The sequence below is a fragment of the Anopheles gambiae genome, chromosome 2 (genome assembly GCF_943734735.2).
Source record: "Anopheles gambiae chromosome 2, idAnoGambNW_F1_1, whole genome shotgun sequence".
Lineage (NCBI taxonomy): Eukaryota > Metazoa > Arthropoda > Insecta > Diptera > Culicidae > Anopheles > Anopheles gambiae.
This window is the reverse complement of record NC_064601.1, coordinates 101,439,158-101,580,830: the sequence shown is the minus strand read 5'-3', so window position 1 is coordinate 101,580,830 and position 141,673 is coordinate 101,439,158. Positions and strand designations below refer to the sequence as shown.

The 141,673-nt window shown below is 45.1% G+C and overlaps 12 protein-coding genes and 1 non-coding gene across 27 annotated transcripts in view; 6 read left to right on the top strand and 7 right to left on the bottom strand.

Moving 5' to 3' along the window:
* LOC1277084 (retinoblastoma-like protein 1) overlaps positions 1–3,431 on the bottom strand; it is a 16,883-nt gene extending 13,452 nt beyond the window's left edge. For both annotated transcript variants that reach the window (XM_061642777.1, XM_061642778.1), the window contains exon 1: positions 1,918–3,431. In XM_061642777.1, coding sequence (XP_061498761.1) covers positions 1,918–2,049 — 132 coding nt within the window. In that variant the 5' untranslated portion in view covers positions 2,050–3,431. The remainder of the gene's footprint in view (positions 1–1,917) is intronic.
* Positions 3,432–5,654: 2,223 nt separating this feature from the next.
* LOC1277082 (inositol 1,4,5-trisphosphate receptor) lies at positions 5,655–45,170 on the top strand. Of its 5 annotated transcripts, none has more exons than XM_061652146.1 (13): positions 5,655–5,932; positions 28,267–28,690; positions 28,785–28,971; positions 30,603–32,513; positions 32,765–33,096; positions 33,200–33,498; positions 33,783–34,070; positions 34,854–36,343; positions 36,414–37,118; positions 37,582–40,207; positions 40,284–40,621; positions 41,923–42,861; positions 42,941–45,170. In XM_061652146.1, the coding sequence occupies exons 2-13, from the start codon at positions 28,590–28,592 to the stop codon at positions 43,025–43,027; spliced, it is 9,303 nt and encodes a 3,100-aa protein (XP_061508130.1). In that variant the 5' UTR covers positions 5,655–5,932; positions 28,267–28,589; the 3' UTR covers positions 43,028–45,170. The 5 variants fall into 5 exon arrangements, with proteins under 5 accessions (XP_061508130.1, XP_061508131.1, XP_061508128.1 ...); XM_061652147.1 differs by having other exon boundaries at positions 33,780–34,067; XM_061652144.1 differs by having other exon boundaries at positions 33,780–34,070.
* On the top strand, positions 12,423–12,495 carry Trnat-ugu (transfer RNA threonine (anticodon UGU)). The gene has a single exon. It is a non-coding gene; the product is annotated as a tRNA-Thr (tRNA).
* Positions 45,171–47,796: 2,626 nt separating the features above from the next.
* Positions 47,797–84,897, bottom strand: LOC1277081 (rho-related BTB domain-containing protein 2). 6 transcript variants are annotated; one of them, XM_061652150.1, is made up of 15 exons: positions 83,727–84,897; positions 59,939–60,321; positions 54,509–54,612; positions 54,020–54,425; positions 53,742–53,923; positions 53,372–53,524; positions 53,181–53,298; positions 52,971–53,108; positions 51,966–51,989; positions 50,694–50,807; positions 50,440–50,610; positions 50,098–50,340; positions 49,764–50,028; positions 49,018–49,228; positions 47,797–48,949 (listed from the first exon to the last, which is right to left on the bottom strand). In XM_061652150.1, the coding sequence occupies exons 2-14, from the start codon at positions 60,116–60,118 to the stop codon at positions 49,041–49,043; spliced, it is 2,286 nt and encodes a 761-aa protein (XP_061508134.1). In that variant the 5' UTR covers positions 60,119–60,321; positions 83,727–84,897; the 3' UTR covers positions 47,797–48,949; positions 49,018–49,040. The 6 variants fall into 6 exon arrangements, with proteins under 6 accessions (XP_061508134.1, XP_061508136.1, XP_061508135.1 ...); XM_061652152.1 differs by having other exon boundaries at positions 49,018–49,210; XM_061652151.1 differs by lacking the exon at positions 83,727–84,897 and adding an exon at positions 64,814–64,993.
* Positions 84,898–86,234: 1,337 nt separating this feature from the next.
* On the bottom strand, positions 86,235–93,807 carry LOC1277080 (FAS-associated factor 1). 5 transcript variants are annotated; one of them, XM_061642959.1, is made up of 13 exons: positions 93,300–93,789; positions 93,049–93,210; positions 91,073–91,439; positions 90,687–90,755; positions 90,284–90,611; positions 89,849–90,188; positions 89,363–89,770; positions 89,133–89,263; positions 88,617–88,765; positions 88,386–88,540; positions 88,179–88,315; positions 87,618–88,093; positions 86,235–87,535 (listed from the first exon to the last, which is right to left on the bottom strand). In XM_061642959.1, the coding sequence occupies exons 3-13, from the start codon at positions 91,109–91,111 to the stop codon at positions 87,455–87,457; spliced, it is 2,313 nt and encodes a 770-aa protein (XP_061498943.1). In that variant the 5' UTR covers positions 91,112–91,439; positions 93,049–93,210; positions 93,300–93,789; the 3' UTR covers positions 86,235–87,454. The 5 variants fall into 5 exon arrangements, with proteins under 5 accessions (XP_061498943.1, XP_316513.5, XP_061498941.1 ...); XM_316513.5 differs by lacking the exon at positions 93,049–93,210 and having other exon boundaries at positions 93,300–93,807; XM_061642957.1 differs by lacking the exons at positions 93,049–93,210; positions 93,300–93,789 and adding an exon at positions 92,334–92,992.
* Positions 93,808–95,596: 1,789 nt separating this feature from the next.
* On the bottom strand, positions 95,597–102,845 carry LOC133391136 (uncharacterized). Its single transcript, XM_061642159.1, has 4 exons — positions 97,572–102,845; positions 96,772–96,841; positions 96,453–96,524; positions 95,597–96,327 (listed from the first exon to the last, which is right to left on the bottom strand). The coding sequence occupies exon 1, from the start codon at positions 102,743–102,745 to the stop codon at positions 101,486–101,488; it is 1,260 nt and encodes a 419-aa protein (XP_061498143.1). The 5' UTR covers positions 102,746–102,845; the 3' UTR covers positions 95,597–96,327; positions 96,453–96,524; positions 96,772–96,841; positions 97,572–101,485.
* Positions 100,324–101,543, top strand: LOC5668378 (uncharacterized). Its single transcript, XM_024811310.2, has one exon. It carries the CDS (start codon positions 100,324–100,326, stop codon positions 101,380–101,382), a length of 1,059 nt encoding a protein of 352 aa, XP_024667098.2. The 3' UTR covers positions 101,383–101,543.
* Positions 102,846–105,421: 2,576 nt separating the features above from the next.
* On the bottom strand, positions 105,422–107,926 carry LOC133391137 (uncharacterized). Its single transcript, XM_061642160.1, has 3 exons — positions 107,448–107,926; positions 106,928–107,378; positions 105,422–106,838 (listed from the first exon to the last, which is right to left on the bottom strand). The coding sequence occupies exons 1-3, from the start codon at positions 107,581–107,583 to the stop codon at positions 106,463–106,465; spliced, it is 963 nt and encodes a 320-aa protein (XP_061498144.1). The 5' UTR covers positions 107,584–107,926; the 3' UTR covers positions 105,422–106,462.
* Positions 107,927–110,417: 2,491 nt separating this feature from the next.
* Positions 110,418–122,722, bottom strand: LOC1277078 (centromere-associated protein E). Its single transcript, XM_061642158.1, has 9 exons — positions 122,567–122,722; positions 122,029–122,271; positions 120,348–121,941; positions 118,017–118,187; positions 117,035–117,329; positions 113,232–116,964; positions 112,553–113,148; positions 112,344–112,475; positions 110,418–112,257 (listed from the first exon to the last, which is right to left on the bottom strand). Exons 2-9 carry the CDS (start codon positions 122,165–122,167, stop codon positions 112,126–112,128), a joined length of 6,792 nt encoding a protein of 2,263 aa, XP_061498142.1. The 5' UTR covers positions 122,168–122,271; positions 122,567–122,722; the 3' UTR covers positions 110,418–112,125.
* A 470-nt stretch (positions 122,723–123,192) lies between these two features.
* On the top strand, positions 123,193–128,075 carry LOC11176134 (cytochrome c oxidase subunit 6B1). Its single transcript, XM_003435686.2, has 2 exons — positions 123,193–123,383; positions 127,491–128,075. Exon 2 carries the CDS (start codon positions 127,544–127,546, stop codon positions 127,772–127,774), a length of 231 nt encoding a protein of 76 aa, XP_003435734.1. The 5' UTR covers positions 123,193–123,383; positions 127,491–127,543; the 3' UTR covers positions 127,775–128,075.
* LOC1277077 (uncharacterized) lies at positions 123,383–128,075 on the top strand. The gene is made up of 3 exons (XM_061652766.1): positions 123,383–124,573; positions 124,640–124,894; positions 125,367–128,075. Exon 3 carries the CDS (start codon positions 125,404–125,406, stop codon positions 126,859–126,861), a length of 1,458 nt encoding a protein of 485 aa, XP_061508750.1. The 5' UTR covers positions 123,383–124,573; positions 124,640–124,894; positions 125,367–125,403; the 3' UTR covers positions 126,862–128,075.
* A 436-nt stretch (positions 128,076–128,511) lies between these two features.
* On the top strand, positions 128,512–129,528 carry LOC3290174 (FAD-linked sulfhydryl oxidase ALR). The gene is made up of 2 exons (XM_557147.4): positions 128,512–129,126; positions 129,205–129,528. Exons 1-2 carry the CDS (start codon positions 128,723–128,725, stop codon positions 129,365–129,367), a joined length of 567 nt encoding a protein of 188 aa, XP_557147.4. The 5' UTR covers positions 128,512–128,722; the 3' UTR covers positions 129,368–129,528.
* On the bottom strand, positions 129,460–130,911 carry LOC4576732 (uncharacterized protein C16C10.8). Its single transcript, XM_001237820.3, has one exon. The coding sequence runs from the start codon at positions 130,752–130,754 to the stop codon at positions 129,678–129,680; it is 1,077 nt and encodes a 358-aa protein (XP_001237821.3). The 5' UTR covers positions 130,755–130,911; the 3' UTR covers positions 129,460–129,677.
* Positions 130,912–141,673: the final 10,762 nt, after the last annotated feature.

The following is a 141,673-nucleotide window of genomic DNA, read 5'->3' as shown; positions in this document are numbered from 1 at the left end:
CACACACACACACGCAATCAAACACTCGGGGGCAATGTGCTCAATTAAATGCATCAACTGACCGAGCGGTCCAACCGGCGTAAGACGGCACCCGTGGTGAAGTGGTAGACACACACAAAAAAACGCACCCAAAGGTCAAGTAGAGTTCAGCAAATGAAGTGCAGCAGCGCATACACACACACACATGAGACTAAAACAATCGATTAAATCGTCAAAAAATAGACACGCGCGCATGCAAGGCAAGCGCATCGGCGACCCATGTGGTGGTGGTTGCGATGCCGCCGCGTGCGCCTCGTCCTAATCTCTTTCGCGGTGTGTGCTGCTACTGTGCTGCATTTTTACACGCTCCTTCTCCACTTCCACTTGTGGGTGCACCAACTAAACAATCCGTCAGTGTAAAGGTAGGCGCAAATCCACTCCACATTTGCCACCGCCGGATTGATTGCTTAGCGCAGCGGCGCATCGGGACTTGCGCGCGATCGTGTGCGCCGCCCCCGGTCGTCGCTGACTCGGTGGTATTGTGGTGCCGGCGGGATAAGAATACGTTTCCTCGTACAGCGGTGTGCGTTTGGAATTGTTCAATGTTATTTATCCCACCCAATATGTATTGCGCGCCGTGTAATGTTGCGCGTATGTGCCCTTAGTAACAGAAGAGTTGCGAACGGGGTTGAGTGAGTTTCATCCATTTACATTCCACAATATCTGCACTCAGCCGAATGAGAAGAACGGCCAGTCATTACTTCTCTTCGTGATTGGGTCAAGCTGGTGGCTGGATTGGCCGCATGGTGGTGGTTTTTGTTTGGCACGCAAAAGTGACTATTTCTATCACGGTCAAGTGGGAACGTGGCTCGAACGATCGAACGATATCTTACGATACGCCGCACCATTTTTGTCGATCAAAATGCACGCACCACAACAACGGGGGAAAGCGGAAATCGAGTCTCTGGCGTGAAGCAGCAGCGCGCAGTGCACTCACGCTGTTGCACACACCAGCTGTAATAGACGGTTTTGTGCATGTCTGTGATCGATTTGCCTGCCCTTAGCAACTAGTGTTGCTACTCGCTGGCGAATATTTGCCTATTGGATTCTAAAGAGACACACACGAACCTTTGTAGAACAGTTGAAGGAGGCAAATAGTGAAATTAACAAGGGTAAATGGAAGTATGACTAATTAAATTATTAAACAAAAACCTTTATCCACATTAATTAACTTTCAAACAATTTTCTATACGATGTATAGTGCTTTTTTAAATTTTAAAAACACCGAACGAAAATTAAAAGCTGGAAAAGATTGTCAAACCCCGTTACAAGTCGTTTAAATCAATTGTAATTAAGACAGGGCCTTGTGCATATCTAAAACTATCTATCTACGCCTATCACAAATTAGTTACTCAGTGGTTGATGATAAAAACTTAGCTACTTACAACTCAATTGAGCAAGAAAGAGATAGAGAGAGAGAGAGAGAAGCAGTGGCTGGACAATTTCGTTCTTATATACTATAGGGACTAGCCAATGAATGACGGATATGTACTGCTCTGCCTGTGGCGTTTAAATAACCCTCCGACATGTAAAAAGAAAAATAACTAAAAATGGGAAGCATGGGGGGGGGGAGGGGTCCACTCTGTACCACAGCCCCCATCCTCCGCCGTTTCAAATGAGCCTCTTCGTTTCGTTTTTCCCAAGCGCGTTAACACAACGCGTCCGGTGTATCTGAGAGAGCATTTGAACGTCAATTGTGAAACATTAACCAACCGACATTTTGCCATCAATTTCACTAAAACGTTTCACTACAAGCAGAAAAATATACAGGGAGATAATAATTATGTACTCTAAAAGATTTAAAAAATATAGTATTAATAATACAGAGAAATAAAATTTTAAAAATCATAGAAAATTGTTACATTAATTGCCACTCACCGTCAGATCGAACTGATCGCGCGTTCGCTCGAACGAGCTCCACGATCGGTTCTCCGTGTCTGCGTCGATGTTGAGCGCACGGCAGATTTTCCGATGCGTTTCCCGCAGGTCGCTGTTGTCGTTCGAAGCCATGGTTACTTGATGATTGTCCTGTCTCGGTGAATCTTATTTTCCTTTACACCTTTGCCTATTTATCGCTTCTTAGTTTAGGCAAACGGGTGGAAGACTCAGTTCTTTCCCAAAAATTAATTATTTTTCCAACCGATGATCACTCCGGAAAACTAGTTTTCTTGTGTCTCCCCGTCTCGTGGGCGCAGTGGTACAAGCACGCACACACCAACTGTGCAGATGGAGCAGCCAGCAAAAGAAGAGGAAGTAAAAAGTCACCGCTTGCTTTGATTCACGCACACACCGACACCGACCGCGAGATCGCGGCACAGGCTCTTCTTGTCTGCTGCTGTCACCAAACGATGCACAGCATCCCTCTCTCCTCCTCCTCCTCTTCCTCCTAACGCTGCTGCTTCTGCTGCTGATACAACACCAAGCCAAACAACAAAGCCCCAAACACTTTCACAGTATGGGTAGGGAAAAAGCAGCTTCTTTTCGTCTCTACACGCACAGTTTATGTTTTTGTTTTTTTTTCGGGAGTTTTCTTTTTGTCTTTGCACACAAAACACTGAAGAAGGCACTTTTTTCTTCGACTAAACGGGCGATTGGAGCAGCTTCACCTGAACCTTTAAACAAGGGCACACGCACCTTACAGGCTTACAGGAGATCTTCCAAAACTTTGGACCGTCTGGTGTCTGGACACACTGCTACTTCGGGGCGCTGTGGTTCGCGGGATAATGTGGACACTGGCGACGACGGCTGCAATTATCGCTCCGCACTGTTGATCTGGAGAAAAGGCCGATCTTGCCGCTGGGCCGGTTGCCATCCAAGTGATTCCGCTGGCCGATCGATTGCGGCAGAGGGTTCGAAAACTCTGCCCTTCACGATACACACACACTCCCGAGCCGGACTGGCTAGCTGGGGAGAGGCGATGGAGCAAAGGTAGGGCGGCTCGTGAGCGACCCAAAAGGTACACCGTGGACGGCGGGCGGGCGGCGGCGGCAGTACCAGACTATCGCGGGAATTGCGCGTCTTTTCCGACGAGGGTGTTTACGGTCTCCTCCCGCACCGATAAAGAAACCCCACCACACACACCCAGGGGCGGGCGCAAAATGTCTGCAGCTTCCGCGGCAAATGGCGCGCACTCACTTGGACCGTGGCGGCACGGACAGTACGGGGGCGAAAACTGCGAAGCCGGCACAGCGAACAACCACCAAATCCACCACAGTAGTTCTCTCCATTTCTGCTCACCGAGCGCGCGCGAAATGCAAAAGCTTCACACACGAATGCTTGATCTTTTCTCTTTCTTCTTCCTGCTCTTATTTAGGCGCGCGACCGCACGAAAATGACGTCTCGGGCGCGTTGACGGATGGCCAGCGACAGCAGCTGGGCAGGGCGCGGTTACACGTAGCGGAAATGGCGCGCACGGCGTTTGACAGCTGCCAGCTACCCAGCGAACAAAAAATTACCCGTCTGAGCTAATGGTGCTGCCGTGCGGTGGTAATGTAGCTGCTAAGCAGCGCAAAGGTTTCTTGACGGTGAGTAACATGAATAAAAATAAGTGGATTGCTGAAAAAACCTTATGAGTTTATAGATTTTTTTTAAAGGAAAGGTTTAATTGTACATCAAATTACTCATATCGAGCTTACATTCTTTGGTATAACCAAAGTCTATATAATACAGAGGTCGAGTCGTCCAGAACATTTGATCAAAAAGCGTGGGAAAGTTTTGACAGCTGGGTGAAAAAGCTTCAATAGTTTCATCGTAGCATACATTGAGGTTTTATTTGTTGTGCATGCAATGGTCTGAATGCATTTTCGGTCATTTTTACATTGTTTGTTCGTAATATTGTACTTAAAAAAGTGGACGAATGTCAAGAAAACATAGAATTATAGTACAATTATTGATTATAACAAGATCAGTGCCCAAAATTAGGGCAAAATCATGTGCAGCTCAAGAGGACCAAAGTTAATAGGCTCGTTTCCTGATTTTAGTCGTTTTTAAGTGATGAATTAGTGAAAAAACTACTCCAAGCCACGTTAATGAGAAGGAAATGTATAGTTACACTATATTTTGTACAGAAAAAGCACAATTGGCCCTAAAAAGTGTTTGGTTATGTGGAATCGTTCACAAACTTTTTTATCTAACTGTCAAAAACAAGCTTTCAAAATGGTGAACCTAAATCGAGCTATGCATCGACCTCTGTATTATATGGACTTTGGGTATAACTATGTAAATTGAAAAAAAGCCTTTCAGTCTTTCAGAACCACTGTGCTAATTAATTTCATTCATTTATGTTTCAATAAAAATATGCTATACAAATATAAACTGCAAAAAAAAATCATAAACTTTTTAATTAAAATAAATTACATTAAATTGCAATTGAACATGACTACCAACCATTGAAATTTGTATTATTTAATAGGCACATTCCTTGATAATTTTTATTTTTCATTTTTTGCCATTTTCTTGTAATTTTTGTAAACTTCCTTCTGGTGTAATTTTTCCTTACAAACGCATTTTATTGGACGTGCAATTAAAAATCATGCCAAATCAAAAGCGTTCAAATTTGAGATTCCAACTAAATAGATTAAAGTTAATTACAAGGTTTTCGAGCCCAAGGAAACAATTTTAAAGTGCTCCTGAACATTGTTCAAGTAAATATTTGACGGCCAATTGAAATTCTGAAGCCTTTCTAAACATTATTCAATTGCAACTAAACATCCCAAGTGCCACAAATCTACTGAACGCATACGGGTTCTAAACGACTCAAGCTCTCAACCAAAACGGAATATAGAAAGACTTCGTTTAGCAGACGGCAAACGATTCATGCATTCTAAAAATAGCAAAAAGCTGGTGGCGCCATCTGTGTGTGGGATACCCAACCAGTGGAGCTTCCTCGCTTGGAGTATATCTTTCTCATTTTCTCTGGACTTTTGTATGGTTTCGCATTGAAGTTATGCATCGCTAGAACTAGAACGGCGACACGATTGTTTAAATACTATACTTCAATGGTAACCATTATGCAGATTCCATTGAATAATTGCAAACTTCCACAGTAAGATTGCGATATACGACATTCTACCAAATGATTCATAAGTTGCATCATATTACAGTCAGAATTCAATAATTGAATGCTTTTTTTGTTAAACGGTCGATTGTTGGCTGAGTTCAGTCAAAAAGCATGCGTTTGTATAGAAGAAAACACGGTTTATTTTCCACATTATCAGATTTTCAGATTTTTTTTTGTAGGAAAAAAAGTGCCAACTAAAAAGCACATATTCAATAGTATGCAGTGAATCGTGGTTCAGCCAGTGAGTTTGCAGTGAATCGTGGTTCAGCCAGACTGTATTCCAAACCCCCTATTGAATTGCGACGAGACAATCCAAGGCAGATTGTTCTAAAAAATGCTATTCACCTAACCGTTTCGGCCTTAGGCAACTATCCGCGCACCCAACCAACCCTGCAATGCATGCCAGCACACCCTTCACGCACACAAACGAACCCTGTATGCACACAGCCGGCCTCCCTTGTGTCAGCTCTTCTTGTTCGCTGTTGTTATTGCGCGCCCCCACCCCATTACAAAACGCGCTCGCTGAGAGCTCGCGCTGCCCTGCTGGCTGCTCCACGCACGACCAGTTCGGTTTTTGGCTCTCGTCTCTCGTAGCGTGCGGACGTGCGTTACACCGTTACCTTTTGGGCGCGCACGCTGGTGCGCTCTGTGTGTCTCTCCCCCACCCCTCCGTGTGTATGTGTGTTCCTGCGTTCGTTCGGCTGTTTCGTTTCTAAGTTCTAGGGCGCACAAGAATGTGTCCAGCCCCGCGCTAGGTGTGCGTGTGGCTTAGTGGTGGTGTGAAAAAATAAATAAATATTGCAAACAAATTTAAGCAACAGTTTTGTGCAGCAAGTGAGTAAACCACAAGGGGGTGAAGGGAGGGATGGTGTGTCTGTGTGTGTGTTTGTGCTCCATGTAGAGGGAAGAAGCTGACAATTTCGCACCATTGCGTTTGTCCACTGGAAGCAGTGTGTAGGGTTAAAGTAAGCGGGAAAAAGGTTACCACTGTCCCCAGCCGACTGTGCTGCACGAGTGATTACACGGTGGCTTTACTTCCAGGTAGCACCCTAAGCTCTCTCTGTCTCTCCTTAGTGGCTCTATTGAAACTAGTGAACCATTTTGGGAATTTGTGATTTCATATCATTGCGGCATTAGGCGAAGGCGAGGCATTAGATAGAAAAGCGTTTCTGCGTGCATCAAGTGAGAGGGAGAGAGAGCAGGTAACGGCAAAAGAAGTTCCCCATCGAGTTCTCCATATCTCCCCAAAAAGTGCATTCGTGTCTATATTGACACACACACACACATACACGTAACAGTAGGGAAAAAGCTTCCAGGTGAGCAAAATATTGTGATGGAGCTGTTGCAGCGCCCACCGTTACACCGTGTGTTACAGGTGTGTGTGTGTGTGTGTGTGTGCATACGTGTTAAGTTGCTAGAGGGTCCGGAATTTGGTCAAAAAGTTAGCTTCCGTTTTTTGTGTGTGTTTCCGTTCCCTCCTGTGATACAGTGAACGAAGGTTCGTGGTGTGAAATCTCGTTCCATTCCCCGGGAGAGCGCGTTGAGCCCGCAACGATTACACGCAGTAGGCCGCGCGCCTACTTCACCCTGCTAGAAAGGGGTGGAGGGGTGTAGTGCAAGGTTGGAATTGTCGGAGGAATTTGGGGAGGGGAGCAGCTCCCCCTTTTCACTCTTCAACGCCGCCGCCTCGATTTGGCGAAAGAACGAAGAGGCGAAAGAAAAAAAAGATGCAAGAGAGTGCCCAGCGCCGACAGTGAGCGAGTGTGAGCGAGAGCGCGAAACGGTGGTGCTACTGGGGGGGGATGATGCTACTACACCCTACTTCGCCTCCCTGCCCAACAAAACCACACGGGTGGTGTGGCACTGGAAATCTTGCAGGAATCTTGGAATCTTGTTGTACTTGAAGGTCTCTACGAAAGTGTACGTATTTGTGACCTGTGTGCGTTTGTGTTTGTATAGAGCACACACACACGCGAACGCCTGCTGTGTGTGTGTGTGTATTTGCGAAGTGATTGTGAAAGGTGTCCGCGGGCGCGCTCGTATGCGTGTGTACGTTTGTTTCGCGCGTGTGTTGTTTTTGTTCTACCGGTGGAATCATCAACCCCCTCTCAATCAGGTGGTACCCTCTCGCTGGAACGGGGCGGTGTTGCTGCTTCCGTTATCGGCGAGAGGGTGGCGCTGGAGAAGTTCGTGAACAAAAAAAAAAAAAGGTTCGATCGCGGTCGGTCGGTTGGACGCGGTTTGTTTATCCGTTCATTAGCGTGTCGGTTTTTGCTTCTTCTTTCTTCCTTCCCCCTTTTGTGTCTCTCTCGTCCATCACAAACCGCAAACATCTCTTCCCATTCCCTGTTGCCCTTCCCCCAACTCCCAGTTACGCAAAAACCGTTGAAAACCACTTTACGCGTGCGACTCGCGTTACGGACGTCATCTTGCTCCGTGTGTGTCTGTGAGTCGGTGTCGAGGCTGAGAAAATAGCATCTTTGCGTAGATATGTTTGTCGGGAGCTTTTGCTTCAGCGTGAATAATGTTAATGCATTCGTGAGGGGGGTGGGTTTTGCAGAAGCAGCGAAGCATCGCTACCAACACGCCACACGACGGATTAGGTGACATATACAGTGGTTCGGAAGCGGTTGCAACCTCTCTGACTCTCAGGTAAGAACCCTTCGTAGAGTAGAATGCATTAGATTGCTATAGCTTTAGTGCATGCTTTTAAGTTCGAGAATATTCACGGTTCAACGCGTTTGCATAATATTATCATCTTGAGTGGGAGTCATCTTGTCTTGGTGGTGCACTGTCCGCAAGGGATCGTTAAACTGATAATGGAGGAGATAAAATTTGAACCCTACCTAAAGAATTTTACTGCAAAGTATTATGGATGGAAATAATGTGAAATTTTCTCAGGATTTTATGGTAAATACATCGGCTAGGGACTCATAACCATATTCTAAGGCATCATTCCATTCAAATTTGTTTAAGCTTTCGCTTGCAAGTTTCAGAAGTTCTTGTGCGCGTTTCATTTTTAGCAAGTCTTTCTTGATCTTTTTTTATGCAATATTTTATCAAGATGGACTTTTCAAGATGGACTTGTACTTCTTTTTTTATGAAATAAAATAAAAATATGTATCCTAATTTTGAGTGAAGGTTTTATACAGTTATATACCGTTGATTTGCATTGATTGCCATACTAAATTGCACTTTTTTATTGTTATGTTATTAACAAAATATTCAATATTTATTTATATTACATGTTGTATTTTTTGTATAAGAAGTATTGCTATTTAAAAGAACAATTAGTTCCCGATATGTTTTTGATGTTTATAGGTTAAAAGATGTTTAGGAACTCTTAGGGTCTCTTTCGCCGTTGAGAAAACTTTGAGAAAAGTTGACTGATATGACACATTAATTGTCAAATGCAAAGTAAATTCCCTTGTTTTCGAATGTTATCTACTTTTTATATTATCTTACTAACACTTTTTTGGCTCAAAGGCACCAATTTTAGACAGCGTGTCACAATTTTTCCTGTAAGACATACATTTTTGACAGTGCGCTTCAATTTTTGTCTCTAAGGCATCAATTTTTGTGAAAATTATTGAAATTAAATTACAAAGTTAATAATTCCATTGATAGACTTCAAAATGTAGCTATTGCCATGCCAATTTTCTCCAAAAAAAAAAAACAATCAAATTACACGGCGTTTGATTGGTTATTACATGTAAAATTACAATTGTCAAAAATCTGCTCAAATACCTTGTAAGTTTATCATGATTCCAACAAGACTCAAAATGTGATGACTTAAAGACAAAAATAGGTGCGTTAGAGTCAAACATTGATGTGAACATTTGGTGAGAGCCAACTTAGAGCCAATATTTTTTGGCAACGACCGTAAAATATCAAACAACCAATATATCATATAATTATGCAATATAGAATACGCAGCGATACTAAAATAGATAAGCATGTCGACTAGCAGTCCCAAACAAACAAACAAATGCATATAAAAGAATATAACTTACAAAAACAAAACGCTTCTTACTAATCTGGTTAGTATCATATGCTGATATTGTTGACCTTAATTGATGTGAGTGCAATGAGCTATGTATAAGTATTATCCCGATTGAACCCAATGAAATAACGAGTCGATCTATTCAGATTTGGATCAAAACTGTCAAAACTTTTTTTTTTGACAAGGGCTTGTACCAAAACAAAGCTTCATTAAAAAAGTTTTTCAAAAGAATGTCAGCTGCCGTATGATGAACCCCCTTCCATCGCAGACTTGTTTTTAACAACGTGCCTTTACTGCCAAAGCGCTGTCTGGCTCTAAACACTTCCCCAACCACTGCTGATATTGAATAGAAAGTCTTGTTTGTTTCACCTCTTCCAAAAAGAATGTCTTAACGAAGGCAAAAAACCCGACACATCCAAGGCGTGAAATGTCTATTCTATGCCACGAGCCATCCCACAACCTCAGGCACTGGCTTGGATTGGTGAGTTGGCCGCTCGTTCCGCAATCGCCAGCAACAGTATCGTCCGCGTGATGCTGTACTAAGCCCCCTGCGGGCAGCAAATCACAATCATCACTGACACTGATAATGAGGCGAACGTTTGCACTGTTGGCTGTAGTAAACGTCGAACCGTGGCGATTTCGTTTTGCAGCTCACTCTTCGGTTTGAAGTTTGAAGTGGTCGTTCCTACTTACCTTCTGGAAACTGTTACATTTAAATGGGGAGACCGAATGAATTAACGGGAACATTATGCACACGCGTTATAGATAACGTTAAATCGGCACCTAATTAACCTTGAGCCAAATTGGTGGTTTGGAGTTGAATTTGCTTACAACATCAGCGTTCCAAGCGGGGCCCCAACTGCCATAGTTATCAGCGGCAGAACGGTGCAGTAGCAATTTAACACGCGTCGCTTGAATTGCTTGTAGTGTCTATTAAGCTATTAATAAGCACCAACTAAGAAATGGGCTAACCTTCCTAAGTCCATAAGTGGTTTCAAGTGTGCGGGTTTTTGGCTGTCCATCGTTAAGTGGAGGATTTCATTCCAGCAAATGGAATTGGTTTCAAGTTAATGCATTTTTTTTGTCTCTTTTAATTTGATATGAACGTAAAGAGATCCTTCTTAACGTTGTTACATGTTGTGGGGTTTTTGAGGATGCTTTTTGTGTCACTGCAAAACTGGGTTTTTTTAAATCTTTTGCCAAAAAAAAAAAAAATTACTACGAGAAAACAACATCAATCAATTTTCTTGGAAATTCATTTAAGGTTTCATCCCTTGTGATCCTTGCTTCAAAGATTTAATTTCACGACAAAGATAGCATAAATAAAGGAAGCGCACATAAAAGAAATCTCTACAAAGCTATCAGGGACAAAAGGCCCCGACCCTGGACCGTTGCCATCATCGTCCCGGTCCAATCGGTCGCCCCGAAGCGTTGGCAACGAGGTTAAAAATGTTGTTCTATTTTTTAAGCCACTTTCGTTTTGATTTTCTTTACACTACATCGGCCGGCCACGAAGAAAGCGGAAGATCTAAAAATCCATAAATTTAACCCATTTGACCAACAATCCTTACCAGGGCCTAGAGTAGAGTACGGGCTGGCCTGGATCAATATTCGGTTTTCTCTGCACATTGCCGAACGGGTCGATCATCGTTTGGTTTGATTAACTTTTCCGGAGCTGGCCCAACGCCCTCCGGACAGGCGAGACATTGATGACCTTGCTCGAGGGAGCTATGTTCATAAACACAGGCAGATAGTTGTAGTACAAGTTATAGCTTTTATAGCAAAATAGGGATATGGGGTTGGAAAGGGTCAAGCAAGGGTTGGTAAATTTGGCCCATTTTGTGTCCCATTTATTGATGTGTAAAATTGGAAGTGAAACTTCTTTACAACTGTGAACCATACAAGTTTAATTTTGTGTATGTTCGAGGGTGAGAATAATACAATATGCATAAACAACTGAAATGAAATCAAAATTTAGTTGAATTTTAAGTTTTAAATTTTTAATTTTAAAACTCTTTAAAAACTCACAAATTTAAATACTTTACTGTTAAGCCGTAATGTTAAATTAATACATAAATGTTAAAGTATGACTCATCACATTGCATCTTTGATTTTAAAGCACACAAAACCGTCATCCTGTTTCGCCTACCGAATCTTTCATTTTTGCCGCTTCAAATTTGGCTTCAAAAACATTCCACAAGTAAATACTTCATAGCTACCGGGACAAAAAAAAAATCTTAAAATTCGGGTCAGTAATTTCACTTACAAATTTCGCATTATTGTCTTGTGCAGAATGATCTCAACCATTCCCCCCGCAGCAAAAGCAAGAATGCCAGCGCGAAGGAAACGTGCAGGCAACGGCCGCAATACACTTTCTCCGCTGAAGAATGTTCCTTTCTTTCGGCGTTTGCTAAAATCAGCTTCACCGCAAGTGACGGTACCCCGGCTCCGCGATACAAGATGCGACGAAAGATTGTCCCCGTTTGCTCCAAAGACACCGACGGGTGAGAGAGAGAACGATGCGTTTAATTGTATTTTCTCCAAACCTATCCGTGTGCAGCCAACGCTACGCTGTGTGAATATTTCTCACACAAAATAAATTAGCAAAGCGTTGTTTCATTACATTTACAGCTTCAAGCACACTAAATTCAAGCATAATTCAAACGGACAACTTGACAGGCTCAGTGCAACAACGGTGAAACAGTGCAAAGTGACATATGACATAGTCGAGAAACGAGATTGAATTTACCTTTGTTGTTGCTTACCTCCGTACTGTTGTCGCAGTAGCTAACAAGTTCTTCATTTTGTTTCCAGCACCGAACGGCACTGTTTGTTCGACCTTCTGCCCGGGCATGGCCAGTGACCCGTTGGCCTCGCGTCTCGTTAGCTGCTCGCCGTTCAACAGATGATAGATTTGTGCAGCAATTCTAGCGCACGGTCGGTTTTTCGGGTGCTTCGTCGCAGTTGAGCTAGTTTCGTTGTGCTTCTACCGTATCCATCGTTCATACCACCGTAAGCCATAAGTAAGCACGTGGATGAGTTTAAAAAAAAATGGGTTCCAATAGAATCATTCCCGTCTCGAAGCTTCGTTACTGCTTGCGCTTGTGTGCGTAGTGGCGCGGTACATGATAAAATGGAGAGAAAGAAGATGATCTAAAGGTACAATCCGGTCGATTTTACTTTTCCTGGGTAGAGGAATAGATGGGAAAATGCTCTAAATTGAACAGCTGTTGCCGGGCTGGAGAACGGGCTTTTTGGAGAACGAGCGACAAAGGGTACGCGCCGAAGCAGATAGCTACGGAGTGTGGTTTTGTCAACGGTGCCTCTTTAGCTCAGTAGGCAGAGCGCTGGTCTTGTAAACCAGCGGTCGTGAGTTCGATTCTCACAGGAGGCAGTGGTGAAAGCGTGCGTGAAAAGCATGTATTTTATAATTACGCAGCAAGTGCATCGTTTTAGTGTGAAAATAGAAAAAGTTGCTGAAAAAGAGCTTTTATTGATAAAAGAAATAAGAAGTGAAATTAAGTTCCTATGAAAAACAAAAGGGTGTTGTTGCGTAGGTTAAAAATATGAAAAGGATAAAGTACGCAGAGTTTTGTAAAGTAATAGGAAAGAAATTGAATCAATAGTCTATTTTTGCAGTGAAAATAGCAGAGTTTTTTTTCAAGATACAACTTGAGTCAGTTGTAAAGTAATTACCAAAAATGAATTAATCGCAAAAATATTTTAACAATATTTTCTAACAACAAAATGTGACAAAAACTGTTAATCATATTGAAATGTTCTTTTTACGTTCGCCTTGAAATAATTGTATGAAGGTCCTTAACATACTTCTAAAAACAGACTAGGAGCTTAAGAAAAATATGAAAAGTATTTGAATTAATTCGAATAATAATCCAAGAGTAGAAATAATGTATATAAAATTAAAAAAAAAAACAGCATCACCTTTATCCAATATTTAATTCAATTTATCTAAACGACAGAGAAAAGAAAGCTGCAATCTGAACAGTGTGTTCGTTTCCCCGTGAGTCGCGGAACGTAATTAAGCTACATTATTAAACAGCAGTACATCGCTCAAACATCTGCATCCTTTCAGAATGGCGGAGGTGTAACACGCTGGTTCAGATGTTTGTGAATTATTAAATCGCTCTAAACCAGAAACAAGTGTCTTGCTTTTGGCGAACTGTTGCTGAGGGTAGAAGCTACAAGGCTTTAGTAAACCCTGATCGGCATTGTAAGCGTCACTATCGTCATGAAAGTTTGAATTGATGAAAAAGTTTTAAAAAATAAATACAGACGAAAAAGTGTTCCTAAAACTATCGTTTAATATTTGTGTTCTGGAGAGAAGAACTTTGAACTATAAGGCCTATGTTGTAATACAGAATGTGAAGCATGTTAAAATTATGTATGACACAATTTTGATGTGATTAAAACGGAAAATAGCTAGCTAAGTTAATAAACTCTCTTTTGGTAAGAATTGGGAACTCTCTTTTGGTTATTAGAATATTTAGATTCTACTCTTGACTCTTGTCTTGTTCTACTCTACTCTTGTTAAACTCGTCAAAAGCGTTCAACCTTCAAGATTTATGCCAGTGTGGAAATCCAAGCCGGTTTATCCCACACACTGTTACGCCCTTTACCTTCCTACACATTTTCTTATCCTACATACCTTTGTCGCAATATGGCACAGCACAATTATTCCACTATTCATGTGTGTATTTTGCTGTTAATGTAAATGTTACATCTTTTCGCTCGATTGCTTTTGCTGCCGCACGAGATAAAGCATATTTTTTTTACAGCACACAGCCTTCACTATGTAAAACGAGCTGTGCGCTGCGGTAAGAACAGACAACAGAACACAATTGAAAAATCACCTGCTGGAGAAAGGGGTATGTTCGCTTACATTTGGTTTACCTTTACCAAAATCCTAACCGATATACACCGGTAACGCCAACCAAGCTGTGCTCACACAAGAAAAGATATGCTGCTGGTTTGACGTTGTGCCCCACCTTTTTGGATGGTTCAAAGTCGAAAGTTCATGTAACCCTTGCGGGGCGCAAGATCTGCCGCCATCGGGAACGCACAGCTTGCTCTCACATGTACCGTGTGTTTGTTTATGTTTTGTTTCGATTCGCCAACCCCAAAATGTAACTGTGCCGCTCGGGGCGCTTGTTGAAAGGGGCCCAGAACCAGAAAACAGTACATTTGGCAGCACATTTGGAGAAGAATTGAACTGTGGGGGTAGAAAGGTGGGTGGTGGAAATAAAAAAAAACTTCTTTTCCAACCTCCTTTTGCCACATCGGATCGGATTCCGGTGTTGGAAATCGAAATTAGAAAAGTGAGCTCGTGATCGTGAACGGGAAAGCAACTGAAACTGAAACACTTTTTACGCTCATAAATTGTTAGCGCTACTCCGTTGCGGTGTGGTATGGGTTGTATCGGGATGGAATTGGGGAGAAGAAAAAAATGTATGCCAGCTTGCCAAAATTCTTTCAACAGCCAAAAAGGCACAGCGCTACTTCTCCAAACTCAATTTACCTTTCACTCGGTGCTGCCGCTGACTTTCGATCTGGCACCGTGGAGACTCTCTCTCTTTGGTGGACCGGGGGAGGATAAAAGGGTGTAAGGTTGGATGGTTGAGTTGGTTTATTTGTTTATTTGTTCACCGATAAGCAGCAATTCGAGCCGGCATTATTTCGTGTAGCGCCAATTGGTTCTCCAGAAGCGCCCGGAAAGTGGGATGAATTCGGAGAAAACCAGTGATACATAAATCCACACCATTTCCAGAAAATTCTGTACTGGTTGTTAGCATTTGATTAATATTTTGCTGTGTAGTTAGATTGTAACCAAAAAGTATGATTTGGTTTCTTGTCTGAGCAATGCACTTTGAGCCGTTTTGATTGTGATTTTTGTTATATTTTTTGTATTAATATTTATCTAATCCTCAACAACGATTATTCAAACACTGCTGAGTTGCTCGCTTTTCGCAGAAATAGTAAGTTCCAATCATATTATTGTCCCTGCTACATCTAGAAGCATCACGAATGTGTCTAAAATTAAGCTGTGTGAGACCATCGCAACTGTAGGCAATCAATGTTTCCGAATGTGTCTCTACCTTGCTATAAACACACGTGGCTACCGGCCTGTCGGTTACGGTTACGGGCTGCCAAGTCAGACAACAACTTCACACAAATTTACTGTCGAAAACATATTTGCCCTGAACCGTGGCATCTTCTTGTGTAGACGATAATCCATTAGCATGTTCACATTCGGTTATCGCCTGATTGTGTATCGTTCTTTTGGGGTTTAAAAATAGCTCAAATTTATTGATACAGTTGATTGATGATTCGATTAGTCCTCTTTAAAGCCTATTTAGTGATCGATTGAAAGTGAAAGTATTGGTGTTTTGTATACCAAAAGAGAGAAAGTGGCTCCCAGGAATTGTCTGTTCTATATTCCATGGAGTACTTATTGAAATTAACGTTCATTTTGTTCCAGAGACATCTCCACGATACACTCAAAATTGTGACTTTGAGCTGGCAATGGAGAATTTAAATTTATGTTTAAACAGCTGGGAGAATAAAATCTTCTTCCTTCTTTTATTTGGCGTAACCGTCCTACGCGGACATGCCGGCTTATATACAACAATACAGGCTTTTGAGACTTAATTCATTACCACGTAGCCGGATAGTCTAAAAAATCCTTGCTACGGGAGGACGGTTCATTCTGGGCTTGAACCCATGAACCCATGACGGGCATGTTATTGAGTCGTTCGAGTTGACGACTGTACCACGGGACCGGGGAGTAGAATATAACAATCAAATACATGATAAAGCATTGGTCTTCTATAGCAAGCGATAAATAAATAACATTTAATGTCTTTCGAGCACTAAATCAAGTCAATTAATCCGTTAATGCTATTTGATGTTTATGGCAGTCCTTCCTACTCATAAAATTCCTAAAAATAAAATTCCACACCCGAAACTCACTCTTTCCATGGATATTAAATGCGGTATCTTTTCCACACCCAAACCACTGCACTGAAATTGCCCCTTAAGAAATGAAGTGAGAAAGAAACAATCAAGCCTTTCCTTGTCCAGAATGTCCGCCCAGCTCGCGCTAAAACCCATCGCTACACAAGTAGCGCAGTGAGGCAAACGGTCGCTGTGGCAAAGAATAAAAATGGGGCGGAAACCAACCGTACGTACACAAATCATTATAAATTTGTAATTGGGCGTCAGCAAAAAAAGGGGTCACGGACAAACTGGTTCATAAAAACACAGAATGAAACCCCTTGCGCACTGTGTCAGTAATGCTGGCCTGCCAGAATGATAATTCTGCCAAATGATATGCAACACCCGGTTTGCGCGGGCAGATACACGGTACACGGGGAGGAAATAATTAATGGTGACTGTCCGTGTGGGATTTAAATGTTGCTAAACGCCGACCCGGGCGACATGGAGATAGATTAATCATAATACCGTTTTCACGCACAGTATAATGATATCTCTGTATGTGTATTTGTGTGTGCGAGAGAATGCTTGTCTGATGAATTTATTATTGTGAATTAAAGAATGAAAAATCAGTTCCTTGACGTCCTCGTGCTACTGGGTTTTGCTTTTCGGCTCATAAATTCCAGCACCGTTTGTGTGCTGCCGGCTGTTGACAGATAGTAAAATAATATGTCTTCTATTCAGCACGTTTTATCAGGGGACGACGCGAGGGGGTCTGTTTGTGATATCTTTCTTTCTGTGATAGCCGCCCTATGGTGCTCATAAATTTGTGCCTTCCTAAGTCTAGGCAGGGCAGTAAAGATATGGAAACTGGCGAAGAATTACTGATGTAGCGAGCCTCATAAATCATACTCGGACGTACTCACTTGCGGTGGCACATAACCACAAGCATTCAACACGATCCCTAGGGCCGATGTGTTTAAGGGAGCGGTGGTTCAAAATGGAGCAAATATTGATCTAAATTGGGCACGTATATTAATTTGCTGCGTTTTATCTTTCACCGTACCTTGCTAGATCTTTCTGCCAAGGAACCGTTTTCTCAACGACCGGCAAAGTGAAAGCATAACCATCAGCATAGAACCATCATGCGGCAGTATGTGAAGCTATGTGTATCGATTGCAAAGTTTGTGAACGGGCGCTACGTTTGCACATAGCAGACTCGTTGGGCTTTCCCGACAGATTTCCCGAAAGAAAATGGGGAAAAGTTCAAAAGAATCACATAAAACAAAAGGTCTTCCTGCAAACGATCAACACACAGATTGAAGAAGTTGTTTTCGAAGAAGATTGGAAAGCGCGCTGGAGACGCTGGGGAAACGGAATGTGTTCGGAAACGTAATGGAAAATGCAAATTTTCAACCGCCCTCTGTTGTTTGAATGAATCGTGCTTGAAGTGAAGTTCGCTGTGCTTTGAATTTTCTTTTGATTCTTTGCTGTGGATGAAAATTTCCAAATGAACCTGACGGCTTGAAAGCCTTCGTAGTTTGATGTGTGTGTGTGTTATTTATTTCTATCTCAACGTACCTTTTTGTTTAATTAACAATTGATTGTTCAAGCTCGTTTATTTAAAGCCAGGCAACGCAAAACAATCACAGCTGTCCTATTATCACAAGGGAGATGTCTCGTTATCGGATGTCTTTTCATTCGAGTTAGAAACTGTTGAGGTATAATAAAACCGTCCTCGTCAACTCGTACGACTCAATCACATGCTCGTCATGGGGCAAGCTTAGAATGTACCGTCCTCCCGTAGCAAGGAATGACTATCCGATTGCTGTGGAACTGAATAAAGTCTTGAAAACCTTTATAGGCCGACATCTCTCCCTTAGACGCCAAATTGAAGAAGATCTTCTTCTTTTGGCACAACAATCGCTGCCGGTCAAAGGTCTGCCTGAACCCCCATTAGTGTGAAGTGGGCTTGGCTTTCAGTGACTTTTTGTTACTGTAGCAGGATAATCAGTCCTACGTGTGCACGGTCTATTCGGGGCTTGAACCCATGACGGGCATGTTGTTAAGTCGTTCGAGTTGACGACTGTACCACCAGACCCAAGTAGAAGAAGATGCATTCTTATAAACCTTAAAACATAAGTGATTGGTGGTCAAAAGCAAGAGCTTCCTCCGATGTATAGAGTCTATTAGTATTATTACAGTCTAATAGTAAATGTGTTCGTTTGTCTAATTCAGATTTACTACATTCAAATTCGACAAATCCTTATGCGACCTTATAGAAGAGTACAAATTATCTTTTGGTACGATACAAAGTAGTTACAAAGAGTGAAGCTCGGCGTTTTCCATACTTAAAGCTAGACAGGAACACTACTTTAACAATTAGGCTGCGAATAGTGACCATTCATCAGCACCCCGGAATAGAATGAAAGAAGGCAACAGCTAGAAGTTAGCGACTAGTAACGCTGAATGATTCCGTCATAGCTGAAATGGCAAGATATTGCAAAGCGCGCGTTTCTACCGCGAAAACTCAGACGCTCCAATACCTTGGTCTAAGTGCAGCAAAGAGTACACATAAATTTCGCTGGACCAATCGATGGATTATATGTTCTTCTAGTAATTGATGCTTACTCCTCAAGGCTTAAGATAATTGCAACGACAACGGATTAGTACAGAATCCACAGTTGAAATGTTTCATGGACTATGCTCTCGATTTGGTATGCCGAACTCTATCGTTAGTGATAACGGGCGACAGTTCTCGAGCTGGGGGTTTTAAAGAGCTCTGCAGACATTGGGATTTGATTTCATAGTCTGCGACTTATCTATTGTTATTTACTTATGTTAGTGGATTCATTTTTTACAAAGAAATATTGCTCAGATCGTAATGGGCTGAAAACTTTCAGTTAAGTTTCAATGCTGATTACAAATGCTAAATAAACAGCAAAAGAAGAAAGTTATTTTAGAAACTTAGTCCTCCAGCCTCTTCAATTACTTCATATATGCCTTTTTGTTGATCCATTTGGACTTAATTCTTAGTAACAGAATGCATAATGTTGATCAAAAACTTTATTTTCCTTTGAAACTTCGAGTTTTAGACGTACGTAGGCCTACCAAAATTCAGGCACCAAACATTATGCTGAGTTGAATCTCCATCCCCGCCTCTCATTAATATGCAGCAGTGCGTGGTGACCTTTGTAGGGCTACGCTTAAACATTCGATCGATCCAGTTCCTCGTTCGTTCGTGCTTCGTGCTTCAATACACGATTCTTCAAAGTTTTAATGTATCCCCCTCTCTCTCTCTCTCCCTCACGCTTGCTTCGATTAAAGACAACAAACACCGCGCAACGAGTGTAACACTGAACCAGGTGTTGGCTTACCCTTGTAAATGTTAAAAAAAGAAAACAAAACACACGCCCTCCACTCGTGTCCCCTCGTGAGTAAGGGTAGTAAGGGTGTACCAACCGCATGTAATGGTATGCTGCGCATTGTGTCGGTAGGGCCCACAAAACAAAACTAGAAGCAAAAAAAAAAGAAAAAATGACTCCCGCACTCAGTCTCAGGTTCTACAAGGGAGCTCGGTCTGATAGAAACGTGATAACACCCCCGATTTTTGTGTGAACAAATGATTGCTGCACTGGTAGAGATGGGTCGAAGCGCACATTAAACGGGCTTGGAAATCCCGTAGTATCAAACACACACACTCAGTGTCTAGCACAGCGCGAGAACCCGTCACACGTCCGTCAGTCCGTCCGTCAGCGTACTTTCGTCGTCTTTGCTCCCGCTGGGATCGTTTCCGTTTTGTCGTGCTCGTGCCAAGCATTACGGGACCACCTCGGGTGATGAAAAAAACACGAACGAACAGCCCATCTCAAATGGCTGCCCTGCTGTGGTCACGTAATCGTTCCTTCGAAATCCGGTAGCTCTCCCACCTTTAACGACGGTGATGATGAAGGAACTCCTGAAGTGTGACTTCCTGCTTACGAATACCGGTGCCCGGTGCGTCCGGTGACCGAACAAGCTCGGCCAAGCAAGAAACAGCTAGTAAGAAACTGGTTCGCAAATCATCACATTTATAGGTCGTCGTTTCGGCTGGCGAACAGTGCTCTGGTGACTTCCGGCTGCCTTTACGGTGCGTTTGTGTCGGCTACCGTGCGTGAAGGAAAGCCGTGCCAGCGTGCCGTGTGCGTGTTTCGTAAGGTGAGAAATTACTCAATCCTGCACATGCCGCAACAGTGGGCTGAACTGTGTCGATTAGAAGAGGGCTTTCTGTACAGGAATTCTTCGGTAGAAATTTGCCATTGTCCATGGGAAAGGCTGCTATGAATTCCAATTATTTCACCGGCACAGAAACACACACACACACACACACACGTCACAAGAGCTCTTTTGTGCTGCTCTGTTCCCCTGACTGTTGGTAGACGCTATGCTTATCATTGCCATCATAAATGCAAAAAAGGATATTCCTACACGTGTGCTATCTCGCACGCACATCTCGGCATGCACAAAACACCCTCTGTAAGTCTATTTTTACCTTCAATGGTAGTTTCATTTCATTGGAACAGCATTCCTTTCCAGCACTCCAACACTACAAAAGCGGTACTGCAATAATCACAATACAGTGTTGGAGCTACGACCGCTTCCTGTATTAGATAATCTGCACCGCATAACAGTTCACTGTGCAACGGGCAATTTTCACCACCGTCGGATTGGATTCTCTACTCCGTTCCCGCCCCTGTGTGCAATTTGTTCGGTAACGCTCATATATACTGAGGTACGATGGAATAAAGGGAAAGGAAATACACCACCAGCAGAAGAAAAGCAGAGCAAGTAAATCGTAACACCAGGGAATAAATACGGAAACCATACGGAAATGCCAATTAGGCGTAGGCAAATGGTTGTGAAACACAACCTGATGGCTGGTGCTGTGGATGTATTGGCGTTCGTGGCGATCTAGTTTCTTTTTTGTACCATTCTACATAGCTTTTCCCTGGTATTCCTCTTCAAAACCCCTAACCCAATGCCAGGCAGCAGGAGTAACGGCAACATTATCGTACAACGACGGCGAATGTCTGCTCGCTTTTACTGCAACTCAGGGAAAAGGAAATGTAAATGAACGGACTGCGCTTTCTCTACACTTTGTCTAGCTTTTACCCTTTTCAAATAGCATTTTTGCATTAGGTTATGGCTTGACAGCTTCTGGGCATGATCGTTAAGCGGGGAGAGGTCGTTATGTAAATCTTGCTGGTGAAAGTTCTGTCCTTTTATTGAATTTTTAAAAACATTTGGGAGATATTCTTTGATACTGAAAGGTTAAACATTTACACTGAAAAGTCATTTCACTCTTCTTGCAGTTCATTTCACATTCGACCTTAATATTCGCACGGCGATATGCATAGCCAATTGAACCGGGCGCAGTCACTGACACGCATTGACGAACGGCAATTGAAGGAAATTGACGTTCAATTGATCGTCTGTCTCTCCCTGTCTCTCTATCTGTCTCCATTGATGGAATGTGTTCGGCTTCCCATAACTACCCACAGTGCATGTTAGGCGTGCCGTTCCGATCGGCGGCAAAAGATCTTAAACCGCAATTAATCAACGATACGACGGCCACTTGATACGGCCGATGCATTTAGCTAATTCACCGCAACACAACCAAAACACATAACAACAAAGCAACGGCGCAGCAGGAACATTCACAACAAATAACTGTTGCTTTGGCATCGGTTTTGGCAAACATTTGTTTTGTAAACTATTGGGACACATACACCTACAGTGGCATGGTATGTGCCGTACGGTAAAGCGTTGTGCCGGCTTCTTGAAATGCGCGACCATGCGTCTCCATTTGTTGGTTGCCAATGGTTGCCCTGGTACTGGGACAGCATAATACCCTTACCGTACGTGAGGTTTTAGCGAGGAAATCGGTTATTGATTTTTTCTGGTCGCTTTTTTGCATTGCAATGGCACACGGTTAGTTGCTTTGCCGCGTGTTCGGATGTAGGTCATATGAAATTCGGTTTTAGTATGCCGGAATGGTGGTACAATTGCTCACGTTTCCGGAGTGAAGGAGATTACAGGTAATGGTTGTACTGCAAGATATTGAAGCATGTAACGGATGCGAAGGTTTGGGGGATCGAAATACGAGTACTTTATCGTTCCATTTTTTCTTAAGTTTAATTTTCTTTATTATTACTATCTGAAAACTCTAGAATTATTTTATTTTGCAGAACAAAATGCATGTAAGGCCTACAGAAAGGATACAAACATTACATTCCTGAAGTGAACCATTTAAATCTTCCGTTGAAGATCCGGTTCAAGAACAATCCGAGCAGTTCTAATCTGTGAAATTAGAGCTTAGCAGTTGAGTGTTCCTATATTAGGGAGCAACATGATAATGTACAATCAGAATACATTGATGTCATGATGATGATGATGATGATGTGTGACATATGATATGGTCGATTGTCTTCTAGTTAAAATGTGATTTAAGCAGCATAAATCTTTCCGCTATTGATGACCTTATTTCGTGCCATGTTGCGTGTTCTTGGGCTATGTCTGTGGGATGAAAGTCAATGTACAGTGAATCCCTGGTATCAAAGAAAAAAAGAAAAATGAAGCCTAACAGAGAGGATATAGAAATTCTCATGTTCTAGTTCTGACTATATACCAAACCCCTCTCTAGAGACGCTTTCGTTTGGGTTTTCGTAAACTATACGGATTATTTTTATCATAAAAACTGATATTCGTACAGAAACGTGTAGAGTTGCATTATTTCTTGCAGATAAGCATGATTACTTCAATTGCTTCCTTAATGAACTTCAAGCTGATATCAAATCGTACCAAGATTGGGGCGTTTCACGATACTAGCCAGCTTTTTTATATGCCAGTTTGACAGTTGGCGGCTGAAATCGATACATTCCATACAAAACCACACACAAAATTAGCCTGCGATTATCAGCCTAGATTATTTCAGCCTCAAAGTTAGAATAAGATTCGAGTACCTGCTCGAAAAAATGTCAAAACAAGGTCGTGCTTTCATTTATCTCAAGGTACATTGAAGAGATTCAGGTGGTCTGTTTTTATAACCAAATTTGAACATCACTTTTTGACAGAACGGGTGAAAGCTTTTGCTCAAACAAGCTTTCTGGAGAATTGTCGAATATACAAAACACTCTTCATTCAGAAACAGAAGCGATAAAAATCAACCTTCTAAATTCATACACCTTGAGATTATCCCATCTGTATAATATACAGACTTAGATAGCTGCTCAAAAACAGCTATACAATACAAACAGCTGACAGGCTGAAATTTCAGCCTAAGAACTTAAAACGGAAAGGACCCCAATTCTTTCTTCTTTGGCTCAACAACCGATGTCGGTCAAGGCCTGCTTGTGGGCTTGGCTTTCAGTGACTAATTGATCCCCCCCCCCCCCCATAGCAGGATAGTCAGTCCTACGTATGGCGGCGCGGTCTATTTGGGGATTGAACCCATGACGCATGTTGTTAAGTCGTACGAGTTGACGACTGTACTACGAGACCGGCTAAGGACCCCAATAATTAGTTTTAATCTGGTTTATAGTAATTTTATTATAATTTATATAAGTACAAAAATATTTGTTATTTGATGATGGACTTGTTATTTTTTGTCTAAATATGAGTTGGGCTAAAATCAGTAAGATATTAGAAACTATAATCTGTAATAAATTTTTCGCTCGGATTAATGCATATTTTACCTTGGTTTAACTTTACCTTATGCATAGTTTGCGATTGTCGAGAAGAGGCTGGAACACATGTCTTGCCAATTGGAATATTTAGAATTCTTATTAAGTTTTTTAGAAGAATCATTGTCATCTGTCACGTAAGCATAATAACAACACGTATCACAAACACATCTATTATAGGCATTAGTGAGGACCTATAAGATCTTCAACCAATTCACTTTAATGCTACACCAATCACTTAAAGCATAACCCTTACAGTGTTCTCCCATAACAAAAAATGTGCCCACTATTTCGCATTTTAACGTACGCCGCATATCATTCCTTATCGTCACCGGCACAACAACAATCTCAACCACAACCGTGCAAAACCTTACCACCCTCGATACCACTTAGCAGCTTGATTTATTAGCACAATCATGTCCAATTACTCAGGCTGCCTTGCCCGATTTCATAGAATATCGCATCCCATCGTACGTTCAGCGCCACACTTCAGTACCTTTCAGCACCGCCCGAGAAGCAAATCACTGGCACGACATGATGTCACGGCGCTTCATTCCGTGTGCACCGTCCAGTGTGGTGTGTGTGTGTGCAGTGGAAAGATGTTTATTATTCTTTGACTGGTCAGGTCAGGCGGGCGTTAAAACCACTGCGTATCGTTGAGGAAGCGCACATCGTTGCGTTTGTTTAGTTAGTCACGGTTGTCTATTTTAGAGTTTCGATTTTTGGTTCATTTTTTGTCCGTTGCTTGGCGTGAAGGCGTTCCAGTGCGCTAGAGAGGAAACACACCTTTCAGAGTACAACGTGTATCGTACACATACCGTGGTTTTGCGTATGATGTTTGAAGTTGAAAGAGTGAATGTGTAGAAGTCATTCGTTCGGTGCGTGTTCCATTTTGGTTTCTTCATATCAGATAGCGATGTTTATCTAAAGTGGATTTAAAATCAATACCACTTGAACTTCGATTCAATGCTTAGTATCAGGAGTTGGTACCATCCTTATTCGATTTCCCACAAAAACACACAAAATACAGCAAAACGAACGCTCCGTTACGTTCCAGTTTTACCCGCCCGGAATCTGAAATCAACGAGCTAATAATTGGGGCAAACGAAGTGCTCCATTTTAAACCATTTTTTTCCAAAAGGAAGAACATACATCCGGAACCTTGAAGTGAAATCAGGAAAATCGTAGAGCAAACAGCACGTACCAACGTCCAGCAGGAAACAGACACGCGTATTTTTATGAACCCTGGTTGTGTACATTTCCAATGATTCTAACGATATCAGAGAATCGATTTGGATCTGATCGTTGTTTACGATTTATTTTTATATCCTCACTGTTGCTGTTCCTTACTGTGTTCGATGGTGCGCAATGTGTAGTGGAAGCGATGAAGTCAGCTTCAAGCTGGATTAAATTCATTATCAAAATCAAGCGTTTCGATTACCCGCTGGAAGTGGTTTGTTATTAGAGATTCAATCTTATCTACTTATGGGTTGGGTGTTTGATCATCATAAAATGAATATTTAAATGTGGCTGCCAACAATGAGCACGATCGTTTTACAATGTGCATCGCGTAAGAATGACGCACGGAATAACGCATCCCTTCACCTTCAAAGCGTGTGCTGTAGAGGTGCGATAAGTTTCCTTGCAAGGCGTTTGTGTGTTTTGATGCCCTCACTTTCTCACTCCTCCTCTCTGCTCCACTTTAAATGCATCTCCAAGTGAGATAAAATTCGTTCACTCATTAGCTGTTGTTTATTCATCTGCCTGCGAGGGTTGTGATTTTGCATAGCGCTTCGCTCAACAGCCGCAAGGTGTTGATGTTCTATTTATTTTATTTTAATCCGCCAATCTCTTGATTGACTTTGGGAAGCTAGATTATAGTTTTTGCATACAAAGATTTTGCAATTTTAGAAGAAGTGACACACAGATTGGGAAGAAAACGTGAACACATTTAATGGGCTAGCTTAGTTTCAATGATGATATCGTATTGTATTGTATATTTTCGTATCGAGATAATGAAAGTATTCTAGACATTTTGCTCATTTCAATACTTTACAAACTTTACTTTATAAAATCGACAAATGATCTAGTTTGATATGTTAACTTTAAAAAGTACCAGGCATCTCCACTCATTTCATTCCACTCTGCTTACTTCTGAATTTTGTATGGCGTTCCAGACTAAGGCACCATTCTTTCCTTCATGGAACCATGCACACAATATATCTGAAATGGAAAGTTCAGCTGTAGAATTAAAAATGGATTTAAAACAACAGTGGAACCCCTCATAACGACTTTCATTCGTTCCAAAGACTCACTTGTTGTGCGAAAAACTCGTTATGCGGGAGGCTCTTTCTCATACAATTTATATGAAAAGTAAAATAATTGGTTTCAGGTCAAGCAAAGCGCAGGTATATTGGGATTATATGCATCAAAACCGCACGGAACACCTCCAACTGGCGACAGTAATGCATTGGCCAATTCTTAGTATCGAAACTCTCACCTTCACGAGCAAGTAGATCAATAATGCATGCAAGTCTCCAACATTGGCAAGAGCCGAGGAGAGCCTCCAATATTGTCGAATAAGAAGGAAGGAAATGGAGCAATTAAACTGACGACATTACCTAACTTACCCAATTGACATTTTTGAGCACGAATAACCGGGAATTCGAGCAAAGTCCCTTAAACTGGAGGTTTAAACTTCCATCTAGAGCTTTAAACTGAATTTAGAAAAGGTCCTTTGAAATCAACTGTGATGCGGCTTTTTCGTTGCTTTCTTATAGATTCGCTCGGAAATGACGTTTCCTATCGTTATGGTTGGTCATGTACTCATTTTATACTTAAATAATACAACATTTTTATAAAATAATGTCACACAAAATCAGCTTTTATGTTTCATCAAAAACCAAAGCTATGAATGTGAAATGAGCTCGAGGGCATCGTCCATCGATAGAAGAAAGTCTAATTTACGAAGACACCAAATTTTGGCGCTTTCAACACACTCGATCACACACAAATCCACAATTTCAGGGGTATCGAGTACTAATCGAGCAGATATGAAAAAACAATTTCGAGCAAATGTCTATTAGGTACTCGACATGTCGATAAGGGCAGAAAAACTCTCAGCTTCGCTATATGATCTGAAAAGAGTTACCTGGACGTGGAGTGGTCGCGCTCACTGCCTGCCCCGGCTTTTTGCGATTTTTCTATGACCTCGTGAGTTTTGGACTAGCAGTGGGCGTTAATGTACCATCTCCCTTTTCCACTTTTCCTCTACATTTATACACTGCTCCCTTTTGGAAATAGCTTGATATTTAACGATTCTTAGAATTGAAACTCGCGAAATCGTTATGGTTTCTTTTCGGGAACAAACATGAAATTGCTCGTTATGCGAGATTTTACTCGTTACTCGGGGGGTATTTGTAGATCATTTAGATTAGCTCGTTTTGCGAAAAGCTCGTTATAAGGGACACTCGTTATGAGAGGTTCTACTGTATTGTTTTAAATTTTTATAACTATGTTAGATTTCAGTGTCCGGATTTGAAAGATCTTGTTTGAAAATGAGCCTTTTTGGAATCCAATTAACCTAATGCGTTTGGTGATAACACGAACTAGTTTTTGAATCCATATAAGTTTCTAGAAAATATTGTTTAAAAATCTCTTTAAAATGCAGGTGTCTAAAATCAAATGAAATGTTCTGTATATATACACTAACATAACATCTTTTAACGTTAAGAAATAAACCTGCTATCTACAACGGTCCAACACAGATAGCACACTTCATACCGAGCCGGGAAACATTTTCCTCGGGCAAAGTTAATTATTGTGTTTACTACTTTATTATCTTCCACAAACTTCCACCAACGCTGCCATATGGTTTATGAACATATTTTATAACAGTCCACGAGTCATGGAATTCATTTTTTGCCTCAATTTACCAGCAAGCTGTTTCTCGAAACGCGATCCACATCCGACCGAATTTATGGTACAATATTTTTGTTTCTCCCCCAACATTTCAATGAAACACATTTTCATTTCGCCGCATCCATATGGTCCATTTAATCGGCTGTTCGGTTCGTACGGCTCGTTCTGCGTAAAGTTTACATCAGTTTCTGCAACAGTTTTTTTTCTTTTCGCCTTGCTTTTTACGATGTCAGCAGGGTGCTCAATTTCACCGTCATCTCGCGTACCATTTAGAACTAAAATATTCATACCGCGCTCTGTCATCCGCTCAATTCGTCTTCCATCTGAACGCTTTACACCAAACCGATTGCACTTTTGCTACGCTATCCCTTCTAATTCCTTATGGTGTTTGTTCGTACTTTCGCTACTTACAGATGGTCAACCACTCGTGCAAAGTGTATTCATCGATCCGTGGTGTTGTAGAGCGAGTGCTTCACAGGCAAAAAAGAACTACGAGTGCCCGAGGAAGTGTGATGGGAAGGACAGCTGAGCTAACTACTGAACGGCCTCGTTTTTTTTATTCTTCTTTGCAGTACAAAATCATAAGTGAAAGGAAAACATAAAAAGGAGAGAGAGAAAGTGTGTGCCAGAGACAGTGAAACAAAAAAAGAAAGATAGGTTAACTGTTTTCCGTCAAGGGGTTTACAAACCCCATCCACAAGTCAGGATTAGCGGTGAACCTCCCCGTTTTTAAGCGGAGATTTCCCTGAGACAGCAAAATCATCTCGGAAAACAATACCTCGAGGTTTAGAACAAAAAAAACCAAAGCCGGGAACAACATCGAGTACCTCTCTGTCTAGTGAGACAGGGTCGGAACACGTAGTAGATACACGCAAATACACAGCCCGGCTACACAATGGGTGACAGCACGATTGGATCGGTTAGCTTTCTGCATCTCGGGGACATTGTGTCCCTGTACTCGGAGGGAAGTGTGTCCGGGTTTCTCAGTACCCTCGGGTAAGTAAAGTCCCCTGCACTACACGCTATTGTTCTTCCGTGGTTCGATTGACTATCTTTTCGTGTTTGTTTCTCTCCCCACTCCCCCTGACAGCCTTGTCGATGATCGTGTGGTCGTGTGTCCCGGGGCAGGCGATCTGAACGAACCGCCGGAAAAGTTCCGCGACTGTCTGATCAAAATCTGCCCCATGAACCGGTACTCCGCCCAGAAGCAGTTCTGGAAGGCGGCCAAACAAAGCACGACAACGAACACCGATACGAGCCTGCTCAAGCGGTTGCACGTAAGTAGGGGTTTTGCATTGTTTTTTTTTTTTTTTATTAATTATAGGAGAGTGTAACTCAGCGATTAGAAATGCAGAAATCAGATAATTTCTTATATTTAGATTTGATTTTAAGTTTAGAAAATTGTAAACTTTATAAAATTGTTGTAGTTTATCACCATTTTCGCGCAAGAATTACTGGGCGGCTCCATATGGGTTGATCCCGGTGAAACAAACTATTCTAACGAATTTCTAACTTGCTATTTTGCAATTCTAATTTGTGGACCGATTTTAAAGTATTTCCAGTGATCCTGTTGCTTCAATGTGTTCTTGTTAATTATGATTGCCGTTATCGTTAGCTTTGGGGGTTAAACGGCCCATTGATCCGTTGTCGGAAGTCCCAGCATCGACACGTTCATATGAAAATCAATTCTCATTCTGATACTAGAGATGCATCATGCATCATCATAGGTCTTTAATTGCTTTGCCAATTGGTGAAAGACTTCATTAGAGTCCGAATGTCAATAAATTTGCAAAACACTGGCTAAAGAGCTTGTTAACTGCTAGATAAAGAGCGTTTCTCGAGTCCGCACGTACAACTGTTGCAAAATGATAGTCAGTTGATCTTACTGATGAAACAAGTGCACTGGAATGAATGAATTTATAATGGTTTTAATGATCATCATGCCATGACAGACCGTTGACAGTGACGAAAGCATCCTCACGAATTAAAGTCAATACAAATTTGCTCTCACTGTCTCATTACAGTTTGGCCTTTTTATAGAAATAACAGAATTTGGTAACTTTTTGACAACTTTTCCCTGTTGCTGCTCCAATCTATGCATTAACAAATTAGTTGTTTGAGAAAAACATTTGGAACAAAACGAAGAACAAGCGTTTTGTTATTCAATTGCTGTACAATCGTCAACTCACACGACTTAACAACATGTCCGTCGTGGGTTCAAGCCATTTATCGATCGGTCCCCATCGTTACTCGAACTTGACAATCAGGCTTGGTACCTGAATAAGTTTCGAAAGCCTTTAGAGGGCCGGCATGCGCCAAATAGAAGACTAATCCAAAGTCTTACGAAGAGTCCAAACTATCCTATCTTAAAATAATGAGTTTTGTTCATATTTTGACCCATAAAGTTTGAGTTCAGATTTCTTAGATACTGTTCAGATATCCCCGTGGCTATATAAAAGCCCTGTGACAACTTCCAAAAACCATGCCGAAAAACTTCTAAAGGTGATGATTTGTTCATTGCTTGACTTCTAATCGTGTCCAAGTCAAGTCGTCTCCTATGGAGAAAATGAACAGTTAAAAGTTCCAACTTCATGTTGATGATTGCTGACTTTTTCCTTTTCAATGTCCAAGTTTGCCCGCTGCTATAAGGCCAAGGATTGTGTGTTTGGTGTTTGTCCTTCTTGGTGTGGCATCCAATAGAAAGTTTTCCATCCTCCCCCCCCTTCCCCAACACTAATTTTGGGTATAATTTTCCCCTAGAGTACCATTTGTACGTCGGTCTCACACACACCCAATACGTGACAGTTGAAGAGTTTTACAGCTCCCCCCCCAAAGGAGACTTTCATTAATTTGTTCCTCCCAATTTCCCTCTTTCTCCCAAACAAAAAAAAAAAAAAACCCTCCACAGCACGCGGCCGAAATAGAGAAGAAACAGAATGAGTCGGAAAACAAGAAGCTGCTCGGCACGGTCGTCCAGTACGGCAGCGTCGTCCAGCTGTTGCATCTCAAATCGAACAAGTACGTCACGGTCAACATCCGGCTGCCGGCACTGCTCGAGAAGAACGCGATGCGCGTGTACCTGGACGCGAACGGCAACGAGGGCTCCTGGTTCTACATCATGCCGTTCTACAAGCTCCGCTCGGCCGGAGACAATGTGGTCGTCAGCGATAAGGTCATCCTGAAGCCAGTCAATGCAAACCGGCAAAATCTGCACGTAGCCGTCACGTACGAGCTGCCGGACAACCCAGGCAGCAAGGAGGTGAACGTACTGAACTCGTCCACCTCCTGGAAGATAACGCTGTTCATGGAGCAGCGCGAAAACCAGGAGGACGTGCTGAAGGGTGGCGACGTGGTGCGGCTGTTTCACGCCGAGCAGGAAAAGTTCCTCACGATGGACGAGTACAAGAAGCAGCAGCACGTGTTTCTCCGCACCACCGGGCGAAGCAGTGCGACGGCCGCCACCAGCAGCAAGGCGCTGTGGGAGGTGGAGGTCGTCCAGCACGACAGCTGTCGGGGTGGAGCGGGACACTGGAATTCGCTGTTCCGGTTCAAGCATCTAGCGACCGGGTACTATCTGGCGGCGGAAATCGATGAAGACATCTCGCGGACGGAAAAGTCGAGCAGTTCGAGCCACCCGCAGGGAGGGGACTCGTTCCGTCTCGTGCCGGTACCACATTCGAGCGATATTGCGTCAGTGTTTGAGCTCGACTCGACAACCATCACCCGTCCGGAAGGGCTTGTCCCACAGTCGAGCTACGTGCGGTTGCGGCATCTCTGCTCCAGCACCTGGGTGCATGCGACCTCCGTGCCGATCGATATCGACGACGACAAGCCCGTCATGTCGAAGGTGGGCTGTTCGGCGATCAAGGAAGACAAGGAAGCGTTTCAGCTCATCCCGGTATCGCCGGTCGAGGTGCGTGACCTAGACTTTGCCAACGACGCGTGCAAACTGCTGCTGGCGATGAGTACCAAGCTCGAGAACGGCACGATATCGTCCAACGAGCGCCGTTCGCTGATTGCCCTACTCCAAGACATTGTGTTCTTCATCGCGGGGCAGGAGAACGATCAGAACAAATCGGACGCACTGGATCTAACGATCAACAACCCGAACCGCGACCGGCAGAAGCTGCTGCGCGAGCAGTACATCCTGAAGCAGCTGTTCAAGATCCTGCAGGGCCCGTTCCAGGAGACGAAGAACAACGACGGCCCATTCCTGAAGATCGATGAGCTGGGCGATCCGAAGAATGCGCCGTTCAAGAACATCTTCCGGCTGTGCTACCGGATACTGAAGCTGAGTCAGCAGGACTACCGCAAAAATCAGGAGTACATTGCGAAACACTTCGGGCTGATGCAGAAACAGATCGGGTACGACATACTGGCGGAGGATACGATCACCGCTCTGCTGCACAACAATCGGAAGTTGCTGGAGAAGCACATTACGGCGGCGGAGATCGAAACGTTTGTGGGGCTGGTACGGAAGAACATGCAGAGCTGGCAGTCCCGCTTTCTGGACTATCTGTCCGATCTGTGCGTGTCGAACAAGAAGGCGATCGCGGTCACGCAGGAGCTGATATGTAAGAGTGTGCTGAGCTCGAAGAATGCGGACATACTGATCGAAACGTTTCTGCGCGAGGTGGACGATGATCCGCTCGGGTATTTGAGTGAGCTGGAGCGAGGCAATCGGGAGTTTACCGAGATACGGGAGGTGGATGAATCGAGCTCGGGTGTGGAGGGCGATTCGAAGGGCACCGCGAACGGGAAGCGAAAGCTGGACGAGAAGAAGCGCTACGAGGTGGTGCTGATGTGGACGAATCGAACGGTAAGTGTAGGGTAAGGACTGGAGGAGAGAATACTCGCTCTTTTCAGTTATTTGAATCTTAGTATATGAGTGGTTATAGAGACTTAGAGTGAGTTGAACCCAAAAAGAGTGAGTATTTTAAACTTTGATGCTAGACTCTTAATGCTGATTTGAATTCTTACAGCTTCCAACAACTCACTCACTCACTCTTACTCAGTGCGTACTCTAGTAGACAGTCATTAAACCGTACGAATTCTGCATCTCCATTCTAGCAATCAAAATCCATGAGCCGGCTGGCCCAAGGGCTCAAGATCGGGCGTGCAGTGGATACGGCCATCCTCGACTACTACCGGCACCAGCTAAACCTGTTCTCGAACATGTGCCTCAACCGGCAGTACCTCGCACTGAACAACCTTTCGCCGCATCTCGACATCGATCTGATACTGCGCTGCATGTCGGACAAGACGGTGCCGTACGATTTGCGTGCGTCATTCTGCCGCCTGATGCTGCACCTGCACGTCGACCGCGACCCACAGGAACCGGTAACGCCGGTCAAGTATGCGCGTCTCTGGTCCGAAATACCAACCGTCATGTCAATCAACGAGTAAGTGAGGCGCGGGTGTACGTACGCGATTACCGTGAGATATCCGGGTTCAGTAATGTATCTCTCTCTCTATCTCTCTCTCTCGCGCGCGCTCTGTCTGTAGTTACGACATCGAGAAGCAACTGGACAGCAACAAGGAAGCGGTACGGGCCCGGTTCAACAAAACGATCGCGTTCGTGGAGGACTACCTGTGCAATCACGTCGTCTCGAAGATGTGGTTCGCCGACCAGGACCAAAACAAGCTCACGTTCGAGGTGGTGAAGCTGGCGCGCGATCTCATCTACTTCGGGTTTTACAGCTTTAGCGATCTGCTGCGGCTGACCAAAACGCTGCTCAACATACTGGACTGCGTGTCGAGCAGTGAGGCGGACGGGACGGGCCTCCCGACCGGGCATATCGATTGTAAGTGTCGCGAGGGACTGTTATTCTTAACGCTTCTTCTTTCAACATTAACCGTTTGTTAAGTTAACTTTAAGTCTTAATGTTAGTAGTAGAGGGAGCATTTCGATGGAATGTTTTTTTCTAACTTTATGTCTTCGGGACGGAACTCGTGATTTTCCGTTTCTTTAATGCGCGCTACCTTTACAACTAAATGTCTAAACTACTAATTACGAGCCACGTTCGAAACCTGTTCCTGTCCATTGCACGCTTGACGAAATGGCAACACTAACACACACTAACAGCAGCAGCAGCAGCGGGGGAACAGGGAACCGCACTGCCCGGCATAGCGGTGCAGGACGAGGACGCCGGCAAGGAGTCGAACGGTCGGAAAGATTCTAGCGACTCTAGCGCCGGGGGCCTGCTAACGACCGAGTTCGGGCTGCCCAAAAAGCTGAACCGTTCCGCCTCGACCGTGGCCGTGCTGGCCGCCATCGAGGCGACGAAGAGTGCGGGCAAGTTTCGCTCCGGCAGCATCCCGGAGGCGAACATCGGTGGTGGTGGTGGAGTCCCCGGTAGCAATGATGGTGGTGGTGGTAAGTCTGGGTCATTTGCATGGTAGCGTTGCTCGCTTTAGATATGTAGTTTTGTACTAAAATGCCTCTCACTACACTTCTCACGGGAAAATCCTAATCCGAGGAATGCACAATCTCAATGTAGGTACCCTAACTAGTCCGGTTTGTGTGCTGGAATTATTCAATTACGCTATAATTTAATCTCCCCGTTTTGGAGCAATCCTATTACCTCGTCTAGGCGGATGAAGACATTATGCACGTTATTCCTAATTTAGCACTAATTATATTTTAGAGTACCTTCACGGTTTCAACCACTCCATAACTCCCCTAAACAACACGCCTAATCATCACACCCACCGTTGAACTCCTGCTTTCCTGCCACGATATTATTCCGCAGCACATTGACGCACGCATTTTGACTCCTCCTCGTTATCTCTTCTGGGACTAATTGAATCTGCGCCATGATAAAGCTAGCTGCTGAGTTCGGGCACTGTATTTGACATCATCATTTGCGTCAATCTCTTTCTACTGGCCCAACCGGGTTGGAGTACGGTGAAAGGAATTGGGAGCTAATCAAAAACATAAATTCTCGGCTTCTCGGTGCCATCATGATAATGCGAGAATATGAAAACCTTCCAAACTGAACGTATCTTGATGTCCTAGTGCTTGTATGTGGTGTCTTTTCCTTAAATTGGCTACTGAAATGTTGTTCAAAATTTCTACCTTCTCCACGCTATAGTGTTCTTTCTTCCTTCCGATACATTAAAAGTCATTTGTTTCCTAAACTTCCTCCCCCCCTTTCAGCGGAAGGCGGAGTATTGCGACGCATCGGTGATATGGGTGCCGTCATGACCTCGCTCACGCTCGGTCCAATTTCGACCGCAATCGTGTCGCCCACGATACAGCACCGCAAGTCCGTGTCTCAGCTCATGAAAGAGTATCCGCTCGTGATGGACACCAAGCTGAAGATCATTGAAATCCTTCAGTTTATTCTGGACGTTCGCCTGGACTATCGCATTAGCTGTCTGCTGTCCATATTCAAGCGCGAGTTTGATGAGAACGAACAAACGGCATCGACCTGTGCGGCACTAGCGCCCCCTACCGTAATTGTTCCCGAAACGCCCACAATCATACCGCCCGGTAGTGGAGGCGTTCCCTCTACTTCGAACGATACAACATCTCCCGCAGTATCGGTGGTGGTGCCGCCAGCTGACAGTACATCACAGGACGCCAACAGTAGTATGGGTGGAGATACAACTTCTGAGGTATCACTAACGCTGAGCAACACAACGGTTGAAAGCACTACTACCACCAACGCGTCCGATTCGACCTCGGAAGGGCACGGCACAATGTCGAGCGAGGGTGGTACTTCCATGACGGACGGGTTAAGCAGCAGTGGCGGGTCCAAAGCGACCGATACAAGCCTTCCGCCGACGGCGGAGAACATCAATTTGCGGCAGAAAAACATTGACCTTGAATCGATCGGCTACCAGGCGGAAGGTATCTTCGGCTGTACCGAGGACACGTACAATCCGCTCGATCTGGACGGGCAAGGTGGACGGACGTTCCTGCGCGTACTGCTACACCTGATCATGCACGAGTATCCAGCGCTGGTGTCTGGTGCGCTTCATCTACTGTTTCGCCATTTCAGTCAGCGGCACGAGGTACTGCACGCCTTCCGGCAGGTGCAGCTGCTCGTGTCCGACAGTGATGTGGAGTCGTACAAGCAGATCAAGTCCGATCTGGACGTGCTGCGGCAGAGCGTGGAGAAGTCGGAGCTGTGGGTGTACAAGTCGAAGCAGACGGATGATCTGCTGGCCGGTGGTGGAGGGGAGGGTGCTGAAGGAGGCGATGGTTCCGGGGGCAAAGGTGGAGAGCAGGGTGAGGGAGGAGCTGGAGGTGGTGGCAAATCGGCAAGCGCTAAGGGTAAACCGGAGCTCGTCAAGCAAGAATCGCAGCTTAACTTCGATCAAGGGCCGGAGCTGAATCCGGAACAATCGCAAGAGTACAAGAAGATACAGCAGATACTGATACGCATGAACAAGCTGTGCATCACGGCAACCGGGCCGGACGGGTTTGTGAAGCCACGGAAGCACGAGCAGCGCCTGCTGCGCAACGTTGGAGTGCATACGGTCGTGTTGGACCTGCTGCAGATTCCGTACGACGAGAAGGACGACTATCGGATGAACGAGCTGATGCGGTTGGCGCACGAGTTTCTGCAAAACTTCTGCCTAGGCAACCAGCAGAACCAGATACTGCTGCACAAGCAGTTGGATTTGTTCCTGAATCCGGGGGTAAGTTGGTTGCGATTGTCCCCACTGGGACACACTAATATCTCCACTCTGTTGTCTTGTCCCCATATAGATACTGGAGGCGGAAACGGTGTGTGCCATCTTCAAGGATAATCTGAACCTCTGCAATGAGGTGAGCGATAAGGTGGTGCAGCACTTTGTGCACTGCATCGAGATACACGGCCGGCACGTGGAGTATCTGAAGTTCCTGCAGACGATCATCAAGGCGGAGAATCAGTTCATACGCAAGTGCCAGGACATGGTGATGCAGGAGCTCGTGAATGCGGGCGAGGAGGTGTTGGTGTTTTACAACGATAAGGGGTCGTTCAACTACTTCGTCGAGCTGATGCGATCGTACAGTGCGGGTGCGCTGGCTGATCCGAGCCCGCTCATGTACCATATCGAGCTGGTGAAGCTGCTGGCCTGCTGCACGATGGGCAAGAACGTGTACACCGAGATCAAGTGCAACAGTTTGCTAGCGCTGGACGATATCGTGGCCATGATATCGCACCCGGATTGCATTCCCGAGGTGAAGGTAGCGTACGTGGACTTCCTGTGCCACTGCTACATCGACACGGAGGTGGAGGTGAAGGAGATCTACTCGTCGAACCATATGTGGTGCCTGTTCGAGAAGTCGTTCCTGATCGATATTAACAACGTGGTGAAGGGTGGATCCTTCACAAACAAGCAGCTGGAGAACTACGTCTGCAACGAGGTGATGAACATACTGACGACCTTCTTCAACAGTCAGTTTTCCGACCAGAGCACGGCATTGCAGGTTAGTAGTAGTAATTGGGTTTGAAGCCATGTCGCCCGTGTACTGGTGATTGAAGATGATTGATATTTTTTGATTGTGCCGATTAACGAATCACAAGCGGCATACCGCACCGGAAGAGCCACGGCTGGAGGAAGGTGGACCGGCCAGCTTGTGGGAAACGCAGCTGAATCGAATGATCTTGGGCCAGCGGTACCAGATCAAGCGATTGCTGCGGCAGAACAGCTTGAACGATGTTCGGTTGCCGATGTTGAAAAGGCTGGTCCTCAGTCAGGCAAGGCAAAAACAACACTGTGGTGTGACTTTTCAGTATCGCTAGAAGTTGGAAAGGTTCGCTCGATCATTTTGTAGACAAGCTAAGGCGTGTGTGAATCCCAGTGTTGATGCATTTTAGCGCCATCTTGCGGCAAAACAAGAGAAGTACATGACTGAATACTAATTTCTTTTCCTTGGTACTCCTTCACAGAAACGGCAGCTAATCTTCGTCAAGATCCTGCAGAACTCCTTCAAACTGACGCAATGCAAAGGGCTCACACCGTCGCAGCGCTTCAACGTGGAGAACTGCATCCGCACGCTCTCGGAAAAAGCGAAACCACGCGGCATCGCCATCCCGATCGATCTCGAGAACCAGGTGGTGAAGATGTTCAACAAAACGGCAATGCTTTCGCGCCAAACCAGCAAATGGCTGCTAGTTACCAAGCAGACCAAGATGGAACGCTCCCAGTCGCAGATCATGCGCATGGATCGGAGCATCATCGAGGGACTGCAGGACATTGTGTCGCTGCTGGAGGACAAACTGAAGCCGCTGGTCGAAGCGGAACAATCGCTGCTGGTGGATATCCTGTACCGGTCGGAGCTACTCTTCCCACTGAACACCGAATCGCGCAAAAAGTGTGAAACCGGTGACTTTATCCGTCATCTCATCAAGCACACCGAAAAGCTGCTGGAAGAAAAGGAGGAAAAGCTGTGCGTGAAGATACTGAAGACGCTCAAAGAGATGATGACGATCGATTGCGATTACGGCGATAAGGGCGATCATTTGCGGACGATTCTGCTGAAACGTTACTTTGGGAATGATTTCACCCTGCAGGCACCGGTGGCAGCACTGCCGGGAGCGGTCGGTCCGGCCGTTCTGCAGCCGGCGAACGTTTCTACGGCTGTTGGGTCACCGATGGCGAGTGTGTCGCACGGTCCGGGTGCGAAGTATCTTATCCGGGCTGGACGTACCCTGCACGAGGTACAGAACCATCTCGACAAGGAAGGGGCCAGCGATCTGGTCATTGAGCTGGTCATTAAATCCATCAACTCACCGTCGATCTTCGTCGAAGCGATCGAGCTGGGCATCGCGCTGCTGGAGGGTGGCAACCCGATCATCCAGAAGGGCATGTACAACAAGTTCCTGAGCAACGATCTGAGCCAGTCGTTCTTTAAGGTGTTCTTCGACAAGATGAAGGACGCACAGCAGGAGATAAAGTCAACCGTCACCGTGAACACGTCCGATATGGCGGCGAACAAGGCAAGCGAAAGCAAGGTCGAGGGCAAGGATCAGGACAAGATCGGACAGCGCAAGAACGTGAACAAAGTGAACGGGATCGTCATTACGGAGGACTTTAAGGAGGAGCTGCAGAACGCTGCCCTCATGACGCAACAGTCGTACATAAACGCGCGCAACCTAGCGGCCGCCTCCGATGGGACGGGTTCCGATAATGGGGATGAAAATTCGCTCATGAGCATTGGCAGCTCGGCACTGGAGGACATCCTGGCGGAGAAGCTCGAAAAGCACAAAGACAAGGACGAGAACAACAAGCTCTCGAACAAGGTGCTGGTGATGCAGCCGATCTTGCGCTTTCTGCAGCTGCTCTGCGAGAACCACAACCCGGAGCTGCAGAACCTGCTGCGCAATCAGAACAACAAGACGAACTACAATCTCGTGTCGGAGACGCTCATGTTTCTGGACTGTATCTGCGGCTCGACGACGGGTGGGCTGGGATTGTTGGGGTTGTACATTAACGAGAACAATGTGTCGCTGATCAATCAGACGCTGGAAACGCTCACCGAGTACTGTCAGGGACCGTGCCATGATAATCAGAACTGCATTGCGACGCACGAATCGAACGGGTTGGATATTATTACGGCGCTGATACTGAACGACATCAATCCGCTCGGTAAGAACCGGATGGATCTGGTGCTGGAGTTGAAGAACAATGCGTCGAAGTTGCTGCTGGCGATCATGGAGTCGCGTGGAGATAGTGAGAATGCGGAGCGCATTCTGGCGAACATGAACCCGAAGCAGCTGGTGGAGGTGGCGTGCCGGGCGTACCATCAGGACGAGAACATACTGATGCTGCTGAACCAGAGCGATGGTGGAGGAGGTGGCAGTGGTGTTGGTGGTGGTGGTGGCGGTGCTGGAAGTGGTGGAGGTGGAGTGGATGATGGGTACGGAGGCTTGCGGCACGATCTGGGTGATGATGGGCACGATGATGATGATGTTGGGGTATCGCCGAAGGAAGTCGGGCACAACATTTACATCCTGTGCCATCAGCTGGCCCAGCATAACAAGGAGTTGGCGGGATTGCTCAAGATCGATACCTACAATGGTAGTGGTACGGCTGGTAGTAACGCGGCCCCCATTGTGCCAACCTTCCCGGGCGCTAATCCGAGCAGCCTCGGAGGTGGACCACCCAGCAGTGCGAGTGCTAACAGTGCGGCAAGCAAAGCGAACAGCAAAACCAACCAGGCACTGCTCTACTATCAGACGCACACGGCACAGATTGAAATTGTGCGGCACGATCGAACGCTCGAGCAGATCGTATTTCCGATTCCGGAGATCTGCGAGTACCTGACGAAGGATACGAAGGTGCGCGTGCTCAATACGGCCGAGCGGGACGATCAGGGCAGCAAGGTGGCGGACTTTTTCGACCGGCACGAGGCGATGTTCAATGAGATGAAGTGGCAGAAGAAGCTGCGCGGGCAGCCGGCCCTTTTCTGGGTCAGCAGCTACATGTCGCTGTGGAGTAACATTCTGTTCAATTTGGCCGTGCTGATCAACTTGATTGTGGCGTTTTTCTATCCGTTTGAAAATGCTCTCCCAGGTGAGGGATGTTAAGCGAGGCTTTGAATTACTTTAAACTAAAAACTTTGCTTTTCTTTCTCATCTCTTTGAACTAGAACTAAGCTTCCATCTTTCGTCCCTGATCTGGATCGTCATGTTGGTATCACTTGCGATCGTCATCACGCTACCGCGTCAGTCGGGCATCAGGACGTTCGTGGTGGCCCTCATACTGCGGCTCATCTTTTCCTGCGGTCCGGAACCGACGCTCTGGCTGCTCGGATGCATCACCGTCATCATGAAGGGTGTGCACATTATCAGCCTGATGGGTAACTACGGTACGCTCGAGAAGCACTTTGTGTCGATCATTACCGATGCGGAGCTGCTCTATCACTTCTTCTACCTGCTGTTCTGCGTGTTCGGTGTGCTGCTTCATCCATTTTTCTTCTCCATTTTGGTAAGTGTTGGTGAATTAGGGCTACTCACTCTAAGGTGCCGCAACAATCCAAAGGGGTCCTTAAGATCAATTAATTCTGAATCCCTACCAGTACTGGAACTGATGCTGAAACCATAAAGGTCCTGGAACTGATCACGAACCTATACCGGACCTTTTGTCGACCTCAAATGCATATCGGTCCTGGAGATTTAGGTCCTGGATCACGAACCCTTACCTAAGTCCTAGAATGGATACTCAACCCATAGTGGTTCTGGATCTTCTATCACGTATATCTGGATCTCGTATCTGGATCTTATCACCCTTATTGGTCATGAGACTGATCATAATGAACCAACACCACTCCTGGTACCGATCACAAACCCGTACCGATCTTGGAACTGATATTTAACCGCTAGCGTTCCTGGATTTGATCAAAAACACATGTTGATCCTGAAGCTAGTAGAACTGAAACAATATTGGTCTTGGAACTGAACTTTAACCGATACCAGTTCTGGAACCAATCAAGGTCCTGGAACTGATACTGTATTCATATCGGTCCTGGAACTTATCACAAACTTATTCCGGTCTACTGAAACTGATATAGAATACAAATCGTTCCTGGACCTGGACCTGATACAAGTATCGGAACTGATTCCAAATCCATACCGGTCTAGGAAGTGATACTGGACCCAAACCTGTTCTTGAAACGATCACAAATCCATATTGGTCCTGGAATCGATAATGAATCCATATCGGTCCTGGAACTGATACTAAACCCATACCGGTTCTGGAACTGATTCTGAGCTTATACCGGACCTAGAATTGATACTGAACCCATACGGGGCCAGGAACTGATACTGGACCCAAACGTGTTCTTGAAACAATCACAAATCCATATTGGTCCTGGAATCGATCATGAATCTATACCGGTCCTGGAACTGATTCCGAACTAATACCGGGCCTAGAATTGATGCTGAACCCATACCGGTCCAGGAAGTTATACTGAACCCAAACCAGTTCTTGAAACGGTTACGAGCCCATATCGGTTCTGGAATTGGTCATGAACCCTTACCAGTCCTGGAAGTAATATTGATCCCATTCAGGTCCTGGAACCAAACCCATATCGGTTCTGAATTAGCTCCCAATTTTATTACGGTCCTGGAACTGTATCTGTAAATGTTGCATAACGAATCTTGAACCTGTTCGGGTCATGGATACCATACCGATAGGGATTAGCAATGGAGTGCACTTAGCACTTAGCACTTAGTGCTTAATCTAAGTGATGATAGTGAGTCATATTATTACTACTTCTTCTATTGCAGCTCTTCGATGTGGTGTACCGTGAAGAAACCCTGCTCAATGTGATACGCTCCGTAACGCGAAATGGGCGATCGATCATCTTAACCGCCGTCCTAGCGCTCATCCTCGTCTACATGTTCTCCATCATTGGGTACATGTTCTTCCGGGACGATTTCCTCGTGCCAGTCGATGAAGAGTACACACCACCGGCCATTCCCACAGCCGGAGATGCCGGATGCACTGGAGATTCCGCAACCGTCAGCCACATGGTACCGCCGGACGTAGTGGAGCAGGTAGTACAGGCAACCTGTTCGAAGCCCCCCGGTACCGCCAGCACCGAGCTAGCCGACGATGGTGGCGAAATGAAGGAGCGCGGCTGCGATTCAATGATCATGTGCATCATCACCACCCTCAACCAGGGCCTAAGAAATGGGGGCGGCATTGGCGATATACTGCGAGCGCCGAGCCGTAAGGAGACGCTGTTTGTACCGCGCGTCGTGTACGATTTGCTGTTCTTCTTCATCGTCATCATCATTGTGCTGAACCTGATCTTCGGCGTGATCATCGACACGTTCGCCGATCTGAGAAGCGAGAAGCAGCAGAAGGAGCTAATCCTGAAGAACACCTGCTTCATCTGCGGCCTCAACCGGTCCGCGTTCGACAACAAGACGGTCAGCTTCGAGGAGCACATCAAGAACGAGCACAACATGTGGCACTATCTGTACTTTATCGTGCTGGTAAAGGTGAAGGATCCGACCGAGTTTACCGGCCCGGAGAGTTACGTGCACGCGATGGTGAAGGCAAACATACAGGATTGGTTCCCGCGACTGCGAGCGATGTCACTGGCCGCCGTCGATGGCGATGGGGAGCAGATCGAGCTGCGCAGTTTGAAGAATCTGCTCGAAACAAACCACATTGCGGTGCGGGAGCTGATGACGCAGATCATGGAGCTGGAGAATAAGGTGAGGCTTTAGCTTGAACCTTTCGCGGTGTGACAGAGGAGTTAATTGCTTCCCCGTTTTTTTTTTTGCCTTTTTCTAGATGACGGAGCAACGCAAACAGCGGCAAAGACACGCCCTGCTCAACCCAACCACGTCCACATCGTACCAGTTCTACCCACAGCTCTGATGCTCGTCGTCCGCCCTGCTCGGTGAGGATGGCCGGCGGAAGATGATGGCCTAAAGCAGTGGAATTGTTCTCGGAACATTATTTGTGATACGGACGGTCCCTTGTGTTTTTTTTTTTTTTTTTTTTTTTTTTTTTTTTTGTCAGTTAGTCTATTTAAATATTTGTCCTGAAAGAGGAGGTTGGCTTCTCTTCGTCCCTGAGTGAGTCGATCGTTTTGATAATGTTTTTTTGTTGATTTCCACCCATTTTCAAGTTAAACTTAATGGCGTGTGGTTATGTTTACCCGCTGCTCAGCGTCCCGAAAGTGAGTGAGTGAGTGAGGAAGAGAAATTGTTAATGATGTAAAATGAAAGCGAAACAAAGTGAAAGAAAGAGAGAGAAAGAGGGTGTACAGTTTAGTCTTTCCTATAGGCCAATTTAAACCGTAGCGTGTAGTTGTGTAGAAAAGGGCTCTTAAATGTTGAACGAGTTCAGTAAGCTAAGCTGCATGTTATTTATGGATTAATTTTATAAGCACACAAACCGTTTCTTAAATAGTAAAATCAATCACTTCAACGGATCATTAAATAAGTAAGCCTTTTAGAATACAGGAAAACAGTGTTCGATAATGAATGATTCTATACGATCTATATGAGTGTGTGTGTGGCGAGAGAAAGTGTTTTTTGTAGCTTTTAGGAGAAATTGTTTACATTTGTGTTGTTTCTATACCGTCGTTTTCTAGCTCTACAATTTTAGGCGTCGTTGTGATCGTACCGTACTTGCACATTCTCTAAACTCATTCCTGTGGCACACTATTTGGTAGGGCGCCGCTACCACTTACTAACCAAACCGTGACTCTTTTGCCGTGAATCTCTTGCACTTAATCCCACCCCGTCTCTAGTAGCGCGTTGTTGTTGGCTTTATGGCCGTTAACCTTAACAGACTGACCTTTTATACTGTGAACACACTGTGCTGTATACCCAATCCCTCTACTAATGTGCTTTTCTAATTAATAGCAAAATCCATTTCAAAACAACCTCTGCATGCATATCTCTGCAACCTCTGCACTGCGACAACCTCTGTACCGCTGACAATAATTGTGATTGTGAAGAAAATCCCCCCCCGGTTAGAACTAATCGCTAAATCTCTTAGAAACTTTTCATCCCCATTAAGACTCGTGACTTATTGTACCGTGAGGAAAGTTTTAAAAGCAATTTCTATACGTATCTTACCTATCTAACCGTAACGCAAGCAACGAATAATCGTTATAATACTGCTCCCATTCATTTTATATGCAATCTGTGCAATCTTTTGCCGAAACATCACCTTACTAGAGCACTAAACCTGTGTGTGTCTTCTTTTGTTATGATCTGTTCCTTAGTAGTATTGTAATTATGTTGTATTCTGTTGGATTGTTTCGCTTTCTACTCTATTTCGCGCTCTGTTTGTTTATTGTTCCTTTTTTTGTTGTGCTTATCTGCACTATTTTCGCAACATAAACAAACCATTGTTGAAATTCTCTTTAAAGTGTACAAGATAAAATTTATATTAAAAAATTGCACACTTCAACACACTTCATTGTTCATGTAAAATGCGCGAGGCGTGTTATTGTGTGAAAAGATACAAGAGGAGAGCAATTAAGAGTTCTTGTTGTCTTCTCACCGCACGTTGTATATCGTAAAGTACGTTTAATAAAAGCACGATTGTTTATTAGAGCGAAAAACAAGGGGGTTAAAAAATAAGATAAATTGAAAATAAACACCGCAAAGAGATGAGAAAATGAGAAACAGTTTCAAAAACTCCCAAAATAACTTTACATTACTACGTGATACATATGAGCGAAATCAAACATAGTGAAAAGAAACGTTGCAAGAAGCAGAACACAAACACAGAAAGAGGGATTGAACTAAAGAATGAAAAAAAAAACAACACATAATAGACTCAGAAGTGAATAGTTTGTTAAAAGTAGAGCAAGCTCACCTTAAATATAAACTCAAAAACAGGAAAGCATTACACTTTATACTAGAGAGCAAAGCAAAATAGATATGTGACACTTAGTGAATGGTGGTATGTCAAACAAAGCAAAAAAAACCCCTACCAACAACTTACTCTACAATTCTACATCTCTTCAAAACAAGGTTTTGCTGTAACTGGAAAAAACAAAGTTTTGTGTCGACTTTAAATGTTCTTTAGAAAAAAGCGGAAAGAAACTGGCAAACAATTTCGTTTCGGATGCAGAATTAACAATGAACAATTGAACCACTCATTCTTTGTTGTTTACTAGGAGGAAGAAGCAGAATCTCCCGTTCTCCCGTTTATATCACCGAGTTCGGGCTGCACGAGCGGTTTTTGGTCGTTACAATTACTGCCTGCCTGCCTGCAAGGCTCACCATCGCATCGCGGGAGAAAACGAGGAGCTGAATTTCGATCGCTTGGTTTGGGTTAAAAATCTGACTTTGTTCCCCTTTTTTCGGGTTGGTTGGTGCTGTTGTGAGGACTACTTCTGATTGGCAATAGTAGAAGCCCCTCTCGCTCAGCCGTTAGCTCAGTGTAGCGCTATTTACAACAGAGACACGATCGAGGATCAAGTACGAAGATCGATCGTACAGTACAATGCAGGGGGAGACTGTTGTTAGAAGGGGCGAGTTTCACAATTATGGTCTTACAATTAGCATTACTACTGTTATTATTATTATTATTATTATTATTATTATTATTATTAGTATTCTTATTACATCAACTAGAGCGCAGTGGATTAATCACAATACGGTTGTTTTTTTTTTCTTTCTCCTTCTATTTTACTTGGTTGCGTTTTAACCCATTTTTGTTCCTATCTTTGCTATTAAATAGCGTTGCCAACTACTACGTACGTATCCTTTTGTTTTTCGTTTCTTTTGCTTTCTGTTCAACAGTACAGTTTTTTGTTTTGTCGAACTATGTTCTCTTCTACGTTTCATTTAATGCCTTACCTTTATGTTAAATGCCGTTTTTCACCTCTGCTAGGTGGTTGCTTCCATTGCTGTGTTGTTGTTTTCCTATGTGTTTGCTTCCTTTGGCCGCCATTTTGTATTTCTTTCTCTATTTTCTGTTTGGTTTTTTTTTTGCTCTCTTCATCTTTACTTCTTATACTAGCGAATTTCCCTTTTCTTCAATCCAGTACATTCAAAATTTGAATTTGTCTTATTAAATTTGCAAAATGTACTGTGCACACAGCGCGAGCTTGTGGAAGGAATGGAATGTTTCTACACGCAAAGTGAAAAAAAAACCCACTGGCGGTTCTAAAATTTGACCCTTTCCATTTTGCTTCTGCACAGCGACGACAAAAATGGCACACGGACACGGTAAATGGCGGCGCAAGGCAAAGATGCTGACGGCTGCAGTACAGTACAGTACCGTTACAAGTAATACAGTGCGTACCGTAATTATAGTAACTATGGTAACAGTAATACGTATGTATTGCAGGAGAACAAGGTTAAATCTTATAAGATTTTCGAAATCGTTTGACTGTTTTTTTCCAATTATATTTTTGGATTCGAGGCACGATTGCATACCTAGAAATATTTGGCAAACGATAAAAAAAAACATAACAAATTATCAAAAAAAATCGTACAAAAAATAAGTCTTTAATTTTCTTGTTTTTTAACACAAAACCAGAAAGGGAAAGGCTCCAGCGAATGGACAATTGGATTGAAGCAAATCAACTAATATTGCGCATCACTTCTATTCTTACACTACGCACTGTTTTACTTCACTAGCGATAAGAGCGATTAGAAAGTTTTCGTTTTGAAGTGTGCAATCGTCTATTCAAGTTCAACGTTCAACCAGCCCTTCAGGCCCTTTCCAACTAGCGCGGTATAAGTATTAGCAGTAGCTATGGTTTATCAAAAAGAGAGCCCAATTTTTTTTAGTAGCTTATCGCAATGACGCTCGCTCACAAGCTTCGAATTTGACAGTTGACAGTTTGGTGTTTATACTAAAGCGTGCTGCGTGACGTTTGAGTTTCCGTCCCCGCGTCGATATTCTACGGTGTTGCATTGAGAGAAAGACACGCACACACACAAGCACACGTGACAAAGAGGTGGCGAACTTTTTACGACTAACTGTTGTTACCTACTACAAGGTTTCACTACTACATCACCACTGTTTGTTTGTTTTTTTTTTTTGGTTTATAAAAAATGAGGCAGTTTCCACGTGTTTTTAGCATTGTTTTGCTTGGCTGCTTTTTCTATCTCTCTCTCTGTTTTTGTTTGGTTGTTTCAACTTGCTACTCTGGACAAATGCCGCTTCTCTGAGGATGCTTAGTTACTCCGTTAATGTTTAGTGTCTACATCTCGCTGTTAGCGTCCTACACAATTGACACACACACACTACGTGATCCACACTAGTCGATCAACACGCTAATCGATCGAAAGCCAGCTTACAATCGTCTACGATTAACTACTCTGTTCAAGTTCTGTAATCTCTTGTTGTTGTTGTGTTGGTGTAACTTAAATGTTTCGTAATCGGTTGTCAGTAGTAGAACCAGCTGCACTGACCGGAAGGGAACTGTACGATGGTTACCATGGTTATCTGTGGCGGTCGTTTGGAAATGAAATTAAAACACTTCAGTTTTACTTAAAGGTAGGCGATGAGGGAATAAAACTGAAATTATAGAGAACAAATTAAATAAATCCAACAATACACAAATAAATAATAATTAAATAAATATTCGGACAAAATATACAAAAAAAAAATAATAATAATAATAGCACTTAATAATGCACACAAAAACATAAAACACACACTGTACGTTCTCGTTGACCAAACGACGTTGACTTTTATTGAAGAAGTCTCTTACTCTCGTACCGATGTAGCATCATCGGGGGGAGGTCGCGTGTAAAAGAAAATGCTTTTCACACATTATTTAGCGTTTTTTTTGCTGTTTTTGTTATTGTTTAACTAACCTAACATTACGCGTATCCTACATGCAAACGATATTACTGCTTTTGCGTTTGAATAAAAAAAAAAAACATTGCACCTCAAAAGCAACTCAACGTACACGTGTGATGTGATTAATTTTGGCTAGAGCTTTCGCTTCCGTTGCTCTTTGTTGCTTTTGATTCGTAATAAATACGACATTAGGGCAAGCAAACGTAATTGTTCCTTTGTCTAGAAATCCATAACGCGTCCATTAATATGTGGTTTTTGTTCGATTGACTTCTGCCTTCCTTCGTTTGCCAATAATTACACATTTAAAAAGCAAACCCCTAACTCGCGTTGTAATGCCATCCGTGGAATGCACAAACTGCCAGCACATAGCATGCCAAACAGGAGGCAAAAGTTGAGAGGAAAAAAGGGAATAAGAAAATAATATATTTTCTACTAGCTTTTTTGTTTTGTTTTTTGAAGGAGAACGTGCGGCAAAGCACCTCGTTTCATATAATGCTGTTTGTGTGTGTGATTTTGTTGCCGCACCATTCTGTGGTATTATTAAAGCGTCCTCCCCGTAAGGTCACAATGCTTAGCACAAGTTTGATAAATAGATACACCTTTGCGTCCTAATTTACGTCGCTTAAACTGCATTCTCCTGAGGTGGTGTATGGAGTGGGGTGTCCACTGCTACTACTACAACTGCACTGTGAACGAAGGGGATAACTTAACCTTTACTACTGCTGAATTCTGCTCACCGGACTGTGCGCCGACGGGACCCGTGTGTTTAATGATGATGATTTCCGTTTGCCAAGGTGAAGGATGCGTTGTGATGCGTTGGTTTCAACAGCAGCTGCTGCTGCTGCTGCTTGCACAGGGAGGAATCGATGGTACGGACTAAACGCTCAATAGCCATCCAGCGGTGGCTACCGCTGCAGCAAATATTATGTGTAGATCTGGAAGATGATCAGGATGCTGAGGATCGTGCAGATGAAGCAGATGAGCACCGGCAGGATGACGATGAAGCGGAGCGATCTGAGCAAGAAAGAAACACATTTTTAATAAGACTTCTAAGCGACGGAAATAGAAGCCGCCCCCATTACCTCCACGGGCCGTCGGCTGGATGTCAAAGGTCACCGGCATCGTGTTCCGGATCGAGCTGGTTGACCGAGTTGGCGTTCGACTGGAAGAGGCTGGTACTGACCGCGTCCTGCTGGTCGGCTGCACCGGCCGTACCCTTGCCTGTGCCGGCCTGGATGGCCGATTTGGCCGTCGCTGCCGAGCGTTTCGATTTTCCTAGTAGCCAGAAAAACACTGTTCCCAGTAGGACAATTCGAACGCGATCGGATGAGGATGAGGTGCGACAATGTGCGGGAGAGGAAGGTTAACGATGATCGTGGGGTAAGGGTAAGGGATGGTGAGGTGGGTGAAAATGTGTACAACAAATTGATGAATGTGACGAATTGAATGTCGGGATGGTTGTTGAAAATTGAAATACATAAAAAAGCAGACACACGGACGTGAACAACGGGAGGAAAAAAAGATGTAAAAAGAAATAAAAAAGAAAAGAAAAACGTAAAAATGAAAGTAACACGAAATGAAGTAGGATAAGAAATTAAATAAATAACGGACTAGCCGGAAAGTGCGGAATGCAGTGTTTTCCTATATGATTCTTATGATACGAGAGCTTTCTGGCGCTGTTGATCTTCATTATGAGTATTGAAACTTGATCGTAACTAAACGTTTAAAAATGTCATGCACGAGAGTGTTGAAAACATGCCAAATCTCTGTTTATCTCTCTCCTTCCTACAAATGACACCTGACCAGCCGGTCAGCCCGGACAACCTACCTCCGGAAAAGCACAGACACCCCTTATCGTCTGCGGTACAGTCTTTTTTGCCGCTGTTCAGCTCCCGGCTCAGCTCGTTCATGCAGCGCTGGTAGTAGTCGTAGTCCTTCAGATACCAGACCGGCGGCCAGCGGTGCTCCCGCAGATAGTCCTGATTGTCCGGGTGGAGCCCCTTCAGGCTGCGCGGCGACAGCCGGCAGATGCTGTTGTAGTTGACGCACAGGTACGACATGCACCATTCCGCGAGCTGGTGTGCATTGTGTAGCTGCCAACGTTGAAAAAGGGACATTAACGATCAATTCAAATAAACAATGCAATTACACAGCACTACTACCTTCACCGGTTCCAGCAGCCGAAGACAGTGTTCGACCGCTTCGCTCGTTTCGTTCTGGGACATGCGGAGCAGATCCTCGATCACCCGACACTCGACCAAATTTAGCAGCCGGGGCAAACACAGCCGGTTGGCTAGCTCGAGCAGGTTCAGACACTTGTCCGCCGAGATGGGCGGTATTTCGTCGGTGTACAGATAGCACAGCAGCTTGTGGAAGGTGTACTCGGTCACACCGGGAAGTACGATCTGTACAAGGGTTGGGACGATTGAAAGCGAATTGAGGTTAAAATGATGCCAAAAGGGGTGAGGGGGGGGGGGCATTTTTCGGCTGCCGTCCACACGTACCAAGTTGGCGTGAGCCTCTCGGAAGTCGCCGTTCAGCATCGCCTTCATCACATCACAGCGCGCCACCAACATGGCCCGATGCGCCTTCATATGGCCATCGTCCAGCTCGAACGTGATATCGCCAAAGATGCCGTTCTGAACACAATATTTCTCCAAGTTTTGCTTCATACACTGCAAAGTGGGAAGTGCAATATGGAATATTAGTTGATTAGTTTTATTGATATAAATAATAATATTCATTTTTCGATTAGTACCGTAGAATAGTGTTGAATCGTTTCATCGTTCATGAAGCTCTGGTTTGCCTGCGTGTTGGACAGAAGCACCATTAGCTGCGGTAGCTCCAGAAACTCGGCCGCCTGTCGAATTTCCTGTGGAATTAATTACGAAAATAGACCAAAAAGATAGTGTAAATTAGTAAAAACCCTTTAGCGAGCAGCTTAAGTCTCAGTACAAAGCTACTAACAAAAAAAAAAAAAACAAGAAACGATCCTTTAAGAAAAAGAAGAAATAGTTAATAAGAAAACAGGAAAGTTCGTAAATTGTAAAAAAGGCAAAATTTTGTTTTGTTTTTACAAAACAAAAGAAAGAGAAAGAAATTCCATTGCATCGCAAGAATAGAGTAAACGAGAGAATTGTTTAAAAGGTGCTCTAGTAAAAAGTAGTTAAAAAAGGAAACAAGAGCAGCAAAACCACTAGTCATATAAAAGTGATTAATTGTATCAGTATTGTAGTTGTTTTAAGAGCGTAAAACAAACAGAGCTTCATTCATTTCATTCCGCATAGAACAAATTACAAAAAAGGAAAATCAACAAACGAAAAAACCAGGGGAAAAGCTAAGTAAAACAAACAAAGTCACAGGCAAACTCAAAACGCATCCTTTGCAGTTAGTAGGAAGGATAATTAGTGATCCATTTCACGTAGTTTTGGATATGCCACAAAACAAAAACGAAATCCGCAAAACATTCACATCGAAACACAAACCAAATCCGTCCAAAACCAACCATAAGTTTAGATATACAGGGCAAATGTTCTCAGCTGTGGGATACTTCCTTGACTCTTTCTTATAGGAAATGAACTTCATAGGTTGGAAATTAGACTCTATGACACGCTATTCTGACATGTGGAAATTCTTATTGGATTACAGTAACCAATCCAACAAGGGTGCTAGAGTCCAATTCCCATTGAATGAAGTTCATTTCACGTAGCAAGGAGTCAATAAAGTCTCCCACAGCTATGAAATTCCTGGAAAATACGGTAAACAACACAACACAAAAACAAAACAATAAAAACGAAAAAAAGTAACAAGACTTGCTTTAAACGCTAACCTACATTCAAAATTCTTATCACGTTCACGAATGCCAACACACATTAAACGGCGTAGAAAAGGCAAACAACCCCCCCGTTTTTTTTGGAAACGCAAACACACAATTATACTTGTAACACTGTTTTGTATATGTACTTTTTTGCATGAAGGCTTGTGTGTTTTTGTATTTGTGTTTTGTTCTAACTTTTTACTTTGCATTTACCAGTATCAATCCTATCGACGCAGTCTGCAGTCGTTGTAGACGGCGCACGGGCAAGTGGTTGATATAGCACGTGGGCGAAAACGACAGTGAAGAACGACAGAAGACAGAAAAATATATTGAAGAGAACATAAATTTGTGAGACACCAAAAGGGTTTTCGGTGGTTCAAGAGCCGGCAAGGGAAATGGCAAGGAGGAAAGGAATTGAGGAAAAAAGATGACGTTCGAAAGATGATCTTTGCAAAGCGTATTCACATTTCCTACTTTACAAGTTCAACAAATCGTGTTCGCTTTTTACATTATTATTTTGCTTTATGAAGAACAAATGTTTGTATGAAGTACATGAGAGAAACAACATGAGAAAATGAGAGTAAAATATACGCAAATGCTACTATGAATGTTAAAAACACAAGAAAGCAAATGTAACACACAAAAATAGCACAAAAAAGATGAAAAAATAAAGCAACTAATAAAGAAAGAAGGGAGCACAACATAAAACGAACGGAAATTGGGAATGGTATGAACCCTTACACGACATACATGCAACTGTTTTCCACTTATTGAAAGAATAACAACAAAAAAAGCTTTTACATGAGAAATAGGAGCAAATAAGATCAATAAGTAGGATAGAAGATAGATATAAAAAGGAGAGAAAAGAAAGAATGTTTTCTAAGCTTTTGCTGTGTCTTGAAAGAGTAAAGAGTGCACAGAGGAGTGATACATGTGCGGATGTACGGTGCTGTTAAGAGGGTGAGAGAACGAACTATGATCGAAAAACTAGTGATCGTTTGAATTTGTGAAGCAAAACCGTGTGAACCGTGTGCAAACGTGTGATCGATTGGGGAAAAAAAAGATTAGCGTTGTGAATAGGGTGAATAAAGATTGCAACATGAGACGCCTTCTCTTCACTTCTAGCTAACGTCTACACCACTACTGCAGTGATTGCAGGAAAGAATGTGCACTTTTGGAGGTGTGAAGCTGCGTTGGCGACCACAGCGATCAACGAACCTGCAAATCCAAACAGTCGCGATCGATCGTGCCGGTGTAGATGAACTTCAGGCACTGCTGCATCGCCTGCGGTGTGATCACCTTGCTGATCTGCACGACCGTCTGCGTTTGCGTGTAGCTATGTCGTCCACTATCAATCTAAACGATAAAAAGAGAGTAATACTGTTAGAATCTTTCATTTAGTCGTGTCACTAAAAGCTCGACCCATACCTGGAATACTCTAATACTTTGAAACACGGGATGATGCAGCTCCCGATAGAGATCTTTCTTCGGTTCCACCGTTGGCAATGCCTGATAGCTGGATCGTCGCTTGAGTTGCTCCCACATGCTGGAAAGGAAGGAGGGCAAGGGTTTAGTAACTGTCCCCGCTGTGCTGTGCTAAATGATAACTAATCACCTACCGGTTGGGAGCCACCTTGTTCTGCTCGAGGCGTATTAGACACTCCGTGTCCTCGTTAAAATCGGCCGTCGTCGATTCGCCAAACGTGGAGCTTACCATGCTAGATTCGCTGCTGCTTCGCGCACCAATGTCACTGATGTCCATCATTAATAGCCTACACAGACAGTGGGCGAGAGAGTGTGCCCGAATCCATCCCGAACAAAGCAAGCATGAAAGAGAAAGGGGGAGGAAAACCGGGCGGGCGCACCGCTTAATAGATTTCGATGTTCGTTTGTGGCACCAACCAGGGCCAACAAGAGAGAAAAAGTGTGTGTGTGTGTGAGCTTTAGTGTGTGTGTGTGTTTTTTTTTAAATTGGAACCGTTTGCTAACCTATGAAATGCATTCGAACTACTAGCTAACATAAATCTATGTACGGAAAAACGGATAGTACCGACAATTAATACTAGATCTGTATAGCACTGGGAATTGAACATGTTAAGCATGTCCTTCGTATGCGTGCCGGTAATGACCGTCACTTCCGGCGGTGGAGGTTTCGGCGGTCGGAATGGGGCCTGCAATTAAAGAGAGAGAGAGAGAGAAAAACGATTACAAATAGAGAAATGGAAAATGGTATTTAAAAGATGCAAAACGTCCGACTCCTCCCTAACCTGTAGCAGCGGCCTCTGCACACGCTTCAGGTTGGTCATCCAGAAGCGATGCTCGCGGCGCGCAATCAGTGCCGCCCGGATCGCGTTCTCAAACACCTCGTTCACGCCGAAGTAGGTGAACACGCTCGTCTCGTAGTAGGCGACGCCCAGCTCCTTCGCAACGGCGCGCGCCTCGTCCGGCATCACTAGGTCGGATTTGCGCGCCGCCCGCACGAACGGGCTCCGCTCGCCAAAGTAGGACAGATACGTTTCGTCGCGGTACATGTAGCGCAGATCGTTCTTGCACCCGACCAGTATGACGGGCGTGTCCGGGCAGAACTTCCGTATCTCCGGGTACCACATCGCGCGACAGTTGCGCAGCGAGACAGGGTTCGCTATCGAGAAGCACAGCAGCACGACATCCGATCTGCAATGTGAGTGCGAGGGGGAATCGGGGTTCATTCAGTGAGTGATAGTGAACGCGTGGAGGAGCTTCTGTAGGGTACTTACCTGCCGTACGCAAACCGTCGATCTTTGTCGTGATCGCCGAACGTGTCCCAGAGGCGTAGGGACACATTGACACCGTCCACAATTTCCCACGATCGTTCGAGCACCTGTAGAGAAGAAGAGATCACGTACAGAGTTTTAGAAAGGTTGTTCTTCTTTACACCAATTACACCATTATCTAAGAAGTGGGGAATAACCCACTACCGGTTCTGTCAGAAATGCGATTGATCGATCATTAATTGCGCGCCGCCTGTTAGCTTCTCGAACCGATCAAAACACGCTACAGTCGTATAATGTATGCACGGAATGGTCATAAAAACCAGAATAATGCATCTTAATGCTTCTTCAAGTGGGCTTCACTAGCGCCAGGGCTTACAAGATCCCCCCCAGAGCACAGAGCTGATCTTCAACGATCTTTCTCTAAAGCAATGGAATGCATTTTCCAACTGCGCCATATAGTTTGTTATTTAAAAGAAGAAAAAAACGCAAAGCATTGAACGCAACCGACCACCCATCTGTGCCGAGGCGGTGTTGTGTTGTGGTGGTTCATGTAATGTAAATAAAAACAGGCCCCTTGCCGTATGAATACAAAACGGGACGCTAGTGGGACGTTCGATTATCAGCCGGCTTTAGCCGACCAGCCTGCGACGATTTGCGGTTTTTGTTTGTTTGTTTGTGAACTCTCCCCCCCATTGCTTCCTCCTCATCCACCCTCTTAGACAGTTTAGTGTGCGGGCAAGTCATGCGAGCGTGACAAATCTTTTGACCCAAAAATACATGCAATGCACAGTACCAACGTTGCTAATTGAGAGGTTTTGCACACTCAGCACGCACACAGAAAGCGCTAAATATGGTCAGCTATTTGGAAGGGAATTTATTCGTGTTGCGTGTTTTGCTGCAGTTTTAGCGTACTAGGTCTCGCTGAAAGAATAAGTACTTTCTTTTTGTTCTTATATGGCACACAACGGCTCGGTAATGGGACGAACCTTGGATTGGCTATCGGTGGATGGGACAGCTCTCTGTACCAATTTATTTTTCAACTAGAACATTCAACATTTATCTTTCATTACAAACACACACAAAAAAACTACATTCTTTTATATTTTTATCATCAATAGAACAGTAAATCAACATTAAATTACATGTGAGGCATGCATACGCGGCTTCATACGACTATTAATTACAGCTGTCAGCGAGCTTGTTTGTCTGCGGAACGCTGATGCCTAGTTGCATGAAGCGCCGATAATTTTAATTACAGTTTTACTCTTCTTTGACCACATAGCGATCCCTATTTCACCAAGTGACAAACGATCATCAAGTCAGTCGGTTAGTTGGTACAACACCGTGTCGAAGTAGTAGTATTAGAAACCCGTTCCTTTCTTTTGTATTCTAAGTGACGCGTTACATCAAGGGGTCGCCAGGAAGTCAGGATCTTGTGATCATTATCTGGGCCGCACGATCATTAATCCCTTTTAATTCGGAATGATCAATAACAGCGAAATATGAAGAGAACATACTGATGGCTCCAGTTTAGATTTAAACCTTCAAAATGGATTTTGTTTTTGGAGTTGAAAGAATCAACAATTAAAAAATTTGAATATTTCCCCAGAAACAGTCAAGATCCTTGTCAGAGTTGACTTTACGGCCAACAGAAGCATGAACAGAAATTAAATGTAATAGATTGTAGTTTTAAAGAGACATACAGGGTTTCCCACGATTTATTGGTTGGTTCCCACGATTTATTGGTGCGTTCCCACGATTTTTTGGTCATTTCCCATAATTTTTTGGTAGCAACCCACGATTTATTGGTCGGTTCCCAAATATTATTGGTCGGTTCCCAAATATTATTGGTCGTTTCCCAAATATTATTGGTCGGTTCCCAAATATAATATAATATAATACCGACCAATAATATTTGGGAAACGACCAATAATATTTGGGAACCGACCAATAATATTTGGGAACCGACCAATAAATCGTGGGTTGCTACCAAAAAATTATGGGAAATGACCAAAAAATCGTGGGAACGCACCAATAAATCGTGGGAACCAACCAATAAATCGTGGGAAACCCTGTAAAAGGGTTGAACTGGTTTCACAGTTTTTTTTAAAGAAATAAATATGAATCTGAATCAGCTTCTAAAGATTATCCCATTAAACCAATCCATATTGGTATTGAGCGGATTCTAGTCGTTGGTAAGTACTATTCTTATTTACAACATTTTACTAGCAGAGTTGTCCAACCTCTGTGTTAGATCGTGCGCTTGTTATGGCGCCAGGAAGTTGCTGTTGATAGCACGTTCGTAACGGTAGAAGTAAAAAATAACACCCAAGTTCGCGAGTTCAATAAAAGCGTCCAATCTTTTTACATTCAAGCTTCCATTTTTCGCGTCAAATACAGCTGTTCCTAAAGAGCGTGCAAACTTATTATTTACTCTATAGCCTCTAAAGCTTCAACAGAAAAGCTTGCGACATCAAATCACACGTACTTCCAGCAGAGTAATGCTTAAAAAAGAACATAAATAAAACATACCCTTAGCACTTTCGAAACGAAAACTCCATCCCGGATACCCAATTTTCCAATCCCTTTCATCCAATTAATTTCTACCGAAGAGTACAATTACTCCTGCCCCTGCTCTTCCTTTCTCCTACAGCCAAAAGCAATCTCTTTTTGGATCTTATTTCCCTGGGAATGGCTTGACAACATAGCGAAAGCACGCTTCACTATTAATCCCCCTTTGTATATACCCTTCGATCACCGTATCGCTGAGTTTCCAATATCAGAGGTTTAGTGATCTGTGTCTGTGTGTATTCGTACCATAACAAAAGCACAGCGAAATCAAAGACGGCGGAACAGGATAACGTTAAAGGAAATCGTTCAGTTCGACAGCGAGAGGGAGAGAGAAAGAGAAGAGAGAAAGTCGTATCGTTTTACCACTTCCCAAACACTTCCATCCCCTTTGGCCAGCGTTGACTTTGGCGCTACGCTGCTTGAAACGAGCTTAGCTGCGCAGATGGTCCACGCTGCATTTTCCATTCATGATGGCTGGTGCAAGAGAGCTCTCCGTTTTCTTTGTTGTTTCTTCAAACACATTCGGACGCCATTCCCGGTTTCGGGAGTGCAAGTGCAGCCAATGCAGCAACGAAAAGACTCAAAGCGACGGCAAAAAAGACAACGAAAAAACCTTCTTTTTTTTCGTTAGAGTACAAATCGATGTTGGCACGCTGCTCTTTCCTTCCAGACCCGAGACCGAAACGTAGAGCCAACCGTGTGCCGTTGCGTTTTAAAACATTGTACGCTCTAATGTTGCCACCACTTTGGCTCCGTAACGACAACTGGCCGTACTTGTTCTTCTGCGCTCTGGCATCATCGGACCAACCCTTCCATCTGCCTCTTCACTGGAGTTGGTGCTGCTGGGAGCCCCGGGAATCGACCCCCAAGTGGAACAAAGAAAGGAATTCAATTCATTGTGTTGTTCGCGCATTCCAGCGGTGCAATCCGATAAGACTGTGTGTGCGCCACATCGGGAACAGGAACCTCCACCGAAAGGGGAAGCCGCACAAGAGTGAAGGTGTGATGATGGAAAACTTTTGCCCCCCTGGAGCAAGTGTGTACGGCATGCACACGGCACTTCGGTACCAAGGAAGGAAACTTCGTGCTTCGTGTGTAGTACAGTCTGCACGGAAATGGGATGTTCTAAAAATAAACTTTCCACGGCGAGCAACACCGCCATCACCGCCCTCCGCCCACCGATTGCACTGAGCAGATTGCAAATTTACAGTCGGTGTACTGGAACGAGCTCTTCCGTTCGTGGGTAGAGAGCTGGAGGAGAGGACTCAAGATGGTTCAACAGACGATTCCTTCCAACTACGAACCGTTGGTGAAAATTCACCCCAACACGGGGAACGCAGTCGAAAGGAAATTGAAGAATTAAACATCGTCTTTGTCAGGGTCGTCAAACACATGTTCGAAGTTGGGGGCAAACGGGCTTTGGGAAGCGAATCTATAGTCAAGGAGTAAGGTTGAGTTCACTAAGCAATATTTTTTCCTCTTAGGCACTTTTTTTCTTTTTGTTTGGTGCCTTGCAACTTCGGGTCAAATGTCAAAGATTCTCAAAAGTATTATCCCGCAAGATATCTGACAGAAATAGCTTCAAATTTAAATGAACTTTGATTTGCTGGAGAATATACAACTGGCACCATAGGTAATCACTCAAAAATAGTACAGTGGAGCACCGATTATCTGGGCTCATCAGGACTGGACCTTGCCCGGTTACTCAAATAACACGTATAATGAGTCAACAGGTCTATTATATCACAAATTCCTGATTTTTTAAATTTATATAATATTTTGGTAAACCCTACCCAGTTTTTGTGAACTTCACGTTTTCCAACGTGAATATTTGAAACGTGCCATCAATAATAGCATTTTTTTGTTATGAAAATATGCTCTGATAACCGTTATTTCAAATATCCTCCTTAGTACGCAATGTCATCTTTGTATTGAACTGTCATTTCTCAACAGCACGGATAAACGAACAGCCGAATAAAAAGTACCCAGAGAAACGGGTGCTCCACTGTACCTTTTGTGGTGAAACGGTAACGAAATTCAGGAAGCAACGATCCAAACTTGATCAAAAAATTAACAAGAACTTTGTTTTTTAAGTTAAAGGATACATTTACATACGTGTTTGTATACTGTCTTTGTTTATGCATTGCAAATAAACTTATTGTGTTTAATCCATGACATTTTGATGCTATTTTCATTCGATAAGAAATGGAGAAAAAATAATGGCACACACTTGAAAAAAAAAGAGAACACTGTAAGGAGTTTTAGAAAGAATTATACTTTTTTGACGGAGCAACACCACTCCTAATAAATGAAAAAACAGAAACGATCTAAAGTACTAGAAAATTTCCAAAAGAACAGTTACTCCAACCACGTGTCGGACAATATTTGAATAAACTTTTACTTCAATTTTTCTTAAGAAAATTTAAAGAAAAACAGCATTTGCAGGCTTTACAATGCCACTTACTCATCGGTAAAAACATTACAATTTTGCTTAAACCAGCACAAGCGAAATTTCGACTTTGACACCCCTGTCTCCCGCACCGTACCGAGCTTAATCGAACACGGAGAACACCAGAGCACCGGCAGCAACACACGCTAAATGCATTTTCCAACTGCCACATGCCATTAAAGAAGGCTAAGCGCAACGCTTTATCTTCCCCATGGCGGAAAACCATCCCCTTCCCATCCCAAAAAGCCCCCTACTCTACTCCCACTGCTGTTGTTTTGCGAGAGGTATCATAATTTCATTCTCAAAAACCCCTTCCCACTCGGGATGGAGGTTTCCATCCAATCTTCTGAATGGGAATGCGGTTTCCCGGAGCACTTCTCGTCGTCCCCTCCACCGACAGTACACACACTTACATCCTTGTAGATCCGGTACTGGTCAATGGCCCAGACGGTTGGCACATGCGTGTTGAGCAGCTGGGACAGCGAGACGTGCTTGTTGCAGGCCCGGGCACAGATCAGCCGCGTCTTGCCGACGGCCGTGTCTCCCACGAGGACACACTTTACCAGCTCCTGGTGTGGCTGTTCGTTGTCCATCCTTCCATACCCGGCGGGGGCGTCGGATGCTGCCCCGGCGTCGGTGCCGGTGTCGTTGGTGGGCGCGTCGTCGTTGGCGTCGTCTTTGCTCCCGCTCGCACACACACAGACACACACAGAGACAAACCGTCACACTTATTGACGCGACTTATTAGATGTTCTTTTTCCCGATGGGGTGGTGATGGTGGGCTGGAGCACCAAATCTGTGAAGCAAACAAAGAAGAGCAAAGAGGAAATTCATAAACAAATATTCTGTTGGATGATGGTGGTGGTGGTCGGTGCCTGCCAGCCCTGCCATCAAAAACACCGACGACCAAAATCGACCAAACTTTGTGGGATGTAGTTTTCGGGTTAGCATTTGCGTTTATTTTTTGCATTTGGTGTGCTTTTGGGACTTTTTGGTGGCCAAAACACCACGCCACCGAGACATTGCAATAGATGTCGTTAGCAGATGTTTTATGAGACGTTTAAACGCTTCAGCTGTAGCCTGAATGGTTGTTGCATGGCAGAAAGGGGAATACACACGTCCCGACGAACAATAAGACGTTGATTTGCACGAGAACTTTCCCAACTTTATGCCATCAGAATAAAGTACCCTGAATAGTGACTTCCTTCTTCACCAACTAAACGCGTCCTGCTGCTTGTTCGCAACCAACGTTCCCAAGCGTTCTTTGGGACTAATGTACACATTGTTGATGAGGGCGTCGTCGTTGTGTGTTGGCAAGGCTTTTTCCAAAGTAAAAGGTTCCCCCCGTCTGCAGTGCACTAATTAATATCGCATAGTATGCATAGGACGACCTCACCCATAAACACAGCGCGCTGCTGCTACGCGCATTTGCATAATTTTGCGCACGGGAAAATGGTTCCCCTAACGCAATCGCCGACAATGAGGATTTAGTAATTAGTGCTCTCTCGTGCTACACGCTGCTAAACGCGGATACGGGAGGGGAGAAGAAATAATTTAGAGCATTTATTGGGTAGCAGTAATGGAATACGGTGTTGTGTTCCTTGGTGGGGTTATGTTAAAGGAGGAGGAAAAGCTTGCAGGGTGTAGTAGTAGTAGTACTTGAGTTATAGTTTGCATTAATGATTGCATTCATGCGAACTACGGACCCTTCGCATCGCCAAGTGCACGTATTTCCCTTTAACCGCGTTGCACGTCACCAAACGGCAAGTCAGTAGTAGAGACCCAGGTACCAGATGGAGGTGGTGTCATCGTCTCATAAAGCTTTGACTCATTGCACCGACTCGACAACACAGAGACCAAGCAACACTCAACAGCTCATCTTAAGCCGGGCGGCATTACACTTTCTTAAATAATAAGCTCTTCAACTTCTACGATACGATGGGATGGAATTTTGTTTCTTTTTTTTTTTTTGTACCAAATTCCACTCTGAAGATGGTTCTTCGTCCTAACAACCCCACTCTATGGAGGGGGCCGTTGGGTGTGGGTTTTGACCGTGCGAGAGACCGCATTTTAAAAATAACGTTTCTAACGCGATTATCTTCCAAATCCGCATTCCGGCGAATGAAATATACCGGACAACAAAAACAAGCCCAACTCGTCGTGCGTCATCGCTGAATCTCCGACGCCACTGAAATGTGAACTGCTCCGGGTGGACGCCAGCCCAACATCGTCGTCTCAGCAACAGGGGAGGGATCACAGTTTTTTGCAACAAACTAAAATTCTACATACGTACGGATACGCTTTGTACCTTTTCTTCCTCTTTGAAACTGGCCCAAACCGACCGGAACCGGTACCGTGTGTGATGGGAGTGATCCCCCGCCAACCTAATAAGCAGTGGTCGGCAAGTTGCGATGGGTTTGGGGTTTTAGGGAAACCGATCGATGCAATTAGATGCATTTTGAGCAGACACTAAGGACACTGTTTTTCATTTATTTTGCAATTTTACTCCCTTCTCTCATAATCCTTTTGCAATATTAACTCCCTTTTTTTGTGAAATAATCATGCCAACCACTGCCCCCGGAACAAAACTAGCCGCCAACGATCGGGTGAGCGAGCGTGCGCGCGTGCGTTCGCGCTGTGACGTGCACTAGGCAGCAGCAGCAGCAGCTTCACCGGTTTTCGGTGGATTTGCTTAACGGAAACTGGTCTCAGCCAGGTGATTCCTGTGTAATTGCTGTCGGCAGCGGCGGCGGCGGTGGCGGCATTCGGCAAAGCACAAAACATAACTAAACGAGAATGGGGCAAAACAATCGCGCCCAGCCTTATCTAATCATTCGCCGTTGGGCAGTACCTCCTACGGACGTCTTCGTTGAAAAACAAAGAAAAGAAAAAGGGTCTTGCAGATTAAGTCCGGCGGGATGCTGCTGCGGGAGGTTTCTTTTTTTCCCGGTGATGCATGATGCATGATTGCTAGAAAAGGTGTGCGCGGACATTCGTGCCGCACTGTTTGTCGATGAATGCAACACAAATTAGCTGAATGAATGTATTGAAATAAGGTTGAAATGAGGAAGATCTTTTTAATTTCCCAAACTTATTTGGATCGATTGGAAAGCAAACAGTCAATACAGGGTTTTCCAGGCGTTCTCATAGTAGTGGGATACTTCCTTGACTCTTTCTTATGCGAAGTGAACTTCATATGATGGAAATTGAACTCTACGGCACCTTTTTAGGCAGGTACAGTGGAAATTCCTATTGGATTCCAATAACCAATCCAACAAGGGTGCTAGAGGTCAATTCCCATTACATTAAGTTCATTTCACGTAGGAAGGAGTCAATCAAGTGTCCCACAGCTATGAGAACTCCTGGAAAACCCTGTAAATTGGGCATAACATTCAATATTATACAAGCTAATGAGAAATTATCTTTGGGAAACCATTGAAGTAAGGGATCATTTTAAATGTGTAGTTCAATACTTAAAAAATGTTAAAATAATTTAAAACGATAGAGAACCTCTGGCACATTTAAAAATTAAATTGAGAAACTATCCAAACACCCTAAAGGGTAAGTAAGTAACTCAAAATAACCGTTTAAATTAAACAAACCCTATAATTATGCACCACAACAAAGGTTCCCGGAACTTCCAGGCATCTATTCATTAACCTTTTTTTTGTATTTTTTGTCTGGTTTTAATTCCAAACACATAATTCAGCAGTGACAAAAAGCGAAACGTGACCCGGCGCACGTAACACGCTTGCGGACGTACGTGCGACCAATCGTGGCCGGAAATGCAATCCAGCATGCCATTTTTCGCCGATGATGAAGCTTGCATGACACAACCCAACTTCCCCGAGACAGGCAGCGGACTGCTTATTAGCGGTGTCATCCCATCATCTCTTGCTGTGTCTGGGATTTTCAAACCCATATCTACTTCCATTTCTAATCAAACACTAAAATATCAATTAATCAAACTCAACCCCCGGGGTTGTGGTGTTTGATTGCATAGGCGCGTCTTTAGATGATAGCGAAACTTATCGTAAAAAAAAAGAAGAATCGCGAACAGACAACTCATGCTCAATGCCCACTTACAGTTACAGCTACTGTTGCTAATGGACCACACACCACACCAACTAGGCACTAGGGAGGACAGTTCGGATGATCGAACGTGTAGTACGTGTAGTACCATGTGCTGCGACATGTGCTGCTGTGTACGTACCCGTCGTGATGCACCGCCTATCACGCGGTTGTCAACTTGCCTTTGGCGTGCGAAGTGCCGAGCGCTTCGTCATTAGCAAATGTCAACAATAATAAAACTTCGCCCAGAAGAGACGTCCCTCCCTATCGTCCGTTCTCTAAATCATACAATCTCGGGCGTATGATAATGCTGATTATCGTACAAACAGAAGCTAGGTGGAACGAGCGCTCTTCCCTTCCTAAAGGGAAGCGAATAAAACAGTGACCTGTCAACGAGCTGTCTCATTCGTTCTGCTGCTTCTAGCCGCGATCTTGTAATATTTGCTCACATAAACAATCTCTCACCCTCGCTCGCTTAGGGGTGTTCCACCCTCTCTTCACAAACCAAGTTGGCTGCGACGCTATTCCCGTAATCAGACTGTTGTTGTCGTCGTCTTCGTTTCAACGCGATTTCACACTTTCCCTCTGCTGGAAGTGTGCGTGTCTTTGAGTAAAAAAGTGTCTTATCAACCACTACGGCACACATACACGCTAAAAAGCACAGCCCCACCACCAGCTGATCGGATGCAATCTTCCGATGACTGCTCTAATCAACAAACACTGGGCACACACAGACTCAGCGAAGGCAAGAAGTGACCACAACAAAGCAGCAAAAAACATCATCCAAATGGTGCACCAATGTAAACACGAAGGAGCTACAATGAAGAAAAAACGGAAGCATCCTCCTGGAAGAAAGCCGCAACAGAGCGGTACAGTTAGCGGCGAATTACGGTGAGTTAAGAAAGCATTAAGTGGTCCGAGAAGCAAAGCGAGGATCAAAAGGGCAGACCCATTCACTTGGGCGGGGAATGCAAAAGACCAAACAAAAGCAATGCGATGCGGCAGTACGCAGAGCAGAAAGCAAGCAAGATGCATCCAAAGTGGGTTAATGGTGATTCCCCCGTTGGAAGAAATTGACTGTGTGTGCGAGCGGCCGATTGCCTTAATCGAGGACCTGTGCGTTGCAATAATCATTGCCGCACCGTGGGGTGGTTGCTGCTGCAATATCACTTGGTTTATTGGAATTAAAACACCATTGCCTATGCAGTTTTGTTTACCATGACCTAAACCACACACTGCACTGAACGTTGGACTTTCAGCGGGTCCCGCCGTAGACAAAAGCGTCATACAGTCATCGTTTCTACGAACTGCTGAAGAGTCCACTACACGGTAAGTCACGCACTTGACGGTGAGGACACCACACTAAGCAATGCTCATTAGCTAATTGCTTGTTAGAAACTTTGTGTGGCTCCTGTAGCGTCGCTAACGCACAGCATCCGTACTATTTGCGACCCCCAGAGCACGATAACAGTTTACAATGGGTAGGACTACGACGTGTCCTGCCTAACCTAAGACGTGAGTAATGGTGCTGAATTTCTCTAACGACGCCATTGCACAGATAACGAAGGTTGAATACGGCGCACCACCATGTGCTGTTGTGTGTTTATCGTGATGCAGATGACGTGAGTGTAGACACGAAGTGAAGTGGCGTAACTTCTAGGAAGATATTAAAACCGTTGAAATGATATGTTCCAAGGAAGAGGGAGACTGTAACTTGAACTAAAACATTAAAATAGATACTCTCACAATTCAATGAGAACTCTTGGAGTTCCAGAAATGGATAAGAATTATCTGCAGGAATGGTTCATAACAGAATGTTGACGAAAGACCAATAGAAACTAACGCGTTCTGGAGGCCACACAGAGTACTTCGAAATGAGACGCAGAAACTCTCAATTCTACTTGTTGGTGGATCTGGCACATCGTTCAATCTATTCACAGGATGTACAAAACACTCCATAACGTAAGATTTGGTATAAACCCCCTCTTTTGGTTATGATTAGACGATTTGATGGGATTTCGCCAATCTTTGATTACAATATCAGCCTGAGATCACAACAAAAAGCGCCTTCCAAAGGTTAAGATACACATTTGGCTATATCATATGGAAGAAGTTAAACAAACTGATGCTTTTTTTTTCACTTTCGTAAAGCCGAGACAGTATTATTAAATAATTAAATCTATTAGATCAAGGAATTAATAGATTGAATTTCTTAGTCTTAGAAAAACAAATCAAAAACGTCGAAGGCTTTGACAGGTGTTGCGAATCAAATTCGGTAGTGCGAACGAACCTACAAGGATGTGCTCATGCAGTTAATGTTCTAAGTAGGTATAAAGGCCGGGCTACATTGATCGTACTCCCAAGTGTAATTTCGATTTTCACTAGCGCATCTGGCGGCGGCTGATGGATGCTTTTTTTGGTCGTCGAGGGAATGGTCGTGCCGGATCTCAAATTTAAGTAGTTTTTCCATCGTTTTTTGCCATGAAAATCGATGCAATGCTTATAGGACATGTGCATCTACCTTTTACAAAACTTTTCTTGTCCAAATTAGGTTAAAAACATGGAAAAATTACATATTTTCTAAAACGGCTCCAAATTGTTTGGAAAAATGCTTCGGTCAGCCGCCGCCAGGTGCGCTAGTGAAAATTAAAATTACACCAGAGAGTACGATCAATGTAGCCCGGCCTTAAGATCGTTAAAAACTGCTCTTCGAGATCCATATGAAACAACTCTATGAGGAAGAGACACTTCCTTAGCAGATCTATACTCAATTCTACCCGCAAACAAAGAACGCTCCTCCATACGCATTCCATCAGCAGTTCCAACTGTTCCATCCGACCAGATCCCCCCTCCACACCGATATTTGCCAGCAATTTCTAACTGTATCAAACGCAAACGGCTCGCGACAGATCACAGTGAACGAACCATTCACACACGAACACACAAACACACATCCGCGCTTCCAATCAATATCAGCTGCCCCGGTACCACAATATCACGCGGATCTCTTTGTCGGCGACCATCTGCGACGCAGATCTCCGCGCTGCGCACACACAATCACCGCACCACCATACGACGATCGTGCGTACGATAGTAAGTCGCCGTGAGTGCGAGAGGAGCAGCGCGCCGTTCGCTGTTGTGTCGTAAATTCCGGCCGCGGCTTTATGAACCGTTGGGGACGATTCGAACCATACGGTGGGGCGACACACCCATATACGCATTGCAATCGCTGCAGCCAGCCTCCGCGGAACGGCATATTTTCAGCACCCCGGGCCCGGCCTGTCATCAATCGCGAGGAAATCACTCTTTAATGGGTTGCGCGGGTGGGAGATACTGGAGCCGGGTTGTTCATCGTTAGAATTCGCTTCCGCGATTAGTTTGGAGGCCACAGCATATGTGGATGAGGCAACGTTGGTTCGGCTTTCTTTGTGTGGCGCTGTTGTCGTTCCACCAAACCACAAAAGTGTAGCTTCCTGACAAACCCTTTTTTGTTCGAAGAAGATTTTCTCCTGATGCTACTGATGGTTTTGAGTTGTTTTTTGTGGGAATGCACAAACAACGGCGCAATAAGCACGGGCCTCCAAAAATCCGCTGCAAACGTACCTTTGTCCGCAACCGAACGCGGCTGCTTTACATAAACATGAAAATAAATACATCGGACACCGATCACACGCCCCATTTGTGGTTATGTTAATTTTCGGCAGGTTTTGCAAACAACCATCCAAGATCAACCACACAGGTTCAGGCCAAACGGCGATCGTATCATGCGACTGAACCCGCGATCTGGCTGACCGGTGGCGCGTGCAAACACATTCCGCACCGTTATTTGCCGGTGGTGAGAGGTTTAGGAAAAACAGGAAATCTTAACGGCAAGATAAACAAATCTATCAGCGGAGTACATGTCCGAATTTTGGGGCGGCACGTGTAGGCATGCGAGTGCGCGCGTGGACAATTTATAACACCGGAGCGGAGTTTGTGGTGTGTCCTTGAGCAAAGCGATCCTAAAACTCTGATTAGAGGTGATGATAAAGGCATCCGATGGTATATAAACAACATGCAATCAAAATATTGTTGTCCTGTAGGTATCATAGTGTGACCTTCGTTTTAAATCCCCTGTAGGAAGAATACAACTTCCTGGCATTAAATGTCTCAGGAAGCATGTCTCAGGAGGCACCGTAACGCAAAGGGGCGTACTCATCACCTCCAGCAAAAAATAGCATTCGAAACTCGAAGGCCCAGAATGACTCCAGACGCGGAAGTCATCACGATCCGTTCCAGATCGGGTACTCACAGACGGGCGGGAACCGGTTTCATTTGCTGGACCATGATCTTGGTTGCTTGGGGGCAGAGATCGCGAGATCGTCATCAAGTTTGTCGGCATGTTTCACCATCCCAAAAAAAAAAAACATCAAACTCACAAGATCTTGCCCGACACACATGCTGCTACACCCCGAAGCGATCAGACCTTGATCGTGAACTGCTTGTTCGCACCGGGTGACGCACGCATGATGCGTATTAGTCAGTGTGAAACAAGTGAGTCCAAATCGGCAATGACTTTGCAAACGTGTTTGGGGCGAAGTTGCCGCGTAATTCGCATCAGCTCATCTTCATCACGTACATATCTGATGGTCGGAGATTTATTTTTAGAACATCGTTCCCAAAAGTGGTTTGTTTGTCCAGCCGCTTTAATTCACACCGACAGTCACCATCATCACCATACTTTCCAGAGTTTGGGACGATGAGATTTGAGATCGTTAGTGTCTTGATCGCACCACACAATAGCAAAGTGGCGTCAGACACGGCTCAACTGGCGCACTCTCAAACCCCGCCGTGTGAAGGCACTAGCCAAATAGTAGCTAGTAGCAAGGGCACACCACTCTTTTAATCTCCCATAAATCATAAGGCCCTATGGCGCGCCTGTCAAGCTATCTCTCTCGCCGGTAGGTCCGCGTACGATGCACATACGATCTCTGGATGGATTTAAATTCTTGCCTCCGTGTGTCGCTCCCCCGGTCTGCTCTTGACACGGTGTTCGTGTCCAACCGCCGTAACCAAAATGATGCGCCATTCGTGCCGGGTAGAATGGATGGTACTGATGATGCTGTGTTGATTTCGACCCCCGGTCGTTGGTTGGAAGCGGCCAACCAGCCAACAGTTGGGGAGGCACTCACTCGTTCGGACGACGCGGAAAAGGTGAGAGACATTCAGTTTTAACACCTTTTATTGCTCAATTACGGTGAGAACGTGAGCACGGTAAACAGGGTGAGGATACTTAACCTGATTTACACCGTGGTGTACCTAGTGTTAGCGAGTTCACTTTCTACAAGATGTGGGTGCAACATGATGTGGGAACAGTCCCACACTCAACGGCAGCATGTACAGGAAGCTTTTATGCATCATAATAGGCAACAAAAATTGATAGCACAAATATTGAACTGTTTGATTAGTTTGCTTACTTCTGTAGAATTTTCAGCAAAAGCATTCTTGGGGCAGCGCTCCCGCAGAACAGTATGCTTCATTAGCAAGCTAAACCGTGCACATCGAACTCGTGATGAAACTCCCAAAAGAAACTAACCCTGTTCCCTTCAGGCTGTCCTGTTAAAAAAACAAACTTTTTTTAGACTATTGATTTTCGCACTATTGATCTTGGCAATTGACACATCTTTGTCACGACCTCTGCACACTGCCGCTCGATGATATTCTAATCGACTTCCAATCATTCGCAATCCCGTTCACGCTTTTATCAAATGTTTTGTAAACTTTCAATGCTAAAAGGGAAGCTTTGTTGGGCAACAGATTCAAATAGGAAGAAGAAGAGGTGAGCCATTCATTTTGCGAAAAATTTCCACTTTCCAGACACGGAAGATGCTCTCCACACTGTAACAGGGCAGACACACCGATGAGCAGCATTTAGTACCAATCTGTTTGTGAGGACATTCAATTAATATCAATTACTAAGAACCAGAGCTTCGAATCTCGGCTCATGGAAAGGTGGATGATGCAACTAGGAACTCTTCACATTTCACAACCGTGTTATCACAATAAGTATCTGCTTTTAGAGCACAAAAGTAGAAAAGCATAGGAATTATCACTTCCAGGAATAGATCTGTTTTGCAGACAGCGCTCCAAAAGAGTAATTTGTGTGCCTAAAATTATCACAACATTTTTCCCCATCCTCTCTGCCACACAGGAACGTCAGCTCCAGCAGGACACATCAACCACCCAATGCCGAACTACCTACCACAGCCTACCGACCCCGTGTAGCTTAATTAAATTATCCTTCCATTGCCGACAAAAACTCGGTATATCTTTACGAAGAGTTCCAGCGCTCCGGGGGTTCTACTATCTACCTCTTTCATGTCCGTACCAATCGCACATCACTCAACAAACCGTACCAAACAGTCGGTCGCAAACACGGCCCCTATCATCTTCTCCACATCCTGCTGGCTCTCTGCTGGCTGCTCCTTCTCCAGGCCAGCCCCAAATTCTCAACCGACAAACGTTCAATTGCAGCTGATGTGCGCTTCTCCACGCCCTGGCAACGTGTGCGAAGAAGCTTAGCAGTTGTGTATGCATCAGTCGTGCATGAATGCACTATTATTTCCGACATACGACCAGCACGGTGCTCCAGCCCTCCGCCAGTCCCGTCCCATAACCCTGCCCCCTTCATCAAAAACCCGTTGTTCAATTATTGGTGATTATCAAGATTAATGCTATTTTTAGCCAAACCGTTGGGACGGGTTGGCGGAACCACCCATCCCAAACGTGCCCCCATCCCGACATCCATTTAGCATGCCCATAGCCGCTGCAGGTTTGAAGCACGACGAGACGACGATCGATCGGGTCGGCTAGCTCCCGAGCATCTAGACGACCGAGCAAGAGCGAGTCTGGTGGTCTGGAAATCGAAATGTCTCGGCAAGCGAAACGACTCGGACGAGTAGCATCTTGTAGAAGGGAGGTTGTCGAGCCGAGATTCGGGATGCTTTAGATGCACTGTTATGCCAAAAAAGAAAGGATGCTTATGATCTCGCCCTTGTCCTTGGCCGCTGTGTTGCGGTGTGTGAATGCATTATTATTCATTTAAAATAAAACTATGCTCAAACCAGCTCAGCAGCACCAAACTAAAAACACAAGTACCAGCAAAAGCAGTTTGGCAAACGGGACCGAGCCAATAATGTTTATCCGAGAACGCTAATGTACAATGAGAGTGCTTCGGGTGGTTCGGGACAAGCAGGGCCATAAAGGATCGGGAAATAAAAGCAATGATTTAAGTACGACCCTAACGAAGTTGGGCGACACAAAAGCGGCAAAAGCAATAATCTTATTGCTGCAAATGCTCTAACGTGCCTGACGCGCAATCAATCACGGGCATTAGTCACGTACATAAAATAGAACTAAAACTTTAATTGGAAATACAATAAACATAAAGCGGATAATATTCTCCATAAAAACATAGGAGAGATTTTATTATTTAAAAGAAGCTAATGATTTGCTCTTCTAAACGGACAATACATCGGAGATACCAATGCCAAGAAAGAAGCACACTCACTTGATCCTTTCTAGAGATGGTCTTCTACAAAACATTGAAAATTTTACGCCACCAAGCCAAACGACAAACGGACTAAAGGCACTAAAGCTAAACTACACGAACGATGATAAAAGCGTGAGTGTGTGTGTTAGTTTCTCTAGTGTCTTTCCCCTGTTAATCTTGGCATATCCTCAGTGTAACCCCGCAGCTTAACCCGGCCAGCAACTAGCCTCGAGGAGGCTATGTACACAACGAACAGGCCCCAAAGCCTGCTGCCAGTTGCCGGGGGACGGCAGCAGAACGGCGGCCAGAACAATGTGTTAACGCTTAAACCGTAACGCTGATGATACAGCAAATGTCATGTGTTGACATTTCTTGCACGAGAGATATGTGTGCAAACGTGATAAAACAGTTTTGAAAATTGGACCTAGCCCATGCTGGAACAGAATGAATCAATTTCGGTAAGCGGTAAAGGTAAAATGTCAAAAAGCAAATTACAAGAGAATGTCAAAGTAGTTGGAAATGTTTTACTAACAAACCAATATAGTGTAAAAGGGTAAATGTAAGTGAAATTTGAAGAATAGAAGGTAACAAAAATACAAGAAATAATTAGAACAAAACAACAAAACATACACCAAACAACCAAAAACCTATAAAACAAGAAGAGTATGACAATAGAGATTAACATACAAACGAACGAACTGATCTCACTACCCACTAGAACTGGCTAGATTTAATGTATTCATGATTGATTGATTCATGATTCATTACCATACACCATTTTTTCATCTCCATTAATGACTTTAATGTTTTTACACCTTCTTCACCTTTTTATTCTTGCCATTCCTAAGTTCGATGTCAAAGCCCGCTTCATGGGGTAGTAGCGCCCCATAGGGCACAACACTATCCAGCTGCAGTAGCGGTGGCCAAACAACAAACAGCACACGAATGGCATTAGTATTCATTAAATTACTCTCATGATTCATGATTCGAGCAAGTCCAGCAGACTGTGGCGTTCCATTTGTTTCACTTGTGGGGCCCCCACGGCTGGGTGTTTTTTGTTTGTGTTGCACTTTATCATTCCAAATGCGCCTCCATTAATGTGTGTGTGTGTGTTTATGTAGAAGTAAAAAGACAACATCCTAACAAAGAAACGCGCGCGATTGTTGACAGTGATATTAATTGCATTTCTTCACCACTGTCATTGGATTCGGATTTCGGAGGTGACTGGCCTAAGGGGTCGTCGGGTCGTCATCATCGCTGCAGTTCGCTAGGGCGATATGCACGATCATCACCATTAAAATCGTTCCAATTTCTTGCTTTTTGCTTTCCATTTCCAATGCTATTTTACCGCTCCTCGACGCATAGCAAAATTGGCTCCTAATTCTTGTTGGCGCCGCCATGTGTCGCACGCTACCGTGGCCGTCGGAAAGGATTTTCCCAGCAGAGTTCAAACTTCAACGGTTCCTTTTTTTGTTTCCATTGCATTGGAATCGCACTGCAATGATCGGCAGGCACAGACACACATACACACACACTTAACCAACCGTCCAAGTGCGGGGTTGGACAAGGAAACGTGTTGCGGGGGGAGCAAAAGGATTAGTACCCCCGGTAATTTACATCTACGCGGACTCGCGCGCTTCCGTCACCTGTCAGGAAAAACGCGAACGCGAAACAGTTGGGACTCGCTCACGCTCTCTTTCACTCTGTTGTCACCCGGAGGGGGCATGCTACTTGTGCTCTTTTCATTATTGCTTTCCACTTTTAAATGGACGGGAATGCAAAGGCAGGCCCCAGGGCAAGGGGGGGGGGGGGGAGGTATGAAAGAAGATGGAAAAGTGCTTCGTGCTTGACATGGAAAGCTAATCGCTTTTATGGTGTTGTTTACCGGACTCCGGGTATTAGTAGCCGGGTGTGTTGGAAACAGTTCAATTTTTGCAGCGTGCTGTGTGCAGCCGGAAAGGAAAACACCATACGATGACACTGTTGTGTGACGTTCGTGACGTTGTGGCTTACGGTGAGTGTGTTATTGTCTCGGCTGGGAATTTCGATTTGTTGCTGTGCAATTAAAGGGTGTATTTGCTTCGTATTTGGGAAGTTGGGCCTATTTCTAGCTTAATGAAGTTCAAAGTAATCGTTGAACCTTAAGGCCTCAAGAATTAATCTAACATTTATTGGCCCCTTTTTACTTTACGATATCTAAACTTTCCACTTAGAAGAAGGGTAGAATTCTACCAGTAAATCATACTTACAACGAAGGCTAAAAGCGATGATCATTACAGATGATAATATTTAACATTTAAAATGAAAATAGCCATACATTCTATTAAACCCCCAGCTCAAACTACGATTCTTAGTGGGTTATTTGATCACTGAAACTGGAAAACCTAAATTTGAATCTTCAAAATTGTCTCCATCCAAGATATTGGATTTTGAAAGCTTGTGTGCAAACAATAATGCATCTAAATCTTATTTAGACCTATCTAGGTTTTAACTAATGACGTGCTCTCTGAAGCGCACCTATGACGCCGATCCGAACCGGGTAAGGTTAGTCCGATTCTGACTACGGCAAAATCGGAACCAGTAGTTCCGTCCGTAGTCGGAGTTGCCAAGAGTCGGAGTGGCCTGGAGTTGGAGTGGCCCGGAGTCAGCCGAAGTTGGCCAGAGTCACCTGGAGTCGGCCGAAGTTGTCCGGAGTCGACTGGAATCGGAGCACGAGTCGTCTCCAGCTGACCTCAGACAAATCCGGTCGATTTCCGACTATTCTGGCTGATTCCGATAACTCCGACTCTGGCCAACTCCAGAACTACTACAACTTTGGTGGACTACGAACGACTTCTGTTGAATCCAAACGACTCCGGACAGCTAAGACGATTCCAAACGGCATCGTAGAAAGCTGGTCGGACCTACCTTCCGAAGTCGGTTCAGAAGTTTTTGAACTCGATCCGTAGTCGACTCCAGATTTTTGCCAACATTACCCATCTCTAATATTTACCTTGTTTGACAAAATAGAAGAACCTCAGTCAGTCTTCTGTGAACACGTCAAGGTTCACATTCAATGTTATATGTTTATCTATCAAATGTCCATCAGGGATATCTTATTTATTTATCCCGAGAAACAGTGTAGCAAAGTGCATGATCTACGTTAGCAAATGTAAGTAGCATAAGTAATTCATATCCCTTTCTCTCGTTGTTTTCTCCCTGAGCCATCTTTTCGCAATCACCCTAACCGATGCGACCACCATCGATGTGTTGACCTGGAAAACTCGATGGGGAAAAGCGCTCAAACGTCGCTGTCGGTCGGTGATTTTCATTCATGAAATATTCTTCGCCCGCACGGCACACTCTGCTGACACGCTTAAGTTTCATTGAAGGATGTGTGGCTGGCCTACACACACATACACATATACATCAGTAGCTTCTCCCTCTTTGGCACCAGCAGAACAGCGAAAGTTCCAACGAACACAACAGATTACGTCGCTAGCTGGGCTGGCAAGGCACCGGAGGACGAACAGATTACCTTCGTGCAGAGTGAGAAGCCCATCACCCTCCTCCGTTGTGAAGGAAATAGGACGATCTCGACACACAAACACAAACACCCACAAAAGTGTTTGGCGTTTGTAACTGGGTTTGACGGTTGCGAATCTTGCGGCCCGCAGCAAGGACGAAGAAAGCGAAAAGTGTCCCTCCAACACACACACACACACCATGCAGCATCGATCGCTATGCGCCATGACTTACAACCGTCGCATGTTGGAGAAGTTGGAGCCACCGGTTTGTGCCTTTTTTTTGTGTCGTTTTGCTCCTAATTTATATTGTTGTTTTTTCAGCCCCACAAAGCCCCCCACCCCCCACCCCCAACCATCAAAATGGCCACGCGTGTCCATGGGGTTTCCGTTTTTGATGACGCTAGTTGGGTATTTTGCTTTAGTCTACATTCATACACCACAGCCAACCAGGATGCAGAGAGTGTGGGGCTTCAGCGTCCCCGCTTGGCGTGACTTCTTACAACGCCCGGTTCCTAATTCTAACCTTCGCCATCGAACCGAGCGGGTGGCGTCAGTCGGCTTCATTCTCTTCGGTTCGTTGGTTGGTTGGCTTGGCTTGGCTAATAATGAGTGAAGAAGGAAAAGAGCATCACAGCTTTCGGGGTGTGATTTTTCCTCCAGCTAAGGCGGCTAAAACCCACCAGGCACAGTGCCGACGATGAACGATGTTGTGGTGCAGCACATTTATCATTTCCGATGTTCCGATCACCACACAAAGCACAAAGTGACACCAAAGACTGCAATCGGGGGAGGACATGCTGTCACCAAACCTTCAGCCCAAAACCAGAAACCTTCAGACAAAAGAGGAAGGATAATATGAGAATAAAGAAGGTCCCAAAAAATTAGGCAAACTTTCATTCCAATCAACGGGCCCACAATATCAACACACCCGTCCCTTGCGCTGCAGTTTGTTCTTTCGTCGTGCTGAACTGGCGTACCAAAAAGCTCTCAAAAGGACGACAGTGTTAATGTTGATCCTTGTTGGCTCCCTGCTTTTCTTGTTTCCATTACTTGCACTCTGAGTTCGTTTGCTGACTCATCGGTGAATCCGCAAAGGCGTCGTGTAATACAAAAAAAAAACAATGAATTCCAGTCAACTGGCACGTGAGGTTTATTTTTAGCACTGACGCGATTGGGGCGTCATCCGTGCGTCAACCTGGACCTGCTCCGTTCTCCTTCGAAAGTTAAACTTTTCAATTATGCTTTCGGTGCTGTTTTGCTGGCGACAGTAAAGTCGGAAGAAAAAGTTCAATTTTGGTAAATTTGCTTAAATGATACTTTTACACTTTCCCTTTCGCGTTCCATATCGTTCCCTGTATCTTACATAATCTTAGCTTTCGCCCAAGACACGTTCGACCGTGGTTTCCATTTATTAATGAATGCAATATGGCATTGCCTTTTAATAATCAGGTCCAACCCACCATCTAAAACGCTTTGAGGCGTGTTTTTTTCGCCCAATTCTCTCTGGGAGGAATGCCCTCCAGCAACGATTTACATCGCAGGAATGTGATTTCGACGTCCGTCCTCCAGCAAATGACCCAAACCGTAGAAGGGGGGGGGGGAACATTACCCATAGCTCATTAACCCCGTCACCTGGTGAAAATGTGACGCCAGTGAGAAACTACCAAACCAAAGAAGGAGAAAAAAAACGCCGCAGTTTATGTAACCAACCTCAAAAGCACAAACCGAACGATCGGCGCTCCCGAAGAGCGCGACAGTGCTAAAAATATCCCAACGAAGCCATACCACCCCCCAAAACAAAAAAAAAACCTCATTCATAATAACAGCGTTTTGGGAGCGAGGGAATTTGTGTGAAAGCGATAAGCTTTGGTGGTGTTACTGAAAATAGAGGATGACTGTGGCCAGTGTGCTACATCCATGGGGTTCATGCTTTCATACACCTTTTGTGGGCAGACTATACCGTACACAGTGTGTGTCGTGACAAGATGAGTCCCACAGCAACAAAAAAAGAAAGCCACAGCCAACGAATCGATTAATCAGACATACCGCACACATCGCAAATGAAGGCAAGAGAGGGAGAGAGAGCTTCTACAAAGCTAGAATCATGGAAAGCTTCCCACCATGAAATGCGCCTGCTTTGTCGGGCCCTCGATCGCCACACCATAGTTTTCTATACAAAGGGTTTTTCATATTTTCACACGCAAACGACGGAGAAAGAGAGAGAGAGACATAGTGGATGCCCAAAATTTGTAGCACGAGAGTAAATAATAAAATAAAAATACGAACTTACGCGAGGCTTTGCAAACGGGTTGGTTTTGGGATTTTTTTTTCTCCCCCCGGTCGTTCCAACCCAACAAAACCTTGACCGTAACCAATTATTAAAATATTTTGCTCCCTTTGTTTGGGAGAAGCGTGTACCGTTCACCTGTACCGAGACCCGAGTGAGCCATTGCAGAGTTGATGTAAAAAAGAAGAAGAAAAAAAACAATAACCGACAAGCACATCTCACAGTCGAAACAAGTGGGAAAGGGCAGGGTTCGCTGGGGTGTATACATTTTGAGGCGATTCAAACATTTGCATGCAATGTAGCAGTAATATATCCGTTTTAAATAATCAGATCAGCTGTTTTGACAATCGCACAAAGCAACTTGAATTGTATTGATCATATGAGAGAAAGTTAATGTGTAACACAAATTATAGCCATGCTTTGTACTCCAAAAAATCGGTCAATTAAGAATAAGAATTTGTAAGTACTTTTCAATTCAAATGACCACTACCAAATTACCAAACTGGTCCGACGAACCCTGCAAAACTACCCTGCACTACCTTTACGGGATAGAAATAGGTCCCCCGTCAATCACGCAAGGTGAAAATGAAGGATACACCACCACCAGAAGGCACTACACCTACGTGTATCCTTGTGGTTGTGACGTTTGCTGCCACCGATCTCATGTTTAAAAAAAAAACCGCTAAGCTTTGCTTTTTTCTCCCCTCGGTGGTACAGAATCGATAACGAAACACAGGCATGCCATCATTTTCCATAGCTTTCCCAAGCTGTTTCCAACAGTGACTCCATCGACCTGGTGCCACTAAAGTTTATAAATTAGCCGGCCACACGAAACACAGCACCGTCCATGCCGAAGCTATCACCGTTTCGCCAACCCCGACGAACGAGGGTTCAAAAGACACACAAAAACATAGTGATCGTACGATTGGAAGAGCGAAAGAAAGGACCCCCGGAGGAGGCTAACGTAGAATGGCGCGCTTCATCAAATCCACGCTGACAGAGAAGGATACAGTACATCAGAACTGAAATCAGTTGCAAAAAGCAAGCAATATCCCACCGACCAAGACGAGAGATTCCAGCACACATCTTGCTTGTTTGATGTATCTTCCCAACAGATACGCGCTTCAGACTCCTTCCCGAGGGTCCCGCTGACGAATCCCGGAAGACGCACGGCGGTGAAACAAAAATCAATATTCAACGGTTTGCCGCATCTAGCAAACATTACACAATGTTTGCGGGCAAATATAAACCCACAGCCCCTGGGGGCCCCTGGAGACACACTCGAACCACTGTTGAGGGTCCCGCGCCCCCGGTAAGAGGAAAGCACACATAACGGTGAAACAGAGGGAGCGGGACCATACGATTGCGCTTCCGTGATGCTTTCCTTTCGTTCGCTATCTTGAGATGTTTTTTTGTCTCTCTCTCTCTCTCACTCTTTCTAATCGGGCACTCTTCTCTAGATAGCATGACAACGAGAGCGTCTAGAAGAAGTTAAAGCCTGTATCGCACTAGACGGCGTGGTCGCGAGATCGCCATTTCCGATCTAAAATCGTTTGTCACCACGTTAAAAAGGGGGATGTCGTGCAAAACACGGTGGAGGCGTGTGGATGACACAGTTGCTAATGGTTACTAATGAGTTAGTCTAGGCCGGGGGTGCTAATGTTGAGTCTCACTCACTGTAAACTTCTAGCGCCGGTACAAAGGTACATTCGCCAACCCATTTGCTATGTTACCATGGAAATACAGGGTGTCTTCTAAATTAGTTAATTTGACCCGGTTACAGAGCCACGTGGAATAACTCCAAAAACGAATTTCTTTTTAATGTCTGAACTCCAAGGTGCCCCTCCAAATACACTAGGCATATGAACTCATATCGATCCTGGAACTTATGTGTAATTCATACTAGTGATGGGTAAAGTTGGCAAAAATCCGGAGTCGACTCCGATCCGACTCCGATAAATTCGGAATCGACTCCGGAAGGTAGGTCCGTACTGCAATATCCGGAGTCGTTAGGAAACGTCCGGAATCGCCCGGAGTCGCCCGAAGTCGGAGTCGTCCGGAGTCGCCCGGAGTCGTCGGGAGTCGTTCGGAGTCGTTTGGAGTCGTCCGGAGTCGGAGTCGCCCGGAGTCTTTCGGAGTCGTCTGAGTCGTCCGAGTCGTTCGGAGTCGCCCACTCCGGACGACTCCGACTCCGGGCGGATCTAGTGGTTCCATTTTGCCGGAGTCGGAATCGAACTAACAATAGTCGGAGTCGGATCGGAGTCGTGGGTGCGCTCCATACAGCACATCACTAATTCATACCATGCCTGAAACCCCCTAGCCAAACCTAGAATTCAAGAAATAAAGGACCTGGAATTGATCCTGGAATTGATCTTCAATCCATACCATTCCTGAATCAGATCCTCAAACAATACCGTGTTAATTCTCGTCCCAAAACACAGTCGGTTCTGGAACAGGTTCAAAACAATACCGGTCTTAGAACTCCTCCCAAACCCATACAGGTCCTGACGATGCTCTTTTTTTATTCTGGACCAAAAACTTTCTGAACTCTGTCCAGGACCATACCTGTCCAGGCAACTGATCCCACTTATATTAATATCAAAGAACCATATCCGAAGGCAATTTTGTTAATAATTCGGCATAGACATTCAGTATCGGAAAATTAGCTACTAGCCATAAACTAACAAAAGTAATGTGTTTTACCCCTGACTAGAATTTATTTACAGAACAAATGCCAAAATACTGCACATTTGCATAATGTTTACTTTCCTCAAATGGCGCCCGCATTGATTTGGCACTACACATGTTGCGTGCTCTAAGCTCAACGCATGCCCTATCCGGCTAGAAGTACTAAAAAGAGCAAGAAGTGCTGGAAAGACCGGATACAGCAACCGCTTTAATGAGTGATGCCTAAATGTCCTGCCAATGCGGATAATGATGCTTTACGGTGCCAGCAGCAGCAGAAGCAGCACCAGCAGCTCTGCGGATAACGGTTTGCGGCAATCAAGATTATGACCTCCACCAGGTGGCGCAACAGCACAACAACAACACCAAAGCAGGCCGGTCTGTGGCGCACGTCGCATTTTATTGACATATATTTAAAACTTTCCCAACAGCTTGTACGCAAACAAAGCTCTTGCTGTACCGCGGTTCGTCCGATCCGTCCAATTGGATTTGGCCAAATGTTATTAAAAACGGCTCCGTTTTAGCAAGCGCCACACCCTCCAAACATTTCACGGCCACACGTGACCACCGCCGGACCGCGTTCCCCCTTCAGCAAAGGAGGAAGCCACTCCAAAACGCTAATTTCCCTACCAAACTGTGATCAATTTTGCAAACAAAACGTGACACAAAAGTCTTACCGTACGCTGTTACTGAACTACGGACGGCACGGGCAGAACGTGTGCATGCGGCGCCTGCGCCTGCAGTTATTTGGCTGATATGTTGGCGGGGAGTGGTTTTAATCAACAGGGACGACGACAGACAACGGACGATTCTCTTGGATGCTGGTGGGATGTAAATTTAATCAAAATCTTATTATCATATTCCCCGATTTAGTGCCATTTAACACACAGACGCCCGGGTGACAGGGCGGGTCTGATGCTGGGCATCACACAGTACTTAACACAACCGAATGCGTGATGTTTAATTATCGACCCACGTGGTACGGTGTACGCATGCGTTTAGCATGTTCTTAATTTATTAAAAAATTGTCCCAATGCTTTGTGTTCAGCTACTTGAACATGTTTGAAGTGTTACACAAACAGGGAAGTTTTTGGGATAAATCAAGTATCAACATCCTTCCAACTTGAGCTCAAGTGCAACGACCCATTGGGCAATTTGAAAATTCCGTTAAAATAAACGCTTTATTGATAAGGGGGACTTACATTCCCTACGTGAGCGTATTTATTTGCTGCTGATAAAGGAAAAGTAAATAAGGCCAGTGCAGTACTACTTAACCCTGGCGGCGTGAGTGTGTTACTGTCTATAAATACTTTTGATGCAATACTTTCTTGTGAAAAGAAACATCTTTTTTCCTATTTGTTTTGTTATTACCTCAACGAGGAAAGGGCTACGCCGTATCAGACGTTCTTTGCCTGCCATTGCCGTGCAGTGCAACAATTGATGTTGCTTCGTTTCTTTCTCTCCCTTTCGCTCTTTCGCTATCTCTTGCGCTCTCTCCGTAAAGAAAATTACGCATTCCACACAAAGCCTACTACGCCGCCGCCGACAGGTCGGGCAACTTCCCATTAGCCAATAACGTTGATTGAGGGCCAATTATGGCGGTGCGCAGCGCGGCACTGTGCTCGGAGCAGCTTCACCCCACCATCCCGAAAAGGTCGACGGACGCAGCGGACTGGCCATCTCAGTCCCACATCCCCCCCCCCCCCCCTTCCTGGTAATTACATCGCGTCGAACATTGCCCATTCCGTTATCCTTTTCATCGTCCGCCCGCCGCTAGCCAACAGACAACTGGTACGGGAACGGGACACAGTGTTTTGTAAGTTCAGTCAGTCAGTTTTGAAAGTACAAACCGCTTTGGAGCAACGTTTTTTGTTGTTGTTGCTGTGTCTTATCAGCAGTTACCTGGTCTAAAATAAACAAAACCAATCGTTTTTGGTGCGTATGTAGACGCCTATCTGTATGTGTGTTTGTTTTTGTATTTAAAAAGGGGATCGTCTGCTCGCCAAGATTTCCGATAGGTCCACGAAAATGGTGTCGTCTTATCGGGAGGCCCCCTCCCCCCTAGTGAATGATGTTCACGTGTAGTCCTTTTGCACACGTCGGCCATATCGCCATGCACCGATATCGGTCATCTGTGTTATACCGAAACCGTTACACCAAACCATGTTGGCCCGAGAGATGCACGATTTGGAGCTGTGATAAACGGTACACATTGATTGTGCCTTATCATGTCTAGCCGGCAACTGTCAAGACAATTATTATTCTCGAACTGCACGGCTGAGCGTCGATTGTCGGCATTGTTCTTTGCAATTTCTTTATTTAAATGAGAAGCTTTAAGCGGCACCGGACAAATAGGGCACAACCGTTTGTCCTATCGATGCTATCGATGTATCAATTCTGAGGCGTGAGCTTCTCCAAACTTCTTCTTCGATGCATTGGACGTCCTGATGACCCACCTACAGGTCACACAGTATGGTTGTTGCAGATAGCTGATTAAATCTTTCCTCCCATCGCAGGCAATCTTTTCTTTTAAGGTCCTTAATAATACATACACATACACTCATAGCAGCTGCGTGGATCATCTAGAATTTCCCGTTTATATTTTGAGTCTGTTATCAGACTGTATGGTCTCTACGGATTTCTACACACCTACAGATTTCTGTATAACCACATGTACCATGCAATAGTGGAACAGAAGTGATATTCTACACAATATTAGAAAAAAAGAAAAGTGTAAACCGATTCAAACAACTTTGGGGAAACACTAAACTAATAAGCATTTTAAGTAGAAGGCTTATCCAGAATTTCGAACCTTTAATTTTCCAATAAGTAATTAACATATGAGGGTCCTTTGGAAAGATGCGCTCTTAAATGATAAAGTCTTTCATTATCTCATGGAAAGGGGCCTGTCAACTCGCACGACCTAACAACATACCGGCTAGTGTTTAAACTGCGGATGAACCGTGTAGGTACTTCCCATGGTTAGGACTACCTATCCTACTAAGGTTAACAGCAATAAGTCGCTGATAGCCAACACCATTTAGTTATTAAAGGTAGGCCAAGACTATGTTCGGCTGATGCGACTAAAGAAGAAGGCAGGCCAAGACTAAAGAAGAAGAAGCTTTCTACACCGGGTCTCTCCAATACTTTTGAGCTTCTAACCAGGAGCAATTTTGGATGTTCCATCAAGTAAGCTGGACATGTCAAAAGAATGATGTCAAGCTATCAAGCCTGATGCCCACAGTTGGGGTAGAATATTATATTTAAATTGGAAGTAAATATTTCCAAATATTTAGAAATAAATTACTCTCAAAAAGCTTCCTTTCAAACTCAAAATGTGCAAATGCAATTACTAATCGAATAAAACCAAAGGAAAACAACGGACTGGCCAGCATTCTACACATGCCAGCATTACTCACGCGTCTTCGGTGCACATGTACGGAGCGAAGCTTTACCATAATCGCAACGCCGCACAGAAAAATCAATTTCAAACCAACGCTCCCCCAGAGCAGCCTGCGACCAAAAAGCCTATCTCCATGCGACGCCGGCCATTTACTTGCCGGTTGCTGATCGGGTGGGAAGGAAGATGTTGCGGCTGTTGCGCTGCTTTTCCACCCTTGACTGTTTGGAGGGGGTGAAAAAAACTTCCCAAATCCTACAGCGAAACAGCAGAGTCGTGTGTTTCGCAGGATCAATAAAAACATTCTCGATTCTACCACCATGCTGTCTCGGCGGCTGTGACGGTATAGTTTTCGCGAAGCGCCTTCCAGTTCGTCGATACACAGCTCGAGGGTGTTACTGGACACTAAAGGGCAGCAATTAAGTCCTCATCTTCAAGCAATTCGTTCCTCAGGAGGGAGCAGAAACATAATTTAAATAGCACTCAAAATTGCTCTCCGGACATCCAATACAAGCATCCACTACACACGTCTAGAGAGATTCTTCGCTGCAATCCGCTTCATTGAAGCAACCATTGCTTGCCCAATTATTGACAATTGTGAAACGTCATCTTGACTCGGGGGCCTGCGTGTTCCCGTCCCTTGTCGTTGTTTACATGCAGTCCCGTTTTTTCTTGTATCAACATGTTTGTTTCTATCTACAATGAAATGTAACACACTTACACGTCCTCAATCAGCAGCTGGCGCGTACCAAAGGACACCTCCGGGCGGTGATGTTTTGATGGGCCTGTGTCTAAGGAATGCTCGGTATCCTTCCGAAACGTTGCTCTACGTCAAACTGTGCAGACCACCATCGAAGCAGACGAACGCGCTCGGGGAAGCAATAATAATTCCACTACAAACAGACACTCACACATACACACACACTGATGATGATGACACCCCGTTTTCTTTATCTTCCCTTTTTCGGCAAAACCCCGTTGTGGCCTTCACTGGGGGTGGAGTGATTAGCGCGACCAGGAAGTAAACTATCGCGAGAGGAACAAGAAAACAATGCACCAAAAAAAACACACACCCGTGCGGGGGGATGGGGCAGGAGATCTGTGCAGCCTAGGAAATCGAATGCACTTTGCTTCCTGCTTTGCACACAGGTTGACGCACTTGACACAGCACACACTATTGCACACTATCTCCACATACACGCACACGGACGCACGCACCACGTACGAAAACAACAATACTGCAAACAGCGCAGCAGGCGAAGAAAACACGCACACACACAGCTGCAGCGCTGAGGACGACTGCAGTAGCACTCGCGAAGACAAGGAGCACCCTTTTCAGATCTGGAAGAAGTTGGCCCTCTTGGCAGCAGGGAAAATTGCAGATTCCGGACAGTCTGCACCTGATTTTTAGGACGGGTACGGGCCTACTGTTTACATTTTCCTTTCACCAGTGCCACACTGCTTACTTCAATTGGTGCCTGACTCTGCGCCTACTTGTTACCTAGCGTTGCTGGACGTTTTCCCGTTTTTTTAGGTAGCACCTCCTGTTTTCGCCTATGTTTTTTCCTATGTTTTTCCACAGCAGCAGCCCAACTGAACGCACGAGCACCCTTGGGTCTGTGAGCTTTTCTGGCCGTCGGTTTTACTTTATTCTTTTCTTCTGTACCGTTTCCGCCGATTGTTACTTGTGTTTGCCGAACTATTTTCCACGAGCCGCGCCGTTCCGGTGTTACCGTCGGACACTACACCGTCGCAGAAAGAAGGAAGGAACCGGTCTGTTTTGTCTCGGGACGGTGGTCGCTTGTTTTTTCCCCGTTGTATAGCTGCCATCACCCGCGCCGGTCTGCTTGCGCCCTACCCCAGCTCGTTCGCACTTGCCGCTTTCGGAAAGCTTGCCGATTGGCCGGTAGCGAGAGAGAGACAACTGTATGTTTCGTGCGTCTCCCAGGCACCTGCGATGCGTGTCATGCTGCTCCCCACGAGCTGTTTGCTACTTACAGTGCCCACCGTAATTAAAGCGCCACCTGTTTTGTGTGTTTCACGCCGGAACGAGTCGTATGATGCTCGCAAACAAGCCAACATGCGCTTTATTCATAATTTTTGACAATTCTGGGAAAATGAACTGAATTTTAGAATGAATATAGCTAATTATTGAAGAATTTGAGCACTGAAAAGTTAGGTGTCATGCTACAGGGACGCTCTGTAGAGAAAGAGACGGATGCTCCTATTGCTGTTTCCATCCCTTCGATCTGTTGTTTCAGCCCCTTTGCGTGCAAAAGCACTGACTCCACAATGCAGCATGTTGTGGCAACTTGTGCTAAATGGAGATCTTTTTCGACACTAAATGGAAATCTGTTTAAAATTAAAGGGCTGAGTTAATACTAAATAAATACTAAATTTTAGCAAAAAGAAGAAAAAAAATAAAAGAAGGTAACGATGTGAGCTAAACCATAGAATTATTTTAAAAAAATGTTTTAGAACCAACGACGATGGCTGGAATAGGAATCGAACCAACTACGGCCGTGAGTGAATAATAACATTTGTTGAGTCACGCTCCAAATTGCAGAGAGAAAGCATTTGACGCATGCAAAGCTTAAGCTCCAGTTTAAAAATAAATTTAAAGAAGTTTTTCATCAACATTAATCGACCAAAAAATTTCAATTTAAGTCGTTTTAATATCCTTTATGATTAGTCACCCATGTTTGCTGTCTTTTTTTACGACCAATTATTGGATAGAGCAATTAAGATCATAAATAAGCTTTAATTTAATAGGAAAACATATGTACAAATAAGAAAAGCGTACAACTCTCGCTAATTGCATAAAATGAAACCTTTCACTTCCAAATTCGTGGTACGCAATAAACCCATACTAAAAAGTGTTTAAAATGTAAAAACGGGTAAATAGTTGAACGAAAAATGTAATATTCTTTGTTTGGAATATAATATGCTGTTTGTCGATACATATTACGTGGTAAGTAATGTAAAAGCACAAAAGTAATTGAATTAAACGGACCATTTCGATAAACACTCATGTAACAAGTAAATACTACTTACCCTCTCCTTTTTTCCTGATGTAATCGACCAGTACCAGTACCAATATGATAGTACAGGTTAGCAAATATAGGACAAATCCAGCATATTAACAATGATGTCTTTAAAATAACAATTAACAATGAATTTATCTAATTTTTTGATTCGGAACAAAATAACAAATCCAACAAGTCGTGCGTTTTCTTCTTTTTTTTGGCAGATCAATATTATTTCCCTTTTTGCATTCTTGCGTGTGTGGTTGTTTTTCCCCCCTCTGATGTTGCCATTTCACTCCCTATTTTCCTTTCTAGCATTAAAGTTTCCTTCGCGCACTGCAGCTACAAAACTCTTCCCGCATTGCTCTTAACCTGAATGGCGAGAAGAATCATCAAGCACCACAGAAGACACGGCAGGAAACAAAACACGCATCTCCCCCCAAAAAAAAAAACTAATTCGTAAACAAATCTTACTGCTGACGTATTTATATGTATATTATGTGAGCCTGCAAATAAGCCTCCCGCGCTCGCACCCATCCAATTGATGCGCGGGGTATCCGAGAACGGGTACGGAGCCGGATTGACCGAAAGGAATAATTCGAATTCTAAAGAGAGTTAAACACATGAACCTACTGTTGTTGCCCACTGCCCCATCCTCTCCTAGTGCGACTTGTGTGTGTGTGTGTGCGCGCGCGCTAGGGCTCGACAAAGTTGGGAGAAAGGGGAGTGGTGGTGCAGAGTTAGAGTTACATTCACACAGGTTTGCGCGCACACACACACAGATATATTTATACATAGTTTTACTAAGGAACCGTAATCAAGGAGCAGAACAAAACTGATGGAGGAACAGTGCGTTAATAGCTGCTGTTTGGATTAGCTCGCTGCAGCACAGCGGTACAAAGGACAAAAAGAGTATCGAACATGTGAGTTTAGCAAAACAGAATCCGCTTTTTCGTAATCAATTCTAAACACGTTGCATGTGTGGAGCGTTTTCAAGAAGCATCATCACGTTTAGTCTTACACTTCACACATCATGATGCCGTCGTTGTGTGTTCGCCGATAAGGGGGGGGGCCGCCTTTGCCAAAATCCTTCCCCCAAATATGTACGGAACACACGAACGCAGCTATCAATTTAGATCTTGGACACACCAGAAAAGGACACCAAGGTGTATTAATCAAAATGGGAAACAAAATAAAGGTTAGGATGGAAAAAAGCGTCACGACAGCGTTTAGAAAAGCGGCCTTCTATCCCAAAAACAAAGAGTTTACGTTCTCTCTCACACACACTCTCACTCTCTACGTTTCGCGATCAAACGGTACAGGGGTGGGGGGGGGAGGTTTGCTTCAACGAAACTGTTCCATGGTTGACACTGCCGGCGTTGTTGGCTGCAGGATAGACGAGCTCGGTTCACGGATGCGGTGATCATCGTTCCTCGAGGATTAACGTTTCCTGCGGGTACAGCTTAAGTTCCTTCAGCGTGCTTTCGTGGTTCAGTGTTGTTAACTAAAAGCAGGAAAACGAAAAACGAAACAGTTGTATCACATGCTGCTCGGCACTACAACCCCTTCCTCCCCCAAATACGTACGTCTCTGCGAGGCCAGCTTGAGATCACTTTAAACTCGTCGATCAGATAGCCCTCGGCGGTGATATAGTTTAGCAGCAGCTCGAGCGGCGTATCGACGGTAAACTTGCGCTCCAGCATGTCCCCGGCCGGTGTGCGCACCCGGATCTTCGTGATGCTTTCGCCGCTGCCCTGCTGCGGCTCGTCCGGCACCGTGCTGCGGGCCTTCGCCCGTATCAGCTCACGCTTCGCTTCGTTTTCCGCCCGCTCGCTCTCGAGCCGGCGCCGCTCGGTCTGTATCATCATCTCCTTCTGCCGCTTCGCTTCCTGCTTGGCCCGGTCCGCCTCGAGGCTTTCGCGGTACGCCGCGTCCTGCTCGAGCTTCACCTGCTCCCGGGCGAATCGTTCGTTCTCTTCGCGCAGCTCAATCTTCAGCTGCTCGCTGTACATGTCCGAAGCTTCCATCAGCTTGGACAGCAAATCATCCACACCAACATTACCTGCGGGGGAAGGTGAGTGAAAGCTTTCTTTAGTGCGGCTGCTGCTTTAGTAAAGGAATGGTTTATGGGTTTTGTTCACACCTACCATAGATCACCTGAAACACTTCGCATTGGCTACGATTTTTCGATATCACAAGAATGGCCGGTAACCGATCGGTCGGGATGTTGCGCACCGTTATTGAGGCCGTCATACCCACGCAGGCCGATATTGATGATAAAAACCTGGTGGGAAAGGAATCAAGCTTTACTATTATTCTGCATCTTTCATCGGCGTAGTCGCAAATTTACTTACATATTTTTGTTACTTTCAAACGACAAGTCCCACCCGTACAGGACGAAATGCTCCAGCAAAATCTGGATGATACTTTCACATGCTAGCAGCTGGCCGCAGAACACGTTCGTGAGCACGCTTCCATCGTGGTGCAGATAGATCGCCAACAGTTTGCGCTGGAGGAGGTCGATTAAGGGAGGTCAACGGAATTAAAATTTCATTCCTTTTATTTGTGTCGACATTATTACTTACATCTCGAGCCGACGGTCGGTGGCAAGCTTCCTTCAGCGCATCCTCCAGGCTGCCCTGGAAGAACATCGGATGCTGCGGACCGTACCGCTCAGCGAAATTCTCCACAAACTGTATGCTGCCGATCGTTTCATCATCCACATTGTCCGGAACTGGAATGGAAATGATGGGCAATAGTTGTTAAATATATCATCGCCTATCTTAAATCTATCAATTGTTGCGAGCAACAAGCCCTGCGAGCCCACAAGCCTTCTCTAAACAAGCCTTTTATACACGATGACTAGTCTGATTCAAATTTCTACGCTATTGCATCATGCGGAAGGCGATTGATGGCTTGTTCTCTTAATTATTTAATTTATAAACAGAAAAGTAACATAAATCATCTACATTTCAGCCGAGTTTTCTTCGATCCCTTTTGCATAATCCAATAAAATATAACAATTATTACGGACTATGCGATAAAAACGTTGCCAAAATCATAAATCAATAAAAGCAATTAATCTGATTCACCCTACGTACTTAAACGCTTCTGCTGATTGATGATCGGCGTTTCGGTGAAGATGTCGTCATCGTTGTTGAAGTCGGACGCATCCTCAAACTCTTCGCCGCTGCTTTCCGAGTCGATTGGAATGGCCTGTAAGCTGTCGGCGCTGTGGAAAGGTAGCACAAACACACACCACACCACGTTGATTAACATATTAGCACTTTTAAAATGCACATATGAACACACACACACACAGACACCCTACCCAAAGTTCATCATGTGACGGCTGCTGCTGCTGCTGCTGTGGCTGTTGTTTGCGCTGGTGCCCGCACTGCTGAGCGCGTTCAACAGATGGCTGTTGTTGTTGTTATTGTTGTTGTTGTTGTTGTTGTTGTTGCTCGGTTTGTTCATACTCTCGTCGGCCCGCTTGAGCAGCAGATTGTGCTCCTGGCCGACACCCGACTCCGCCAGCGTCGTGTGGTTGCTGATGTTGCTCGGCCATCCCGACCAGACCTGGTGGCGCACCGGTATATCCGTCACCGTGTACACGTGGTTCTTGATCGACAGTATGTCCTGCTGAGCGGGAAAGTTGAGGTGTAGCAGCTGGTTGCTCGGCTGCACATTGATGTGCAGCACGTACGTCTGCTGACTCGTCGCCGGATGGACATCAACACTGCGGGGCGTAAGATAAGAACGCATTAGTTAGCATTTGTGCACGAACTTCAACTCTCCTCTTCCCACAATCACTCACTCGACATCTCCGACGAACCCATCGGACGTAAGGTCGGTCAGCTTCAGGTTCACCTCCTTGCCGACAATGTTGAGCGCCTTCAGCGGCGTACTGGGGTTGGCCGTTTCCCGCTGCTTGCCCGGTTCCCAGCCCTTCAGCGCCTGCCGGCACACCGGGACGCGCGTTTTGTCAAATATTTTCGCCTTCAGATCACCGACGGTCGCATGGTTCGATATGCTGATCTGATGCTGCTCGTTCTTAAACGCCACGTTGAACAGCAGCTCGACCGGTTTCGTGTCGAGATAGTTGAGTGTGCCGGCGCGGATGTCGTGATTGCTGCTGGATCGCGAAGAGGATGCACCTGGAGGAAACACACACGACAAAAACGGGACATTATTCTTTGCCTTTACACTTTTTTTATGTATTTTGCTGTGTCCGCGGGGGGCGCATCCTTACCAACATCTGAAATGTTAAACGCGGCACCGCTGGCAAGGCCCACGTTCCTCCTGCTGCCGAAGTTAAGCGGCTTCACCGGCGACGAGGGCGCCGTCATCTGCTCCTCCACGTCCGGCAGCTCCTCCAGGAAGTTGAGGTCGTTGGAGTACAGGCCCATGTTGCGGCCCCCGCCAAACAGCGCGGACGAGGAGTGGGCCGCACCCGGGCCGCCGCTGCCATTGCTGCTGGCGGCCCGCTCGCTCGCACTGTACGCCGGCGGTACGGTTGCGGCGGCTGGCGTGCTGTGATGATCCGTCGGATCCTGTGGCAGTACGCGCTGTATCGCGTTCTGTGGTGGCGTGCGAAAAGTGACGGATTCGTTAGTATTGGCAGAGGGGAGGTAAGGCAAGACACTCTTACTTACAATCAAATTCCAGTTCGATGCTTCCAGGTGAAATATCGCTTCGGCCACATCGTCGATGGCCGTTATGCTCTGTGGAGGGAAGGGAAGAAGGTAAGCGCACACGCCAGAGGAAATTTAATTTAAATGGGTAACACACCACAAGAACCAAATGCGTCACACACAGCGGAAGCGGTAAGATGTCCCCTCCCGAGTGTGTGTGTGTGTGTGTGTGGTAAAAATAAACAACGCTGACTCGGCACGCCGAGGGCGAAAGTGGCACAATTTAAGCGCACCGAGAATAAAGACAAAGGCAATGGTGTGCTGGTGGTCCAATTTAGCACCACGATTCCGTCCCGCTGTCTTTGTTCCATACCGCCACAGTCGCGGCTCGTGGCGTTTGCACTTACCTGAAAGTCGGCGAGGATTTCGTCCCGATTTTCGGACATCTTACGCACTTTACGCTCCGGGGGAGCCACACCAAGCGGGGGGAGAGGGGGGAGGGAGTGAACACCACCACCAGAAGGCACCACCTACGTCGATTCTGTCGTGCGTATTGCGTGCGTGCGCGTGCCTTTATCGGCCGTTTTTCTAAACTGTACGACGACGACTACTGCTGCTGCTGCTTCTCGTTGCTATGGAGCCACCTACTGCCAGGGATCTGCTTCCTGCGCCACTGCTGCTGGTGCTGCGGGCCGGTAAAAAAGCCAATAATCCTGTCAACCGAACACAGTCGCCTGTACGCAGGACTGTGTAGCGCCGCTCACTGTAAACCTCCTGGAAGTGAAGGGGGGAAAAAAGGGCACAGCAAAACAAACCCCACAAATTAATCACACTTGCTTAACTCGTTGGTGTGCTATGGAATTTCGCTTAATGCGAACACAAGACACTGTTCCCTTTTCAAGTGGTGCGCTATTTTGTGTTTTATCGTTTGTGTGTGTGTGTACATTGTATAGAAGGAACCTCCGAGAACGATCAACAGCAAGACGGCGGACTCGCAGTGACCGCTGCTCGGATGCTTGCGGGTTGCCAAAGGGGTTTATCCAATGACTTTGATTTCTGCTGCAGCGCATCTCAAGAGGATGGATGCTCTGCTACACATGTGAGTCTCCAACTACCTCCCCACAAACACACACACATATACGTAGCATCCTACAAAGATGGAACTGATAGAGCCAGACATTCAGTCGCTGGCAGTGTCGCACGGTGGCGCAAGTAGTAGAAAACAAGATAGAAAGCAGCAGATTCGCTGCCGCTGTCGAGACGGCGTAAATTGTGGGACGCATTAGCCAGCGGGCGTACGCGTGAAAGAGATGCAGTGACCTTTGGCCAGTGTGCCCGCCACCACGGGGAGAGGGAAGTGAAAATTGGGGCTCAGGGAAGGACACGATGATTTCGCTGCCACTATTACTACGCATCGTGTGTGTGTGTGTGTGTGTGTGTGTGTTTCGAAGAGAGCATAATTCTACCACAGAGTAGGGAAGGGCGGAGGAAGGGATGGTTATGAGACTGAATGAAAGGGGGAGAGGCCGCACGGGAGGGCAGCCAGCAGCCATGAGGCAATTGTAATGGAAATTGTTGTCTCACTCCGAAACCCACTCGAAGCCCCCCGCTCCCCAAACCTTTTTTCATTCATCCTCACCCACCATCGCACTCCCCCCTCTCACCCACCACCAACAAGTACTGAGGAACGATTTTGTTTTTCCGTTTCTATTTAGGGGAATGAAGATGTGTTTTGCTGTGCTTAGTAGTAGTGCTGTTCATACTACATCACCTTTCTCCCTCTCTCTCTTTCGCTCTCACACACACACTCACTGTCTCGCTCTAGCTCGCCAAGTGTATAAAACCAAAATGATCGAAGCACGCGGATTTTGTGACACGGAAAGATTCGCTTCTCACTGTTCGTTGTTTCTTTTTTTTTGTTGCGGCCCTTTGTTTGTGGTGGGGTTGCACAGACACCTCCGCTTTGTACTTCCTCACTGCTACCTTGACAGTGTGCAAGGTGTAAAATAGGAGGAGGAAGAAGAAGAAGGGCGCTGTGGGTAGGGGGGGGAGGTTGGGTGGTTGATTTTTCACGTTGTTTGTGCCTCACAATACACGAGATCATTACGTCTCTCGGTGAGCCTGTTCGACTGCTTCTTCTCACTCACACTCGCACACACACAGGCACAGAGAGGGCTCTTCTTTGTAGTAGCACACTGTAATTGCTGTCTCGCTTCCACCCTTCCGCTGCCTCTCCTGACTGGCCTGACCTGGCCTGAAGTTACAGCACAAAAACAGCTAAACTGCCTTTGACGGAGGCACCGTCGTCGTTACCTTTTGTTACCTTTTGCTTAAGATTTCCCTTTACTCCTCCTCAACCACTCGCTCTTCTCCCACTCTTTACCTCTCTCTCTCGCTCTAGCTCAGCTGGTCGCAACACCCTTGTGCAAACATGCCGTTTCCCCGTATTGCCGTACTGCCTCTTCCTCCTCTGAAGTCCCCACGCTTCAGCTGAGAGCCACCTTTCGAAACCGAAAAACTGGACACCAAATCACAATGAAAACGCCTGTACACAAACACACCAACGATGGAAAATGCAAAACGTTGTGTCAAACAAAAAAAAAGGGGAACGCAAAGAGGAACGGATGATTTTACCAGCTCGTCGTCGTCGTCGTCGTTGTTGTTTGTGGGGGCTAATGGTGCTGCTCACACACTCTCACACACCCTGCCCGTGTGTGTCTATTGCTCTGCGCGAGCTGCTGCTGCTTCTGCTGCTACTGCGATGAAACGGCACAACGACGACGTCGTAGAGAGCTGGGGCAGAGTTCGATGAAGGGAGCGCACACGCATGCACACACACACAGAGAGACACACTCACAAACGCAAACACGCACAGTGCCCACAGTCCCGACACGGACGATGACGGACGGAAAATAATAAACGAAAAGCTTCACCAACTTCCGCACGGGTTTGCGGACGGTGCGTGGCTTGATTCTATCTATCACTAGCCTCACTTCCGCGGTCGGTCTGTCTTCAGTTGGTGTCACAATATCGCACGATAAAGAACTCGTCCGTCATGCCCGTTCATGTGTGCTACACGGTTTTTGCTCTGACTCACACACAGGCGCACGCAAGCACACACGCGCACACACACACTCTACGGAATAGGCTGAAATGACAATACGCTTTTTGCGATGGTGCGTGCTGTCTCTTTCTTTGGGTACGGTCGCCACTGACAGCCACACACAGGTTTGACGTTTAGCTGCCCGGCGGATAACGGCAGCAGCACGTGCTTAGCCGAGCGGTTTGAATTTGAATTGATGAGTTGAATTGAATTCATTTCTACTATTTCAAAAGTGCGATCGTATATTTGGCGTTATAACGCTTAGAGCTGCTGTTTTATACCATGCATACTATGTTATAGAGATTTTTTAAATTACACAAACATAACAGAATAATACCAGCGTTCATGATAGAACTTTAAAGCTTGTTAAGAACGTGTACCGAACTGTACTGTAACTGTACCGTGTACTTAATGTATGACATCGGTACAAGGTGGCTCTTATCAAAGTGTCAAACACTGACGCCGTCTTGTGGTTTGTGCTCCAGATAGATTAGTTATTTGAAGTAATAATATTTAGTGAAGTGGTTTTGACTTAACTGTTAAGTATTTAAAATTCCATGAACGTTATGAACATTTACAGTTCTCAAATAAACATGCACATAAAGAAAACAAAAAATTGTGTTGTTCATTTCAATGATGGCGTCTAGCTTGAAAATGGAACACAATGAAAAATAATCCCTGGCACCGTGGCATAAGGAAACTGCTTAAGTGCTATTTAGAAAAACCACTTGGAACTTTGATGCTGTTTATCTTCTGCAAAAGGCGAATTCAAGTAGCGATCTTTAGCATGCCAAAATTAGCTGCTTAAGCAATTTTAGCTATTTGGGGTATATACACAATCAAACTATTATATTCCATTTTATTTCGACAAGCACTGCTAAACATTAACGTTCAGCAGGTATCCTTTTACGTGTACGAAATTTCTTATTTCGACCCATTACCATCGAGTGTCAGCAGCGGCGATCTATCGGGCCAACAGGTTGAGCCCTAACAAAATCCTAAGTCGGGAGAAAGGTTTATTTTTTATATAACGGACGACCCAGAAGCCCAACACATCCTTGGGGTACATGAAGAGAGTCTGGTTCTTTAACATTACCGGTCTTGAAGCAGCTCCTATATCAATCCTATATTGATCCTAAAATTCCAAACCCATACCGGAAACTGATGCCATACCCACACCATTTCTGGAACCAATTACGAATCTGTCCTGGAATTGATCAGGAACTTATACAGATCCCAAGTGCCACAAATCCACTAAACGACCACTAAACGGCTTCTAAACGACTCAAGCATTCTACCTAAACGGAATATAGAAAGACTTCGTTTAGCAGACGGCAAACGACTCATGCATTCTAAAAATAGCAAAAAAAGCTGGTGGCGCTATCATCTGTTGGTGGGATACCCCAAACTAGCTGAGCTTCATCGCTTGGAGGAGAGCTTTCTCATTTCTTCTGTACTGTTGTATGGTTTCGCATTGAAGTTATGCATCGCTAGAACTAGAACGGCGATACGTTTGTTTAAATACTAAACTCCAACGGAAACCACCAGCACTGAAGCAAGTGAGTTTTGAGTAATGGCCGTTGGTGTTGATACCCACGTATCTGACGTATTCATATAGATTTTTGCTTAGAAAGTTAGAAGGCTATATAGGTCATGATAAGATGAAACTTGTCGAAACACATTGCAAGAAAAGGATAGCAATATAATGATGAGTTGTAATACGCCATCTATTGATCAAAACCAATGAAGCTGTGGAGCTTTCATTACAAAAAGGCTTTTGATATCTTTTATGTCGGATGCATGGACGTAATTACAACGGCGAAGACGATTCACTTTGCATCGACATAACATATAAAAACTTTATTTATCCTTTCACGCACACATCATACGACAGCCGTCGACTGCTGTCGGTGAGTGGCACACCCAGGTGGACAGAAAGGCTAAGTCTGATCGGACCACAACAATATCATTTAAACGCGGCTCGACTTCTCTCGTGTTGCATTTTTATAACAGTTGCCTTTGAGCAATTTTAAATTGTGACTAATGTCCATCTTTACATACGTCCCCCTACGCAAAGCCATGTTAATTAAACATAATAATCTTTCGTGTTGTTCTCTCCGAGCTTGACATGGTCATGTTGAAACCGAAAGACCCAAAAATGGGTGAATAACCGAATCGTGCATCAAAATTATCATGTTTTTCATGTGACTCTTCAATAAATTTTTTTGGGCTGCTGTTGACGATTCTGCCATCACTGCTGACCAGTTGGATTGCATTCTTTGACGGTACCATGCTACGGTGATCGGTCGAATTCGGTGACAGTACATACTTTAAAGAGGGCTGGCGGTTGGAACGGCGGTGGGCCGACGAACACGGCTCGTCAGTATTATCGTCAGCTGTTTGATATACAACCATTTGTCGTCCATTGGTGCTGTTGCCAGCATTCGAGTGGTGGCAATTACAGCAGCACCGTTCGCTCGCATTGTACGACAGTCTGGATCTGGCAGCCGTGCGATGGTCACTTGAATTTCTTTGACGATGCATCCGGTTTATAGCGACCTAGAATCCGGAAGTTCAAGAATGAAAATATTACGATTCGTGAGTATTTGTAAACGTTAAAGCATGAGTACACAGGTCATACCAGCTAGTGTACCCATGCTGTTAAACTAAGGCATTTTACTTACAAGCATATGGAAGGGCGTCATTGAATTTGATCTAAATACATCCTCGTCCTCATCGTCGCTGTCAGCTAGGGCCTGTCGAAATTAAGGAAAGTACATGCAGAGGTATATTTACACACACAAGTAAATAAAACTACCAGAAACAAATGCAACCCTGCGGTCAATTTCCAAGTGTCACTTAATGCATTGAACGATTCCTAAACGTAGTCTTAACGACTCAAGCAAGAAATACTACTTTGTGCAGCAATTTGGCATGATCGTGATCAAATAAGCTGGACCTTGTTGTTTAACGAGGCGTTTGCTGGATGCTACTACTACTTACCATCAAGTTGGCCAGTTTTATCAAGTCTACAATATTGGACATCTTATGCGGTTGCTCGCGAGAGGCTCACCTAGGAAGGAAGAGAACAGCTTCAGAAATGATTTTTGCGTTGATTTTGTCGTGCGTTTTGCGTGCGTGTTTGTATGTGCTTTTGTCGGCTGCTTATAAACAGCAGACGACGACTACTGCTATCGTACTACTACTGCAAAGGATTTACTACCTTCGACACTGTTGCAGCTCGGTGTTAATCTCCTGGAAGTGATAGATAAAAAGCTTAACTTGTATTTTTTCTTTTGGTGCATATGTGTACATTGTGAAGAAGGAACCAAACACCAAGAACGATCAGTAGACAGACACACGCAGTGACCCCGTCATATATACGAGGAAGAGGAGTTTATGCATGAGGATGTTCTGAATGAGACACTTTCTATGATCACAAGATCTATAGCATGAGCGATCTTACTCCAATTGGAATTGCACGACTAAAAGACGACGGACGCACACTTTGATGAAGAACGTTACATGACGCATAGGAAGGAAACGATGAATAGGATGAAATACTACAACACACACACGGTGGGATGTACGTACGCACTCTCTCAAATACCCTTGCACAGGGTACAGATTCACACACACACATACACACACACACACACACACACACACACACACACACACACACAGAGAGTGAAAAAGAAAGAGAGAGAGAGAGAGAGAGAGAGAGAGAGAGAGAGAGAGAGAGGCACACACACACACACAGGCACACACAGACACACACACACACACATTCATATACTTACACAGAGGGTAGATACACATACGTGATACTCGGTGGCGTTAGTTGCTATTCCTCTCTTGCTAGTACAACTTGCTCGACATTCAGTATGTTTTTTACTTTGAGCCTACTGGCTACATTGACCCCAAAACACGACATTAAGACTCGTTACTTCAACGTTGCTTATATAGGCCTTGCTCAGTTTCTACGGGTACACGAAGTTTTATCATTAGAGATTATCGCGTTTTTGCTCATTTTTTCCCTTTCTTTGTTTCTTCTCCTCGGTGATACTTTAAGTTTCGAAACGATATTGATAAAAAAAATCGTAGAAGAAATTCTTAGAAAAGAAGGTTGACCCGCTGCGCTTCCTGTGAGCGCGTATGTTGCATTATCAATAATCACTGTACAAATTCTATTAATTTTGCTACTCTAATTCCTGCTCTAATTCCTACACTAATTCCTACGCTAATTCCTACGCCGAATTTCTTCACAATTTCTACGCAGCACATTTACTTTTCTTTTTTTGGCTCAACAACCGTTGTCGGTCAATAAAAATTAATAAAAATATTTAATGATAAAAGGAAATGAGCCGCCGGCGAGCCATATTTTGCCGATCACTGGTCTAGAAGATTAACACAGGGGTCTCCATTCTTTACTCTACTGCTCAATATATTCTCGTCATACGGAACGGTAACATGTCTCTCAATTATCTGAGGAACATCAACTCCTTAGGGAAATTCATGTTCATTATACAGCCGTACCGGCGAACTCGTTCATTCCTGGGAACGTTCGCCACGACGCTCATTTTCACTCATTTCATAGCCCTCTAGATCAAAAATTAGAAATCCGTATTGATTTTGTACTGGCCAACCTAGTGGTACAACCCTGTCCACTCATGAGCGACGAATATTTCTCGTCGAACGAGTTCGCCGGTACGGCTGATAAATTCAACAATTCAACGAATTGAGAGGGTGCAACGGTATTTTGAAAAACCATTTTTGCGCGACAGTTCAAATGAACTGTGATATCTTGAGTGTACGGCTGAACATCTTGTTGTGGACAGACCGCTGCCTCATCCTGAGGGCTCACTGTTGACAGCAGGGCTGTCATCCTGTGACGTCCTCAGTGAGGATCGCGGCGCGAGAAGGACCAGCCGTCCTCTCCCCGCATTGCGTGTTATTGTGTGGTATTATTCAACAATTGTAAACGGTTGAACATATACCAAAGATAGTAATAAAATACATGTTCTGTTTGTGCCGTACATCACCGTCACAATGTTAGATTTGTGCGGACACAACACATCTCTGCTTATCAACAAATAATTTTGATAAGCTTCGCAGCACTATAGGTGGGTAATTCAGATTCATACATCTGAATAAATCTCCATAGTGATTCGATAAAATTGTATCTTAAATTCTAACATTGGGGCCCTTTCCGTTTTAAGTTCGTAGGCTGAAATTTCAGCCTGTCAGCTGTTTGCATTGTATAGCAGTTTTCGAGCAGCTATCTAATTGAGTATAATATGCAGGTGGGCTTATCCCAAAGTGTATGAATTTAGAAGGCTGATTTTTATCGCTTCTGCTTCTGAATTAAGATTTTAAGAGTGTTTTGTGTATTCGTCAAGACTCCAGAAAGCTTGTTTGAACAAAAGTTTTCACCCATCCTGTCAAAAAGTGATATTCAAATATGGTTTTAAAAACATACTATGAGACCACCTGGACTACATACACTTTGATTCTAGATTCCACCACGTGATCTCTTTAATGCACCTTGGGGTAAATGTAAACAACACCGTGTTTTCGAGCAGGTACTCGAATCTAATTCTAGCTTTGAGGCTAGAATAATCTAGACTGAAAATTGCAAGCTAGTTTTTTGTGTGGTTTTGTATGGAGTGTTTACATGATTTCAGCCTCCAACTGTCAAACTCCATACAAAAAACTGACTAGAATCGTGAAGGGCCCCATTTATGAATTTTCAAAGATTCATGACATTCATTCATTAATTGATCTCTGAAAATTCTTGAACTTCTAAAAAAATCAAGAATCCTCGGGTACTCATGAAATTTATGTCTAGAAATATAAGAGTATCTAAAGATTTCTTTCCTATTCCCAAATAGCCAAATCATGATAACAGACTCATATCAGAACCGATTTACGACGTCTTATATAGTGACTTAAAGATATACTTATAGCAGTAATAATAAGACTTGGTTTGTGAAAATTATTAAGCCATAATTATAGAAAAAAGTACCATAATATGAAATATTTAATTTATGGTAATGAAACATTTCAGACTCTTTTCATGGTTCATTTTGTTTAAATGAAATAATTCGAAAAAAATTGAAAGTTTGGATGATTCGTTAAAAAAATTTCGTTGTTTATTTTTTTCGTTTAGTTTTGCTTGACAACTCAATGTTTTTTATCTCTTTCCGTACACGCGCCAAAAACATATCCGCCGAATGAAAATACAATACAAATGAGTATTGTGTTGGGTTTGAAAATTCCTCATAAATTCATCAGACTGCAAACTGGAAGGTTCTAGTTTTTTGTTTCAATCGAGTATTGTGTTCCGAATGCTGGCTATTGCATTGGGCTATTGCCACAACTTACTGGCGAAGCACTGTAATTAAAAAGCAGTAAATAATAAAAAATCTTTTAGTTCAAAGAGTTTGTACGTGTTTTCCGTATCCGTGAGAAGAAAGTGAGTAGTACATGAGTACAGTACTGATTTTCTAATGTATTAAAAGCATTTCTATTTGTTTACAGCAATATCTAACTATGCCATTCTCAATAGTGCAAACCCGTGGGCCTAAAGGGTACGCTGAATTAAGCATTGTTCCTGATTCCTGGGTTCAAGGCACTAGCCATAAAAAAACATATCTGTTTTGGCCAAACGTTAAAGGAAACATACAACATCTAATTACGAATGATAATAGTGTTCCGGAAGAAGGATGGACGAAACAGGAGTGTCAGATTAAGCGGCAAGGATTATCATACGAAGCTGCTGATTGCACTATAATGATCATGTCCGGCGAATCATCTACAGATTCCGGAAAGGAACCGATATTAGCTAGTTGCAGAGAAACAACTTCATACGCTGATATGTTTTCAACAAGAATTGTGGAAAACTCTTTAACTCCAATCCGCGTCGAGAATGAAATCGACATCTCCTCACCACCTACGTCGCCTCTTACACCAAGTTTGTCAGAAGTGGATGAATATGTTGGTTCAGTTGAGGTAGTCCCAGAAGAAGTTTCACGTGACAAGACGATAAAAGAAATACTAGAAGCCCAAACTAATATGATGATAGAGCTTCGTAATGAGCAAAAGCAGATTTTAAAAGAACAAAAGAAAATAGTGAGTCGTATCGGCATAATCGAAGTACAATTAAATACTTTACTTAATCATACCGAAGTAAGTACTACTAATCTTACTGGTTTTGACCATCCATTCGTAGACAATGCCGAAGATCTGGAAAAATTTGAAAATGATTTAGATGAGGAAGAATATTATACCCAAGTAGTAAGCTTATTGAAACAAAAAATTATTGATAAAGATATAAACAACAGAATGTTAGCAACCCTTGATGCCCTTTTCGATAGGAGTTTCTTAACAAAGTGCACATGGACAGGTATTTCTAAATCAGGAACTAAAATAGCAATGCATTCATTTAAAAATGTAGTAAATCTTTTTAAATGCGTAGGAAGTACTAACCTTGTGCCAGTCACAGATGAAACGGTGCGAGGTTTCTTCATGAATAGATTAAAACACGCATTAGAACGATCTAAGGCCAAAGGTCTACGCAAATCAACTAGCCGTAAAAGAAAATTAATATAAATTCTTGCCTACATTTAAGAAACATAAAACCTTTCATTTATTTGCCTTACTTACTACATAAATCTAGCTCTAACATTTTCTATTTCAATACGTGAAATTAAACTTAGGTTAACGTGTGCAACAATGGAATAAACAAATATTCAGAACTATTATCTACACTATACGCAACTAATTTGCATTTAATATCGCCAGGATGACAAACTAGTTCGTTAGGATTTAAGCTCTTAAGATCGCCAAGAAAAATGTTTATAATTCTTGATGGAAATGGTGATAAAAAATAATCTGTCTTGTCGGTTATTTCTTGTCCAAATATACTTATCTTTTTGTTGTTTTGTTCTGAAGACTTTGTGTATTTGACAATCTTATTATCTTTTGTCATGTACCATTCGTTTCCGTTATCTTTACAAAGTATAAAATTTTTCATTTGCAAGATGGTATCCCCATTTGGTTTGGTTTTGGTTGATATGCAAAATTCTTTATGATTCATAGAACGTAAATCATGACTAAATGCTTCCAATTCCGATAGTCTATTTACTATTTGTTGAAGATGCTGATCTGCTTTGCGAAGATGTTTTTTTAAACCTCCCAGAGCATTTTCAAAATCATAGGTGGAAATTGAAGGTAAAGGACCGAACTTTTGTACTTCTTTTGAGATGTGAATTAAGTTGTGCACATTACTGGTTAAAAATTTCTCTCCGTACAGTTTACCGAAATCTTCAACATAAACCTTAAGCATTTCACCAGCGATTTTCCAATTAGAACGATAAACTTCAGAAGATAGCAAAACTATGGCACAAAACAAGAGTTTGAAGTGCTCATATTCTTTATCAGGCAAATTATCTTTCAAAATATAAATGCTAAGATAGTTAAAAAAACTATGGAATTGGGTACCTTTCCAAAATTTGAGGTCTTCTAGTGGACCAAGTTTTCGATGGATTTCTTTGGGCAGTTTAACTTTTATAATTTTTTTAGATATTTCTTCAATCTGTTTAGCAAACCATTTAGTTCTAAGACCTAGTTTTCCATCTCTCCAACCTAATAGTAATCTACGCATTATCCCCAAATCGATTAAATGAAGATTGTCACCAACTATGACATCATCAATAATATCGAAATTCTTCAAGCCTAGAAGAGGCGATACTTCCCTGTGATGTTTTCCGTACACCTTACGACGAAAGTTACGATCCGTTCTCAGTGGTGCATTTGTATCCTTAAAAATGGTACATCTGCCTTCGTCATTGAATTCTCCCTCGCAGGTGCACTTTGCACATCCCTCCTTTGCATTGAAATATGCAACACCTGAAAAGAAAAATAGTATGAGTACTATATATTCGCATTTGAATTGATATCTTATAAAGTACATGAACACACATGATTTGCGAGATGTAGCGTAAAGCCACAGCTTTTAATCGTTGTGAAGAATTTTGCCAGGAGGCAGTCTGATTTTTAATTTTGGTAAGAATAATAGTAGGCCTAGAGCCCTTTGATCAAGTTACGCTGAATTAACTTATCTAACTTATCTACCTTACTGTTGTGGATAGACGTGCCGAGCCCTGGATTTGCCGTAGCAGTTGCGCTGCTGCTGGTCGACATCCAGGGATCGACACTGCGCTCACGCACACTACTACGCCACACTTAGCGATGCGCGCTAAGTGTGTGCAGAGCGCATCTAACCCAGAAGAGTGAGTGTGTTACAGGCTACCGGTCGAGCAGGGCTCATGGTGCGGCTCGTGCGCGCGGCCTCATACTTCATTGTATTGTGTTTTGTTATTATTTATTATTGTACAGGCGGTCCCCGAGATACACGGTTAATGGGGACCGAAAACGGCCGCAAAATACCGCGTATCTCGAATTTCCGCGTAAGTCGAATCTCGTGATTTCCAGCTAAAATATCACAATTTTTCGTGTAATTTTGCAAGTAGGGGGCGGTTTTAGTCACTTTATGAATTATTTGATATGATTCTGACTGAATATATCAGTTTTAAACCTTTTGAAATAGTTTTTAACATTCGATCAAAACGGAAATTATTTGGCAATTGGAAATTGATGTGTCAAATCAGTACAATTTGCGCAAAGAATTGTCAAATTTAGAAAACCGCGTATCTCCGAATCTGCGTATAAGAGGTACCGTGTATCTCGGGGACCGCCTGTATTCGTTTTAATAAATGTGTAGAAGTTTCAAAACATAAAACTTACACTACTAGTACAATATAGAATAAAAAAAGAAAAAATAAACACAGGTGGTCCCCGAGATACACGGTTAATGGGAACTGAAAACGTCCGAAAAATACAGCGTATCTCGAATTTCCGCGTAAGTCGAATCCAGTAATTTTCAGCCCAAATTTAACTAATGCTCATGTAATTTTGCAAGCATGGGGTGGTTTTAGCCACTTAGTTAATTATTTGATAAAATTCTGACTAAATTTAACAGTTTTAACTCTTTTGAAATGTTTTGAACATTCGATCAAAAGAGAATTTTTTTGGCCTTTGACAGTAGATGTGTCAAATCAGTAAAATTTGCTCAAAGAATTGTCAAATTCAGAAAACCGCGTATCTCCGAATCCGCGCATAAGAGGTACCGTGTATCTATAATTTTAAACATAAAAAATTAAAAAAGCACCGTTAGAAGGTGAGAACCGACGCTATACTTTTAGCTTTTAGCCGTTCTCTTAGGTAATGGACAGAAAAGCGCTGAATGCGATTTTGTCACATGCGCCAAGAAATTAGTTTTCTCAATTTACTACCTGTTTGAGGTACTAATATGACTCATTATTGTATCTCTATAGGGATAATCATTATATGATGTGATTTAAACCATTTGAAATTTGACAAAATGCATGCGACGAAGCGGCAAAATCGCAGCTGCTGTCATTTATGTCCAATCCCATACTAAAGCTTGCACTACGAGCAACAGCAACGCGCAAAGAAAGGGTGAAGGGTCATGCCGCCCTGGCAGCATCGTGATCGAGAGGGCAAGGGTGCCATACCGCCCTGGATGCAGCATCACTTGCATCAGCATCAGCACCAGCAGCAGCGAGCAGCAGCAACGTGTGAAGTAAGGGCGAGGGTCTATGCCACTAAGCATCAGCAGCAGAGTGCAGCAGCAAAAACAGCAGGAACGTGTGAAGGAAGGGCGAGGGTCCATGTCGCCCAGCATCAACAACAGCAGCAATAGTGTCACAATGTCCAAGGAGGGCGAGGTTGCCCTGCTGCAACACTGTGAGTGGAAAGAGGGGCGAGACCACATGACGTCCCGGTGGCAATCTTGTTCTATAGGGGCAAGGGAGGACATGCCGCCCCGGCTACAGCCCGTTTCATGAACAGGGACAGGGACTTCATAATCACCATCTCATCAGCGAGCTTCAACCCGATGAAGGCACACGCACCATCACCGCCGCCGCAAGTAATCGTCGCCAACACGGATCAAGTGCGATGGCGATGGCGGGGCGGAAAAGGGTGCCGGTAGCCGTAAGCTAAGAAAAGCGCCCACACCACAGCATTCCCAGATTTCATCAGCATCGGCCGGAAGGTGTCACCACACCGGTATTCCCTCAGTGTAATATCCCGTGTCGGTTCGACTCCTCCGGATAAATAAAGGGAGAGATGTTGTGGGCAGCCGTGCGTGCCGACCCTTGGACTTGCCGTGGCAGTTGCGCTGCCACCGGTCAACGTCCACGGGGACGACAGTGTGTACACGCACACTGTCGCACACACTAAGTGTTGTGGGCAGCCGTGCCGACCCCTGGACTTGCCGTGGCAGTTGCGCTGCCACCGGTCAACGTCCAGGGGGACGACAGTGTGTCACGCACACTGTCGCACACACTAAGCAGCGCAAGGCTTAGTGTGTGCCGAGCGCACAGTGAGAGTGTGTTTGCGAGCCGATCGAGCAGGAGCTCTCGGCAGGGGCGCTCGGTGCGGCTGGTGCGCGACCACCGTAATTGTACGTTTTAAAGTGTTGTACGTTTTTATATTATTTATTATGTAAAGTTTTAATATGTGTAAATAAAATAAGAAGTACAAAGAGCAGTTCACAACACTAAGTGTTATGGCCGAACCTGCCTAACGGCTAAGGGCACTCACCGAAGACAGGCAATGGTCTTCGGGTGATGTGTGAGTGTAGCAGGTCGGGCCAGAGAGAGATCCGAGCGGCAAAGTGGATTATTATACTGTAGGCTACCGCATGGGCAACAAGAGGAAATAGAGAAAGGCATATTCCATATATTCAGAAAGACGAAAGTGTACTGTATTCGATAGAAGGGTGGCGATATCACAACACTAAGCGTGCAAGGCTTACACAAATTGCGAAGGAAGTGTGGGGCAAGTTTCTGTATGAATAAAAGTATAAAACACACTGGGAAATCATTTTATAAATTTCCAAATCTAAACAAAACATATGAGAAGACGAAAAAACATAGCGCGTTGGAATTTGAGGAGGAAAACATATAAGACGTCTAGCAGTTTTTCGTCTGCGTCAGAGCGCGCACTAAAGATGCGTTTCCTGTCACAACCATTCAAGTTGCATGAAAAAAGACTTCGACAACCACATTCAGTCATTTCCTAAGTGGTTGCCAACAGAGCAATCCGTATCCATTAGCCGGCAGCTGGAACTGGCTATTGACTCCGACGATTCGTAAAATTCCGGATGTCGACTGGCGGCTCCGGATGGTAAAAGGTTCTAGCCTTGGAATAGTGCACCTTCCTTACGAAGCCGCTTGGCGGATTCATTTAGAAACGATGCCGATTTTTGTCTTTACCCATTACTAGTTTTTTTTACAATAACATGAGATCTTTACATGGTATTACAAGACGCTCGATCCTCCTCTCACTCTTGTTGGCCTGATTGGTTTAATCCGATGATAGTTCTACTACAGATGTACCAATCGGGTAAAGTAAGGTTCACGCCCAGTAATCCGCACTTTTGACAACCAAATTTATGATAAGAAATAGTGTTTGTGTAAAAGCGTTATTTAGGGACCAATTCTAAGTGATAGAATGTAAGAGGAAGTGTTACTTGTTTAGGTAATAAAGATCATTCGAGTCCAGAAAGTCAAAGCGTACGAATGATACAAAAAAAAATCGGTCAAAAGTACATTTGATGAAAAGGATTAGTATCTTTCAATTTTTTTAAATACATGCTTACTTTGTATTTACCTTTTAAAAAAGCTCTGGCAGGAGAATCCGCTATTATTGCCCGTACTTTAATTGTGACTCGACGATTATTCAGCACCATACCAACGTCCATTAACATATTCAGCTCATGTACCAGTGGTTTCATAAACCTTCTCACATCTTTTGGTTTGGTACGCCCACAAAAAATAGCTGCTGTGATTGGGGCAATCTGAGGCATTTCCTTTATGTTGATCATGATCGGCCAAAATTGTATTTTACTGCTTTTGTGCAACGGAAGCCCGTCGATGAAAATGTTTAAAGATAGTGTTTCTGGTACTGTTGCAAATCTAAAAACAAAACAAAAACAAAAAAGCAATTAAATAATGGAAGAAATTAATAAATTAATTAATTCTAAATGTGTTTCAAATAGCCTTACCGTAAACTTTGAATTAGACTTTTCCTAATGCCACGGTTCCAGAATGAACCATTTCCCAGATCTTTTATTTTTGGACGCTTTCTATTGGTGTTTAGAAGCGTTCTGGCATCTTTTGGGAGAGCAAAATTAGTCTTCGTCCTCAAAATCTTAAGCAACATATTTATCGCCGAGTGCTTTTGATTGGTATACAATGCAAAATAATGCAAACAATCAGAGACTGACATTGTATCAAAATCAATAGCTCCTTCGTCTATCTCATCTTCTTCTTCGTCACTCTCAGCTTCTCCTTCGACACTCTCAGCTTCACCTTCACCACACTCGGCTTCTTCTTTACCACTCTCGGCTTCTTCCTCGTTTGGACTAAAGATCAGCGGAAATTGTTCGCCATCCCCTTGAAAAGATGCTTCACCAAGAAGTTTAGCTGTAATGTCACTGTTTGGTTGCACCATACCTGCAACAAAAGAACAATTCGTATATTCATGCAATCTGATATGGTTAATAAAAGGAAAGTAGCACAAACCATCAGTCGTATCGGTATAGTCGAATTCCGCAGCAGCACCACACTCTTCTTCTTTTCTTAAATCTTCCAACTTCCTTTTTCGTCTGTACAACAAACCACTCTTTTTCATATTGCGTGCGTAATTTTCATCAGCCATTTTGGTTAATTAATTTTAGTTTATACTTATTTTTTACTTCACATCAACCACGCACTGTACAACAATCACCCACCGTAGCACGCCAAGATCTGTCAAAGCATACGCCATTACACATGAAGAAATGAACGAAGAAAAAGTCTTTTCTTCGTTTCTTCTTTGATTCTTTCTGTATTTGTCAAAATCTTCGATAAATAACAACGACAATGCAACACAACTTGAAAAGACCGTTAATGAAGATGAAAGTTTCGTGAAACAGTTCAACCGTGAAAAAATTTCGACTTTTTCGGTTGTTGTCTTAGGTTTTCAGCTATCTGCATGATATAAAATAGCAAGTATCAGAACCAATTTCCTTTTAAGACTGTGGAGTCTGATAATAGAAGAAAACAAAATTATAAGACTTTTTTTCGACCTTGTGGTCGTAATGTGGCTATTTGGGTTTAGTCTCTTTACTACACTACGCTACACTTACACGGTTAGAATCGATCTTTTTGTAATTAGAAGGGTTTGGAATTAATCTGAAGACTGGGGGATACTTTTACGATTTGTCTATGGTTAATCCCATGATAGCGGCAACATGTTTGATAACGATATGCGAAACTGTGAAACTTGAGTCTATGACTCAGGCACACACTCTCAATGTGTCAACATCGTTTGCCCTGTCTGATTGTGCTCAATAAAGTATACGATAGTTAAAGGCATACTATACTATGTACACTAATGCACAGTGATACTCAGTCAAATTACTGTAGTAATGGTTGAGCAAGGGTTGTGTTATGTATGTTCGTCCGAAAACCACAGCTGTAGCCAGTGCTGCAAAATATCATGAGTATCACGAGATTTTCAGATTCACCAACGAAAACAAAGAAACATATCCATGGTAGCTTGATGATCATTGCTGATACTCAATGAAAGTGTGTCATGACATGCCGAATACGACATGCCTGTGCTTGGGTCAACCGCGATACTCTGACTGACAAGCTTAGCTTAATGAAGGCGCAAGCATAATCATGATTTTTTCTGGCTGTGAACAGTGCTGCCAAATGCCACTGTTTCAATCATCAACACTCATGAAACGAAGCTCAAATCAGATCACGTACACAACTGAGATGATCAGTGACGATGCTCAAACAGTTGGAGAATCAATCACATGCTTGGTGACATTTAGTTTAGCACCCAACTCTTGGTCACTCACTTGGTCACGACATTTTTGTCGGCGATAATCACGACATTATTGGAATATACTTGGCGCCTGGGCTCTAGCAACAAAATGAGCATGCTTTCTCCCTCTATCTCTTTTGATTATCTGTCGGGTCAAACAGAGCGAGAAAACATGCTCATTTTGTTTCTGGGAACCACTCGCACGCAATGCATATCTCCCGTGACCATCGCGATGATCACCGACTGAAAATGTCGCGACCAAGTGATTGAACACGAGTTGGTTGCACACAATCAGCCGTACCGGCGAACTCGTTCGACGAGAAACATTCGTCGCTCATGAGTGGACAGGGTTGTACCACTAGGTTGGCCGGTACAAAATCTATACGGTTTTCTAATTTTTGATCTAGAGGGCTATGAAATGAGTGAAAATGAGCGTCGTGGCGAACGTTCCCAGGAACGAACAAGTTCGCCGGTACGGCTGAATGTCACCAAGCATGCGATGGTCGCACCAACTGTTTGAGGCTCGCCTCTGATCTTCGCAGTAGAGCTTGTGACGCTGAGATGATTTTGTTTCGGCCAGAATTTGTCATGACTATGTCAGTGACATTTTGCAAAATTGATCACCGCAAAAAAAAGTCGTGATATAGTGACTGACCAAGCGATGGTCGCAAACATGTCATGAGCATGTATTAGTCACACCAATCGTTCTGAGTATCACCTCTGATTATCACAATTGAGTACGTGACGCTGATATAGATTTTGTTTCAGTCAGATTTTTTTTATAACATTGACAGTGACATTTTGCAGCACTGGCTGTAGCTATACAAATTTGGTATATTCAGTTGATACCGTCTTAAACCAACGAAATGTATACCCATTAGCTAAAAGAATCGTTTTTTGAAACTTTCTTCCCTTAGTCACTGCGTTAGTTACACCTCGCTGTAACGGATGCGTGTGATCCTCCAACTCTCCTTTTTTACATTCTTTCCCGTTCGATCCGTCCTCACCCTCCGTCGCACACGGGATGGTTCAGGCGATCGCCTCCTCTTGTGTGTTTCCTCTGTGGTAGTCCTTCCAATAGATAGACTTCCCGTACTGTGCTTTCCTTCTTTGCACCTGCTTGTTTCTTTGTTTTTCTCCATGTAAAGTCGACTACTGCAAGATTGTTAGCTCTGCTTTGTATTGTACTTATGATTGATGTTGTACCTCTATATTAATATTACCATCCTGTACATAAAATAACTAAACATGGCTCGTCTCGTGGTCCCGTCGTCAACTCGCACGATAGCCTCATTTAATCATTTTTAACGTAAAAAATGGTGTTGCGAATGGAAAATATAAAGTATGGAAGTCTAGAGCATGTGCATAAGGCTTTACTGAGACAGTTATTAGATTTACATCGAACATGGCCATGATTAAGTGATTAAGAAACGTCTCTAACCGTGCGCCCAGGCACGCAGCAAAAATGTTTCGCGACGTGAAGCGTAAAGCCAATATCGATTGAATTCGATGAGAAGTTCGTACAAAACCCATCTGTTTCACGGCGAAAATTTTAACGACATGCCTTGCGGGTGGTTTTTTGACACTCTGTTCCCTTGATTCCATTAGCATTTCTTTCTGGTGTCAGTTTACAGATAAATTGCTTTTGTTTAAAAGAAAACGAAACCATTCTCAAATTAGTACACGTTCCCACACATTCTTATTTTGTTTTATTCATTCCTAACTCATTTAACGCTACATCCGATGACGATCACCAGTCCCTTGGCCAGCTAACACGTGGATGGAAGACACTTTCCGTAGTTTATGGTGCGGGCGTCGTGGTGCGCAATTTACGCGTAATTGGCTTGCAGGTGGTGCGTGTGGTTTGCGCAAACGCCACAGAAATGAGACTCACGACGAGCAGGATGATGGCAACCAGCTTCATGGTTTAGTGCGTTATGTGTCGACGATGTTAGAGAGGCAACAAACGAGTCCACACCGGGAGCGATCAATAGCAGAACTAAACCGCGCGGCCACTAAAACGATCAGCTAAATATGGTTAAAAAAGAACATATCACATTCTACTCCCTTTCCCAGCCAAGTGAACCAAATTCTGGCCGAACCGGCTGTACAAATAAATCGCTGCGATACGTGTGTTTGTGTGTGTCCCCACCGTCAAAGCAGAATACGCTTGAAGGTTGTATTAAAATGAGGATTTTTGGTGCTTTTTTCGTCGCCAAAATCGTGCAAAGATCCAATGGAAAGATTTTAGGAGTGTTTTTGCATTGCGTTATTAATTGTGTCCTAATTAAGCGAATAAACGATTGGCTCCTGCTAACAGTACAGGAGCATTGCACAACACACGTAAAATTAGACATTAACTCCAAGGTCTTAGAGACATTCAGTTCCCTTACAACGTTTGCACAACCGCATTGTACACAAACAAAAAGCTGGAGAACGGCATCTGTATACACAGTTACCATTTCCAAACGCTTTGTGTGTCTGTCTACAAAACAAGACCATCTACGGATAAAACGAATATTCTTCTCGTGTAGAGAGTTGTCTAATCACATTTCTTTCATACATTCCGAGAATGACGCGTCGCGAAAGGGCTTGAATGTATAATAGAAAAAAAAAAGAATTTTGTTGGATTTATTGCTTGCTTGTTTGCTTGTTTGATTTGCTAGCTCGGTCGGCGGTTTGTATTCACGATATTACATTTCACACAATAGTTTCGGGATAGCTTTAATAAATATTTACCGCGTGCCGTTCCGAGTAAGCCAAGGTACAACAACAGGCACACACAATATAAATATGGGGTACACTTTCAAACAAAGCAATAAACGTTCTACAGCGCTGTTAATATTGCGTTCAACTAGACAGCACTAAGTACGGAACATAACGAATAGCTGAATATACACTTGATGTATGAACACCGAACAACATCAGGTTCATATTTACATGTTCATGCCCTTTAACGGTGGAACATTACTACAAAATATGTAAGTGTGACCGATTAACAGCAATAGGCGCAAAGAAAGAAAGAACGAACTAATTTTACTACAAAACTAGCTTAAACGCTAAACAACAAACGGACATTTACCTACAGGCGGGCTAAAGGAAATGCAACGGTACGGGATGTTCCGAGGTTCACGGAGGCGCGGACGGTTTGCTTAAGTGTAGTTAAGCAACGAAAACGACTCCACATTGCAGAGTGTGTGTGTGTTGCTCCGTTGCACATTGAATGTGTATAGCGCGAAGACTTTCTCGCCAAATTACCTTCTATACGGGACGAGACTAGACAAACTAACACTATTAAAAGGGATGCGGCGTCTTCCAGGTTGGCCACCATCATTCCTTCCTTGGGATAAGGGAATGAGTGAAAAAGACAAGAAAACGGAGACACTAAACCCCTCCTCCGCCAGCAGTCCGTTGGCCATTCATTTTGGCTGCTTTAGCTTCGTCTATCAGTCGAGCCGCCAGTGCTTTGTAGCGTTCGTACTTGACGCGATACATTTCCGCTTCCTCACGGGTAGCCTAAAAAGGGACACGGTAGAAAGGGGGGGGGGGGGGGATATTAACATTCTGTTCCTTCCCCTGCAAGTGTTACTTCGCCCACTTACGTCATTATCTGTCTGCAAACCGACGTCCGCTTTGTTGGCCGATTTTCCCCTCATTTGCACGGCATGGTGGTAGATCTGGGCGTACCGATTTTCGGCCTCCTTCAGCTGTTGCTTCAGCTGGATACATTCATTCTGGAGCCGCCAAAAGCATTAAATAAAACATACATTAAAACATATAAATATATTACAAGTGCAATACTCTCTCTCACCTGTACGGTACGGTTCACGTTCGTGCTTTCGTTCTCCTTCTCCGCGAGTCCCGCACTCAGGCTGCTGATCTTGTCATTCCGTATCCGGCACAGGTGCTTCATCGTTTGGTACTTTTCGTTCAGCCGCTCGTACTGCTCCTGCTGCTCCTCGCAGCGTTTCTGCAGTGCCGTCAGTTCCGCGCTGGCCGCTGCGTCACCAGCGCCCACCGCCACCGAAGTATTCCTGCCGGTGGACACAATCGACACGGAAACGGCCGTCGTCGTGCTGGGACTGTCGGTGGTCGGCTGGTACGCCTGGACCGCCTTATCGCAGCGCGCATTCTGCTGCCGACTGTGCCGCATACACTGGGTACAGTGGCGTTTGCGATCCTTGCGCTCCTGATCTAGCTGCTCAAGCACTTCGCGCAGTTCCTGCTCGATCTGTGACTTTTCACGGTGCTGCTCCTCCAGTTTGCGGCGCATTTCCGCGATTTCGTTCTTGAGCGGATTGGCGGACGATAGCAGCTTCTGCGTGTTGAGCTGACAGTCCTTGAGCGTAAGCTTGTTGCGCATTTCCTTGATCTTTTCGTTCATCTCCGAGCAGGCACAGTCAGCGGCTACATTTTTGGAGTGTAAGAAAGCAAAGAAACAACCGATTAGTGGAAAATTCCCGCACAAAAAATAAGATACAACCACTCACAGGTAGGATCCGTCATGGTGGACACTTCCTTGCTGTTAAACAGCAGCCCCCGCCGGTCGTCATGCGTGCTCTGGCGGCGGTTCTTGCGCTCCTTGTCCGTCGTTTTGCGCAGCTCGTCCACCTCCTTCGCCAGTGACTGATGCTTGAAGCGCAGCTGATCGAACGCCCGCTCGAGCGACCGTTTCTGGTGCACCGTTTCCTCCCGCACCTTCTCCGCGTCCTGCACCTGCTTCTGGAGGTGGCTTATTTCCTCCACCTTCTCGTTGAAGCTCGACTCGTGCCGCATGCTGGACATTTCGTCGCGCAGCTTCGCAATCTCACCCTCCAGCCGCTCCAGCTCATCGACCCGTTCCTGCAGCTGCCGGGCCCGCAGTCCGTCCAGCTGGCGCACCTCATTGAGCTGCTTGAGCAGATCCTCGTTTTCACGCCGCAGCGCCTGCACCACCCGCCCATCGCCGAGCGACGGCCGACCGGTGGCCATGAAGCTTTCCAGCTCCTTGCGCTTCTCGTCCAGCTCGCGGCGCAGTCCGGCGGATACGGCGCGCTCCTGCTCGTACCGCTCGTTCGCCAGCTTGTGATCGAGGCTCTCCAGATCGCTCTTCAGATCGCGCAGCTCGCGCTCCAGCACGTCCCGTACGCTGGACGATTCTTCAATGTCCGCCTCGAGACGCAACCGTGCCGCCAGACTCTCCTCCAGCGCTGCTTTCGTGTCGCGCAGCTCATCCCGTACTTGGTCGTGTTGCTTTTCCACGTCCGTCAGCTTCGCCTCCGCCACCGTGAGCGCCTGTTTCAGTGCAGCCAGTGCAGCATCTTGCTCCTGCCGCTCCTGCACAAGCGTATCGATCGTTTTCCGCTGTGATGCTTCATTACTATCGACCTGCTCCTCCAGATTAACGATCTTGGCGGAAAGTTCCTGCACCGCGATCGTAAGATCGTTGTTCTCCTTGCGCATCTCGTCCAGTGCACTTTCCTTTTGCTGCTGGAGCGATTCCAGTTCGGCCGTGTGGCGCTCTTTCTCCGTCAGCTCCACTCGCAGTCTGTCCGTTGCTTCCTGCAACCGCTGCTTCTCATCCTCCAGGGCGGTGATAGCGTGACGCAATCGTTCCGTTTCCTCTTTCACCGCCTCCGACCGTTCCCTGTCGGTCTGCTCAATCTCATCCCGGCGCCGTTTCTCCTCCAGCAGCTCCGTCCGTACCATCTCCAGCTCGGCCCGCACGGTGGCAAGATCGCGCTCCAGCTGTGTCACCAACCGTTCCGACTCGTCGCGACAGGAGCGCAGCTTGAGCAGCTCCTCCGCATCGGCGCTGGTCCTTTCCTGCTGGCTCTTTTCCCCTTCCAGCTGCTCCCTAAGCAGTGCCTCGTTTTCATTCATCAGCTGACTCACGTTTCCCTGCAGTGAATCGAGCTCGTGCTGAAGGGCGGCAGCCTTCGCTTCCAACTCGCGCTTTACCCCGTTCTGCTGCTCCACCAGCCGGATCTGCTCCGCGCGGAGTGCATCCAGCTCGGTTATGTAGCGCAGCATTTCCACCTCGCGCTCCTCGAGCTGACCTTGAAGCGCCTGCTGGCGGGAGTGGCACTCGGAATGTTCTCGCTCGACGGTGGCCTTGTCGGCGCTTACTTGTTCCACCATTTGCTTCAGCAGTTCTATCTCCTGGTCGAGCTGCTGCCGCGCGCTGTTGTACGATTCGTGCTCAGTCTTTTGCTCTTCTGCCAAGGCTTCACACTTTGCCCGTGCCGTCTCCAGCTCGGACGTGATTATTGCAAGCTCTGCTTCCTTTTCTGCTAATCGTTGTTCCAGCGTATCTTTGCATTTCGTCAACGCTTGCACACATTGCGCCTGATCTTCGCGATCTCCATGCTGTTGTTTTACCAGTTTACTATTGTCTTCTTTTATCTTGGCTAGCGCAGTGTTTGCCATTTCTAGCTGCTTTTCTATCTCCTTGCGAGCTTCTTCATGGCTTTGCTGTTCTTCCTTTTGTTTTCCAGCAATCGCAGACAGTTCCGATCGAGAGCATTCCAGCTCCTGCTCCACCTCTTCAATGCGTTTTTGAAGCTCTGCAACGGTTTGTGCAGCTTTTAGCAGCTCTTCTCGAACCTTTGCTTCCTCGGCCGCAATTGCGTCTTTCTCTTCGGTCAGCTGTGCGAGGGCTTTCCTTGCGCAATCCAATTCCTCCTGCGCCTGTTTTAGCGAGCTTTCAAAAGATTCGCCTTGTTTCGCCTCACGTTCAGTCAGTGCTGCAATTTCTCCTTCATAATCACACACCTTCTGTTGCAGTTCGTGGATGCGTGCTTCCTCCGATGCTTGCTTCTGACGCAAAACGGCCAGTTGCTCCTGTAGGGTGGATTCCTTTTCCGTTTGAATTTGTACCAAATTGGTCTGGCTGTTCTTTTCCTCTCGCAACTGGTGCAGGGAAGCTTGCAGCTCTTCCATTCTTAGCTGCAGCTCGCCGATCTCCTTCACTAAGCCTTGCTTTTCCGCTTCCCATTGTTGGAACCGTTCATTTTGTTCGCTCTCTGCAGCGTCCAACTTGTTTTTAAACACTTCAAGCTCTACCTCGAGCTGTACAACACGCCCGTCGGCTTCATCCTTCAGCTGCTGCAACCGTTGCAAATCTTCTCGCGCCTTTTGATCACTCGCTGCGCCCGCTAGCTGTTGCTCCTTTTGCAACTGGACCAGCTGTGCCGAAAGTCGACTATTTTCTGTAGCAAGCAGCTCCTTTTCCACACTCTGTTCACCGATCGACGTTTCTAGCTTTACAATTTCTTGTTTCAATCGGTCGATTTCTTCATTTACTGTCGCTACTTCCGCTTGTTTTGCCGCCTGAACGGTTTCTAGCTCCTTCATCGTCTCCTTCTGCTTCGTAATGGCCTCTTCCAGACGAATCTTCACTTCATCTCGCTCCACGGACAGCTGTTCCTTCTCGGCAACGATCGTCTCCACCTGAGAAGCGTGACTCTCTATGGAAGCTTTAAGCGCGCTAACCTCTTCACGCAACGAATCACACACACGCTGCAGCGCTTCTCGTTCGGCGTTTGCTTTTTCGAGCGATTCACGCAACGGTCCCATTTCACGTTCAAGCTCTTCCCGCCGCTGGACGTCCTTTTCATTCGCCAGTGCCGTCTGTTTCGCCTCTTCGAACTGCTTGCGAAGGTCTTCATTGTCCTGCATCTGGTCCATCAGCTGCGTCGACAGCTCGTCGTACTCGGTCGTTTGTGCCGCAAACTTTTCCCTCCACTGGGCAATCTCCTTCTCCAGCCGCTCGATGGACGTTTGCCCACCGTCAAGCTTCGATTTCAGCTCACCCAGCTGCACATCGCTCGCTTCCTGCAGGGCACGCTTTTCCTGCTCCAGCGCGCGAATGGTTTCTTCCAGCTGCTCGACAATTTTGACCAACTCCTGGATGGTTTTTTCCTCCCCCATCAGGGTCGCATTACCGTCGAGCATGGTAGCGTTTCCGTTTCCATCGAGAACGGATTGTCCCATCGTTGTGTCGTTGAAGCCATTCGATTGAGCTGTATGTTCCTGCTCTCCGCCATCTGGCGACAGCAGCAACAGCTTGCGCAACGAGTTTACCAGCGCGGACTGGGGAAAGTCACCGGACAATGTTTGGTAATGCTGCAAAACGGCCTGCTTTACAATCTCCAACTTCCGGTGCTGCTCGAGGTTGGAGGATTTTAGCTGCTCGAGCTGCTTGTTACATTCTTCCAGCTGTAGGGTAAATTCATAGTTTTGCTAAAACACAAAACAAAAACCCAGGATTAGACATTGCAAAATTCCCAACATTGCACAACACAACACTTACCATCTCCAACCGTTTCATTTCTTCGCGCTTTTGGTCCAGTTTGAAACTATCGCCGCCGTTGGATGTTGCGCCGTTGTTGCGCGCTTCCTGCAGCGATTCGATCAGCTCCTTCTCGCGAGCCTCCGACCGCTGCCGGTAGCGCTCGTACTCGAACTCGATGCCGGTGTGCTGGTTCCGGTGCAGTTCCGCCTCCCGTACCGCTGCCTGGCGCTCCTTGACCGCCAGGGCGAGATCGTTTTCCGCCTTGCTCACCGTTGCCATTTGGCCCTTCAGTTCAACTTCTAGCTGGGCGCATCTGGAAGGCACGTGAACAAATAGGGGCATTTGTCATTAGAAGAAAGGTAATCATAGCGCACGCACGCACAATAAAGCGTTCCATTTCATTGCACATGTTGCGTTGTTTGTTTATTTCTTTGGGCAATTTTGGATCGATTCGTTTCATTTGTCAACTCAAATTTGCGTTTCACATGCTTGTATGAATCTCAAAACATGATTAAAAGCGAATAATGAAAATCATAAATGAATAAAAAATAATTAAAACACGAAAAGCACACTTTTTTAACTGTGTTCTGTTTTAGGCAAATATAAACGTTGTACGTGAGGGTTAGAATATTCAATCCAATCACATCGATACGACCAATTATCACCTCCACTCAGTGGTGTACCTTGCCAATCTTTGATCACCTTGCATTCAATTGGCACGGTTCATTATCAGTTTAGCAATCGAAAAAGAATAAAAACCGCTGAGCATCGACTACTGCAACAGCCCGCACGGTGGTTCGTGAGCAAAGTGCCGGAGGGGGAAAAAGGGTTGTACAAAGCAAATGAAGCATTACGTGGGGAGGAGAAGGCAGGCGGCGGTTGTTGATATGTTTTGAGGCGTAACAAATACAACGAACAATCAAATCATGGGGACAATCTTTGCTTCGATCGGGCCCGAACAGTGCTCTGTGCCCCATAAAGCTATGCAAATGATACTTACCGTTCCTCCAGCTGTTCCAACCGCTGCTCCTTCTTTTCGAGATCGTGTTTCAGTTCCGACAGCTCACCCGTGCGCTTGTCAAGCTCCTTCTTCAGGTGTTGCGTTTCGACCGAGTTTTCTAGCTTGGTGAACTCCTGAAGCTCGAGCAGTTCCTGTTCCAGCTCCCGGCACCTGGGTGTGGAAAAAAATAAAATAAAATTAAATAACACAGTTTGAATACAATACAGCAGCGAAATATCAATTCAAGGAAGGTTACACAAGCGGAAACTGCTGGATTGATGGGATGGATCAGATGGGATTTACGGGACATTGCCGACCGTTGACCCCTAAGACATGCCGCCGTGATGTAACGAAACAGTCACTTCATGATCGAAATGAATAGGTCGGTCTCTCCCTCTCTTTAAAACGCGGAAGAGAAATAAACAATAAACTCACGAGACATCTATCGTCCGTTCGTGCTTACAGATAGCTTTTTTTATGAACACGCACCGCAGAATGTTGCCTTCCGAAGGTCCGAAAATTAATCGCACCGCGTCGTTCCACTCCACAGGTACATCAACAACAAACTGCTCCCATATACGCCCGAGAACGGGCAAAAAACTGGACCTCTCCCCCCCCTTCGGTGCGATGCGATGAACGTGTTTGAGTGCGATTCCGTTTGTGAATGTTTGTGTCAACGCATTCCGCATTCTTCTACGTCGGGATCGGTGTCTAACGTCTTTGGACGTGGTTGCGATTGGGCAGCAGGGCGACTGCAAAAGACGCAACGTGTCGTAGCAGAGAGAGAGAAAGAGAGAGCCGAAACCAAATAAATCACCTTTTCTTTTATCTATCGTGACGACACTGCTGCACCAGTGTACTGTGCGTGGGTGGACGGGTGTCGATAATAGATCACAGGGCGGCTCGCGATAATAGTGCCTCTTCGTGTTGATGTGTTATCGTTTTTCATTCGAAAATCACCCCAAAAGAAAGATATTTCTAATTAGAAATTCTCTTCCAAGTAATCCGTAAGAAACCTTTCGATGGAAACCACTTCGCTTCGTGCCTGGTGTGGCATATTCGGCATTCGATTACGAATAAATCACCACTAAACTCACCATCTGCACCCCCCGACAGCGACAAGACAGCAACACTTCACGGATTGTTGTGTGCTCCGAAACGATGCAAGCACACACACACACCCCTACTGCGCGGCACGACCTTCTTGCTCTTCGCGTATGTCCCTCTCAAAATAAACAAAAGATCCCTTTCTCGATCTACCACCCTCTCGCCTTTGGGGGGTTGCACGCGCCGCACGCTGAGAGTGGAAATCGCGTTCGCCGCTTGCTCTGCCCCGCGCGATACTGTTTATTCGTCTCCGCGTTGCTAACGAAACGCGCGCGGGCATCTCACTGCCACTGAGGATCGAAATGCAGCGAGAGAGAGAGAAAGAGATTGACGAGGTGAGTGTAGTTGTTTTTCTCTCTCACCTGGTACGGGAAGCATGAGAAATGCAATAGTGCAACTTGCAGTTGGAAAGGTTCACGCAATGGCCGTTACGAATGGCGCAGATTAATTAATTCTTAAGATAAGCCTACACAACTTAGTTGAATAGAAATGAATAGGTTGGAGCACATACACACATCAAAGATATGTAAAACGAAAAGGCACTGCTGCACCAAGCTAATTAAATTGCAGTGCGTTCAACGCGTCGTCTTCGATACGCAGCTAGCTAAAATTAGTTTCATCGTCTCGTGACTTGTTTTGGAAAATACATCACAAAAAAACAACGGTTCTAATCCCTCAAACTCAGTTGATTCTTAGCAAATAAACAGCATGGCGTTGAGGAAATTGTGTCGGACGCGTAGTGGTGTGGCGTATTTTTAGAGACGCGTAAACCATTTCTCCATACCGCGATGCCATGTACGCCGCGTACGTACTAACGCACTCTACTGTACCGGGTTGGCCAGAATTGCTCACAGCCAAACACGCGTACCGGCCGACCGACCGTGGTGGCTTGGGGCGATGCGGTTAACAAACGGTTAGGGATATTATTTTAAACACTGGATCTATTTCAAGCCACACGACACGTCGGTACAAGATGGTGTGCGCACAATATGAGCCCCACCCAGGCAGATGATGTTTGATGACGGTTTGCCGAGATTTACATCGGGCATGTCGTTGCTTTCCCTAAAATAAACAAATTTCCCATTGATTTTCGTTCCCTTCCGCTTGTAATAAAACAGCACGATTTCCCTTGGCGCAGCAGCAACTGCGCGTAATGAAATATGTGCCCTTTGCTAGGTCGAGGTCATCGCAACCAGCGTGTGACGCGGAATCGGCAAGACTTACCGCTGCTCGAAGTTAAACTGCGGTGGTGAATCACCGGTCGATGAGCGGCGCGTTCTCCGCAAGCTTTTCGGCGTGTGCAGCTCCCGCTCCATCGTCGACAGGGGCGATACGGAGGCGGACCCGAAGCTAATCTGCTCGCCCGGCACAAACTCATCGCCATAGGACGAGAACGGATTGAGCAAACCGTTCGGCGAGGTCGAGCGTACCCGCCGTGCCAGCAGATCCTGATGGTCCAGCAGCTCGCGGTACTGAATGTTCGGCTCGTCCTCCCCGATGAGGGCGAGCGTGGCGGCGAACCCATCGCTCGCACGAATATCGCCCGACCTCGTCGCCACGTAGTCCTCGTCGGCCGACATCGAACGGATCGCTATCTGGGGTGTAGCCCCGTTCATGGTCACGAGGTACTGGCCACCGTTCGTCACCGCAGGAGGTGGTCCCATCAGCGTTCGACCGCCTTCGCCCATCAAATCCGGCGTTGGACGGTGACCAGGGGCTAGCCGTGGTATCTCCGTCGTCGATGGGCACCAGGTGCGGCGCCGGGCATTGTCCGCCAGCGACTGTTGCGCCTGGTTCGAGTTGATGAACTGATTCGTGCGCAGCGTGATCGCGTTCTGCAGCTCCATCGTTTTGATTTTGCTGTTTTTGTTCTGCTCCGAGCGGAGCTCACTCTGCAGGCGCTTGATTTCCCGCTCGAGCCGCTTCATCATGGCGGCGTCGGTCAGGATCTCGTTCACTTTCGGCTTGTTGCGGATGTTTTTGGCCCGCATCGCAAAGCTCAGCGTGTAGTACGTTTCGTCCACCACGGCGGGCGTTATGTTGCAGATCATCGACGTGACCGCATTGCCACCGAGCGACGCTTGCAGTATTCGCGTCAGCTTTGAGTCGCGATAGTTGATGAACTGTTTGTCCGAGTTTTCGCTCAGCTTCTGTATCACGCAGCTCAGCGACAGGAGGCTTTTGTTGATGCACACGCCCTCCTTAAACCGTGAGCCTGTCGCGCCGGTTTGATCCGCCCGCTCGCTGCCGGCCAAATCGACCAAATTCAAGATGCCGATCTGAACCGCCTCATTGTCCATGCCGCCGTCAACGCCGTTGGCCGGGCCGATGACACGCGATTCGATCGTAATGCGGAAGATGGTGTGCGATCGGCTGGACCGTTCGTTCATGTTCGTTTCGCCAATCTTGCGCGCCTTGTTGCCGTCGTCCACGTGCTGGATGATCTGCTCCGCACAGTTCGTGATGCATTCCTTCGAGTTGACCGACACGTCGCCGCACTGGTTTTCCACTATCTTCAGGTTCGTGTTGGCCGTGTTGAGCAGATCGTGTATCTTCTCGTTGTAAATCTCGATAAACCCGACGCGGATCAGAAACTGGCGCTCCTTGATCCTTTTGATCTGCTCGAAAATTTCCCGCGCCGTCAGCGGCACCACACCCGGTTCCCGATCGTTCCCGATCATGGTGTACGTTTTGCCGGACGATGTTTGGCCGTACGCAAATATCGTCCCGTTGATACCGTTCAGCGCGGACAGTATAACGGGCCGGCACACGGTGTCGAAAAGCTGGCGGGTGGGGACCGTTTCATCGAAAATATGATCTGTGCGGAGAGGTTTGGGAAAGGGGAAAAGAGGATGAAAACCCGGCACTGAAACAACGTCATTCTTGTGAATGGAAAATGGCTTACCGAATACAAACGGATCGCCATTGCCATCGATCGTTGCGATTATATTATCCCGGATGCGCCATTGTGATACAAGTTTGTTTTCCCGCTCTCTTTTGATGAGCGGTCGTACCTTGATCGAAACCTTCACATTATCAGACATGGTTTACTTTAGTGCCGACCACCGGTGATGGGTCGAAATGTCGTGAGGTAATCCCTCACAGAAACCTATCTGTCCACACTTCTATATTATGACGGTGCATTGACCTGAAAACAAAACCAAGAGAGGAGAACCATCAAGCAACCGCCGCTTTGTTTGCCTTGAAGCTGCTACACCGTGGCCATTTTATGGCTCGAAACGCAAACACACACAATTTGCATTTTCGAACAGCAAACGGTAAAGTATTTAAGTTTCAATGAATCACAAATAAACTAAACGAATGTAACCAGCCACAGTTTGTACACAGCGTCTGTTGAAGAACTTAACGCTCTTTTGCGATCCACCAACTAAACAACAAGCGGAAGCATTCTCATGCAAATTTCACATTTCACACGAGCTTACCACAAATAATAACAATTCACAATTCACAATTCAATACACGCAATTTTAGTTTCAATTTCACATAAACAACTGCCAAAGCACAGCACAAATCTACGCCGGTAGCGAATGTCCACAGTACCCGATGCAAAAGCGTTGAAGAACCGATAGAAAAGTTGAGAATTGAATTGAAATTGAACGGCAAACGATCAGTGCGAGAGCAAGAAAATTGTGCAAAACGATCCGTTTTCAAGATAATATCGTTCCAACGGCATAAGGTGAATAGATAGGAAAAATCGTGGTCCGTTCAGATATTTTTCAAAAAACCTTGTTTATTGCTTTTAAAATTATTTGATTATTTTAAATCTACTCGTTTTAGTGGTTTTGAAGTTCACATAAGTATAATATGTAGTGCAATTGTCCAAAAACTGTATTCCAACAAGATTAATAGATAGAAACACACGGTGTTTTGGCAAGACAAAACAAAGCTGTTGATGGAAATGAGACATTCAGAAATATTTCAATTTATTTATGACTGTTTTTCCATAAAAAAGTATGAGGAAAATAATGAAATTTAATGTACTTTTGTGAAAATAAACAATTCCACCCGTTTGCTGTCAAATCGATTGTGCGAGCAGGATCGATACAGTTTCCCGCGCCACCTAACCCATCGCATACCTTGGTTCGCACCGAGCCGCCATATTGGAAATTTGCGCGAGACATTTTTTCAGCCGTCATCCGTGTCTGAGCAAATCGCAACTCGTTCCAAGCGAGAAGTTGTGCCCGCATCGTCGAAGCGAAAGAAAAGCGCCCGGTGGTTGTTCCCCACTTTTTGCCTCAGGTAATTGCTACGCTCAATTCTTTCTGACCGTGCTGCAAAAAACGAGCAGCTGTCCGTGTGTGTGTGCACTATTTTCTTCATTTTTGGGATAGAAACAGGAACAAGAGGATAATCGGGGGCGATTTAGGAAAAAAGTTCATGCGGGACGATGAGCGGTGTGTGGTGGTGTGAAATCGAACATGGTGGGAGAAGAGTTCTTACGTACTACTTGGTGGATGGTGGTGGGGGGAAGGGAGCAGTGCTGCCCCGGTACGAGTAGTTGTGGTCCGGGAGGGGCAACGTAAAATTGTGCTAACTGTGCAGATTGCGGAAAAAGTCTGTCCGTGTGACCCTGCTCTCCCCCGCCTCCGTCACCCAATCTGACAGCTAGCCCTTGCTGTCTCGGCCCTGGGCTTTCCTGCTGAGGGAATGATGGACAGAAAAATTACATAATTTGTGCCCAAATGTAAAGAAGGTCCGGAAATGACCTTGTGTGCACTGTTGCAAGCACCAAGGGATCAATAATTGATACGCCATCACCATTATGGATCCATAATCATGAATACCTTAATCAGTGAAAATGATTCAGTTTGTTGCTATGATTATGTAAGTTTACCTTGAGCGCAGTGCCAACCCGATCAAAACTTTCTGCACGGGGCGATAAAAAGGGTTGGCAAAGGGGGTGCAGCGATGAAACCGATTCCACACCACCTCCAGGCTTTGGGGTTAATTTTGGCAAATGGGAAGCAAAAAAAAAACATTACAGCTACCATGCACGGTGCATGAATGGTTTAAAAAAAGCAAATATTTAGGACAACAATGGCGGAGATGATAACGGCCATCCCGGCGTTCCACGGAAGAATCAACCAACGTCGAAAACGTCGCTCCTCTCAAAACGGTTGACGGTGTCTACCTGTTCCGCGGTGTGCTCTCAAGTAACGAATGTCCCTTTTGGGGGGTCCAAGAGTTACTTCCCAAACCGCGCGAGCTCGCGCTTTCACGCACTGGAATGCATACGGATTATACTGTTGGAGAGAGAGAGTGAGGGAGTTAAACACACAATGTTCCGGGTGGAAGGAAGGGTCCGGCCGCCCGTTCAAACGAAAGGACCCTTTCCATCCCTCCCGGACAGTTGCATATAGAGTGCAAATGCAACGCGCTCGGCCAAAACTCCCTAATGTTCTACGACTCTAGCTCTGAAAATCCCGAGAGTAATTATTTGCTGTTTTCTTAACCATATTCGAAGAAAAATTCACGTCTCAGTAAATATTTTTCAGGCCAACCTGTCTAATAAAGCACGTGAGCCGTACACACAGACAGAGAGATAGGGGTGCGAGACAGAAATACAGAGAGCGAGACAGAGAGATTAGGAGAGGCGCCAGGAGTGCAGACTCTCCTTGTGCGCATCCAGCACGCCCAGCCGATCGCAGCAACCAAAGGCGGCTCCTCCTCGTCAGCCCGGCGGGTCCAGCAAATTTGGGCGCTAGCAAAGCCGGAATCACCGAACCGACAAGCGCGCACACAGGCAAAGAGTAATGTAGTTTTTAAATACCTTTAAAATCCTACCTCTATCCTACTATCTAACTCTGTAGAAAAAAAAACAACAACAATTACATTATATGCACCACTCACGCTCACACACTGTATTTGACGGTAAAGTAAATCGAAATCCTGTTCCAAAAACGCACGCGTTCGTGTGAGGCGCATATCAAGCCAGTTAAGGGCAACAAAACAAAACAAAAAAACTGCAATCACTCTCTAGATTTTGCCTCACCATGCTTGCCGCCACACTATTCTCCCGCGAGGAACCAGTGTTGCCGGGAAGGCAAATCTAGAGAGTTGGACTGCATCGGTTTTGAAATGTGCAGGAACGGCTTTCCCTACTACCCTCTCTGGGCGTGCCCAGAGCGCGGTCTAGGGAGAGTTGAAGCGAGCGAAATTGCGATCGCTTACACTTTCCATTCTGTAACTGGCGCTTATCGGTAGTGTACGCTACTCTTCCAGGCTTCCGTCCGCTCTCCCCCCCCGCAAACTCTCCAAGATGCTGGAGGAGGAGGAAGAAACTGCCCCACGAGGCGGCGACGACAACGGTCAAGGCCAACAGGCGGACCAACATCATCAGCCCACGCAGAAGCAGTCCAGCCGCGAAGGCGATCGTGAGCGTAGTGGTCACTATTCCTCGAGCTCGAGTCGCATCGCGAGCAGCCGGTACGAGGACGATTACTCGCATCGTTCGAACCGCGATCGAGACCGGGACCGGGACCGGGACCGGGAGCGAAGCCACCGCGACCGGGATTATCATCGCGATCGGAACCGTGATCGCGAGTACGGTGGCCGGTATCGGGACCATTACCGGGACCATCGGGAAGATCAGTATCGGCGCGATAGGCGAAGCAGTCGCAGTCGGTCGCGGTCGAAAGAATCGCGCTCGCGGGACCGTGATCGTGAACGTGACCGCGAACGTAATCGTTCGCATCGGGATGATCGTAGCTCGCGCGATGGTCCCAGCTCTCGACCGGAGCGGACAGCGCAGGACCGTCTGTCGGCGGAAATTGAGCAGGAGCTGGCAAACCTGCGCAGACAGCATGATATGAAGGAAGCATTAAAGCGACAGCAGCAGCAGCAGCAACAACAAAGCGCAGGTGCGTCCAGCAATGGAGACGACAGTCAGGATGATTCCAAACCCTCCGGCAGAGTTGTTGGTGAACGTAGACCGACTACAGGTAGTAGCTCTGGTGCTGGTACACATTCCGGACATTACGAAAAGCAGCACTCGTCAAGCTTTATGCCGCAAATCGATCCCGGCCAGCCGGTCGAATACGTGCCGGAGATTCAAACCGAGGAAGAGCGCATCGAGTTTCAGCGCAAAATGCAGGAAAAGCTGCAGCAACATCTCGCCGCCGAGGGAAAGCTCTACCCACCGCCCTCGAAACCGCAGCGTGACGTGCCCGCTCCCGTTACCGTGACCGGTTTCGCGAACGATGGTTCATTTTTGGAGATGTTTAAAAAGCTCCAGCAACAGCAAAGCGCCGTCCCTGGCAGTAGCGGTGGCGCCACCCCAGCAATGGCAGCAATGCCCCACCCACATCATCACCTGTCAACCGGCATTCCGGCAGCCAATCCCACCCCAGTGAAACCGATGATGGTGGTTCCAACCGCTGCCGCGCTACCAAGGATGCCGCTGGTCGGTCAGCAACCGGCGGCAGTGGGAGCGTTCAAACTGCTCCCAACCGTTGCGGCCGCCGCCGCGGTCGTCCCACCGCAGATCGTGAAACCGTCGACGATTGAGAAGGAACCACCGCCGCCACCGCTTCCCGTCTTTGGGCGGCGGCGTGGTGGCAAGATTCTTAAAACCGGAATGGTGAAGAAGGTGCGGCCGATCGAGGAGTCCGCCGTGGATGCGCCAAACGACGCGTGGACTCTTTACCTGCAGGAGGTGAAGAAGTACAAGAGTGCTTCGTGTGATGCGGACTCCAAGACGCGACCATTGGTCAAATAATTGGATAAATGGGAGACAGAGAGAGAAAGAGGGAGTGTATTCAGTTTCCGTTTCTTTCCACCCTTATTTCCCCGTTGGAAAGGAAATTGTATTTTTTATTTATAAAACTAACCTTTTTTGTGTGATGAGTGTACCGGAAGGGATAAATGAGAATCTTTCACATGCCACCCTCATTTTTTTTTGGGTGTCAATTGTGATTTATTGGGATTTGGCAGGAAATTTTATACCTTTTCTGTACTGGAAAAGGTATGATGAGCCCATAACCCCGGTATATTATGTACATAATAAGTTATCAGTGTCGGTGAATCTTCATTTTCACCCTTTTCTATTTCAAGTTTGCTGTATGGGATTCTTATAAACCAGATTTTTACCATGCGTAGCGGGAAATACGTCTGCAATTAATGGTCATTTAGTAGCAGAGTGGGTACAGAGAAGCAGGGAAAAATCCATAATTTGTGGATAGGAAATAGAGCGCACACGGACGGACTGGTCAACATTTATTTAAGTCCCCATCTGAAACCCCCGGGATCTTTCCGTGGGGGTGTGGTGGGTGTTTGCACAACAAGCGCACACACACACAACACACTCAACCCCAAAATTAAGCTGACGATATTTTCTCTGGAATTTAGTGCTTTTTCGCGTGTGTCCTACCGACCGAGACCTACCCCGTACCAGCGAGAAGATGGCGTACGAACCGAAGACGGCCCCATTCGATCCCCGCTTCCCCAACCAGAACCAGACCAAGCACTGCTACCAGAGCTATCTGGATTTCCACCGCTGCGAGAAGGTCAAGGGCGAGGGCGACCAGGTATGCAAGTACTTCAAGAACGTCTTCTCGTCGATGTGCCCCAACTCGTGGGTTGAGAAGTGGGACAGCCAGCGCGAGGAGGGCACCTTTGCCGGCCACATCTAAGGCATCCAAGCGAACCGGGAGAGGGAGAGAGAGAGTGCGCGCTGATGTTTGGTGCAACGATGTCGTCGCTCTCCCGGGATCCCTTTTTGCATACACCCTTTGCTAGTAAACCATCAGAAGTAACAGAAAATTGAAATTCAACCTACTACTACTGCTACCACCAGCAATACAAATCCGGAAGAAGAATGTTGTGTCGCGTGCGCAACGTTGCCATCCGTCACGATCCACGTGGCGCGGGGCACGCGATGAAATTGAAATAAAACCATTATTAAACAGAGAGAACATAACCCTGTATCGTTAACCACGGGAGCCTTATTTGGAGTGCTTTATATTCGTATGGAGGAGTATAATTTGAAAGAAATCTTTAGTAGTTCCATTTAATCCAACTCTGCTTGATAGTGGATCAATTTAAATGATCTCAATCTCCAACTCAAACTAAAATTATCGTAGAATTTCTAGAAAGTAGGCTATGGAATTGTATCAAGTTATGCCCGGAGTTTGATGTCATGAAGTCATCATTATCATAATTTTACAAGAATTGCTAGTTCAATCCAAAACCGTTCTAGTTTCAAAATTTATTCCTGTATTTTGCTGCATTACTTAAAACAAATGGTAAAATTTCTGTTACATTGCCATGTTACTAAACGTTATTCAATTTACGCAAAAAAACATCTAAACGGTCGATTTAAATCGCACATTTTGAGCTGGTCACCCTGTGCGCTGTGTTTACCTGTCACAGGCTGTCAAAGTGTTCGATGGAAGTTTCGTTTACGTTTTTGGAGCTAAAATTACATCACATTGTCCGCAACCGGCTACGGTACATGTATCGCCCAACCCGCCCTCCCGCAGGACGTAAATACGCCCCGGACAGGTGAAGTTCAAGCTACGGAGGAACCATTTCATCATCTCGCTGCAGTAAATAACGAACGCCTCCCCCGAGACAAGAAGATGCCGGCAGCGGAACAACCACTGCCCAACAACCATCACCAGAACGGTAAAGAACCGGCCGCACCATGCCGAACGTGTATGGATTTCAAATCGTGGTCCAAACAGCAGCGCAAATCGCTCAGCACCAGCGCCGGAACGGCCAGCGTTGCGAAGGCCGGCAGTGAGGGCGAGGTTGCAGCCCACCGCAAGGCGGACAGCTCGGACGATCGGAGCGGTGGATCACCGCCGAACTGCCCCATCGACAAGGAGCAGCTGGGCCGGTACACGTGGGGCTTGCTGCACACGATAGCGGCCTACTATCCGACCACCCCGACCGATGCGGAAGAGCGGAACGTGCGGACATTCTTTACCTCCCTGTCGAAGCTTTACCCGTGCGAATACTGTGCGAAAGACTTTCAGCAAGAGTAAGACATGAGGGGAAGAGCTTAAACTGTGTTGTAAGGTGCTAATCGATGTTTTCCGTTCCATTCCCTCTATTGCAGGTTGAAAGAAATGCCGCCGGAAACAAAGTCCCAGCACGCCCTGTCCCAGTGGCTCTGCCGGATACACAACCGCGTCAACGTGAAGCTGGGCAAACCCGAGTTCGACTGCACCAAGGTGAACGAACGGTGGCGGGACGGTTGGTTGGATGGGTCCTGCGATTGAAAACACATGCGTGTCTGGTGGTGCGTTTTCGGCAATGTGATGTGTGTGTGCGAGAAAATTTACCTCCCCCGACCTAAGTTTTGTGCTCGTTGTATGATAAACGTACGTGTTATACGCGTTTGTAGATTAAATTTATTTCACTTAAGCTTTTACCAACCGTACAGTAGTGTCGTTTTTGTTTTGTTTTGTTACCACAAATCCAGCCGTGGATACGTTTTTCTCGAACTTTCCATTACGCCGGTTGGAACCCTTTTACCGTCGTCTCCCTCAGTTATTAAACGATTTAAATGATCCTCTTAGTGCACAACTATCACACTTTTGATTTTTTCTGCTTCTTCTGCTTGGCGGCCGGTTGGGACTCTTGGCTGGTCTGGACGTTTTCGACAGCAACTGGCGTTTTCTGCTTCTTCTGCTTAGTGACCGGTTGGGCCACCTCCTTTTCCTCCTCCGCCTCTACCACACTACCATTTTGGGCCTTTTCCTTTTTTGCCTTCTTTTTCTTCTGCTTCTTCTGTTCCGTTGGTTCGGCCTCCTCCGCCGGTGCGTTGTCACCATCAGCTGATGTACCATTCTCCGTTGGTACCTCTACCTCTTGATTCTTGTCCTTCTTTCCCTTCTTCTTCTTCTTCTTCTTTTTGCTCTGTTCCGTCGGTTCGCTCGATTCGACCGCTTCCGCCTTGCGCTTCTGGGGCGTTCCGTTCTTCGCAGTCTCGCCGTCGGCTGTACCATTCTCCGCTGGTACCTCTACCTCGTTACCATTCTGAGCCTTCTCTTTCTTTGCCTTCTTTTTCTTCTGTTTCTTCTGCTCCGGTTCTCCCGATTCGACGACCTCTTCCGTTGGCTTGCGCTTCTGTGGTTTTCCATTTTGAACTGCACCGGCACCGGCTGCGGCTGCCGTTCCATTCTGCTTTGGCGCGTCTGTTCCGTTCTGCGCACCGTTAGCTTCCTTCTCCTTTTCGGCCTTCATCTCCTTCTCTATCAGCGCCCATGCCGCTTCCACGTCCTGCCGGGAAATGATGCGGCAGGAGTTTTGGAAGAAGTTTAGAAAACCTTTCTGCTTGCGCGGTATGTTGTCCGTGCGCTCGATGAAGTTAAACACGCTCCTGACACCCGCAGACATATTTTTGTGTTTTTGCGCGATTGAGCGCACCATTTCGACCCAGCTCTCTTGCTTTTTGGCGCCCTTCTGCACCTTCGGAACGAACCCTTTGGCGGAATACTTTTCCGCCTCGCTGATGCAGCTCGTGTGCTCGTTGTACGTGGTGGCGGTGAAATCCTTCTGGCAATCCATGCACGACACATTGATGCCCTTGCACCGGCTGGCGTGCGCACCCACGACCTGCTTTTTCAGCGACTCGCCACACTTGTTACAAATAAAGACGACCATTTTCGTATTGTGTTTGGGGCTTTTTTGCGGCTAGTTTTACGATCCACCTGGCGTGTGGGGCTCGATCGTACTGGAAACGCACGTGCTTTTGGTTGTTTACGAATTGTTTGAAGCAGCGAGTGACGTTTGTACATGGACATGCGTGTGTCAGATTTGACGTTTGCTGACGGTTCCTGATGAAGCCTCGGTCAAATGAAGAGAAAACGCACGAAACGCTTCATTTTAGGTGCAGTTTGTTTGTTATGTTTCGGCACGGCTAGAATGTTTCTTTATCAAAATGGTTATTTCGGGAAAAGATCGGACACCTCTAGAAGGTTAAAGTAAGTTTACCACTCTATTATTACACGCCGTCTGGTATTGCCGTCTGGAGGACTCTACAAGGCTAGCGAACGTTGGCCCTACAATGAATCTTGCGTAGTGATGTGTCGGTTGATCTGCACCTGCCGGGTCGAAGCTAACCGCCCGAGTCGACTCGTCAGGAACAAGTAGGTTCAGTAGGTGCAACGGTTCCGGTAGGTCTGAGAAAGCATTAGCGACTCCTATTCCCGTTCGCTGATCACCGACTGGTCGGAGTCACTAATGCTTTCTTGCACCTACTGAACCTACGGGTGGATTCGAACTCGTTGCACTTACGGGTCAGACTTACAGAGACTATACAAACTTTCGAGACTTAGCAAATCAGCCGTACCGGCGAACTCGTTCGACGAGAAACATTCGTCGCTCATGAGTGGACAGGGTTGTACCGCTAGGTTGGGCAGTACAAAATCTATACGGTTTTCTAATTTTTGATCTAGAGGGCTATGAAATGAGTGAAAATGAGCGTCGCGGCGAACGTTCCCAGGAACGAACGAGTTCGCCGGTATGGCTGAATATCACGTAGTCGGATAGTCAGTCCTTGCTACGGGGAGACGGTCCATTCTAGGCTTGAACACATGACGGGTATCTACAGCATGCAGGTATAGAATTCTGGAGACGTTGTGTTCAAGCGAAACGTATCTACTACAGGCTGGTATTATTGAATCCGTTCGTAGCGGGAACGTACGGCGCTCACATGAAATTCTAGGGATGGCAACACATTTCTTGAGCCCGCTCCTACAACGCCGCGGTGAATAACTGTAGCAACCATCTAGTACGTTAGGAAAATGAGTGTCGGGACGTACGCCGCCGCTACGAACGGATTCAATAATACCAGCCACAGTCTTCTCCAACTCCAGAGATCCGAAAAAGTTTGAAAGCACACAATTCGGAGGATCTGTCATAAAATAACCTTCCTGAAAGTACTCTCTGGATATAAATCTTGAACCATCTAGGTTGGGCAAGGGGGCAAGGGTTCTAAAAGGACATTCTGGAGTCGCCACATTTTCTGGATCAATTTTGGCGGATTATGAACACATGACCGGTAGAGTAGTAAGAAGGCGAAAGCACTACGAACTGGCTGCGCTGTTAGGTTAATTATAAACCCTGAAGTTAACTGAAGGTAACTTAAGTAAATCTTATGATACCGACACCAGTTTTTCATAGCGATCCCATTGGATCCCAGGGTATCCCAGGGTACAATTGTTGATCGAAGCATGCTATAGCGACTTGCTCAATCCTAATTAGGCTGCAACAAGATAAAAAAAGTTATTTTTTAACAATATTTGTGTAGGGGAAATGATCGTGAAATACCCATGAAAACCATCTTATTGAAATGGCTTATAAGTGCCTAAGTAGTACTCTTTCGCCTAATTTCTAATGTACGATGGAGTATGCCCTACATCAGCCCTGTCTAATATAAAACGATAAGATCTGCTTTTAAAAATGTCACATAATCCTTCATTTAACAACTCAACAATGAGTCCTGTTCTGTGGACTAATTTCTGACTAATGTTCCGTGACAGTGAGTCTAAGTCGAGGATATCTTGCAGTGCTACAAAAATTATTAAAAGTTTATCAAGTTCAAGTTCAAAGCCCTCCTTTACACGTAACTCACAAGGGACCGAACTCGCCGTAGCAATGTACTAAGCGATATAATTGAAAAAAAGCAACATGTCCTAGAAAAAGTATCAACCCTTATTATGGCATTGTTATCGGAACAAAAGATTATGAATGGTAAATCAAGGAAATGAAAATTCGAGGGCAGCACATGTCAACGGCACCGGTTAACTGAAGCGATAACGTAATAAACACGATTGTCCTCATACTGTTGGTTTCAATCGCTACAAAACCCTCTCAAACCAGATGAAAAGCGGAAATGAAAACAGGACCAAAACGCAAACGGAGCGAGAAAAATGGAAAAAAATGCACACAATCGTGTGTGTATTTTTTCTGTTCCCTTCATACCTCTCTATATAATCAATTGAGCGGGCGTGGGCGACACGTGCGATGGAACACTTCAGGCTGAGCACATGGAGGCGCTACACGCAACGCGAGAAGTCACGATGACATGGCACGATAAGCATGAAACAAGTGTCTAATGAACGCTGGTTCGTCACAGCTAGCCACGGTGCGCATCAAACTGATGCAAATTGCTTAGTTGGCTCAGGGTCTGTCGTTGCCCTTCATTCCGTACGGTGCGTAAACCTTCCAATACAATCTTCCTTTCTATCGTCCGCCTTTTTTTTGCGCCCCATTCATGTGCAGGCCCGGCATTGGAGGCGAGCGGCTGTTACTTTTGCTTACCATTGCCACTTGTTCTGCAGGAGAAAGAGATTGGGTTAGGTCTTCTTCCACAGATGATGATCCCTACTAACCCCTAGACCGTCGTTTGGATCATCCAAAACACCATACAAACGGCCTTACGTGAGCGGGACTTAAAGGATCCCGCTTTTCAGTGACGACGGATGGGTTGGAGAGGATCACTTAACCGACGGTAATGGGTCATCCGCCCTGCGGCAAAAGATCCCCAAACCGACCAGGCCCACATGTGAACTACATTTTCGAACACCATTCCATTCCAAGGTGATTAGATTGCGCAATCTATGAGAAAGAGAGGAGAAAAAATGGGGAAGATATAAGCAGAAGGTACAACATCAACACACAACAACTTACTTGGGCGCGTTTTTGAGATCCCATGACAACGAAACGTCCGTTTGTACCGGTTTTGCAAAAGCAAATTGGACGAAAAATGTGCTCATTAAGACACTGCCGGGTTAGGTGAGGATCATCCGGGTTGTGTAGGGGGGGTAATGGTTTCGGCTTCAGTAACACTATCGAAAGAAGCCACCCGGTGGTCACAAAGTCTGGAGTCTATTGCAGGCACATCTCTCGGGGGATCAAACCATCCAAGATGGCCACAGGCGCTGGACCTGGGGATTGTTTATTTACGCACTACGGTATCTTTTCGTTAATGCTGTTAATGCTTCCTTTCCCTTTTCATCTTAGCCTACCTGCCGCGATGATTACGACCACCGATGCTGTTACATGCTCCACTATCGCGGCGAGAAGCGGGAAGAGCTGATCGTTTGCGGTAATCTCGGCTTCTTCACGACCGTCACCACAGGTGAAATGGTCCGAAAACTGGCTCGAAGGGAATGCCGTTGTTTTGTGTAACGAACGTGTTCGGCAGATGATTTTGACAGCATGGCAACGATCCAGGAAGGCGTTGAGCGACGCAGAGAGTCCTGCTCCTGCTCGTGCTAATTGAACAGGCACACATTGCCAAAACCACAAAAGCGTTGTCCAACTGTTAGTTTTCGGTACATTGTGTGGTCAGAAGAATGGAGTTTAGGTGGTGTTGTTTGCTTTACTCTTTCACTTCCCAATTTTTGTTTTCTACTCCGAAAAGGAAGAAGTTTGACATCTTATTTGTGGCCAGGAGTTGTTTGGGAAAAATTGAAAAGGACAAGCCCCCGGGTGAGTTACTGAATAAAACATTTTGGCGGACTGGTAGTTTGGAGTGTCCAGCGAACAATATTCACCTCCCCTTTTGTCCAGCGCCGTACCGTCTGGGTGCTTTTGTGTGTTATTCAAACTTGTAAATCAAGTGACCGAGACGTCTTCTCGGATGTGAAATCTCTCGCTCTCTCTCTCCCAGATTTCCTGTACACCGCGAGGAGTTGAAGATAGCATGGCGTGGAGCTGAGTTGACGAGGGCTTCTTTTTTAACATACATTTCCATATTTGCATACCGAAATTTGCCTCACCCCCTGGTGTCATACCTGCCAAAGCGTTCACATTTTTGTGTAAATTAATAGCGTTAATCGAAATGCGCGTATATCATCATCTTTTCTCCTTCCCGAAGGCGGATTTTTGTTTGAATTTCGATGTCGCCGTACATTTGTTTGCTTGTGTGGCTTTCTTTCTACCAGAGCCCGTTTGACCTTTTGTCGTTCGAGATCTGTGTCGTGCACGTGTTTCCATGTTTTCCATGCACAACGATCCAAGTAGGTTCTGATTTTTGCACGCGCGCGTGTTCACCGCATCCTTTGCGTGTGCAATTTGCGTGGCTTCTCGATCAAATAACTTCGCGCAGAATCGTAACGTTGCGTTCAATCCGGTGAATCCTCCGGCCTGATTTCAAATCCCGTACGGGACGTTGTTGGTCCACGTGAAAGTGAAATGAAACCGGTTCTAGAGTGTGTCTGGGTGCGCTCCTTGTGCCCCCCGCCCCGTGTTTTGTGAAGTACCGCAAATGTGCTCCCAAAAAAAGCTGGGAAAGGTAAGTGCAGAGTCCCCCCGGGGTTTTTTGTTGTTGTTGAGTATATTCCGTCCCTTGCTTTGTGTTTCGATTCGGCGACGAATGCATCCGGAAAGGGGGAAAAAGGAGACACAAGCAGCAGCAGTATGGGCCGTTTACTTTCGCCTTCTGCTTTTCCACCAGCTCCTCAAGTGGGTGATCAAACATTGAGCAACGTGCGACATGTGTAAAATTATGTAAAACAGCCAAAAATTCCTACACTATGTGGTGCCGGTTTTTGTGGTTCCCCAACAAACACAGCGCGGAAGGGCGAGCTTCCGTTCCGGCGTGGCTTTTTTGTCTCTATTTTTTGGAACCGATCGGAACAACCTTCGGAGAGATTCAGCTACTAACACAGCTAACGAGATCGGTCTGTGTGTTTCTCTAATTTCCTACCCTTCCTTTCACGGGCGCACCGTTAGTCTGACCGTCGTCCGGTGCATTGATTTCGATGCCGGCGCATGACCGGCGGATCGGAAGTGGTGCTCATCCGGTGGGTGTCTTTTTCCTCGTTTGCTTCGCTGCCTGGTTGTCTTGCTTAATCATATCACATTAATGTGGCTGCTTGAAAGATGGACGGGGTTTTTTTCTTCGGGGTGGTTAGAGGGGACTTTTTACTTCGAGACCACCCGAATCCCGACCGTCTACGTGAAGGGAGAGAAAGCGAAATGATCTGGGCCGAAGGTGCGCCCTATTGAAGGGATTGGTCTTTTGCTGGGCAGGGTGCCGGTAAGGCTCTACACATCACAGGTATGATAAAACACTGACCAGCGAAGGTGAAGCGGAACTGGTGTCACTGTTTTAGGCCTCACTCCCCATGTGGTGCATGATGGCATTTGCGCACGTGGGTTTTACATAACCTTCATTTAATAGTAGGACAATTGCCGTGGGTGTTGACGGAATGGGAAAGGTGTTTTAGTGATTTAGTTGTTAGTTCCAAACATACTTATTTGAATTGAGATGTTTTACAGCAATTAGCGCGGTGAATTCGGATAATCCAACGACCTACCAGAGCCCAAATGATTGGAGTGGAACGGGCACATTAAAAAACAACTCTTGGCAGTGACTTAGCTGGAATGCTGGAAATAACCAAAACGAGAAGAGAATTGTAAGTAGTCGGAATAGTTTGATGGTAGACTAGTAGAAAGGTTTTAAGAAGAAACATCGGAGAAGTTGTGGCTAAAAGTTCAGAGAAGGGCCTCAAGGTATGCTATGTTCTTTCTTGCATTTTGACTATGTTCTTATTTATTTTGACTATGTTCTTTCACCTTTTACCGGTGGGTAGCCATCTTTGTGATCGAAAGAGCCAAATTATATAAAATATTGCCCGGAAAGTGTCACGCGGAGCGCCAAATGGAGAAACTAAGCATACAAATGTGTGAAAGTCATATGACATAGATGAAGTAAATAGAGAAGCATGCCTCCAGCAAGCCGCATTTTACCGAGCATTACCCTATATTAGCCATAATTGAAGAATTAGATTTAATGGATGTTTTTTTTTTCTTTTAAATTTGTTTTTTTGTTAAGGCCGGGCTACATTGATCGTACTCTCTGGTGTAATTTTGATTTTCACTAGCGCATCTGGCGGCGGCTGACCGAAGCATTTTTCCAAACAATTTGGAGCCGCTTCAGAAAATATGTTATTTTTCCATGTTTTTTACCTTAACTGGACTGGAAAAGCTTTGTAATTGATAGATGAATATGTTTTGCAAGTATTTCAGCCGTTTTCGCATCAAAAAACGGTGAAAAAACTAATTAACTTTGAGATCCAACACGACCATTCCCCCGACGACCAAAAAAAGCTTCCACCAGCCGCCGCCAGATGCGCTAGTGAAAATCGAAATTACACTTGCGAGTACGATCAATGTAGCCCGGCCTTTATGACCTTGTTTAGTCATTGGGTTTCATTGAGTATGCATTTGGTGATTATTACCCGAAAACTTTAGTGTTGAATTGTAGTTAATGTATATTGGCTGATACTGAGATAGTTTGGTGACTTTATGAATAATTCGTTTAATACAGCTCCAAAGCCAACCAATTGAAATCGTTTCTTGGTAATCCAAGGCAATCCAATCCTTTATTGGTAATCTTTGCTATCAACATCCGTTAAACTTGCAGTCACGAAGTTTGCTAGCAGTTATTGGCACCCGATCGATGCGTTTACGTACCATCGTACAGCGTCTTCACCCCTTGGCAGCAGCTTTTGAGTGAACAAAATCACACCTGAACACTCAAGGCATCCAATGAAGGAGTAACGTCTATTTATTTTGACATTTTTTTCCCAATATCTCCGAGTCTATCTGATTGAGTCTGATCCAAAAATACTCATCTACTTTGCATCCAAAAAGGACATTTTGCGAACAAACGGATGTTTAAATCACGAAGAATAAGGGCAAGATTTTTTGTATTTTTTACAGCTTATGTAACATTATATTATTAGTAGAAATATAGTCGTTGTATAAGTGTCTAATACAACAAAGGGGCCCTTTCCGTTTTAAGTTCTTAGGCTGAAATTTCAGCCTGTCAGCTGTTTGCATTGTATAGCAGTTTTCGAGCAGCTATCTAAGTGAGTATAATATACAGGTGGGCTTATCCCAAGGTGCATGAATTTAGAAGGCTGATTTTTATCGCTTCTGCTTCTGAATGAAGATTTTAAGAGTGTTTTGAGTATTCGTCAAACCTCCAGAAAGCTCGTTTGAGCAAAAGTTTTCACTCGTTCTGTTAAAAAGTGATGCTCAAAATTGGTTATCTATTTGGACTACATCAAATTGGTACCTGGACTACATACACTTTGTTTCTATATTGCATCAACTGATCTCTTTAATGCACCTTGGGATAAATGTAAACAAACCCGTGTTTTCGAGCAAGTATTCGAATCTAATTCTAGCTTTGTGGCTAGAATAATCTAGACTGAAAATTGCAGGCTACTTTTTTTTTGTGGTTTTGTATGGAGTGTTTACATGATTTCAGCCTCCAACTGTCAAGCTCCATACAAAAAACTAACTAGAATCGTGAAGGCCCCCAAAGTTAGAACCAGATTTTGTACACGGTGGACATGAGTATGTCCCGTTCTTGACAATACAAAGTTCCTCTAATGTGATCTTCGTGATCTTGCTGCAGTCATGGTAAGGATCCAAAATATTCTACTAGGCAATTTTGGCAGTTTTAGTTTATTATAGATCGTATTGTAAACATAACTCAACAATAGGAGTGTGTTGTTGTACAATGCTGATCCCCTAACCTAAGTGATATTCAGCGTTTGCATTTATCATCTGAACGAGTTACATAAAAACAATCCCTTCAAGCATACTGCCCCTCCCCCTTTTGCAAGGCAATTGGGATTGGGCAAGCTAAAATTACACAAATCTACCACTCTGCATGACATTGAGATACACTACGCGCTGTGGTCAACAATTTTCCATTAGGGTCGTTGAAATGGTGCATTAAGCTGCTCGGCGCCAAAACCTGCTCCTGCTGCTGAGTGTATGTCCCGCCCCATGTTGTGCCCGCATCGTATGTGGGACGCATTTATTTGAGGCTTATTTAAATCATTAAGTAATTGCGCCCAACAAGGGGTAAGCAATAAATGTACAATTATGTTTGCTGATCGAGTGTGGCTAACCAGTCCGGCGCGGCACGCATCGAGACGATGCTTATCGAAGCATTGACCCTTTCCGGTTCGAGCAGTCGGATCTCGTACACTCAACTGTCTTGGATCAAGCTCCTCACAGTGATCGAGAGGGAATGTATCGATAGAGAAACCCACTATCCACCGATCGACAACGAGCTGGATGGGAAAAAAACACTACTACTCGATCTTAGATTGAGTTTCACACGTACCAATGAAGCTGTAATTGGACCACTTCTGGTGCTAAGTTTTGTACCGCTTCGTGGCACCCCGGGCACACACTCCACTCCACAATCCATTAAACGCTTGATAAGTGCAATGTGTGAAAAATGTTCTTCCATTTGCTAAAACTTTAATGGAACCAGCGTCTTTCCGACTGCCGTTTGCCCAACCTCCGCCGAATTTGCGCGAGAGAAGTACCTTCTGTTTTTCCGCAATACAGATTTCGAGACTCATCGTGCGCCTTTTTCCCCTCCTTGTCTCCTCTCTCTCTCTCTCTCTCTCTCTCTCTCTCTCTCTTGCAAGGTCTTTCCCCTCGTGGCTCGTGGCGGGCGATCGTATGGAAATCGTATTCGAGCTGATGGTACATTATTTGTGCGAGTTTGCACTGCCACACGCTCTGCAATACCCACAAAACAGCCACCGTTGGCCGCGCTACGGTTGTTTGTCACTGTGTGAGCGGTCAATTGTTGTGGCCGGATTTGAAAATTGCGTTCGTTTCGTTTGCTGCCACATGGAAAAGAATGGCGGCGATGCTGTTGCTTCTTCTAACCCCCCCCCCCCGTACTGGTAGGTTAATTAGAGCGCGGTTGCGATCGTGGCCACACGAATTCGATACGCATTCGCTCGTTCATTAGCCTTTCTTGTGGTGCGTGTGTGTTGGCGACGCATCACACGCTCGTGACACGATCGCGGCGCGTCTCAAGCGCAAACAAGCGACGAACCCTCCCGCGCATGCACGATCCGATGACCGGATTGTTATTGTGTTGTGCAGGGCGACCTTTCTTCCTTGGGAAAATGGTTGCCAATATGCTGCAGCCGGCCCGGCTGCATCTGGCACTGCACAACCGGCGAACCGGACAGCAGAGAAACCAATGAAACCACACTGTGCACTGTGGATTCATGTTTTCCCGTTTAACCCCTCGCCGTGGTCGTCTATTGGCCGATGGCATTGGGAATTGAATGCAAAATGTGTGCATGCTTGTCCAGTTGAGGATCGGCAAATATCGACCCAACAACAACAACAGTGGCCGCTACTTACCTTCGACCGCCGTTTGTGATGATGATGCGTGTAATAAACAGTTATGGGTCCGTTTGCAGAAGGTCCGTATGCTTTGGTGCCGTTGGCGGTGGTTCGATTTTTTTCCCTTTTTCCGAGTGGATTGCACTTTCGGTTGCGTTTGGCAACGCAACAGCATTGATGAGCCCATTGCGGGCTGTGGTGCAAAGGCGACGCAGCGAACGGTTTCGGTTGTCGTGTGATTAAATTATTGCCCGTACTGCTGAAATTGATTGATTTTCCTGTAATGCTTAGGGTGAATTAGTGGGTTTGTTTAATTTAAATTCTTAATGGTGTTATTGGAGTGATGACTTGGAGTGATGGCTTGCTTGTTTTGAATACATTGGGTTTTTTTTTCTACTTTGGAGCTTATTAAGTCAAGTTTAGGGTAAATAAATATACAAAAAAGTAAAATCATTTTCAAGGATGGATAAGGAAAGAGGGCTATCTATTAAGCTAGAATCCTTAAACTTGATTTGATATTACTAGATCTCAACTTGGATACAAAACTGATCTAATTATTTATGCAAGAATCAGGGTATGACCAACTCTCAGGAACTTGAGATTAAATGGCGGAAACTCAGAACTTTAAAATCAGATAGGATTGATTCCCATTCGGAATATCACTCAATATGAAGGATTGACTTTCTTATTGTGTGATTCTTATTAGTATAGAAAGCCTGTTCTATGGAAGCCTGCAAAATAAGAAAACCAAAAGGAATCAGTACTGTAGTATGTTTGTGAACATGACCCAAAGTTATCCCCAAAGCTATGAAAATCTTGATAGTGTGGGAAAACTCAAACGTAAACAAGGCGACATAGGATCCGTTAAAACACAAATAAAAATGCTGTTCAAATGTTGTGAACTTAACTGACACTGTGGAATTCTCTGAAGAACTGTTGCATAACCCTGTAATCCGGCCAATATAACTAGTATGTATAAACAAAGCTTGTGCAATACACTAGCCCTAAAAAGGATTCGTTGTCTGCATCTCTCAATGCCTTCCCTCAAAATATAGTGCTATCGTTTGTATATGCGATCGGTAAGCTTACTGATTCGTAAAACTAAAATGGCCAGATGCAATTAATAATGCGTTATCTTGTTTAGACGCTTCGCAACTATCCATAGTGCAGAGCTACCGTTGCTTGTCAATGAATTGTTGACCCTTTCTGACACCGATCACCCAACGGATCGATGTAACCGAACGCACAAACGACGATGTAACCTATGATTAACTCTGTTTTGGTGCGAGCATTTGCTTCCATCACTGCACTGCAGCTCCTCTACCTCGTAAGTGAAGATCCCTTTTCACGATCATTACCCGGTTAGCAGAAGAGGACGGTTTCGCCACACG

Coding starts and splice junctions, on each gene's coding strand:
- LOC1277078 (XM_061642158.1), bottom strand. CDS start 122,167: ATGTCTGATAATGTGAAGGTTTCGATCAAGGTACGACCGCTCATCAAA. Junction 113,149..113,231: donor CACCATGACGGATCCTACCT/GTGAGTGGTTGT, acceptor CCAAAAATGTAG/CCGCTGACTGTGCCTGCTCG. Junction 112,258..112,343: donor GTTTGCAGACAGATAATGAC/GTAAGTGGGCGA, acceptor GTCCCTTTTTAG/GCTACCCGTGAGGAAGCGGA.
- LOC3290174 (XM_557147.4), top strand. CDS start 128,723: ATGCCGGCAGCGGAACAACCACTGCCCAACAACCATCACCAGAACGGT. Junction 129,127..129,204: donor GCGAAAGACTTTCAGCAAGA/GTAAGACATGAG, acceptor CCTCTATTGCAG/GTTGAAAGAAATGCCGCCGG.
- LOC11176134 (XM_003435686.2), top strand. CDS start 127,544: ATGGCGTACGAACCGAAGACGGCCCCATTCGATCCCCGCTTCCCCAAC.
- LOC1277080 (XM_316513.5), bottom strand. CDS start 91,111: ATGTCCGAAAATCGGGACGAAATCCTCGCCGACTTTCAG. Junction 90,612..90,686: donor CATCGAACTGGAATTTGATT/GTAAGTAAGAGT, acceptor ACGCCACCACAG/AACGCGATACAGCGCGTACT. Junction 87,536..87,617: donor CAAGCTGGCCTCGCAGAGAC/GTACGTATTTGG, acceptor TCCTGCTTTTAG/TTAACAACACTGAACCACGA.
- LOC5668378 (XM_024811310.2), top strand. CDS start 100,324: ATGCCATTCTCAATAGTGCAAACCCGTGGGCCTAAAGGGTACGCTGAA.
- LOC1277077 (XM_061652766.1), top strand. CDS start 125,404: ATGCTGGAGGAGGAGGAAGAAACTGCCCCACGAGGCGGCGACGACAAC.
- LOC133391136 (XM_061642159.1), bottom strand. CDS start 102,745: ATGTACTTTATAAGATATCAATTCAAATGCGAATATATAGTACTCATA.
- LOC1277081 (XM_061652150.1), bottom strand. CDS start 60,118: ATGGACAACGAACAGCCACACCAGGAGCTGGTAAAGTGTGTCCTCGTG. Junction 53,109..53,180: donor AAAGTATTAGAGTATTCCAG/GTATGGGTCGAG, acceptor TTTATCGTTTAG/ATTGATAGTGGACGACATAG. Junction 51,990..52,970: donor GCGACTGTTTGGATTTGCAG/GTTCGTTGATCG, acceptor CAACGACTGCAG/ACTGCGTCGATAGGATTGAT.
- LOC4576732 (XM_001237820.3), bottom strand. CDS start 130,754: ATGGTCGTCTTTATTTGTAACAAGTGTGGCGAGTCGCTGAAAAAGCAG.
- LOC133391137 (XM_061642160.1), bottom strand. CDS start 107,583: ATGGCTGATGAAAATTACGCACGCAATATGAAAAAGAGTGGTTTGTTG. Junction 107,379..107,447: donor CTATACCGATACGACTGATG/GTTTGTGCTACT, acceptor CTTTTGTTGCAG/GTATGGTGCAACCAAACAGT. Junction 106,839..106,927: donor AGTCTAATTCAAAGTTTACG/GTAAGGCTATTT, acceptor TTTTGTTTTTAG/ATTTGCAACAGTACCAGAAA.
- LOC1277082 (XM_061652144.1), top strand. CDS start 28,590: ATGGGTGACAGCACGATTGGATCGGTTAGCTTTCTGCATCTCGGGGAC. Junction 32,514..32,764: donor TGATGTGGACGAATCGAACG/GTAAGTGTAGGG, acceptor TCTCCATTCTAG/CAATCAAAATCCATGAGCCG. Junction 33,097..33,199: donor ACCGTCATGTCAATCAACGA/GTAAGTGAGGCG, acceptor CTCTGTCTGTAG/TTACGACATCGAGAAGCAAC.